The following is a 144179-nucleotide window of genomic DNA, read 5'->3' on the forward strand; positions in this document are numbered from 1 at the left end:
AGCTCCGAGAAAAGTAGAAAAATTGATAATTCTAAGGTGAGAAAAGCCAACAAACAGAAATTTGAAGATTCCAGCCTCCAAAAGGGCTAAAACAGGTAGGAAACATTCAACCCTACAACCCCATGTCGGACTGGATGCCACGTACGGCGGTTGCCTACAGACTTCTGTTGTGCGGGACTGTAATACTCAGTGTGGTAGGTTTAGGATCTGCTACAGCAACATGGATACAAGACATATGGCCCACGCTGATCCCTCCTCCTACATTATGTCCGCATGGCTTACAGAGTGAGAGTTTACATACTTGTTCAACGACACTGGCGACGGGTACATTGTTTACATACCGAAAACAGGACACATGCAATGTAGATACTTTCCCTGGTAATACCTTCATACCATCAATGATACATAGATCTGGAGACGTAGAACTAAACCCAGGGCCAACAAGTGACGAACTAAATGAATTAAAAACAGCGATCATCGACCAGATTAAGATAACGGAGGATAAACTTTCCAAAGATATCAGCGAGTTGAAGTCAGAGGTAAACTCAACTTAAGATGTACAAGAAATCATGAGAATTGACATTGATGCACTGGGTGAAAGGGCAGAGGAAGCAGAAAGTTACTATCGGGACCTAGAAGCTCGATTGGAAGACCAGGAAATGAGAAGTAGGCGAAACAGCATTGTTTTATACGGTATTCCGGAGAAACAAGACGAAAATTACACTGAAAGCAAAGACAAGGTACTCGAAGTCCTAAATAGTGCCAGACTACATAAACGTCTACAACCACTAGCTGCAAGAGACATTGAAAGGCACATCGTATCTCAACTAAGAGTCCCAATCAGACAAGGCCAATTATTGCTTAAATGTGTAACTGGGAGGAAAAATGGCAGTCTGTGAAAATGAGGGAAGTCCTCAGAGAGAAAGGAGTTGGTATAGCCAACGACCTGACCAACACACAGAGACAGGAGTTGCTTAGACTCGGAGCCGGGAATCCAAACACCAGGTATTATTATAAAGGAAATACAACTGTGGAGGTGGCTAAGGAGGAGAATATACAGATAGAGCACAACCGAACACCTCGCGACCCACACAGGAACGTTGACACTGGTGTTAAACATCTACAACTGGATCATGACGACTGACCAGATCCAACTCCTGCCCGTCCTACAGGGGACATACCCGATAGGCATGGGGCCAGGGTCATGTTAGAGACAGTACCCGAGATTATATGACTCTTCATGATGCCATAAAAACAAACACTTGTGATAAATCTGAGGACTTTGTGAATTTTATATTTTGGAATATTTCCAGTATTTCACAAATATTAACAGAAACTGACTTCTTGAACTACATGAATTCGTTCGATGTAGTTGGAATAACTGAAACTTGGACTAACAGTTTTGACATACAATATGCTTTCACAGATCATAAAGTTATTACTTAGAATGCGGATAAAATATCAGAGTGGAAGACATTCGGGTGGGATATTAGTATTGATAAAAAGACAGTTCTCCAAATATGTAAAATGGTACAATATAACAGAAAACTCTGCTTTTGTATTATTTGACAAAACACTTTCTGATTCTGATTTATTATATTCATGTTTGTATGTCCATCCAGAAGGATCAACCTGGTATAACAAACTTATAGACTTATAGACATCCTATCTCATCTCCCGAATGTGCATATTTTGTGTGGTGGAGATTTTAATGCTCTTACAGGCAGCAAACCCGATTTTGTTGAGGACGACATAATTGACCGCACTGAAAGTAAAAAATCACTCCTTTTGTGATTATTTTAACGTCAAGCGATTCTCAGCTGACAAAACTGTGAATAATTTCGGTAAATGTCTTTTAGATCTATGTTCAGTGTTTCATGTTCATATTATGAAAGTACGATGTGGCACAGATTCCCAAGTGGGAGATAATACGTTTATATGTGCAAATGACGCAAGTGTAATTGATTATGTTATTGCCTCATCATCGCTTTTCGAGTACAATAGTGATTTTACGATACGGTCACGTACTGAATCGGCACATCTTCCGCTCACACTGAAATTACGCTCGCCTCACGCGGGCCGACAATTATCCGATGAAAGTAAATGTGATAGGTCGTTTAAGTTTGTATGGGATTACGACAAACAGGAGCTCTTTAGACAAAACCTTTTAACAGATAGTGTCCAAAAATTACTCAATAAATCTGTCGAAATAGCGTTACCAATATTGATGGCAGCGTAGAATATATCGTAGAAGCTATATGTTTGGCTGGTGCCGATATAAAACGACAAGCCCGTAATGTAAAATCAGATGTTGTTGTTAATAAATGGTTTGGCGCTAACTGTGAAAGACTGAAAAAGGTCAGATGCAAACTTCGAAATAGGTTTAGAAAACAGAAAGACACAAATTCGCTAGATGAGCACAATTACATTAGAAATAAGTATAATGCTGTGATTAGACAAAAGGGAGTTACAATTTATAAACATAAACAACAGTGTTTGGAAAAAAGCATATTTTATTCTAAAAGATTCTGGTCTATCCTCAAAAGTGTAAATAAAAGGCATGCCTCTAGAAATAATATTACCACCAATGATTGGTACCAACACTTTACAAATCTATTTTCATCCCCCACCATTGAAGACCAGTCTGACGCAGAGCCTACAGTACCAGATAGATCCGCTCGATATGATACAAACGAAAATGTTACCGAGGATATTCTTGATTATCCAATAACGAGAGATGAGATTTTAGACAGCATATATCATCTTAAAGTATCAAGGCAGCTGGTATAGATGATACTATTCCTGAATTCTTTAAACATTATTCAGATTTACTTCTTCCATACTTAGAATTAATTTTTAATTTGATATTAGAAAATGGACATTTTCCAAAATCATGGTCAATTGGTATTATTGTCCCAATCCATTAACAAGGTGATATAAATAACGTAAATAATTACAGAGGTATTACTCTTTTAAGCATATTCAGTAAGATATTTACAAGAGACTAGTGTTCTGGGGTAATGCTATGGATAAAGAAAGTGAAGCCCAAGCTGGATTTAGAGAAGGATATACAACTATTGATAATATGTTTATACTACAAACAAACGTACAAAAGTATCTAAGTACAAAAGGTGGAAAGTTCTATGCTCTAATCGTTGACTTTGCAAAGGCATTTGACTCTGTACAACGACATAAGTTATAGTCACTTCTGTATTTCCATGGTCTTAGTTGTAAAATGAGCAAACTTCTATGTAATATTTATGAAAATGTAAAAGTATGTCTCAGAAATAACCGAGAAATGACGGAAATGTTTGACAGTGAACTTGTAGTGAGACAAGGCTGCATACTTGTTCTCATTTTTTATAAATGAATTAGCAACACATATTCAAGATAACTGTACAAATGGAATTCAATTACACTCGTGCCTCGTTTATACGGACACTTGCGTCATTTCACAATTCGTCCGTATAAACGAATTTCCGTATAACTGAAACCAGCTTCTTACTGGAAGAGTTACTTCCCTTCATGATACACTATGTCTGGATTTGAATCGAGTGAGCCACCCTGGTATGAAAAGTCAGAAATGTCCATTTTGCCACCAAAGTCGCGAGCTTTCTCTACCAGCATTTTATCATTAACAGGCACATTACGACTTACTTCTGTTTGTCTTTTAAAATGTCACCAATTGTCGATTTTCCTATGGTATGTCCAAATTCAGTGCCATAATGCTTACCGATGGTTTCTAAACTTGCTGACGGGTGTTTTTTCCTTAAACAGACAAATTTCCCTTTTTTCGCGTGCTGTAACTGCGTGTCGCTTATGTTTCGCTTGTTGACAGGCCATACTTACACATCTTTGACCTCTGACCTTACTTACTTACTTACTTTGGAGATTTAACGTGCGCTTTCCGACTGATGCGTATTTCGCACACGGGCCCGGCCAGGCCATTTAATGGGTTTCCGAAAGGGGCGAAAGTGGTCTGTGCAGCCCAAGAGGGGGCTTTAGGGGTTTGCTTATATAGAATTTGGGAATTTTGAGATTTGGAATAGATGCCGATGGGGTCGGGGAGGAGAACTAAGGGAGCTGGATATGGTGGATGTTTGTTTGTTTATGTAATTTTGATTTGGTGGATTATAGTGTTTTTAGATGCGTTTTATTAGTTCCGTTTTGATTAAGAATACGCCTAAGGCCTTGAAGTTTTCTAGTTTATTTTGTGGGTGTAGTATTGCTTCTAGAGTGAGAGCCTTGTTTAGATTGAGGGTGGTTTGTAATGCGGTTCGATGTGTGAGGTAGTGTGTGCAGTGGATGAGTGCGTGTTCTGGGGTTTCTAGTTGTTTGCAGTGTGGGCAGTTACCTGTAGTATGTTTTTTTATTTTTTTTAGGTGGTTATTTAGGTTGGTGTGTCCTGTTTGGAGTTTAGTGATTACTCTGTCGTTTTTTTTTGATGGATGGAGAATTTTTGGTTTGGTTAGTGGTTTGCTGAGTACTTTTTTGGTTTGGCTATTTGAGTTTAGATAAAGGTTACGCTTTTAATTTCTGATTTTGAGATGGGTAAGTTTAAGCTTATTTCTGGGATTTTGAGGGATAGTTTAGCTGCTTTATCAGCGTTTTCATTACCGTATATTCCTACGTGGGCGGGTATCCAAAAGAAGGTTATTTGTTGGCCTGCCTTAGTTAGGTCGTTGGAGCTTTTAAGTATTTGATTTATTAATTTAGGTCGGTTTTTAGTATTTTTGTTTTGGAGGGCTTGCAGTCCACTTAGGGAGTCGGTAAGTATTAGGATTTTTTTGTGTTTTTTGGATTCTTGATTATGGAGGGCTGAGGCCATGCCCATTAGTTCTGCCGTGAATATTGATTGGTTGTTTGGGAGTCGGAAGGATTGTGTTGTTTTAGTTGGCTGTGTGGTATGGACTCCGAAACCTGTGTGTTTGGAGGTCGGATCTGAGGATCCGTCCGTGTAAATGTGACACCAATTTGACCAATTTTCGTGTATGTATGCTAGTGTGGTGGTTTTAGCTATGTTTGGGTCGGATTGTTTATTTATTTGGCTAGCTATTGTTGTGTCTATTTTGGGTATTTTAAGTTTAGGGGTGAAGATATTTGATTGCTTGCAGTTTTGTTTAAGATTTTTAATTTGGTGTTCATTGAGGTAGTTTGTTATTCTTTGGGATATTGGGGTAAGTAAGGGGTGTTTACGAGCTAGAGCTTGGTTTTTGGGGCTGATATTTTGGTTTATTAAGTTTTGGATGAGAGGGTTTGATTGGGACGCGGCCCTGAAATTTAAGCTCAGCGGTTCCCTGCGTAGACTTAGTGGCATTTCTCCTGTTAAGGCCTGAAGTGAAGTGTAGGAGGTGCCATGTTGGGTGCGTGTAATTAGTTTGAGGGCCTGATATTGTATTGAGTCAAGTTTTTTAGATAGAGAGTTGTTTAGGGTGTTGTATATGGCACAGCCGTAGTCTAGTTTTGATCTAATTAGTGATATGTAGAGAGAGAGGAGGGTATCTTTAGAGGCTCCCCAGTTAGAGCCAGTTAGGCATCTTAGGATGTTTAGATCTTTACTGCATTTAGTTGTTAGGTTTTGGATGTGAGCATCCCAGGTGAGATGTTCATCGAAAATAAGTCCTAAGAATTTGGTTTGTTTTTGAAATTCGATTGTTTGGTTGTTTAGCTGGAGGATTGGGGAGGCGGGTTTCATGTTTTTTATGTTTGAATACTATTCCTGTTGTTTTTTCTGAGTTAAAGGAGAAGCTCCATTTGTCAGCCCAGTGTTGTATTTTATTAAGAGATTTTTGGAGTAGATTTTGGGCCATTTTAATGCTTTTAGTGCGGATCCAGAGGGCTCGTAGATCGTTTATCATTATATTGAAGAGGGTGGGGCTGAGGATACTGTCCTGGGGAGTGCCATTTTTTAGGGGACATTGGTCCGATAGTGTTTTGTCTATACCAACGGTTATTTTACGATTGTTTAGGAAGTCCTGGATGTAGTTTATTATCTGACCTTTGAGTCCTATTTTTTGAAGTTTTTGTATTAGCCCATCGTGCTATACCATGTCGAAAGCTTTAGAGAAGTCTAAGAAGATGCCTGTGGTATATTGTTTATTTAGTTGTCCTGTCTTAATATCTTGCTCTAGTCGGGCGAGGTTATCTAGGGTTGAGCGGCCAGGAGTGAAACCGCTTTGATCTGGGTTTATGATGTTTTTGGGGTTAGGTAATGTTGTAATCTATTTTTAGCCATTGATTCCATTACTTTACATAAGTTTGAAGTTAGGGATATTGGTCTATATGAGTTAGCTTGATTAGCTGGTTTATTAGGTTTAGGGATTGGTATGACTTGGGCCTGTTTCCAGGGAGTAGGAACCTGTCCGTTTAGGTAGATGATATTGTATAGTTTGAGTAGTGCCTGGAGTAGTTTTAGGGGGAGTTTTTTAATTATTTGGTAAGAAGTTAGGTCTAATCCTGGGGCTGTGCCCTTTTTCCTGTTTTGGATTACGTAGAGGAGCTCCTCCATTGTGTAGGGTTGGCTTATTTCCAGATTGTTATTGTTTGGTTCTTTTGTGGGTTTGTTTTCTGTTTTAAGTTTTGGAATTTTTGGCTGAAGTTGGAGTTACTGCTACCGAAAAGTGGTTTGCGAGATTTTTTGCTTTTTGGGGGGGTTGGTTGAGTTGTTAATGTTAGGGTTTTTCTTATGTCGTTTTAAACCTCTTATGGCGTGGATTTTGCGCCAGACCGTTTTGGCATCTGTACGGTTATTTATACCTTTGCAGAATTTTTTCCAGTCTCTACTTTTGGCTATTTTGACTAGTTTTTGAACCTGGTGATTTAGTTCGTGGGCTAACTTTAGATGTTTGTAGTCGCGTTTTGCTTTATTGAAGGCTGATTTACGTTTTCGTCCAGTCTGTTCTATTTCCTCATTCCACCCTGGTACTGTCGGTTTGTCTGTCTTAGATGTTTTGAAGGGGATGGAGGTTTTGGCTGCGTTTATTATATAGTCTGTTAGGTTTTTACAATAGGTTTCTGGATCATTATTTTCTATTTCGTTTAAGTTAGCTTCGTTGCAGATATCTTGGAATTGGTCCCAGTTACCTTTATTGTAATGGAATTTTGGTTCTTGGTTTTCTGTTTGGATTGGTACATTTGTATTTCCTATAGTTATGTTTATGGTGAAGTGGTCACTACCTAGCGGGACGTCGTGCACTTCCCATTGAGTACTTTGAGCTAGATCTGCGGTGCATATGGTTAAGTCGATAGCCGACATTTTTTGGTTTATCTTATCGTACCTTGTGGGTTGGTTGCTATTTAGGAGTACTAGATCGTTTGTTTCTATCCATTTGGAGATTAATTTGCCATGATTATCTATTTTATCATTTATGCTCCATGTAGGATGGTGAGCGTTAAAGTCTCCTAGGAATATAGTAGATTTATCGCTTATTCGGAGTAGTTTGTTTAGATCCTCAGGTTGGACTTTTTGTTCCGCCCAGTGGTAGATATTTATTATGTTTATGTTTCGGTTATTTAATGTGATTTTAATGCCGTTGGTTTCTAGGTTTGGCTTGTCTATTTTTATTTCTTCGTAATTTATATCTTCCCTGATAAATATGATTAGTCCTCCTGCGGCTCTTCTTGTTTTGGGTTTTGCTCTGTCAATTCTAACTGAGTTGTAGTTAGGTAGTGTAAATTTGGATTTTTTTGAGAATTTGGTTTCGTGGATACAAGCAATGTGAGGGCCTTTATTTAGTTTAAATTTAGTTTTTAGTTCATGGCCGTGGGAGGTGAGTCCGTTGGCGTTCCACTGAAAAATATTTAGTCCTTCCATTATTGGGTTCGGGTGATTGGTGATTTAGTTTTTAGTTTTTAGTTTATTCGGTGACTTCTTTTAGACGGAGGTTAAAGAGGAAGAAGGGTAGATTGGTTAAGCTTAGATTGAAAGCTACTTTGTGGAATGATTTCATGCTAACTTTTGTGGAGTTTTGACTATGCCTGTATGCTAGGAGTAAGGTGAGGTTATTTAGGTTTTGGGTTTTGTCTGGTTGGGAAGTTTGGTTTGTTTTAGTTGGAGTAGTTTCTATTGTTTCCTCAGTAGTGGAGAAATCTCCACAGATGCCATATTTATCGAAGGGGATTACATGTACAATAAACAAGCTCGTCTCAAACGTAACTCAGTGTCACTTGGTTAATTGACTTTTCACGAATCAAAGGATTACCACCAGCGGAAGGATTACCACCAGCGGAAGTGTATTGTCCGGGTAAGTGAGACAATTTTGTGAGCATTTCAGTGTTTTGTGTATGAAAATGACCGTCCGGTTCCGGAAACTGAAATTCCGTATATACGGGTAAATTTATATAGTAATTATTTCGTTTTGAATGAAAATTGTCCGGGAACCGAGATTTCCGGATATCTGAAGTCCGTATACGCGGGGCACGAATTTTTTTCTAATGTGATGGTACTCTTTGATAAAAATGGAAAACGAAATTGGGTAACAGACGTAAAAAATTGCTGTTTTCTGTTGGTTATGGCTATGTTTGGTGTGAACAAAGTATACAATGTCATTCATATTTCATTAGATCCTTAACACAAAGACTTAAAGATATATATTTACAAAATTGGTCTCAATCTGTATCTGAATCAAACAAATGTATTTATTACAAAATGGTAAAAAATGATTTATATCCCGAACAGTATTTATCCTGTTTAAATGTAAAAAACTTCCGAGTTTCCCTAGCAAGATTTCGATGTTGCTCACACGATTTATTTATTGAAACTGGACGTTACACGGGTATTAAAAGAGAAGAACGCCTTTGTCACTTGTGCGCCCTAAATGACATTGAAGATGAATACCACTTCCTTCTTATATGCCCATTTTATGCAACATTAAGGGCTAAGTATATACCTGAATATTACCATATTACCCAATTTCTTTAAATTCACATCGCTGTTAAACAACTCAAAGTATCTACTTTTAGAAAATGTATCTATCTACAATTACCATGCAATGAGACACAGAAAAAATATTATGTTATAGACTCTACTACTCTGAATGTACAACTCATAAATGTGCTATAGTCCTGTGGCCTCCATCAGTACGGAAATAAGGAAATTGTTGTTGTTGAAATATATCAATGCCTCCAGTTAACCTTGATGCATGATGGTGTAGTCTGTTCGGTTGCAGGACATCATATGACAGGATCAGACAGTATATTATCAGACTATGTGGCTAGTGTTGTGTCTCCATATTCCAACGGTGTAGAGGGTTGCACATGCTTTCATTCAGTGGCTTGTCTTGTCTAGATTTGATTATACAGAGGTTGCTGTGTTGTAGCAGTAACACATAGTGTGACATTAAATAACACCCACTTTCATATTTATTTGCGTCACCTCATTGGGTTAGTTTTATTTAAATATGATACACTTTAACGAGTTGTTTCAGACACATACAAATGTAAATGTATACAAGAAAAATAGTTATTGTTGTTATATGCCAGTGTATTGTATTATTGAACAATGATTGTAACTGTGCTGCATTGTTTCTGTTGCGATTCGGTTAACGCTCATTGCATTATATTTGGACAGTGGTCAGTCGTCAGGAACATAGTACTATTTTATGTAAGCAGTGTTCAGGAAGTTACTATATTTTGATGCTACAGTGGTGTGGTAACTGCTGGAAACAGCGAAATTCGTCCAGCATGGTATAGAGCTTTACAGCATCTCTCGCACATGTCATGACACATTTTCATCTGATAATACATCAAGACCAGCTTCCATGTGACGATCACCCTGTATTCCCTGCTTAGGTCCATCTCGGAAGCTTGAACACTCTTGTCCTTGGGTGAATCTATGATTATCACCGTATTTTTTTGGCATTTGATACTGACCACTGCATATTATATACTGTCATTGAATAGGCACTACCACCCTATTGTGTACTGCCATTGCAAATGGTGTTCCGTAATTTGCGCGTATTTGATGCATTGATGTGTAAACCTGGTTAATTTTGTAATACAGTTGTTTAGTATTCACCATTTGTTGGTTGTTTGTTGGTTTCACAATAAGTTCATTTACGTACAGATTTCTGCGTTTGCGAAACCATCGGCAATGGAACCACTGACAATAAAAATAAAATAAAGACTCAAATCAGTTCAACATAGGACAGGTTCATCTGCTGGGTTTGCTATTTTATACATGTAAACTTAACCAACAGATTGCGCACACAACGCCAAAAGCGGCAGAAGTTATCTATGTTACTTGAGACAATGTTGGTTGAACATATCTCTAACCAATCTTCATTTTCAGTGACAATGTTCCTGTAAGTCAATATCCAATAACACTTAAAAGTAAATGGAAACAAAATGAGCAAACCACATCTTGGGTAACAATGATATTTAATCATATCTCCTTTGCGTAATGACAATTTATGTCATGAGAAGTTATGGAAAAATAAAGGTAGTTACAGGTGGTGTTGACGACCTCCGACGTGTCTGCTAGGTAGAGCCCCTCTCCAGCCCAACTGCAGGTTCCTGGACAACTCGACCCTGACGTCTTTGTAAGATGGATCATCGGCTCGGTTCCAATTCTCCTCTGGATCTTTCGTATGATCATAGAGTTCAACTCCCTGTAGTTGATCCCACATGGGTTTATAAATAGGCCTGCCTTTGAAGTTGATCCACTCTGTGTATCTATACATCTCTGTCCTCATGCTGTAACCCATGACAATGTCCCCCTCAAGTCCGTTGCCTCCTCTGGGGTATTGGGAGAATGCTGCAGTTTTCCACGCTTCCAGTGTTGGGTTCATCATAAGTGGCACCATACTTGTACCCTCTGTGCACAGACTGACATTCTGGGAGTCTGGTGGACACTGCTCAAGTTTGGGAAGTCCTGCAGCCTCCACGAGGGTAGGGTAGAGATCAACAAATTCTGTTAGTTTCTCAGTGACAATACCATGATCGGTAACACCGGGAACACGAATCATCATCGGGGCATGTGTTGCATCCTCAAAGTTTGTCTCTTTCGCCCATTCAGCATGTTCCCCCAATTGCCATCCATGATCCCCCCAGAAGGCTATTATTGTATTATTGGTCAAGCCCAGGTTATCCAGCTCGTCAATGACCCTACCAAGCTCGTAATCTACGTAGCTCACACAGCTGTAATAAGCTTGTCGCATTTCAAGAGTAAGTGTTGTTGGAAATGTATAGTTAATGTTCCCAACATTTGTCAAGTGATAGGTTTGCATATCTTTGTAGAGTGCCAGGTTACTGAAATTATGCCATGCAATAGCAGGCATTCCTACAGGAGCATAGTAATTTGGGGGTAGCTTCAGACTTTCCAGAGGATAGTAGTCCTTAAAGCGTGCGGGGAAGTTCCAGGTAATATGGGGTTTACGGAAACCCACAGCCAGAAAGAAAGGATGCTCACCTGACCTAGCTTCTGGGGCCACCTCCTTTAGTGCCTGAATGGCAGACTCTGCCAAAATCTGATCCTGTAGTGGCTGGGCCTTAGCTCTCTCCTCGGAGACCGCTTCAATAAGAAGATTGTTAGTTATGTACGCATCAGTAGCATGGGTGTAGGGGTCAGTCCATGAAACAGGATCGTCACCTCCGGAGGATGCGCCTGGGTGAAATATTTTCCCCATTCCTATGGTTCTGTACCCATTTTGTTTGAAATACTGGGGCAGTGTAGTGAAATTACCTCCATACTGACGAAAGTAAGGTCCGATTAGCCAGATGTGGCTTGTGTCAGGGCGTCTGCTGGTCAGGAGGGCTGTCCTGCTTGGACTGCATAAAGCCACTGAGACGTAGGCTCGCTTTAGAAGGAGGGATCTAGCAGCAAGCGCATCAATATTTGGTGTGTGCATCTTTGGATGAACTGGAGATGGCGCATCTGGTCCGTCATAGGCACCGAGATTAGGTCTCAAATCATCTGAAACTAAAAATAAAATATTCTTCTTTGCATGGACTATTCCTAGGATTAACAAGTGTAAGACCAATATTTTCATCATACTTCTCAAACAGCTGCTCATTTCTCACACTTGGGCACGAGCTGCAATCTTCACCGAGGACTCACTTCGCTGTTCGGTATATATATGCTACTTTCCGTCTAAATAGAACAGGGTGTGTTCGTCTATCATTCTGAAGCAAAGCATTGCATGCCTACTTTTATCAGTTGAGTGGAATTTAGAGTGGCCACCTGCAGTTTCCAAATATTTAAAATTGTTGTATTATATTTTCTCCATTAACACCCTTGCCCTGTTGACATTGTTGGAGGTCTTTTACTGGCAGATAAGTCCACCGAGTTTGCAGCATGGAGCGAAATATTTACAGTATCTGATGTTGGGGAGCTGACTAAATAGGATGAGGTGCTCACGCGCGGTGACATGGCTGATTGACTGCCATTATGCTCCGATGCCGTGGATTACTGATTACGCCCAGTGATATATATTGTTTATCCCTCCATTGGAAAGTAGGAACGAGGTAGTCATGGGAGAATGTATAAAGGTTGGATGGAAATTAATAATGGAAATAGCTATGTGAGTGAGTGAGTGTGTTAAAATTTAAAGTCACATCGGCAATATTTCAGCCATATAGTGACAAAATCAAGTTATAAGGTAATAACATACATATAGACATTAAAATCTGTCGACAAAGGACAGTAAAAGCACTAGACTATTTCAGATGTAGATTTAAAACTAGCATATCATCATAAAATTTGAACAATTCATAACAGTATACAATAAAAATGGGCTACAGATCACTAATAACCAAAGGTAGGTCACCATACAAGGGACCATGGGGACTTACGGTACATCTGCCTCCTGCATGGTACCAAAGCAGGATTTACACCATCCCTCTGGCCACTGGTGATTGTTAGTAAGTTTTTAGCGAAATCATTTAAAAACAATAAGAATTCTACGATTAAAAACATGGAAATGAAACATACTTTGAATGAACTGGGACTTACATACTCTTGCAAGGGGACAATTATTTTACGTTACTTCAACCCCCTTTGAAGGTAAAGCCATAAACAATCACAGTTATCGAATCATTCTACCAAATTAAAATCACTTACTATTTACAATATATATAATCAAAATTTATCTAATAATTCAATTTCATTAAAAAATCCAAGAATTAGATGAGAGCTTACATTAAAGATCCTTTATGGATGAAACCTGGAAATAATTATCCCTTGTGATGGAAAAATCTATACAGTCAAGCAGGACATGCTTGACTGTGATTCTTTCATCACAAGGGATACAGAATGGAGGATATTCACTTTGCAATAAATACCCATGTGTATAACGCTAATGGCCAATACGACATCGTCACATATTGACCTCTTCAAATCTGGACTGACAACCCAAGTAAGTGTAACCGATAGTTGGTTTTATTGCATGTAATTTATTAGAACCTACTTGGGTGTCCCACTTCTTTTGCATTAGATCTTTGACATAGTACCTAATGACAGTCTTGTAGTCACTGTATGGTAGAAGAAGTGGTGTCACAGATTTGTTGAGAGCTGCCTTTGCTGCATCATCAGCCATAGTGTTACCCGTGTTTCCAGCATGACTGGCAACCAGCAAAAGACGATGATGTCGTATTGGCCAACATGTCGGGTGTGTGCAATGCATTAGCTCCTGTGAACTAAGTTCACTGGGCCTTTTTGTAAATGGCCTAATTGCAGCACTAAAAAAAACTTATTATTGGTGTTATTTTTCCATCTGCAGTTTATGATAGAATTTGTTACTGAATTTGTAATGAGTAAGGATAAGACATATGGACGAACAACTTCTTTATTACAATTAGGAGCGATGGTTTCGGTGTATGTTCTAACATCATTATCAAGCAAGTGAAGTACAGAGTATGGTTGACAAGAATATATATTGTTTATACAGTTGAGTAGGTTTAAGATCAGTTTCACTGTTGTATTTGTAATAAGTTGTGTTTCTGTATGAAGTTAGTTCTGTAACAACTGTGTCCATGACAATTTTGGAGGTACATACACTCAAGCAATACAAAACTTACCAACAAGAAAGGAAATGTATTCAACACTGTGAGATGACATTATGTGCCAAGTTTGGTGAAGAAATATGGTACGTTTTTCAAGATCTGCTCCGGAAACGAGGACTATCGCCATTTTCAGTCTAAGTCAAAGTCGTTGCCATGGAAACAAAAAATAACTTTTAAAAAAATTCCCAAACTATCAAAAGGCACCAGTTCACCACTAGACCTATTTATGTGCCAAGTATGGTGAAGAAATATAGTACGTTTTTCAAGATCTGCTCCGGAAACGAGGACTATCGTCATTTTCAGTCTAAGTCAAAGTCGTTGCCATGGAAACAAAAAATAACTTTTTAAAAAATTCCCAAACTATCAAAAGGCACCAGTTCACCACTAGAACAGTGCAAAATTTGGTGAAGAAATAGAGTACGGTTTTCAAGATCTGCCCCGGAAACGAGGACTACTGCCATTTTCAGTCTAAATCAAAGTCGTTGCCATGGAAACTCGAAAGATAATTTTTTTTAAATTCCAAACTATCAAAAGGCACCAGTTCACCACTAGATTTATCTATATACCAAGTTTGGTGAAGGAATGTGGTACAGTTTGCAAGATCTGCTCCGGAAACGAAATGTGACGGACGGACGGAGGACGGACGGACGGACGGAGGACAGCCGGACGGAAGAACGGAAGGACGGACGGACGGCACTCATTCCTGTATCCCCCTTCCGCTTCGTGGCAGGGGATAATAAATGGATGACGTGAAGAGCTAGATTTGATTGCCTGTAGACAAGAAAGTTTTCAGTCTATACAAGTGCCAGCCAAATCACAACTTGAATCATTCTCAGAATGAAGTATGTCTTATTAAAGTAACTTCACTGGGCCTCATAGTGAGTGAAGTCATTGTGATACCTCGATCTATGGTCTGCGACATGGTGTACTGTTGGGGCCTGTCTATACTACATTGCATTTTATTTATGGCCACTGGCACTATGTACCAGTCCGGACTGATGGTACTAGACAACCGAGTGCCAGGTAGGCAACCAACAAGTGCCATCTTTCAACGGCTTTTGGAAGGATGAGGCCGTGGACCTAGCCACGACATTCCGTTTTCCAGCCAAGCGGTCTGTCCACTAAAGCTGTGATGATACACTAAGCTCAGTGAGCTGGCGTAATATGCCACATTTATGCCAAATATACCTGGTTTGAAAAGACACGTTTCTCATTTAGTTACGTTTAATGAGACCATACCTCAGTTATAGTTGTATATGTATATCAGTGCCTCCAGTTAACCTTGATGCATGATGGTGTAGTTTGTTCGGTTGCAGGACATCATATGGCAGGATCCGACAGTACTTGGGAATATATTATCAGACTCTGTGGCTAGTGTTGTGTCTCCATATTCCAACGGTGTAGAGTGTTGCACATGCTTTTATTCAGTGGCTTGTCTTGTCTAGATTTGATTATACAGAGGTTGCTGTGTTGTAGCAGTAACACATACTGTGACATTAAATAACACCCACTTTCATGTTTATTTGCATTTGATACTGACCACTGCATATTATATACTGTCATTGAATATTGTACTACCATCCTATTGTGTACTGCCATTGCAAATGGTGTTCCGTAATTTGCGAGTATTTGATGCATTGATGTGTAAACCTGGTTAATTTTGTAATACACTTGTTAAGTATTTACCATTTGTTGGTTGTTTGTTGGTTTCACACTAAGTTCATTTACGTACAGATTTCTGTGTTAATATATTGTTTCAATTTGGGAATTGACACGTAACAGTATTACTACTAGTGTTGTGAATTCAATTAGATCGAATCCTGTCTTGAAACCACAGAAAATGAAATCCAATGTGCTTTACCTAACATCCGGTGATAATAAGCTATGTCACCAGAAAATAAAATCAACACACTTTCCATATACATAAGAAATATCTGTGAAAAGTTGGATTCTGGCTATATCATGAGCAATTCTGGCCACTTATGAACCACTATCTAATAGTGATGATATCAGGTGTTTGCGAAACCATTCGCAATGGAACCACTGACAATAGAGATAAAATAAAGACTCAAATCAGTTCAACATAGGACAGGTTCATCTGCTGGGTTTGCTATTTTATAAATGTAAACTTAACCAACAGATTGCGCACACAACGCCATGAGTGGCAGAAGTTATCTATGTTACTTGAGACAATGTTGGTTGACCAGATCTCTAACCAATCTACATTTTCAGAGACAATGTTTCTGTTTTATGTAAATCAATATCCATTCACACTTAAAAGTAAGTGGAAACAAAATGAGCAAATCACATCTTTGGTTATAACGATATTTAATCATATCTTATTTGCATAATGACAATTTATGACATGAGAAGTTATGGACAGTAAATGTAGTTACAGGTGGAGTTGACGACCTCCGACGTGTCTGCTAGGTAGAGCCCCTCTCCAGCCCAACTGCAGGTTCCTGGACAACTCTACCCTGACGTCTTTGTAAGATGGATCATCGGCTAGGTTCCAATTCTCCTCTGGATCTTTCGTATGATCATAGAGTTCAACTCCCTGTAGTTGATCCCACATGGGTTTATAAATAGGCCTGCCTTTGAAGTTGATCCACTCTGTGTAGCGATACATCTCTGTCCTCATGCTGTAACCCATGACAATGTCCCCCTCAAGTCCGTTGCCTCCTCTGGGGTATTGGGAGAATGCTGCAGTTTTCCACGCTTCCAGTGTTGGGTTCATCATAAGTGGCACCATACTTGTACCCTCTGTGCACAGACTGACATTCTGGGAGTCTGGTGGACACTGCTCAAGTTTGGGAAGTCCTGCAGCCTCCACGAGGGTTGGGTAGAGATCAACAAATTCTGTTAGTTTCTCAGTGACAATACCATGATCGGTGACCCCGGGAACACGAATCATCATCGGGGCATGTGTTGCATCCTCAAAGTTCGTCTCCTTCGCCCATTCAGCATGTTCTCCCAATTGCCATCCATGATCCCCCCAGAAGGCTATTATTGTATTATTGGTCAAGCCCAGGTTATCCAGCTCGTCAATGACCCTACCAAGTTCGTAATCTACGTAGCTCACACAGCTGTAATAAGCCTGTCGCATTTCTAGAGTAAGCATTGTTGGAAATGTATAGTTAATGTTCCCAACATTTGTCAAGTGATAGGTTTGCATATCTTTGAAGTGTGCCAGGTTACTGAAATTATGCCATGCAATAGCAGGCATTCCTACTGGAGCATAGTAATTTGGTGGTAGCTTCAAACTTTCCAGAGGATAGTAGTCCTTAAAGCGTGCGGGAAAGTTCCAGGTAATATGGGGTTTACGGAAACCCACAGCCAGAAAGAAAGGACGCTCACCTGACCTAGCTTCTGGGGCCACCTCCTTTAGTGCCTGAATGGCAGACTCTGCCAAAATCTGATCCTGTAGTGGCTGGGCCTTAGCTCTCTCCTCGGAGACCGCTTCAATAAGAAGATTGTTAGTTATGTACGCATCAGTAGCATGGGTGTAGGGATCAGTCCATGAAACAGGATCGTCACCTCCGGAGGATGGACCTGGGTGAAATATTTTCCCCATTCCTATGGTTCTGTACCCATTTTGTTTGAAATACTGGGGCAGTGTAGTGAAATTACCTCCATACTGACGAAAGTAAGGTCCGATTAGCCAGATGTGGCTTGTGTCAGGGCGTCTGCTGGTCAGGAGGGCTGTCCTGCTTGAACTGCATAAAGCCACTGAGACGTAGGCTCGTTTAAGAAGGAGGGATCTAGCAGCAAGCGCATCAATATTTGGTGTGTGCATCTTTGGATGAACTGGAGATGGCGCATCTGGTCCGTCATAGCCACCGAGATTGGGTCTCAAATCATCCGAAACTAAAAATAAAATATTCTTCTTTGCATGGACTATTCCTAGGATTAACAAGTGTAAGACCAATATTTTCATCATACTTCTCAAACAGCTGCTCATTTCTCACACTTGGGCACGAGCTGCAATCTTCACCGAGGACTCACTTCGCTGTTCGGTATATATATGCTACTTTCCGTCAAATAGAACAGGGTGTGTTCGTCTATCATTCTGAAGCAAAGCTTTGCATGCCTACTTTTATCAGTTGAGTGGAATTTAGAGTGGCCACCTGCAGTTTCCAAATATTTAAAATTGTTGTATTATATTTTCTCCATGAACACCCTTGCCCTGTTGACATTGTTGGAGGTCTTTTACTGGCAGATAAGTCCACCGAGTTTGCAGCATGGAGCGAAATATTTACAGTTTCTGATGTTGGGGAGCTGACTAAATAGGATCAGGTGCTCACGCTCGGTGACGTGGCTGATTGACTGCCATTATGCTCCGATGCCGTGGATTACTGATTACGCCCAGTGATATATATTGTTTATCCCTCCATTGGAAAGTAAGAACGAGGGAGACATGGGAGAATGTATAAAGGTTGGATGGAAATTAATAATGGAAATAGTTATGTGAGTGAGTGAGTTAAAATTTAAAGTCACATCGGCAATATTTCAGCCATATAGTGACAAAATCAAGTTATAAGGTAATAATACATACATATAGACATTAAAATCTGTCGACAAAGGACAGTAAAAGCACTAGACTATTTCAGATGTAGATTTAAAACAAGCATATCATCATAAAATTTGAACAATTCATAACAGTACACAATAAAAATGGGCTATAGATCACCAATAACCAAAGGTAGGTCACTATACAAGGGACCACGGTACATCTGCTTCCTGCGTGGTACCAAAGCAGGATTTACACCATCCCTCTGGCCACTGGTGATTGTTAGAAAGTTTTTAACCAAATCATTTAAAAACAATAAGAATTCTACAATTAAAAACATGGAAATGAACCATACTTTGAATGAACTGGGACTTACATACTCTTACAGGGGGACAATTATTTTACGTTACTTCAACCCCCTTTGAAGGTAAAGCCATAAACAATCACAGTTATCGAATCATTCTACCAAATTAAAATCACTTACTTTTTACAATATATATAATCAAAATTTATCTAATAATTCAATTTCATTAAAAAATCCAAGAATTAGATGAGAGCTTACATTAAAGTTTCTTTATGGATGAAACCTGGAAATAATTATCCCTTGTGATGGAAAAATCTATACAGTCAAGCAGGACATGCTTGACTGTGATTCTTTCACAGTTCTTAACAAGTATAACCTACGAAACAACCTTTGTACATATATAAGCTGTGGTGTATTTCCTACAAAGAGAAACTGGAAGCAACTGGTAAATAAAACCATTCATGAATATGAAGAAAATATGTGGCGCAGAAAAGTTTCTGTCAATACAGGTCTTTCATGCTTCATGCTAATACACACAAAGCTTACTCACCATATATTATGGCAACTAGCATATCAGTACCCAGAACAGAGGTCAAGTTTAACATTTTGTGTTAGAGTTTCATCACGTGACAAAACTTCCAGGGACTGTTTATTGTGTAACAAGCATGCCTTTGATTATGATAATCACATCATATTACATTGTGAAGCTCTACTGCAGGAAAGAAATGAACTGTTTTCAACGTTTATTGATCTGCTTGATGTTGAAACCTATGTCCAGTTGGAATTACAAGATGAAGAAGATATGTTGTCATTTTTCTTTGGTGCTGATACTCACTTCTCACAATGTATTGATATAGTTACGTGGGAATCTGTTATATTGATATTTTCTGCATTTGTACTTACACTAAAGCCTTACCTTGATTATGTCATCTGATCTAACCTTTTGTACTGTGTGAATGGCATGACACTGGTGCTACTGTCTTTTATTGTATATATGTACAGGTAATATGAGTTTGTGTGAATACGTTTGATTAATTATATATAATCTTCGGATTAACTTCTGGAGGAAATAAAGAATCTCTCTCTCTCTCTCTCTCTCTCTCTCTCTCTCTCTCTCTCTATGGACGAACATCTTTTTTATTACAATTAGGAGCGATGGTTTCGGTGTATGTTCTAACATCATAATCAAGCAAGTGAAGTACAGAGTATGGTTGACAAGAATATATATTGTTTATACAGTTGAGTAGGTTTAAGATCAGTTTCACTGTTGTATTTGTAATAAGTTGTGTTTCTGTATGAAGTTAGTCAGTGAATGCAACAACTGTGTCCATGACACTTTTGGAGGTACATACACTCAAGCAATACAGAACTTACCAACAAGAAAGGAAATGTATTCAACACTGTGAGATGACGTTATGTGCCAAGTTTGGTAAAGAAATATAGTAGGGTTTTCAAGATCTGCTCCGGAAACGAGGACTATCGCCATTTTCAGTCTGTCAAAGTCGTTGCCATGGAAACAAAAAATAACTTTTTAAAAAATTCCCAAACTATCAAAAGGCACCAGTTCACCACTAGACCTATCTATGTGCCAAGTATGTTGAAGAAATATAGTACGTTTTTCAAGATCTGCTCCGGAAACGAGGACTACCGTCTTTTTCAGTCTAAATCAAAGTTGTTGCCATGGAAACTCGAATAATAACTTTTTTAAAAATCCCAAACTATCAAAAGGCACCAGTTCACCACCAGATCTATCTATGTGCCAAGTTTGATGAAGAAATAGAGTACGGTTTTCAAGATCTGCCCCGGAAACAAGGACTACTGCCATTTTCAGTCTAAATCAAAGTCGTTGCCATGGAAACTCGAAAGGGATTTTTTTTAAAAATCCCAAACTATCAAAAGGCACCAGTTCACCACTAGATTTATCTATATGCCAAGTTTGGTGAAGGAATATGGTACAGTTTGCAAGATCTGCTCCGGAAACGAAATGTTACGGACGGAGGGAGGACGGCCGGATTGCCGGACGGAAGAACGGAAAGACGCTTCGTGGCGGGGGATAATAAATGGATGACGTGAAGAGCTAGATTTGATTGCCTGTAGACAAGAAAGTTTTCAATCTATACAAGTGCCAGCCAAATCACAACTTGAATCATTCTCAGAATGAAGTATGTCTTATTAAAGTAACTTCACTGGGCCTCATAGTGAGTGAAGTCATTGTGATACCTCGATCTTTGTTCTGCGACATGGTGTACCGTTAAATTGGGGCCTGTCTATACTACATTGCATTTTATTTATGGCCACTGGCACTATGTACCAGTCCGGACTGATGGTACTAGACAACCGAGTGCCAGGTAGGCAACCAACAAAAGCCATCTTTCAACGTCTTTTGGAAGGATGAGGCCGTGGACCTAGCCATGACATTCCGTTTTCCAGCCAAGCGGTCTGTCCACTAAAGCTGTGATGATACACTAAGCTCAGTTTGCTGGCGTAATATGCCACATTTATGCCAAATATACCTGGTTTGAAAAGACACGTTTCTCATTTTGTGACGTTTCATGAGACCATACCTCAGTTATAGTTGTACATGTATATCAATGCCTCCAGTTAACCTTGATGCATGATGGTGTAGTTTGTTCGGTTGCAGGACATCATATGGCAGGATCCGACAGTACTTGGGAATATATTATCAGACTCTGTGGCTAGTGTTGTGTCTCCGTATTCCAACCGTGTAGAGTGTTGCACATGCTTTCACTCAGTGGCTTGTCTTGTCTAGATTTGATTATACAGAGGTTGCTGTGTTGTAGCAGTAACACATAGTGTGACATTAAATAACACCCACTTTCATGTTTATTTGCGTCACCTCATTGGGTTATATATATTTAAATATGATACACTTTAACGAGTTGTTTCAGACACATACAAATGTAAATGTATACAAGAAAAACTGTTATTGTTGTTATATGCTAGTGTATTGTATTATTGAACAATGATTCTAACTGTGCTGCATTGTTGCTGTTGCGATTCGGTTGACGCTCATTGCATTATATTTGGACAGTGGTTAGTCGTCAGGAACATAGTACTATTTTATGTAAGCAGTCTTCAGGAAGTTACTATATTTTGATGCTACAGTGGTGTGGTAACTGCTGGAAACAGCGAAATTCGCCCAGCATTGTATAGAGCTTTACAGCATCTCTCGCACATGTCATGACACATTTTCATCTGATAATACATCAAGACCAGCTTCCATGTGAAGATCACCCTGTATTGCCTGCTTCGGTCCATCTCGGAAGCTTGAACACTCTTGCCCTTGGGTGAATCTATGATTATCACCGTATTTTTGCATTTGATACTGACCACTGCATATTATTTACTGTCATTGAATATGGCACTACCACCCCATTGTGTACTGCCATTGCAAATGGTGTTCCGTAATTTGCGCGTATTTGATGCATTGATGTGTAAACCTGGTTAATTTTGTTATACACTTGTTAAGTGTTCACCATTTGTTGGTTGTTTGTTGGTTTCACACTAAGTTCATTTACGTACAGATTTCTGCGTTAATATATTGTTTCAATTTGGGAATTGACACGTAACAGTATTACTACCAGTGTTGTGAATTCAATAAGATCGAATCCTGTCTTGAAACCACAGGAAATGAAATCCAATGTGCTATATCTAACATTCGGTGATAATTAGCTATGTCACCAGAAAATAAAATCAACACAACGCTTTCCATATACATAAGAAATCTCTGTGAAAAGTCGGATTCTGGCTATATCATGAGCAATTCTGGCCACTTATGAACCACTATCTAATAGTGATGATATCAGGTGTTTGCGAAACCATCGACAATGGAACCACTGACAATAGAGATAAAATAAAGACTCAAATCAGTTCAACATAGGACAGGTTCATCTGCTGGGTTTGCTATTTTATAAATGTAAACTTAACCAACAGATTGCACACACAACGCCATAAGAGGTAGAAGTTATCTATGTTACTTGAGACAATGTTGGTTGAACATATCTCTAACCAATCTTCATTTTCAGTGACAATGTATCCATTAACACTTAAAAGTAAATGGAAACAAAATGAGCAAACCACATCTTGGGTAACAATGATATTTAATCATATCTTCTTTGCATAATGACAATTTATGTCATGAGAAGTTATGGAAAAATAAAGGTAGTTACAGGTGGTGTTGACGACCGCCGACTAGTCTGCTAGGTAAAGCCCCTCTCCAGCCCAACTGCAGGTTCCTGGACAACTCGACCCTGACGTCTTTGTAAGATGGATCCTCGGCTCGGTTCCAGTTCTCCTCTGGATCTTTCGTATGATCATAGAGTTCAACTCCCTGTAGTTGATCCCACATGGGTTTATAAATAGGCCTGCCTTTGAAGTTGATCCACTCTGTGTAGCGATACATCTCTGTCCTCATGCTGTAACCCATGACAATGTCCCCCTCAAGTCCGTTGCCTCCTCTGGGGTATTGGGAGAATGCTGCAGTTTTCCACGCTCCCAGTGTCGGGTTCGTCATAAGTGGCACCATACTTGTACCCTCTGTGCACAGACTGACATTCTGGGAGTCTGGTGGACACTGCTCAAGTTTGGGAAGTCCTGCAGCCTCCACGAGGGTAGGGTAGAGATCAACAAATTCTGTTAGTTTCTCAGTTACAATACCATGATCGGTGACCCCGGGAACACGAATCATCATCGGGGCATGTGTTGCATCCTCAAAGTTCGTCTCTTTCTCCTATTCAGCATGTTCCCCCAATTGCCATCCATGATCCCCCCAGAAGGCTATTATTGTATTATTGGTCAAGCCCAAGTTATCCAGCTCCTCAATGACCCTACCAAGCTCGTAATCTACGTAGCTCACACAGCTGTAATAAGCCTGTCGCATTTCAAGAGTAAGTGTTGTTGGAAATGTATAGTTAATGTTCCCAACATTTGTCAAGTGATAGGTTTGCATATCTTTGAAGTGTGCCAGGTTACTGAAATTATGCCATGCAATAGCAGGCATTCCTACTGGAGCATAGTAATTTGGTGGTAGCTTCAGACTTTCCAGAGGATAGTAGTCCTTAAAGCGTGCGGGGAAGTTCCAGGTAATATGGGGTTTATGGAAACCCACAGCCAGAAAGAAAGGATGCTCACCTGACCTAGCTTCTGGGGCCACCTCCTTTAGTGCCTGAATGGCAGACTCTGCCAAAATCTGATCTTGTAGTGGCTGGGCCTTAGCTCTCTCCTCGGAGACCGCTTCAATAAGAAGATTGTTAGTTCTGTACGCATCAGTAGCATGGGTGTAGGGATCAGTCCATGAAACAGGATCGTCACCTCCGGAGGATGCGCCTTGGTGAAATATTTTCCCCATTCCGATGGTTCTGTACCCATTTTGTTTGAAATACTGGGGCAGTGTAGTGAAATTACCTCCATACTGACGAAAGTAAGGTCCGATTAGCCAGATGTGGCTTGTGTCAGGGCGTCTGCTGGTCAGGAGGGCTGTCCTGCTTGGACTGCATAAAGCCACTGAGACGTAGGCTCGCTTTAGAAGGAGGGATCTAGCAGCAAGCGCATCAATATTTGGTGTGTGCATCTTTGGATGAACTGGAGATGGTGCATCTGGTCCGTCATAGGCACCGAGATTGGGTCTCAAATCATCTGAAACTAAAAATAAAATATTCTTCTTTGCATGGACTATTCCTAGGATTAACAAGTGTAAGACCAATATTTTCATCATACTTCTCAAACAGCTGCTCATTTCTCACACTTGGGCACGAGCTGCAATCTTCACCAAGAACTCACTGTGCTGTTCGGTATATATATGCTACTTTCTGTCTAAATAGAACAGGGTGTGTTCGTCTATCATTCTGAAGCAAAGCTTTGCATGACTACTTTTATCAGTTGAGTGGAATTTAGAGTGGCCACCTGCGGTTTCCAAATATTTAAAATTGTTGTATTATATTTTCTCCATGAACACCCTTGCCCTGTTGACATTGTTGGAGGTCTTTTACTGGCAGATAAGTCCACCGAGTTTGCAGCATGGAGCGAAATATTTACAGTATCTGATGTTGGGGAGCTGACTAAATAGGATGAGGTGCTCACGCTCGGTGACATGGCTGATTGACTGCCATTATGCTCCGATGCCGTGGATTACTGATTACGCCCAGTGATATATATTGTTTATCCCTCCATTGGAAAGTAGGAACGAGGGAGACATGGGAGAATGTATAAAGGTTGGATGGAAATTAATAATGGAAATAGTTATGTGAGTGAGTGAGTGTGTTAAAATTTAAAGTCACATCGGCAATATTTCAGCCATATAGTGACAAAATCAAGTTATAAGGTAATAATAAATACATATAGACATTAAAATCTGTCGACAAAGGACAGTAAAAGCACTAGACTATTTCAGATGTAGATTTAAAACAAGCATATCATCATAAAATTTGAACAATTCATAACAGTACACAATAAAATGGGCTATAGATCACCAATAACCAAAGGTAGGTCACCATACATGGGGACTTACGGTACATCTGCTTCCTACATGGTACCAAAGCAGGATTTACACCATCCCTCTGGCCACTGGTGATTGTTAGTAAGTTTTTAGCGAAATCATTTAAAAACAATAAGAATTCTACGATTAAAAACATGGAAATGAAACATACTTTGAACGAACTGGGACTTACATACTCTTGCAAGGGAACAATTATTTTACGTTACTTCAACCCCCTTTGAAGGTAAAGTCATAAACAATCACAGTTATCGAATCATTCTACCAAATTAAAATCACTTACTTTTTACTATATATATAATCAAAATTTATCTAATAATTCAATTTCATTAAAAAATCCAAGAATTAGATGAGAGCTTACATTAAAGATCCTTTATGGATGAAACCTGGAAATAATTATCCCTTGTGATGGAAAAATCTATACAGTCAAGCAGGACATGCTTGACTGTGATTCTTTCATCACAAGGGATACAGAATGGAGGATATTCACTTTGCAATAAATACCCATGTGTATAACGCTAATGGCCAATACGACATCGTCACATATTGACCTCTTCAAATCTGGACTGACAACCCAAGTAAGTGTAACCGATAGTTGGTTTTATTGCATGTAATTTATTAGAACCTACTTGGGTGTCCCACTTCTTTTGCATTAGATCTTTGATATAGTACCTAATGACAGTCTTGTAGTCACTGTATGGTAGAAGAAGTGGTGTCACAGATTTGTTGAGAGCTGCCTTTGCTGCATCATCAGCCATAGTGTTACCCGTGTTTCCAGCATGACTGGCAACCAGCAGAAGACGATGTCGTATTGGCCAACATGTCGGGTGTGTGCAATGCATTAGCTCCTGTGAACTTAGTTCACTGGGCCTTTTTGTAAATGGCCTAATTGCAGCACTAAAAAAAAACTTATTATTGGTGTTATTTTTCCATCTGCAGTTTATGATAGAATTTGTTACTGAATTTGTAATGAGTAAGGATGAGACATATGGACGAACAACTTCTTTATTACAATTAGGAGCGATGGTTTCAGTGTATGTTCTAACATCATTATCAAGCAAGTGAAGTACAGAGTATGGTTGACAAGAATATATATTGTTTATACAGTTGAGTAGGTTTAAGATCAGTTTCACTGTTGTATTTGTAATAAGTTGTGTTTCTGTATGAAGTTAGTTCTGTAACAACTGTGTCCATGACAATTTTGGAGGTACATACACTCAAGCAATACAAAACTTACCAACAAGAAAGGAAATGTATTCAACACTGTGAGATGACATTATGTGCCAACTTTGGTGAAGAAATATGGTACGTTTTTCAAGATCTGCTCCGGAAACGAGGACTATCGCCATTTTCAGTCTAAGTCAAAGTCGTTGCCATGGAAACAAAAAATAACTTTTTAAAAAATTCCCAAATTATCAAAAGGCACCAGTTCACCACTAGAACTGTGCAAAATTTGGTGAAGAAATATGGTACGGTTTTCAAGATCTGCCCCGGAAACGAGGACTACTGCCATTTTCAGTCTAAATCAAAGTCGTTGCAATGGAAACTCGAAAGATAATTTTTTTTAAATTCCAAACTATCAAAAGGCACCAGTTCACCACTAGATTTATCAATATACCAAGTTTGGTGAAGGAATATGGTACAGTTTGCAAGATCTGCTCCGGAAACGAAATGTGACGGACGGACGGAGGACAGCCGGACGGAAGAACGGAAGGACGGACGGACGGAAGGACGGACGGACGGCACCCATTCCTGTATCCCCCTTCCGCTTCGTGGCGGGGGATAATAAATGGATGACGTGAAGAGCTAGATTTGATTGCCTGTAGACAAGAAAGTTTTCAATCTATACAAGTGCCAGCCAAATCACAACTTGAATCATTCTCAGAATGAAGTATGTCTTATTAAAGTAACTTCACTGGGCCTCATAGTGAATAAAGTCATTGTGATACCTCGATCTATGTTCTGCAACATTGTGTACCGTTAAATTGGGGCCTGTCTATACTACATTGCATTTTATTTATGGCCACTGGCACTATGTACCAGTCCGAACTGATGGTCCGAGTCCTAGACAACCGAGTGCCAGGTAGGCAACCAACAAGTGCCATCTTTCAACGTCTTTTGGTAGGATGAGGCCGTGGACCTAGCCACGACATTCCGTTTCCCAGCCATGCGGTCTGTCCACTAGAGCTGTGATGATACACTAAGCTCAGTGAGCTGGCGTAATATGCCGCATTTATGCCAAATATACCTTGTTTGAAAAGACACGTTTCTCATTTTGTGACGTTTTATGAGACCATATCTCAGTTATAGTTGTACATGTATATCAATGCCTCCAGTTAACCTTGATGCATGATGGTGTAGTCTGTTCGGTTGCAGGACATCACATGGCAGGATCCGACAGTACTTGGGAATATATTATCAGACTCTGTGGCTAGTGTTGTGTCTCCATATTCCAACGGTGTAGAGGGTTGCACATGCTTTCATTCAGTGGCTTGTCTTGTCTAGATTTGATTATACAGAGGTTGCTGTGTTGTAGCAGTAACACATAGTGTGACATTAAATAACACCCACTTTCATATTTATTTGCGTCACCTCATTGGGTTAGTTTTATTTAAATATGATACACTTTAACGAGTTGTTTCAGACACATACAAATGTAAATGTATACAAGAACCTGTTATTGTTGTTATATGCCAGTGTATTGTATTATTGAACAATGATTGTAACTGTGCTGCATTGTTTCTGTTGCGATTCGGTTGACGCTCATTGCATTATATTTGGACAGTGGTCTGTCGTCAGGAACATAGTACTATTTTATGTAAGCAGTGTTCAGGAAGTTACTATATTTTGATGCTACAGTGGTGTGGTAACTGCTGGAAACAGCGAAATTCGTCCAGCATGGTAAAGAGCTTTACAGCATCTCTCGCACATGTCATGACACATTTTCATCTGATAATACATCAAGACCAGCTTCCATGTGACGATCACCCTGTATTCCCTGCTTAGGTCCATTTTGGAAGCTTGAACACTCTTGTCCTTGGGTGAATCTATGATTATCACCGTATTTTTTTGGCATTTGATACTGACGACTGCATATTATATACTGTCATTGAATGTGGCACTACCACCCTATTGTGTACTGCCATTACAAATGGTGTTCCGTAATTTGCGCGTATTTGATGCATTGATGTGTAAACCTGGTTAATTTTGTAATACAGTTGTTTAGTATTCACCATTTGTTGGTTGTTTGTTGGTTTCACAATAAGTTCATTTACGTACAGATTTCTGCGTTAATATAGTGTTTCAATTTGGGAATTGACATGTAACAGTATTACTACTAGTGTTGTGAATTCAATTAGATCGAATCCTGTCTTGAAACCACATGAAATGAAATCCAATGTGCTATATCTAACATTCGGTGATAATTAGCTATGTCACCAGAAAATAAAATCAACACAACGCTTTCCATATACATAAGAAATCTCTGTGAAAAGTTAGATTCTGTCTATATCATGAGCAATTCTGGCCACTTATGAACCACTATCTAATAGTGATGATATCAGGTGTTTGCGAAACCATCGGCAATGGAACCACTGACAATAGAGATAAAATAAAGACTCAAATCAGTTCAACATAGGACAGGTTCATCTGCTGGGTTTGCTATTTTATACATGTAAACTTAACCAAGAGATTGCGCACACAACGCCAAAAGCGGCAGAAGTTATCTATGTTACTTGAGACAATGTTGGTTGAACATATCTCTAACCAATTTTCATTTTCAGTGACAATGTTCCTGTAAATCAATATCCAATAACACTTAAAAGTAAATGGAAACAAAATGAGCAAACCACATCTTGGGTAACAATGATATTTAATCATATCTCCTTTGCATAATGACAATTTATGTCATGAGAAGTTATGGAAAAATAAAGGTAGTTACAGGTGGTGTTGACGACCTCCGACGTGTCTGCTAGGTAGAGCCCCTCTCCAGCCCAACTGCAGGTTCCTGGACAACTCGACCCTGACGTCTTTGTAAGATGGATCATCGGCTCAGTTCCAGTTCTCCTCTGGATCTTTCGTATGATCATAGAGTTCAACTCCCTGTAGTTGATCCCACATGGGTTTATAAATAGGCCTGCCTTTGAAGTTGATCCACTCTGTGTATCTATACATCTCTGTCCTCATGCTGTAACCCATGACAATGTCCCCCTCAAGTCCGTTGCCTCCTCTGGGGTATTGGGAGAATGCTGCAGTTTTCCACGCTTCCAGTGTCAGGTTCATCATAAGTGGCACCATACTTGTACCCTCTGTGCAGACTGACATTCTGGGAGTCTGGTGGACACTGCTCAAGTTTGGGAAGTCCTGCAGCCTCCACGAGGGATGGGTAGAGATCAACAAATTCTGCTAGTTTCTCAGTGACAATACCATGATCGGTAACACCGGGAACATGAATCATCATCGGGGCATGTGTTGCATCCTCAAAGTTTGTCTCTTTCGCCCATTCAGCATGTTCCCCCAATTGCCATCCATGATCCCCCCAGAAGGCTATTATTGTATTATTGGTCAAGCCCAGGTTATCCAGCTCGTCAATGACCCTACCAAGCTCGTAATCTACGTAGCTCACACAGCTGTAATAAGCTTGTCGCATTTCAAGAGTAAGTGTTGTTGGAAATGTATAGTTAATGTTCCCAACATTTGTCAAGTGATAGGTTTGCATATCTTTGTAGAGTGCCAGGTTACTGAAATTATGCCATGCAATAGCAGGCATTCCTACAGGAGCATAGTAATTTGGTGGTAGCTTCAGACTTTCCAGAGGATAGTAGTCCTTAAAGCGTGCGGGGAAGTTCCAGGTAATATGGGGTTTACGGAAACCCACAGCCAGAAAGAAAGGATGCTCACCTGACCTAGCTTCTGGGGCCACCTCCTTTAGTGCCTGAATGGCAGACTCTGCCAAAATCTGATCTTGTAGTGGCTGGGCCTTAGCTCTCTCCTCGGAGACCGCTTCAATAAGAAGATTGTTAGTTATGTACGCATCAGTAGCATGGGTGTAGGGATCAGTCCATGAAACAGGATCGTCACCTCCGGAGGATGCGCCTGGGTGAAATATTTTCCCCATTCCTATGGTTCTGTACCCATTTTGTTTGAAATACTGGGGCAGTGTAGTGAAATTACCTCCATACTGACGAAAGTAAGGTCCGATTAGCCAGATGTGGCTTGTGTCAGGGCGTCTGCTGGTCAGGAGGGCTGTCCTGCTTGGACAGCATTAAGCCACTGAGACGTAGGCTCGCTTTAGAAGGAGGGATCTAGCAGCAAGCGCATCAATATTTGGTGTGTGCATCTTTGGATGAACTGGAGATGGTGCATCTGGTCCGTCATAGGCACCGAGATTGGGTCTCAAATCATCTGAAACTAAAAATAAAATATTCTTCTTTGCGTGGACTATTCCTGGAATTAACAAGTGTAAGACCAATATGTTCATCATACTTCTCAAACAGCTGCTCATTTCTCACACTTGGGCACGAGCTGCAATCTTCACCAAGAACTCACTGTGCTGTTCGGTACATATATGCTACTTTCTGTCTAAATAGAACAGGGTGTGTTCGTCTATCATTCTGAAGCAAAGCTTTGCATGACTACTTTTATCAGTTGAGTGGAATTTAGAGTGGCCACCTGCGGTTTCCAAATATTTAAAATTGTTGTATTTTATTTTCTCCATGAACACCCTTGCCCTGTTGACATTGTTGGAGGTCTTTTACTGGCAGATAAGTCCATCGAGTTTGCAGCATGGAGCGAAATATTTACAGTATCTGATGTTGGGGAGCTGACTAAATAGGATGAGGTGCTCACGCGCGGTGACATGGCTGATTGACTGCCATTATGCTCCGATGCCGTGGATTACTGATTACGCCCAGTGATATATATTGTTTATCCCTCCATTGGAAAGTAGGAACGAGGTAGTCATGGGAGAATGTATAAAGGTTGGATGGAAATTAATAATGGAAATAGTTATGTGAGTGAGTGAGTGTGTTAAAATTTAAAGTCACATCGGCAATATTTCAGCCATATAGTGACAAAATCAAGTTATAAGGTAATAACATACATATAGACATTAAAATCTGTCGACAAAGGACAGTAGACTATTTCAGATGTAGATTTAAAACTAGCATATCATCATAAAATTTGAACAATTCATAACAGTATACAATAAAAATGGGCTACAGATCACCAATAACCAAAGGTAGGTCACCATACAAGGGACCATGGGGACTTACGGTACATCTGCCTCCTGCATGGTACCAAAGCAGGATTTACACCATCCCTCTGGCCACTGGTGATTGTTAGTAAGTTTTTAGCGAAATCATTTAAAAACAATAAGAATTCTACGATTAAAAACATGGAAATGAAACATACTTTGAATGAACTGGGACTTACATACTCTTGCAAGGGGACAATTATTTTACGTTACTTCAACCCCCTTTGAAGGTAAAGTCATAAACAATCACAGTTATCGAATCATTCTACCAAATTAAAATCACTTACTATTTACAATATATATAATCAAAATTTATCTAATAATTCAATTTTATTAAAAAATCCAAGAATTAAATGAGAGCTTACATTAAAGATCCTTTATGGATGAAACCTGGAAATAATTATCCCTTGTGATGGAAAAATCTATACAGTCAAGCAGGACATGCTTGACTGTGATTCTTTCATCACAAGGGATACAGAATGGAGGATATTCACTTTGCAATAAATACCCATGTGTATAACGCTAATGGCCAATACGACATCGTCACATATTGACCTCTTCAAATCTGGACTGACAACCCAAGTAAGTGTAACCGATAGTTGGTTTTATTGCATGTAATTTATTAGAACCTACTTGGGTGTCCCACTTCTTTTGCATTAGATCTTTGACATAGTACCTAATGACAGTCTTGTAGTCACTGTATGGTAGAAGAAGTGGTGTCACAGATTTGTTGAGAGCTGCCTTTGCTGCATCATCAGCCATAGTGTTACCCGTGTTTCCAGCATTACTGGCAACCGGCAAAAGACGATGTCGTATTGGCCAGCATGTCGGGTGTGTGCAATGCATTAGCTCCTGTGAACTAAGTTCACTGGGCCTTTTTGTAAATGGCCTAATTGCAGCACTAAAAAAAACTTATTATTGGTGTTATTTTTCCATCTGCAGTTTATGATAGAATTTGTTACTGAATTTGTAATGAGTAAGGATGAGACATATGGACGAACAACTTCTTTATTACAATTAGGAGCGATGGTTTCGGTGTATGTTCTAACATCATTATCAAGCAAGTGAAGTACAGAGTATGGTTGACAAGAATATATATTGTTTATACAGTTGAGTAGGTTTAAGATCAGTTTCACTGTTGTATTTGTAATAAGTTGTGTTTCTGTATGAAGTTAGTTCTGTAACAACTGTGTCCATGACAATTTTGGAGGTACATACACTCAAGCAATACAAAACTTACCAACAAGAAAGGAAATGTATTCAACACTGTGAGATGACATTATGTGCCAACTTTGGTGAAGAAATATGGTACGTTTTTCAAGATCTGCTCCGGAAACGAGGACTATCGCCATTTTCAGTCTAAGTCAAAGTCGTTGCCATGGAAACAAAAAATAACTTTTAAAAAAATTCCCAAACTATCAAAAGGCACCAGTTCACCACTAGACCTATTTATGTGCCAAGTATGGTGAAGAAATATAGTACGTTTTTCAAGATCTGCTCCGGAAACGAGGACTATCGCCATTTTCAGTCTAAGTCAAAGTCGTTGCCATGGAAACAAAAAATAACTTTTTAAAAAATTCCCAAACTATCAAAAGGCACCAGTTCACCACTAGAACTGTGCAAAATTTGGTGAAGAAATATGGTACGGTTTTCAAGATCTGCCCCGGAAACGAGGACTACTGCCATTTTCAGCCTAAATCAAAGTCGTTGCCATGGAAACTCGAAAGATAATTTTTTTTAAATTCCAAACTATCAAAGTTCACCACTAGATTTATCTATATACCAAGTTTGGTGAAGGAATGTGGTACAGTTTGCAAGATCTGCTCCGGAAACGAAATGTGACGGACGGACGGAGGACAGCCGGACGGAAGAACGGAAGGACGGACGGACGGCACTCATTCCTGTATCCCCCTTCCGCTTCGTGGCGGGGGATAATAAATGGATGACGTGAAGAGCTAGATTTGATTGCCTGTAGACAAGAAAGTTTTCAATCTATACAAGTGCCAGCCAAATCACAACTTGAATCATTCTCAGAATGAAGTATGTCTTATTAAAGTAACTTCACTGGGCCTCATAGTGAATAAAGTCATTGTGATACCTTGATCTATGGTCTGCGACATGGTGTACCGTTAAATTGGGGCCTGTCTATACTACATTGCATTTTATTTATGGCCACTGGCACTATGTACCAGTCCGAACTGATGGTCCGAGTCCTAGACAACCGAGTGCCAGGTAGGCAACCAACAAGTGACATCTTTCAACGTCTTTTGGAAGGATGAGGCCGTGGACCTAGCCACGACATTCCGTTTCCCAGCCATGCGGTCTGTCCACTAGAGCTGTGATGATACACTAAGCTCAGTGAGCTGGCGTAATATGCCACATTTATGCCAAATATACCTTGTTTGAAAAGACACGTTTCTCATTTTGTGACGTTTTATGAGACCATACCTCAGTTATAGTTGTACATGTATATCAATGCCTCCAGTTAACCTTGATGCATGATGGTGTAGTCTGTTCGGTTGCAGGACATCACATGGCAGGATCCGACAGTACTTGGGAATATATTATCAGACTCTGTGGCTAGTGTTGTGTCTCCATATTCCAACGGTGTAGAGTGTTGCACATGCTTTCATTCAGTGGCTTGTCTTGTCTAGATTTGATTATACAGAGGTTGCTGTGTTGTAGCAGTAACACATAGTGTGACATTAAATAACACCCACTTTCATATTTATTTGCGTCACCTCATTGGGTTAGTTTTATTTAAATATGATACACTTTAATGAGGTGTTTCAGACACATACAAATGTAAATGTATACAAGAACCTGTTATTGTTGTTATATGCCAGTGTATTGTATTATTGAACAATGATTGTAACTGTGCTGCATTGTTTCTGTTGCGATTCGGTTAACGCTCATTGCATTATATTTGGACAGTGGTCAGTCGTCAGGAACATAGTACTATTTTATGTAAGCAGTGTTCAGGAAGTTACTATATTTTGATGCTACAGTGGTGTGGTAACTGCTGGAAACAGCGAAATTCGTCTAGCATTGTATAGAGCTTTACAGCATCTCTCGCACATGTCATGACACATTTTCATCTGATAATACATCAAGACCAGCTTCCATGTGAAGATCACCCTGTATTCCCTGCTTAGGTCCATCTCGGAAGCTTGAACACTCTTGTCCTTGGGTGAATCTATGATTATCACCGTATTTTTTTGGCATTTGATACTGACCACTGCATATTATATACTGTCATTGAATATGGCACTACCACCCTATTGTGTACTGCCATTGCAAATGGTGTTCCGTAATTTGCGCGTATTTGTTGCATTGATGTGTAAACCTGGTTAATTTTGTGATACAATTGTTAAGTATTCACCATTTGTTGGTTGTTTGTTGGTTTCACACTAAGTTCATTTACGTACAGATTTCTGCGTTAATATAGTGTTTCAATTTGGGAATTGACACGTAACAGTATTACTACTAGTGTTGTGAATTCAATTAGATCGAATCCTGTCTTGAAACCACATGAAATGAATTCCAATGTGCTATATCTAACATTCGGTGATAATTAGCTATGTCACCAGAAAATAAAATCAACACAACGCTTTCCATATACATAAGAAATCTCTGTGAAAAGTTGGATTCTCTCTATATCATGAGCAATTCTGGCCACTTATGAACCACTATCTAATAGTGATGATATCAGGTGTTTGCAAAACCATCGGCAATGGAACCACTGACAATAAAAATACAATAAAGACTCAAATCAGTTCAATATAGGACAGGTTCATCTGCTGGGTTTGCTATTTTATAAATGTAAACTTAACCAAGAGATTGCGCACACAACGCCAAAAGCGGCAGAAGTTATCTATGTTACTTGAGACAATATTGGTTGAACATATCTCTAACCAAACTTCATTTTCAGTGACAATGTATCCATTAACACTTAAAAGTAAATGGAAACAAAATGAGCAAACCACATCTTGGGTAACAATGATATTTAATCATATCTTCTTTGCATAATGACAATTTATGTCATGAGAAGTTATGGAAAAATAAAGGTAGTTACAGGTGGTGTTGACGACCTCCGACGTGTCTGCTAGGTAAAGCCCCTCTCCAGCCCAACTGCAGGTTCCTGGACAACTCGACCCTGACGTCTTTGTAAGATGGATCCTCGGCTCGGTTCCAGTTCTCCTCTGGATCTTTCGTATGATCATAGAGTTCAACTCCCTGTAGTTGATCCCACATGGGTTTATAAATAGGCCTGCCTTTGAAGTTGATCCACTCTGTGTATCTATACATCTCTGTCCTCATGCTGTAACCCATGACAATGTCCCCCTCAAGTCCGTTGCCTCCTCTGGGGTATTGGGAGAATGCTGCAGTTTTCCACGCTTCCAGTGTCGGGTTCATCATAAGTGGCACCATACTTGTACCCTCTGTGCACAGACTGACATTCTGGGAGTCTGGTGGACACTGCTCAAGTTTGGGAAGTCCTGCAGCCTCCACGAGGGTTGGGTAGAGATCAACAAATTCTGTTAGTTTCTCAGTGACAATACCATGATCGGTAACACCGGGAACATGAATCATCATCGGGGCATGTGTTGCATCCTCAAAGTTAGTCTGCTTCAACCATTCAGCATGTTCTCCCAATTGCCATCCATGATCCCCCCAGAAGGCTATTATTGTATTATTGGTCAAGCCCAGGTTATCCAGCTCGTCAATGACCCTACCAAGCTCGTAATCTACGTAGCTCACACAGCTGTAATAAGCTTGTCGCATTTCAAGAGTAAGTGTTGTTGGAAATGTATAGTTAATGTTCCCAACATTTGTCAAGTGATAGGTTTGCATATCTTTGTAGTGTGCCAGGTTACTGAAATTATGCCATGCAATAGCAGGCATTCCTACAGGAGCATAGTAATTTGGTGGTAGCTTCAGACTTTCCAGAGGATAGTAGTCCTTAAAGCGTGCGGGGAAGTTCCAGGTAATATGGGGTTTATGGAAACCCACAGCCAGAAAGAAAGGATGCTCATCTGACCTAGCTTCTGGGGCCACCTCCTTTAGTGCCTGAATGGCAGACTCTGCCAAAATCTGATCTTGTAGTGGCTGGGCCTTAGCTCTCTCCTCGGAGACTGCTTCAATAAGAAGATTGTTAGTTATGTACGCATCAGTAGCATGGGTGTAGGGATCAGTCCATGAAACAGGATCGTCACCTCCGGAGGATGGACCTGGGTGAAATATTTTCCCCATTCCTATGGTTCTGTACCCATTTTGTTTGAAATACTGGGGCAGTGTAGTGAAATTACCTCCATACTGACGAAAGTAAGGTCCGATTAGCCAGATGTGGCTTGTGTCAGGGCGTCTGCTGGTCAGAAGGGATGTCCTGCTTGGATTGCATAAAGCCACTGAGACGTAGGCTCGCTTTAGAAGGAGGGATCTAGCTGCAAGCGCATCAATATTTGGTGTGTGCATCTTTGGATGAACTGGAAATGGCGCATCTGGTCCGTCATAGGCACCGAGATTGGGTCTCAAATCATCCGAAACTAAAAACAAAATATTTTTCTTTGCATGGACTATTCCTAGGAATAACAAGTGTAAGACAAATATTTTCATCATACTTCTCAAGAGCTGCTCATTTTTGTTACTTGGACACGAGCTGAAATCTTCACTGAGGGCTCAATGTACTGTTTGGTATATATATACTACTTTCTTTCAAAATAGAACAGGTGTGTCTGTTTATCATTCTAAAGCAAAGTTTTGCGTGTCAGCTTTTATCAGATCTGTTGACTTTAAAGTGGCCACCTGCAGTTTTCCAAATATATCAGATTGTTTGATATATTTTATTCTTACCATTAACAACCTTGACCTTTTTGACATTGTTTGTAGATCAGTTTACTGAGTTTGTAACAAGGAACAAAATATCCACAGTATCTAATGTTGGGGATAGATAGAGCTGACTAAATAGGATCAGGTGATCTCCCTCCGTGCCTTGACTGACCATGGATCAGTTGATTCACCTTCCCTATGCCGTGGGTTACTCGGGAGTCGCTAGTGGCATCTACATTTCAATTTTCTCGAATTCTTTCATTAACATGTTGCAGACCTGTGAAGATCCGCGGTAGAATAGGTCTTCAGCAACACATGCTTGCGTAAAAGGCGACTATACTTGTCGTAAGAGGCGACTATCGGGATCATACTTCTCAAAGAGCTGCTCATTTATCGTACTTGGACATGAGCTGAAAATTTCAGTGAGGGCTCATCGTGCTGTTCAGCATATATATACTACTTTCTGTCTAAAAAGAACAGGGTGTGTTCGTCTCTCATTCTGAAGCAAAGTTTTGCATGCCTACTTATATCAGTTGAGTGGAATTTAGAATGGCCACCTGCAGTTTTCCAAATATTTAAAATTGTTGTATTTCATTTTTTCCATGAACGACCGTGCCCTGTTGACATTGTTGGAGGTCTTTTACAGGCAGATAAGTCCACCGTGTTTGCAGCATGGAGCGAAATATCCACAGTATCTGATGTTTGGGAGCTGACTAAATCAGGTGCTCACGCTCGGTGACATGGCTGATTGACTGCCATTATGCTCCGATGCCGTGGATTACTGATTACGCTCAGTGATATATATTGTTTATTCCTCCATAGGAGAGTTAGAACCAGGGAGACATGGGAGAATGTATAAAGATGGGATGGACATTATAATGGAAACAGTTATGTTAGGAGTATGGCAATGTCAGCAATCATAGATTGCTTTATTATGCAAGTAGCGATTACGTCCTTGCACGGGTGGTACAGCCCTTTGATAACAGTACTGGTATACATATCAGTGTCACTGTTGTTAAGCAGGACAAGTGGGACACATGAAAGGACAGAAGAGGGTGGCACAACATTCGATAGGACCAGGGCCCACTTGCACAAAGCGATCTTAGCGCTAAGATGATCGTAACTCCCATACTTTAACATAGGCTTACAATAGTTGTAGCGCTGATGTTCAAACAGAGTCTGTCTCGTTCAGCTGTATTCTTATCACAATCATAATAGCACACAATTTGAGAAACAAGGTCAGAAAGATTGCACTTTTCTTGTCCCAATCCTGGCCGCCATATTGAACACAGAAGAACTTACAGTTTACACCGACGGTTCATTTGAGGAAACTGGCGAGCAATCGTCCAGGCTTTATAAGGCGCAAGTGAAGGATGCAGTTTAACAAAATGTCATAACTCAGGGTCACAATGTAATCTGTTTTGCCCTGCAGTAGTTTCATAGTTTAATATTGACAGTAGCCAGTGCCCTCACCTAGATAAACACTTCCAAGCTGACTTTTGTTTATTTCCCGATAAGCGTCAGTATGTCACGTGATTATGTTGTCGATCGAGTGGAGACATACAGAACTACTTTAGGTGAATTCCTCAATGTCTACAAATAACGGGAATTTGAGTCACGAAAAATGGCATACTTGTAAATCATTATGGAAAACTAGTTTCAAAGGTTTCATGGCTGATGTGTCCAAATATTCAAAGTGTTCAAAACGCTACACAGCCCACTGTCTTAGAGTTATATCAAGGTACACTACATTTCAAAAGTCCCTTCCCCTATCGTGAAACTATTTCACGATGCGTTCGTGATAGCACCGTAAAAGTTTAGCAAAAGTGACTTTGAGTTTCGCGTTAGTGGCGCAAAAGTGGGTAAAAGTACAGTGACCTATTGGTACACTACAAGTACACTTCAGAAATGCTGTCGTGTGTTACTTCCCCATGTATATTGGATGCGAAAATACATGAACATGTATGTTCAATCGAACCTGGAGCTATATAAAGCCTGTTCCTCTTATCATATTTCGGTGTTGATGGTTACGTCCATTAACATTAAAAAGCTTTACATGGACATGTTCCTAAAAAGTGTATTTTTTCTGCAAGGATGCAACACCTAAAATGCAGCGAAAGTTGCGCGCTTGTGCCTTGAAATTTCTCGTAAGTGGTGCAAAGTGCCTTGATAGTGCCTTGATAGTGCCGCAAAAGTCGGTAATAGTGCCGAGAAAGTGGCGCCATATTGGTACACTGCATGTACACTTCAGAAATGCTGTCGTGCGTTACTTCCCAATGTATGTCGGATGTATGTTCAATCTAACCTGGAGCTATATAAGCCTGTTGCTCGTGTTATATTTCAAGAGGTGTAGGTGGTAGGTCAATTAACAGTATAAAGCTTTGGATATGTTGTTAAAGCTGTATTTTTTCCGCAAGGATGCATGACGTATACCATATTAATCAATAAGAAATTCATAGACAAATGTTTATATTCGCTAATGTGTGTAACTCATTTGTATCAGTTATCAATAGTCTTCAGAATGGGGAGTATTGTATGATAACGCAATTACCAGTGCTGCCTGAACATACTGATTGTGTTTTTCTAGATTCACCTTGCTTTTGGTCTTTGGTTCATCTGATTCATACACACTAAGGCCTAGCGTTCGTCCGTAAATGCCTGAAATGCTGAGTGTTAACAGCGGCCATCACATTCTCTGTTTCATTTAGCATTAAAGATTAAGGATATGAAAATACATTCCGGTTTGATGTGCTAATGAAGCTTATGTTTCTGTTATTGGGGTCTTAGACTGAAAATGGAATAACTTTCCTTAAAACGAAATAATAATCATATGATACACGGATGCTACATACATGTTAGGAAGAGAATTTAATGATGTCAACTTCTTTATTATGCATCTATACACATGTCGAGTGTCTCAAATACGTGGGGTCTGGAGCTTTTAGAGCTAGATATATTTGTGATTTGATGAATTCTTTATTCTCTCAACATTCGATACCGAATCAGACTGAAGCATTATTCACAATGAACAATATACTCCGAATATCTACTCGAATAAAAACAAACCCACAGTTTATTGATAACTTATAGCCAGACACCTCTGATAATTAATTACATTGTCTGCTCACGATGCTAAGCAGGTGCACGAAATAACAGGAAGTGTCATGCGTTACATAGCATCAGAAACATGGAAGATGAAACCCACCTTCCAGCAAATTGTATTCATAACGCCTTTCAAAGAGATGCTTGTATATTGGAGTAGGGTAGGTTCAGCTGTGCAGACAATTGAATAGCAGCTCTACGATGTCTTTACATTTAAGAACACATGTAATACTCATGGTCAACCACAACACGACCCTCATCCAAGCACCCTACAGCCCATATGGCAACAACGCTCTCCCACAAGCAAGCACAACAACAAAACACAAACACTAAGAAAACAGCAGCTACACCCATCCCGCCAACACCTTCACAACCCTCCACATCACATGCCTTCCCCATGGAAACTCAACCATCTGAACCTAATCCAACCCATGACGAAGATTTCTCCACTACTGAGGAAACAATAGACACTACTCCAACTAAAACAAACCAAACTTCCCAACCAGCCAACACCCCAAACCTAAATAACCTCACCTTACTCCTAGCATATATGCATAGTCAAAACTCACCAAAAGCTAGTATGGAATCCTTCCACAAAGTAGCTTTCAATCTAAAATTAACCGATCTTCCCTTCTTCCTCTTTAACCTCCATCTAAAAGAACTCACCGAATAAAATAAAAACTAAAAACTAAATCACCAATCACCCGAAACCAATAATGGAAGGACTAAATATTTTTCAGTGGAACGCCAACGGACTCACCTCCCACGGCCATGAACTAAAAACTAAATTTAAACTAAATAAAGGCCCTCACATTGCTTGTATACAGGAAACCAAATTCTCAAAAAAATCGAAATTCACACTACCTAACTACAACTCAGTTAGAACTGACAGAGCTAAACCGAAAACAAGAAGAGCCGCAGGAGGACTAATCATATTTATCAGGGAAGATATAAATTACGAAGAAATAAAAATAGACACGCCAAACCTAGAAGCCAACGGCATTAAAATCACATTAAATAACCGAAACATAAACATCATAAATATCTACCACTGGGCGGAACAAAAAGTCCAACCTGAGGATCTAAACAAACTACTCAAAATAAGCGATAAATCTACTATATTCCTAGGAGACTTTAACGCTCACCATCCTACATGGAGCATAGATGATAAAATAGATAATCATGGCAAATTAATCTCCGAATGGATAGAAACAAACGACCTAGTACTCCTTAATAGCAACCAACCCACAAGGTACGATAAGATAAACCAAAAAATGTCGGCTATCGACCTAACCATATGCACCGCAGATCTAGCCCAAAGCACTCAATGGGAAGTGCACGACGTCCCGCTAGGTAGCGACCACTTCCCCATAAACATAACCATAGGAAATACAAACGTACCAATCCAAACAGAAAACCAAGAACCAAAATTCCATTACAATAAAGCTAACTGGGACCAATTCCAAGATATCTGCAACGAAGCTAACTTAAACGAAATAGAAAATAATGATCCAGAAACCTATTGTAAAAACCTAACAGACTATATAATAAACGCAGCCAAAACCTCCAACCACTTCAAAACATCTAAGACAGGCAAACCGACGGTACCATGGTGGAATGAGGAAATAGAACAGACCAGACGAAAACGTAAATCAGCCTTCAATAAAGCAAAACGCGACTACAAATATTTAAACATAGCCCACGAACTAAACCACCAGGTTCAAAAACTAGTCCAAATAGCCAAAAGTAGAGACTGGAAAAAATTCTGCGAAGGTATAAATAACCGTACAGATGCCAGAACGGTCTGGCGCAAAATCCACGCCATTAGAGGCTTAAAACGACATAAAAAAACCCCTAACATTAACAACTCAACCAACCCCGCCCAAAAAGCAAATAATCTCGCCAACCACTTTTCGGCCGTTAGCAGTAACAGCAACTTCAGCCAAAAATTCCAAGATAAACTTAAAACAGAAAACAAACCCACAAAAGAACCAAACAATAACAATCTAGAAATAAATCAACCCTACACAATGGAGGAGCTCCTCTACGTAATCCAAAACAGGAAAAAGGGCACAGCCCCAGGATTAGACCTAACCTCTTACCAAATAATTAAAAAACTCCCCCTAAAACTACTCCATGCACTACTCAAACTATACAATCTCATCTACCTAAACGGACAGGTTCCTACTCCCTGGAAACAGGCCCTAGTCATACCAATCCCTAAACCTAATAAACCAGCTAATCAAGCTAACTCATATAGACCAATATCCCTAACTTCAAACTTATGTAAAGTAATGGAATCAATGGCTAAAAATAGATTACAACATTACCTAACCCAAAATAAAATCATAAACCCAGATCAAAGCGGTTTCACTCCTGGCCGCTCAACCCTAGATAACCTCGCCCGACTAGAACAAGATATTAAGACAGGACAACTAAATAAAGAATATACCACAGGCATCTTCTTAGACTTCTCTAAAGCTTTCGACATGGTATGGCACGATGGGCTAATACAAAAACTTAAAAAAATAGGACTCAAAGGTCAGATAATAAACTACATCCAGGACTTCTTAAACAATCGTAAAATAACCGTGGGTATAGACCAAACTCTATCGGACCAATGTCCCCTAGAAAATGGCACTCCACAGGGCAGTATCCTCAGCCCCACCCTCTTCAATATAATGATAAACGATCTATTCGAGGGTCTATCCCCTAAAGTAAACACATCAAAATTCGCGGATGATGGAGCCATCTGGATCCGCACTAAAAGCATGAAAATGGCCAAAAATCTACTCCAAAAATCTCTTAATAAAATACAGCAATGGGCTGACAAATGGGGCTTCTCCCTTAACACAGAAAAAACAACAGGAATAGTTTTCAAACATAAAAACATGAAACCCGCCTCCCCAATCCTCCAGCTAAACAATCAAAAAATCAAATTTCAAAAACAAACCAAATTCTTAGGACTTATTTTCGATGAACATCTCACCTGGGATGCTCACATCCAAAACCTAACAACTAAATGCAGTAAAGATCTAAACACCCTAAGATGCCTAACTGGCTCTAACTGGGGAGCCTCCAAAGATACATTCCTCTCTCTCTACATATCCCTAATTAGATCAAAACTAGACTACGGCTGCGCCATATACAACACCCTAAACAACTCTCTATCTAAAAAACTTGACTCAATACAATATCAGGCTCTCAAACTCATTACACGCACCCAACATGGCACCTCCTACACCTCACTTCAGGCCTTAACAGGAGAAATGCCACTAAGTCTACGCAGGGAACAGCTAAGCTTAAATTTCTGGGCCGCGTCCCAATCAAACCCTCTCATCCAAAACTTAATAAACCAAAACATCAGCCCCAAAAACCAAGCTCTAGCTCGTAAACACCCCTTACTTACCCCAATATCCCAAAGAATAACAAACTACCTAAATGAACACCAAATTAAAAATCTTAAACAAAACTGCAAACAATCAAATATCTTCACCCCTAAACTTAAAATACCCAAAATAGACACAACACTAGCTAGCCAAATAAATAAACAAACCGACCCAAACATAGCTAAAACTACCACACTAGCATACATACACAAAAATTGGCCAAATTGGTGTCACATTTACACGGACGGATCCTCAGATCCGACCTCCAAACACACGGGTTTCGGAGTCCATACCACACAACCAACTAAAACCACACAATCCTTCCGACTCCCAAATAACCAATCAATATTCACGGCCGAACTAATGGGCATGGCCTCAGCCCTCCACAATCAAGAATCCAAAAACAACCAAAAAATCCTAATACTTACTGACTCCCTAAGTGGACTGCAAGCCCTCCAAAACAAAAATACTAAAAACCGACCTAAATTAATAAATCAAATACTTAAAAGCTCCAACGACCTAACAAAAGCAGGCCAACAAATAACCTTCTTGTGGATACCCGCCCACGTAGGAATATACGGTAATGAAAACGCTGATAAAGCAGCTAAACTATCACTCAAAATCCCAGAAATAAGCTTAAACTTACCCATCTCAAAATCAGAAATTAAAAGTGTAAACAAACAAAAAATCACAAAAAAATGGCATAACCTATATCTAAACTCAAATAGCCAAATCAAAAGAGTGCTCAGCAAACCACTAACCAAACCAAAAATTCTCCATCCATCAAAAAAAATCGACAGAGTAATCACTAAACTCCAAACAGGACACACCAACCTAAATAACCACCTAAAAAAACTTAAAAAACACACTACAGGTAACTGCCCACACTGCAAACAACCAGAAACCCCAGAACACGCACTCATCCACTGCACACACTACCTAACACATTGAACCGCATTACAAACCACCCTCAATCTAAACAAGGCTCTCACTCTAGAAGCAATACTAAACCCACAAAATAAACTAGAAAACTTCAAGGCCTTAGGCGTATTCTTAATCAAAACGGAACTAATAAAACGCATCTAAAACCATAATAACCTACCAAATCAAAATCACATAAACAAACAAACATCCACCATACCCAGCTCCCTTAGTTCTCCTCCCCAACCCCATCGGCATCTATTCCAAATCTCAAAATTCCCAAATTATATATAAGCAACCCCTAAAGCCCCCTCTTGGGTTGCACAGACCACCCTCGCCCCTCTCGGAAACACATTAAATGGCCTGGCCGGGCCCGTGTGCGAAATACGCATCAGTCGGAAAGCGCACGTTAAATCTCCAAAGTAAGTAAGTAAAGTAACTCATGGTCATCAGGACAGAAGCGCAGCAGATATGACCGATATCGATAGGTTTGTGCAAGGATCAAGGATTGCGATCTATTTGCGACACAAGATTATACTTCTTCATCAGCAACATCTCACATATCCTGTGATACAAGCGAGATTGTCACAAACATATATGTGGAAAGGCTGAAAAAATGACTTCAGATGACCTCAGGAAGATACAAGGAAACTGGTCGTGTTAGTGACAGGGCCAGGAGCGGTAGACCTTGTATCTTGACGGATTCTAACATCAGCTACATAGACGGCGTTATGCACTCAGATGACGAAACGTCCTCTCCTTAGTTACAACGTCAGCCTGAAAGCAAAACCATTAATCTGTTGAAACGAAAACACTTTTGTGAGAAGGTCATGACGTCGCATGAAACATTTGAAAATGTAATATTCACGGATGAGTGCACGGTGAGTCAACGTTAACTAAATGTTTTCAAAGGAAAGGGAGTCCACGAAAATTTAAAAGCCGCCCCAAACATCCATATCAAGTACATGTTTGTGCAGGGATTTCACAACGTGTGCAACAGATATTTGTCTCTTCACAGGCAGTGTCGACAGCGAGGCCTATCAAGACATTCTAAAGGAGTTCTTAGTGCCTTTCATTCAGGACAAGTACCCAGATGGTCATAGACTAATGCAGGACAACGATCCGAAGCATACCAGTAGGAGCACAGTGGCTATATTTAAACGGGATCCATCACAGGCCAACGCCTCCAGAATCTCCATATCTCAACCCAATTGAGAAAGCTTGGGCATCGTTGAAATGGAATATAAGACGTCGGGTAATTCGCAAACAAAAAATGAACTTAATGGAATCTATGCATTCTGGGCAACGATTGATTTATCAGTAGTCTCCAAACAGTTCTACCAAGGGTTAAAGAAGTAGATGGTGCTGCGTCTGGGGTTTTGAAGCACTCAAATGTCCTTGACAAAGACTTTTGTATTTCTTATTTTCCAAACATCTACAGCTGTAAAATTGTTAACAATACGTTAAGAATTAATAATGAATGCAATAACGAATACGTAAACTATTATGATACCAAACGAAGTGTAACGGAGAGAAGTATTCTTTGTTATTTAATGTTGATCACAGCAATGAATATCTCCTGACTTTATTGTGCCAAGACTAAAGTATATCCTTTTTACACAAAATACTTTGGACTGTAACACATCGCAATGGACACCAGTTAACAAGAATTGGAATGTACATGGGAATAAAATTCTTTGTTTTAGCGAGGGTCGCTAACACAGGGTCTAAAGGATTCACCACTTACTGTAAAGGCTACACATATATAGTATCATAACTGCAGTGAGTTTGTGAACATTTTGATAAAAAAACCCATCTTAATGATTGTAATAATATGCTTACCTACGTTACCATAGTTTCTGTTTCATGTTTGAGGATATGGATATGTATACGATGCGCAGTGTAGCAATCACAAGGTGTGAATGGAAAAGAATTCCAGTTGATCAGGGATCAAATATATTAATGTAGTTTCTGCTATTAGGATATGGAAATAAAAATACGAACTTTAACAGATGGACAAACATTATATTTTCGTATATCATGCACAAAATAAGCGCTATACATAAAAATTAGTTTAGCGACACTCATGTGTCGATACAAAACAAAAGGATAAAAAAAAACTACAAAAAGGTTAGTTTTTATGAACACATTAGCCACTTTAGGTTGACCAAAAAGCGACAATGACGTTTTACGGCAGTTAATGAAAGTCCATTCTCTCATGGACTGTGCTCTCTACCGGGCGTTGTTTTGAGACAATCATGGTTGATGTTTGCACACGATTTCGCCAAAAGACATTATTACATGAAGTGACGAATAAAACTGTCAGATTTAAAAGGATTAATTTTAACAAAAACAGTATGTACACCGGAATACTGGGAAAAACTGACATACTTAAATACATTTGTATTGGCATGTTACATGAGAGTATTGATGTTTTTGCATTTAAGAGTAACTTTATATATATATGTATATATGTAGCATGGAAAATAGCATATGCAAAATCTCACCCTCCTTTGCACATACAGTGGCCACCTTGTATATTCAAAGGCTATTGCATATTTATCTATACATAGCTAGAAATGGACATTGAAAACCAACGTGACGCTACTAATTGCACAATATTGAAAGTTGTTTTCGTCTAGGGTTGAATGAGTGAGTGAGTGAGTTATTATTTATCGTCACATGGGCCATATCGTGACGATCTAGGGTTGAAGATAATAGACTTAAAATTGTGAATTATTAACAGCAGATAGATAGGATAAGTAACATTATCATTGGTGGAAGTTCAAATTCTTTCATTCGCCGACCCGTAACGTATCGGTTTACGTGTAGGAGAATGTCCGAAATCTCGCTATTATTTTCGCACGTGAAGCTTGTTCGAGGCCGTTAGGCCGAGAAAAAGTTTCACGTGGGAAAATAATCGCTAGATTGAGGACTTTCTCCTACTTAAAACAAAGTTCGATCAAGGTAATGCCGCAAACTAATCTTCAACTGATATTCACTATACTATGCTATACTATGGGAGGGTGACCGCTCTTGTTTAACTATTGGAGGGGAACCTTTCAAGGAAAACTATGGGACTATTTACTACCCATTCTCAAACTATTGGAGGGTCAGCAAAATGATTGCGTCTATCCAACTGTCATTGAGGTTCACGAAACTTTGTTTTAATTGATTGATAGCTTCTACATATTCTTGTTTTTCCTTTGCTTTGTCCTTGTGTGGGAAGGTACTTAATGTGACATCAAATATCATGGCCATCTTTGCGATGTCAAATGGCTAGACAGTGGTGTTCTGGCCTGACTTTATCGTCCTGTAAACATTTCTTTTATACGTTTCTCGCAGGGTGAAAACTGTTCTAGAAAGTTCTTTTGTGAGGTCTGTCCACCTCGCTGCCTTGCTTCTTCTACTACTTCCTGTTCACAGCAAAAAAAGTGTAGGTTTCCGTCTTCCGGAAACCTTCCAGAAACACCTTCCGATACCTACCCATTTTGGATCCGGCCCGGATACCTTCCAAAACTAATGTCAAAATTTAGGGGGGTGCATTTTGTTCACTTAAGTGTGAAACACATAATAAAATTATCTTGAAAATATCAAGAGATTTGAAGGTTTCCGGAAGGTATTCAGATGCAAATTTTCTTCATGTCTTGTTTCTGGTAATTAATGTTAGCCTGTGCATAACAGATAGCTGTTGTAATATTCTGTGTTACTTTAATGGTAAATATCCTCCTAAAACTGTTCTAGAAAGTTCTTTTGTGAGGTCTGTCCACCTCGCTGCCTTGCTTCTTCCATCCGTCCTGTTGAGAATTCATTGAGTCCACGGAGAGTTTAATGGTAATATCGCATATTCTGCATGGCAAATCTGCTGCTCGCAGATCCCAAAATTTACTTCCAGTGATGATGTTGTAGTTCGTTGATGTGGCGGATAGCAATTCAGTGAATGTAACCGATGTTATATTTGGGATAACACTTTCTTAGTAAAGTACAGATTCTCGTACTTTTTTGGGTTGAGTCCCGCCTGGGATTCGAACCCACACTTACCAGTGTGAGGCACCTTATCGCCAGCACACAAAGTCAGCCCACTCAGCAACCGAGACTTGTCGGCCTATTATTTTTGTGGAAGCCTCGGTGGCTGAGTGGGTTGGATCTAAGTGAGTATAAATATTTTGGCCACCTTACAATTGAAAAGTATTCTGATTTTATATTAACACTTTTGTTAGATCATAGTATCAGAATACACTGAACATAAGAAATGTGGTGATTGCAACTGCTCTGTCACAAAATCAAATTAAAATACCCCAAATCATTTGTGATATATAGTTATACATATTTGTTCGGTGGCATAGTATTGTTTTAATGAAATATGTTGGTGGTCTCCAGTATGCTTTAAAGATATACCAAATATTACTCAAAATGATCACATGCCGGAGATATTGCTCAGGAAACCTGCACACATAGCTTGAGAAGTCTTCGTTTTCAGTTTTGTTTGTTGAAATACTTTCTGTAAATATTAAGAAAGTCTTCCTTGGTAATTAAGGTTGGTTGGTTGGTTTAACGCCACACTCAGCAATAATCCAGCTGTATCTCGACAGTCTGTAAATAATCGAATCTCGACCAGACAATCGTGTGATTAATATCATTAGCATCGATCCACGTGATTGTTTGTTTGTTGTCTGTAACATAATCGAGTCTGGACCAGACAATCAAGTGATTGACATCATGAGCATCGATCCACGCGATTGGGATCGATGACATGCATCAACGAAGTCAGCGAACCTGACCACCCGATCCCGATAGTCGCCTCTTACGACAAGTATAGTCGCCTTTTACGCAAGCATGTGTTGCTGAAGACCTATTCTACCGCGGATCTTCACAGGTCTGCAACATGGTAATGAAAGAATTCGAGAAAATTGAAAATGTAGACACCACTAGCGACTCACGAGTAATCCACTGATCCATGGACAGCCAAGTCACGGAGGGGGATCCTATTTAGTCAGCTCTATCTATCCCCTCTATCTAACATTAGATACTGTGGATATTTTGCTCCGTGTTACAAACTCAGTAAACTGATCTAAATAAGTGCTGGAAAACACCCAAAACAATGTCAAAAGGGGCAAGGTTGTTAATGGTGAAAATAAAATATATCAAACAATCTGAAATATTTGGAAAAATGCAGGTGGTCACTTTAAAGTTAACACATCTTATAAAAGCAGACACGCAAAGCTTTGCTTTAGAATGATAAACAGACACACCTGTTCTATTTTGAAACAAAGTAGTATATATATACCAAACAGTACAATGAGCCCTCAGTGAAGATTTCAGCTCGTGTCCAAGTAACAAAAATGAGCAGCTCTTCGAGAAGTATGATGAAAATATTTGTCTTACACTTGTTATTCCTAGGAATAGTCGATGCAAAGAAAAATATTTTGTTTTTAGTTTCGGATGATTTGAGACCCAATCTCGGTGCCTATGACGGACCAGATGCGCCATCTCCAGTTCATCCAAAGATGCACACACCAAATATTGATGCACTTGCTGCTAGATCCCTCCTCCTAAAGCGAGCTTACGTCTCAGTGGCTTTATGCAATCGAAGCAGGACAGCCCTCCTGACCAGCAGACGTCCTGACACAAGCCACATCTGGCTAAACGGACCTTACTTTCGTCAGTATGGAGGTGTGTATACGCTCGTGTGTATATACTACCCCATGTATCTACAACACTCCACACCCGTGTGTATATACTACCCCATGTATCTACAACACTCTACACCCGTGTGTATATACTACCCCATGTATCTACAACACTCTACACCCGTGTGTATATACTACCCCATGTATCTACAACACTCCAAACCCGTGTGTATATACTACCCCATATATCTACAACACTCCACATCCGTGTGTACATACTACCCCATGTATCTACAACACTCCACACCCGTGTGTATATACTACCCCATGTATCTACAACACTCCACACCCATGTGTATATACTACCCCATATATCTACAACACTCCACACCCGTGTGTATATACTACCCCATGTATCTACAACACTCTACACCCGTGTGTATATACTACCCCATGTATCTACAACACTCTACACCCGTGTCTACATACTACCCCATGTATCTACAACACTCCACACCCGTGTCTACATACTACCCCATGTATCTACAACACTCCACACCTGTGTGTATATACTACCCCATGTATCTACAACACTCCACACCCCTTACAGCAAAAAAAGTGTAGGTTTCCGTCTTCCGGAAACCTTCCGGATACCTTCCCATTTTGGATCCGGCCCGGATACCTTCTGGAAACCTTCCAAAAAAAATGTCAAAATTTGGGGGGTGCATTTTGTTCACTTAAGTGTGAAACACATAAAAAAATTAACTTGAAAATACCAAGCAATTTGAAGGTTGTTGAAGGCATCTGGAAGGTTTCCGGAAGGTATCCGGATGCAAATTTTCTTCATGACTTGCTTCTGGTAAATAATGTTAACCTGTGCATTACAGGTACATGTTGTAATATTCTGTGTTATTTTAATGGTAAATATCCTCCTAAAACATTTTTGGAGAAGAAAATTGTTCAATTTCATATTTTGTCCTTTTCGGATGTTAATGGTATTTAATGAACAAACATCAGTTCTTGTATAATGATATCCTTAAATTTCATGTCCAGACTTCCAGTTTGTACTGAGAAAAAGAAAAAGTCATTGACAATGTGCTCACTTGGGCCTTTGGTCCTAGTGAGATGATAATAAGACTATTTGTAACGGTACATGTACTTGTTATATCCAAAATACTAACTTCATTGACATTTGCCTCACCCTAGTTTTATGGTACTAGAGTAAGCTCTTCCTCAGTTACTGTGAATTATTAAATTAAAAGGGATTGACAGTTAATTTGACACTGGAGTTGTAACCACTGCACATATATGTGTATTCAAATAAAATAACAACGATGTGCTTAATACTTCACAAATATCTCCAGAAATAGGCATTTTAGTTATAATTGCAGAAATACTTTATGAATGACCCCTTCACTGTTGCCTTGATCTTACACTTCAACCCCTCATGAGTTATCACTTTTGAGTGTGAATTTGACCTTCAATATCAGTGATAAATATTTCAAAAACATTTCAAAGAGCTATCCAGCACATAAACCAAATATGCAGTCCTTTGGTAGAATTCAACATATCATTGACCAAAATATGGAAGTAATGTAACCAGTATATGTATAAGAGTTACTAAGACTTCTGTAGAAAAGGCAATTTAAGGGAAAATGTAGTATATATAGATCACACACGACCTTTATCCAACTTCGACCCCTGCCCAAAGGAAGAGTTAGACCACAAACAAACTTTTTGTCTGGTTGTGACTTTAACCTTTGACATAACAGATCAATGTGTCATCAGACGTCTTCAGAGCAAAGGAAACATGTGTTATTTATCTTGAGATACCATAGCAATGCATGGTTTCATAAGATAAGTGTGGCTATTAAACTGAGGCAAAATCATGAAACATCCCCATTTACACAGCTGGCAAATGAAACATAAGCAACAATCAAATTATCAATTTCTTTTATTCATATGCCTATAGTATATCGCACATTGAACAGTGTTCACATGATGGTTCCTGATGCAGTATGCAATTTCATCCTATTCTTCAATACTCATAACAGAGTGTGATAACTATTCGCTTGACAGTACCTACGGATTATGTTCACCAGTTCAGAAAACTTACTTTCCCTCAATCCTCCTTTTCTTTCTATATTGCCATGGATGAACAGGAACCAGGATGAGGGGATACCAGTTAGACTCTATCTCTGCTGCATTGTGTTAGTAGAATTGTGAACTTTCCATTTGGTGTTTGGGTCCACATTTAAAGACAATAAGTCCCATTTATCATTCCTTTCAAGTGTTTACAAGAATTTCCTGAATGTCCTGGAAGAATTCCACTCCAGCTTGGCATTGGTTGGTCTTCTCACATTAGCCAGACCCGCCTTTGTGTGTCCCAGTACCATTTGGCATACAATTTCTCGGTCGGCCTCCATTGAAATAACAGGACCCTCATCATCGCTGTCTGCAAATCACCTCTGATATCTGATGGGGTGCAGCCTCTGTTTAGGACTCCCTTGTCTGGTCCTTCCAGACTGTCCACCTGGAGTACTCATCCAGGGATGTCAAGCAGGACTTCAGTTTCTGCAGCATTATGTAAAAAGATTTTAGCAATCAAAAAGAATTGTTGCCACATGTACTTACAGATAGAAGGCAGCAAAATCACTTAAGTTGTCATATGTGAGTCTTGTTATATGCTAAACATTTAAGATAATCACATCTCAAATCTCAACCAGACAAACCAGTGACTAATGTTATGAACTCGGTCCAGACAAACCGATGATAACTATTATGGACAATATCCCACATCACTGTGGTATGATTACATGTGATCAATGAGCCTACTCAATCACAACCGTATCTATTAATTAGGCTAGGAATTCTGGGAAACTTTTTAAGAGATGTCATTTAGTGATTGTTTCAACTCATCAACATGGAAAAATATATATTCACAATCCTTGTCATATAGCCAAACTATTGCTGGATGCAGTGTTAAATAAATGATTTGGCTTTAACACTGCTTTGAACAGTATTCCAGCTATATCACTGCATGTTAGTTTGATGTGGGAAGAAAGTCCTAAGTGATGCAGGTCTTTGATGAATCCCACGAGTATGTGTATAATGCTGACAAACCTAGCAACATAATCGGGGAGAACCAGGATTTGAACCCATGACTATAGGTTTCTGCTAAGCCCAAGAGATGCAACTCTGCACAGAAAATTGTAGTGCCTTAGATAATAGGACATCCGTGCCTACAGCGATAAGGAACAAACTGAAGACATATTTGCAAAATAACCATATGAACCAAACAGAATAATTTCAAAATATTTACCACTCACTGTTGCTCTTCTATGGTCTTTCTTTGCATTGATGCTGCACGGATGACTATCTCTTTTATTCATCCGGACATTCTACAAACATAAGTAGCATTCACATCACAGAAATGTCCAAACTGTACATGTTGTACATTTGATTCAAATGAAAAGACCCCGGTTGTGATTCCGACTTAGAACTACCCTAATCATAATAATTCATGTCAAACATTCAGAGATGACATTTATCCCCATATTTAACAAATGTTAAAACAATATTTTGACAACAAAGTCAGGGTCATTCAACACATACATTACATAGGAAATAACTTGTTCGACAATGCAGAGAGATCCTCACCGAGGTGAATATCATTCCATGAATTATTGCCACATTTTCTTGAAATGCAGATTAATGCAATGCAGTATTTACTTTTATTTCTAGGCTATTTGTTTGGCTTTTCCATGGCACTGTTTTGACAGAGATCTAACCTTGATATGACACTTTGTTCAGAAATGATATAAATAAGAGAATACTTTATTATTCCCGAGAAAATTTGCGTTACACTGTAAAAGCACAGAGAAACAAGTATAAGATTCATGATTTAAGTTAAATACACTCGACCCGTGAAGGTTCCGGGGTAGAACAGGTCTTCAGCAACCCATGCTTGCTGTAAAAGGCCATTATGCTTGTCGTAAAAGGTGACTAACGACTCTGACTTGGTTGATGCATGTCATTGATCTAATTCCGTGCCTCGATGCTCATGATATGAATCACTGGGTTGTCTGGTCCAGACTCGATTATTTACAGATCGCCGTCATATAGCTGAGTGCGGCGTTAAACAACAAACCAACCTAAATACACTCATACATACAAACACAACATCCAAACACCAGGGTTAGAAATTGGCACTAGTCATTTTGACATTTTAAAGGTTTTGCTATATGCTATCATTTTAGGACTAGTGGACTGAAAGTGTTAGTTTCTACCGCTGCAAACACTAATCAACTAATGAATTGAGTGGTCAGACTAGGTTGTCATCATACTCTGAGGGCATGGATCTTTGCTGAAAATAACAATCACTAGATTGCCTGGTCCATGTTCAATTATTTACAGGCTGGACTATTGTGAGTGTGATGTTTCACATTGCATTGAAATATACCATGATGAATACATGTAGTTTGTATTTATCACAAACAAAAATACTCACTCAATACTTGGTATCCTCCCTGAGGATGTCTGTGAACCTGCCCACAAACCCTGAACATGCTGAAACAGAAAACAACTAACTTGTCTTTATCCTTTCAATGTTTCAGTGTGAATTTGTTAAAGATTGATAAGCTGTCATTATTCATTGTAATCCATATCTCACTTTCAGGTGGTTCAGGTGGCAACACATGATTGGAATTGAATGCCACGTTTTGTTTGACATGCACTTTGCCAGATTTATACCCTTGGTAACTAACCCTCATCATCAAATCCCAGCGTTATGTTGAGAATAAGGACACGACCTTAAAAGTCCTGCACCTGTAGCTCTTATGCAAGCCCAAATAGAAATACCATGTCACAACAAACACTTGATCATAATAATAACAAAGGGTTTCCGAAAACAACAAAACTAAAAGGCCCTTGACGTTTACAGTAGTAACATGGAGATCAGGAAAATATCTTAATCAATCCATTCCATAAGATCTCTGTATAGAAATCATGGAACATTATGTCTCGAAGCCCTGCTACGTACCTGGCATCTGCAAGCTGCTCTTCCTTCCTTCGGCTGTCAACCGAGTTTTCGAAATACTTGACGTCCTCGTTGTGGATGGCTCAGGTGGATTTCGACCGGGATTTCCGAGTTAGAGGTGATTGAGAACAATGTATCGATACACGAGGTAAGCATATTGCAATCAAGCATCACGGTGTACATCGATTACACGAGGTTTGAGTGTTTGTTTACATTTGTGTTCCAAAATGGCGCCCTCGGCCATACAGGGAATTATGGGTAGACTTGCTTGTCCCGGAATAACACGAGTTGGTCACGAATGACGAGCGGTCATTTCTGCAGCAGTTAGGAAAGAGACGAGGTTGGCCGATTACAGTTCATACAGGCCATATTGGGAGCCGCGGGGATTTCGACAGTGTGTATTAGGAAGTATACCTATGTGGTGTATGGAATATGCGTTTGCCTACCATGCCAGGCAGTGTGACAAGGGATATCCCAGCGGATGTAATATTCCTACAGCAGAAATGTTTCACAACCTCGATTGCAGGGAGCTGAAGATGTGACATATTCAGACAGAGACCATAATACATAGACTGTTATATGGTCTCTGATTCAGGTAAGGAATATGTTAATAATATTGATCACGTATTAAAGTTATTTATCTTCTGTAAGCCACTTATTCTGTTTTATATATGTTAGTAAATGTGTGATTTAATTTTTGTAGGATAAGCAATCTACCTAACTTATGTTAATCCTTGCTAATGTATATGATGTAGAAATATGTTTGCTTATTTATATTCCTTTATCTAGATACTCTATAGTGACTCATTTTTTTAGTTCATACCGTACCGACTAAACTTACTTTTGCAGGTGTGAATAATCAAGAACAAATTAAATGACAGGAGTTTTGCAACAGTGAACATTGTGAAGTGGAAGATAAGACATTTGAAAGGTATGGATATTTTCACTTGAACTTGTTGAAGAATACCGTGATGACAACTTTATCATGTTGGGAATTTTGGCGGTGGGGTAGCCTAGTGGTTGAAGTGCTGAAGACCAAGGTTCGATTCTTGTCATGGGTACAATGTGTGAAGTCTACGTCAGGTGTCCCTTGCTGTGGTATTGCTAAAAACAGCGTAAAACCATACCCACTCATTTGGGGATTCCGGGTTGGAATTGGTCCCCATCAACCTATGCTAGTTGTAAGAGAGGGTTATACTATAAAGGGAAATAGTACCTCGCCTACTATTGCCTGGTGAAAACAGCACCTAGTTATTTTTTTTACCTTGGGTCTGAATATGCCCGAATACATGAAATTAAACTTGCATGGTCACTTGTAAACACAAATAACTGAGAAATGTTCAAAAAGGTTTACATTAAAAACTAGCATCTACTTGCCGACTCTGATTTGGAGATGCAACTAAACTTATTGTGAAAATATAATATGCTTTGATTTCCTTTACATTAGAAATTAGCCTCTGCTCAAATTTACTCAGGATTCTGATTGGGAGGTGCAACTAAACTTATCATTGAAAGGTCACATGCTTTGAAGTTTTAAGTATCTTTACTCAGATTAGCTCAATGTCAAGCTGAACCTGAGTCTGGCGAAAATGTCAAGAAACTGAACAACAGGTATACTATATATGTCATATTTATTTTAGTAAGTAGGAAATAAATAGTAATTTTATAGAAATTTCATTTATATATATTTCGGCCAGGAATCAACATGTCTCTCCAGATAACAGACAACAATTAGTAGCCCTTTTTGCCAAATCAAGGTGCTGTTTTCGTTGGAGAAACCAGTGACATTTTGCTGAGGTGCCGTTTTAGCCTCACCCATAAGAGATAACCTAATAGATCAGGTGATCAGGCTCAGTGACCTGGTTCATGGCATCTGACAGTGACCATCTAACAGTGTGGATTGATGTTCACAATATCAATCACTGGATTGTCTAGAATTTAGGGCCTACCTTTAGAATACAGTACCTAACTTTTCAAACAGGTCACAGTACCCTGTGATGTAATTCGTAGTATTCTGTTGCCTGGCACACTGGCAAAACAATGCCTTGTGATGTCAGGGGTCATTGGATGTGCATATATATGCTCTTTTCAGTGGTCTATCGTCTCCACACGCTATGTTGTTGCATGAGTTTAAATTATTTGTTTACTAAATATTGTTTTAAACATTTATATGTGAACTGGATGGGTAAACAAGCAAAAACTTATTTGAATACCGCTCCAGAATTAGAATACAATATGATATGACAAAAGTACAGTCAAGGAATACAATTATATACATGTTCTTATTATAGAAACTACGTTGTCGGCGCTGTCAGGTCGCATTTTTAGTAGTAATAGTGTACTGCAATATACGGCAAGGAATAGTATTATAAATTTAAGATGCTATGTACAATCACAAAACCTATTGGATAGCTGAATGTAGTCTCCTACTGATTTAAGAATTTCTAAGTTTATTTTTGACGTCCTTTCAGGATTACCTAATAGAATTGAATTTAGATCATATCCCTTAACATAATAGTACATATTCTGTCTTAAATCATTGTAATTTGGACATATGAGAAAGAAGTGAAGTGCATCTTCAGTGTGATGGCCACAGCTACATGCAGGATTATCTTATAAATATTGCCTGCGGATGCACATTTTATAACAACTGCTTGTTTATTTTCTAAATACTTTTATTTCATTTTTTACTTATTACAGTGGTTAAAATGATTATAAATATAAATTGAAACTAATAATGTGCAATAAGCGGGTTATAGCTGAAACGACACCTTAGCAAAACAGCACTGACTGGCGAAATACTCGCCGAAAGCGAAATTACATTTAGTACTAACTACTAAATGACTTTATCGCGCGTATCCAAACCATGGGCTAATTACGTCTGTAACCCAATCACCCCTCGTTACTCAATCACCCCGGGCCTCCACTCGGCACCGTGCCCGGGGAATAATCCCGCGCAAGCATCATCCCGCCCTTTGTTAGTCCATCATTCGCGAGCAGCCCTTCCCCAAGTACACACGTGTGTCACTGTATCTAATCGCTTTCCCATTTTACGTTTCCTTTGTACCCAGTCGCGAACGTTTCGCCGATTACGCTTTGAATACCATCTATTTCAGCACTCGCCGTATCGCATTTATTCCGCTCTACTCCCGAACTTCACCCTCGGGACAATTTACGCTTGTGGAATACCAACTCACCACCCCGACTTTTCGTGATGCCTCCCAAGAGAAGAGCAACCGTCAACCACAAGCTTGTGAGGGGAGCCAAGCAGGCCAGGACAACCAGAAGACAAACCCCGGGAGTACACATTGTACAGGAGACAACAGCTGATGGTGAGTCTGCCAATTACGGAAATATCGAAGGTGGCAACAGAATTAACGTACAATCGGCGCAGCTTGTAAATGCCGCGCAGGTTGCCAACTCGGCTACCCAGGTAAACGAGCAACTGGGAAAAACACTCCATTTGCTGGAACATTCAGCGCCCGGCCCGGTTAGCGCAAACCAACAGGTAAGGCTTGGTTTTAGCTCTCCCGCCATTTCGCCCAACATAGGGAGAATCCCCGATGCGCACAACGAGGCCGACGGTGACGCGGCCCCAGCCAATCACATCGCCGGATACGGGGATTCCCTTTCCTTCCGTGCGGACGGAATAGACGCGCACGTCAAACAACAGGTGAGGGGAAAAATCTGGCGTGGCGAGTATGTCGACCTCGGCACAATACTACCAAACACCGAGGGAAGTCACGAGGACGGTACGATTACCATGGCGTATGACTCCTCAGGTAAGGTAATTTTTAAACCAATAAAACAGCAACCAAAGCGCCTGTCCCTGGCAAGCTGGACTTCAGCTTTCCACATTTTCATGTGTACTTACGTTAGTAGGCACTCCGAGGTCCGCACAACCCAGGGGTTGCTGTCCTACATGGAAACCATAAGAACGGCGGTACTTCGATTCGGGGGGGATGCCTGGTCAACCTACGACCAACAATTCCGACACAGAATGTCAAGGGACCCCTCACGACGCTGGGACAACATCGACGGGGAGTTGTGGCTGAAGTACATGGTCACACAGCCGGTACTACAACCAGAATCAGGCGGACGGGGCGCAATGACACGCGTACAGGGGGACATCGCCAGTCAGGTATGCTGGGATTTTAATAAATTTGGCTGTAGCAGGGTCAACTGTAAGTACACTCACAAATGCGGTAAGTGTGGCAAACATTCCCATAGCTCTAGGACCTGCTTTCGAGGGAATGGGGTCCAACCGACCCCATACAAGCCCAATCAGCCCTTTCCTAACAGAAAACCAGCCGGCAAGGCAGGTAAATTCAGTGGCCCCTTCCCCCGTGGATCTCAATGAAATGGCACCCTGGTTACGCCAATATGCTAGGGTCAATTACAGAGATGCAAATTATTTATGGGTAGGTTTTAGCTTTGGCTTTAAGCTCGAGTTCCAGGGAAGCCGCACGGGTCGCCTGGCACGAAACTTGCGATCAGCCACACACCAAGATACGGCAGGCTACGTGAAACAAAAACTACAAAAGGAAGTCGACCTTGGCAGGATGGCGGGCCCCTTCAAGGACACCCCCCTAGACAACCTCCAAGTATCCCCAATAGGCCTGGTGCCCAAGAAGCAGCCAGGATATGGTCAGCACCTGGGTAAGCATGCGGAGGAATTCCGTCTAATTCACCATCTATCCTATCCCAGGGGTAAATCTATAAATGACTTCATAGACACAGAGGCCTGCTCCGTTGTGTACGCCAGATTTGATGAAGCTACCCAGATGGTGCAACAACTGGGAAAGGGAGCATTACTAGCAAAATTCGACATTCAGTCGGCCTTTAGAATTATACCAGTCCACCCATCCGATTTCGAGCTGCTAGGCATCAGATTCGAAGGTGAGTTCTATTTCGATAAATGCTAACCATTTGGCTGCTCCATATCTTGCGCCATATTTGAAACGTTTAGTACCTTCTTGCAATGGTGCATGCAATCGCATCTTCCAACGTGTCCGGTCATGCATTACCTGGATGACTTCCTAACGGGGGGCACAGCAGGCACCAGCCACTGCTCAGACAACCTCAACGGATGCGTGAATACACTTGAACAGCTTGGGGTTCCTATTGCGCACGACAAGACGGTGGGCCCCACAACCAAACTGACATTCCTAGGGCTGGAAATCGACACCATTGCAATGCAGATCAGAATCCCAGAGCCCAAGATCAAGGAGGCAACAAGGGAAATCCAAGACATGTTGTCAACAGGTAACATCAAGGTCACAAAAAGGGCCCTTCAGTCCCTCATAGGCAAGCTTAACTTTATGTGCAGGGCTATACCAATGGCAAGGGCATTCAGCCGCAGGCTAATCGATCTGCTTAGCAAAGGTAAGCAACCATTTCACCACATTAGGATTACCAGCTGGGTCAAGGAAGACCTACAAATGTGGTTAACATTTCTTACGAGTTATAACGGCATTTCAGTGTTTCAGGACCAACTATGGGTGGACAGCGATTTCCTCCAGCTGTTTTCAGACGCAGCGGGTGGCGCCGGCTTTGGGGCCTACATGCAGGGCAAATGGTTTAACGGCGCATGGCCACCCCAGTGGGTGACGGATGGAACTACACGGGACTTGACGCTCCTGGAGCTGTTCCCCATCACACTGGCCATCCAAATCTGGGGCAAGCAACTCGCAAACAAAAAGGTCCTCTTTTACTGCGACAACCAAGCCGTCGTAACAATAATCAACAAGCAGTCAACCAAGGCCCCCAGAGTGATGAGCCTACTCCGTCGCCTAATCCTGCAGTGTCTCCGATATAATATTATGTTTAAGGCAAAGTATGTATGTTCCACTGCTAACACTATTGCCGATGCTCTCTCGAGGTTTCAGCTCAAACGCTTCCGAGAGGCAGCACCAGCCGCGGACCAGAACCCCACACCTATCCCGTGCAACATATGGCTGATCTGAGGCAGGAAGCCGGCAGACTCCTACAACAATCTCTGTCTACTAATACATGGGCCACTTACCAAACAGGCATCAATGCCTTGCACCAGTTCCGGTCCGCACACCAGCTACAAGAGGTGTGGCCAGTCCCGCTGGATCAGGTCGTAAACTTTATTGCTTATCTGTCAGTCACTCACCACTCCCCTAACACAGTCAAGACTTACATTGCAGCGCTGTCTTCACACCACAAATTCCACGGGCTCACCGACTGTACAAACCATTTCCTGGTAGGCAAGATTGTAACCGGCTTACACAAATCAGCGGGCCGACCAGACACCAGAAAACCGATCACTGAAGATCTGCTGCAGGTAGTAACCAACAATCTGCCTCACGTATGCTCATCAGCATATGAAGCCAGGCTGTTCAAGGCAGTCTACTGCACAGCATTCTTCGGTTTCTTTAGGGTTAGCGAACTCGTCCAAACTGGACCCTCAAAAACAGGTTGCGCCATCCAGAATTTAAGCTTCTCCGGCAACCCCCAGCAGCTTTCAATCCATTTACCACACTCAAAGTCTGATCAGTACAGGATGGGGACAACAGTTACAACGTCACCTATACCAGGTAATCCGCTATGTCCGGTAGTCGCCATCAAGCACTACCTGGAGGCGCGCCCCTCCGGCCCACAACATGCATTCGTCCACTTTGACCATTCCCCCGTTACAAGGTACCAATTACAGGCACTCCTAAAAAAAGGCCTTAGCACACAGCAACATAAACACGGCCTGCTATTCTTCGCACTCCTTCCGCATTGGGGCAGCCACATCAGCAGCCATGAACGGGGTGCCTGAACACCTCATACAACAATACGGCAGGTGGAAATCAGATTGCTACAATGCTTACATACGCTTACCAACAAATTCAATGTTGCACAATTAAATCAAATAGTCTTTCATGGTACTTACTACACTTCTTATTGTTTACAGTTTGGATGGTGGGATCCAGCTACATGGCCAGGGCACGGCAGTACTTGCTCCTGAAGGGCACCAGCCCGAACCAACCGAGGATGCTATGGCTGGCACGAGGGGGGATGAGGTGGAAGGAGCTGGACACCATTCTGGATGCACAGGTCAAGGCGACACGGCGCAGCCCCAGAGCCCTCATCATTCACCTGGGCTCCAACGACCTGTGCTCGGTCAAAGGCAGCCAACTCTACCTTGACATGGTGGCATCAATCCTTCGGATACAACTCCAGCTTCCTGACACCAAGATCATCGTATCCTCAATGCTGCCCAGGTGCTACTGGCACGATGCCAGGGATCCACGAAAGATCGAGGGGATGCGGAAGAATATCAACCGCCGACTGACCAACCGAGTCAAAGAGCTCGGCGGTACAACAGTGCCACATCCCCAGATCCTGGCATCTAACAAGACATGGTACGCCTGGGAGGGCGTCCACCTCAGTGACAAAGGACTGTGTGTGTTTACGGACAATTTATTGCATGCCCTGGCGCTCGTTTTGCGCCAGTAAGGATATTATCTCGACAGGTGAGTGTTTCCTTTCAGTACATAAGCAAGCCGGGCAACAATGCTATCTCCGCGTATCGCGTGGCCGTGGGTGTGGGGTAGCACTCTGGTGCTTTGTGGCGGGGTTCTTGTGGGCTACACTGCTAGTAACAAATTAACTTGCTTCCAAATTAATACTCGTGCTTAAGGCTACCTGCTTTTCAGCGGGAACCTTTCCGGGGTTACCTGCTTCTCAGTGGGAACCTTGTCTTTCCCGACTTTTCAGCCGGGGAATCGTAGAATAACATACGTTGGGGCAAACAGTTGCCACGTATATGGGCCCGGCGGCGGAAGTCGTCTTGTCAAGCGGTAGCTGACAGTTGGGTCCGCGGCGGGAGCCGCACAATGGTTTTGCAAATGGGGCCGGGCAGTGGGATCTGCTTTGGCCGGCTACCTGGGGCCGGGCAGAGGCAGTCTGACTTAGGCCAGCAGCGTGGAGCTGCTTTTGGCAACGTGGGAGTTGCCAAGCAATGGTAGCGTTTAAATATGCTACCGTGGGGGCCGGACAGCGGTAGCAGTCTCAGGCCAGCAGCGCTAGCTGCAATCGCCGTCGGCCACGCGCGTGGCCATGGCAACGGTAGCATTTTTGGTATATACAATTATAGCTAAGTAGCCCACTAGTACCTGCACATCCTCGGCCATTTAACCCAATCTCATCTTCTGTTTTATTACAGGCACGGGCACCAACGGCTTGGTGGCCCGTGCCTCTCCTTGGCATATCGCGGGATAATTACATTTAGTACTAACTACTAAATGACTTTATCGCGCGTATCCAAACCATGGGCTAATTACGTCTGTAACCCAATCACCCCTCGTAACTCAATCACCCCGGGCCTCCACTCGGCACCGTGCCCGGGGAATAATCCCGCGCAAGCATCATCCCGCCCTTTGTTAGTCCGTCATTCGCGAGCAGCCCTTCCCCAAGTACACACGTGTGTCACTGTATCTAATCGCTTTCCCACCCACCCACCCACCCAGCTTGCCACTCCTTTTTCTTTCCTTTTCAGCCTGACGTGTCCTGTTCACCTGGAATGCTAATCACTTCTTTTCTTCAGCGTTTATTCTATTACAGGTACCAGCAGAGCGGATTGTATATATGTAAATAAACCTGTACATATGTAAAATAGGTTTTCAGAGCGCTTGTATATATGTACATACTTCTAAACGATTCTGATATATGTAAATAAACATGACTTCTTAATAGCTGTATATCTGTATATATGCAATACCTGTCTCAACAATAAACTATGTCGAGGTGTGCGGGGTTCTTGTGGGCTACACTGCTAGTAACAAAATAACTTGCTTCCAAATTAATACTCGTGCTTAAGGCTACCTGCTTTTCAGTGGGAACCTTTCCGGGGTTACCTGCTTCTCAGTGGGAACCTTGTCTTTCCCGACTTTTCAGCCGGGGAATCGTAGAATAACATACGTTGGGGCAAACAGTTGCCACGTATATGGGCCCGGCGGCGGAAGTCGTCTTGTCAAGCGGTAGCTGACAGTTGGGTCCGCGGCGGGAGCCGCACAATGGTTTTGCAAATGGGGCCGGGCAGTGGGATCTGCTTTGGCCGGCTACCTGGGGCCGGGCAGCGGCAGTCTGACTTAGGCCAGCAGCGTGGAGCTGCTTTTGGCAACGTGGGAGTTGCCAAGCAATGGTAGCGTTTAAATATGCTACCGTGGGGGCCGGACAGCGGTAGCAGTCTCAGGCCAGCAGCGCTAGCTGCAATCGCCGTCGGCCACGCGCGTGGCCATGGCAACGGTAGCATTTTTGGTATATACAATTAGCAGCTAAGTAGCCCACTAGTACCTGCACACCCTCGGCCATTTAACCCAATCTCATCTTCTGTTTTATTACAGGCACGGGCACCAACGGCTTGGTGGCCCGTGCCTCTCCTTGGCATATCGCGGGATAAACGGCGATTATTACTTGACGAAAATGACACCTTATTTTTTTTTTTACCTTGGTAAAATAAATGAAATTAAACTAGGATTGATAACTTGCAAAGACCAATAATTGTGAAATGTTAAAACAAGTTTACAATAGAAATTAGCCTCTACTCCAACTTATCCTATACCCGACTCAATTTATTGTGATAACATGCTTTGAAGTAAAATATATGGAATTAAACACACATCGTCTCATACAAACACAAATGCATGTAGTTGTCAAACGCTGAAACAAGTTTACCTTCGAAATTAGTCCCCTACTCCAATTTACTCACCGACTCTGATTGGCAGACACAGCTCACTTGTTGTGAATGTATTTTTCACTTTTAAGTTTAAAGTACTCAATGTCAAGCTGAAACTGTATTTAAGAATCCTAACATGGTGCAATTTTTCACAATGGCCTTTCGATGTGTTTTTTGAACATGTTGAAAGGTTTTACAAGGGATATTTGTAACCCAATACTTTCCGTAACGGGCGACAATGCTCGTCTAAAGAGTTGACTAACGCCATCAGGTGGCGATCAGGCTCGGTGACTTGGTTGATGCATGTCATTGATCCCAATTGTGTGGGTCGATGCTCATGATGTCAATCACTGGACTGTCTGGTCCAGACTCGATTATTTACGTATAGCCGGAATATTGCTTGAGTGCGGCATAAAACAACAAACCAAATCATAAGTGTGGGATGAATGATTTGAAATTAGCAAGTTTAATGTGACCTTCAATCACTACAACCTGATCTGAGTCTTGAAAAGATATGACTTTGATTCAGTGAAAATTTGCATCATGATAGTTTCAACTGTAGATACAGTTAATCTGTTTGTTGTACAGTTTCTGTATATCAATATATATGTTGTTCAAATAAGCTTTGCCTCTTCACCAACCCTATTCCTCTTTTGGAAAAAATAGTGTCTAATAATTCAAACACCATCACCATCATCCTAGTGAACACACCAAAGAAATGCACATCAAAAACGTCATTATTATTATTTCTGATCTCTGATAAATTAGAAAAAAACTGTTATCCAGCCAGATACATTTCCTTGGTCCCAAGAAGCATGTTACATAGTAAACTGACTCGATAAGTTGAATAGCAGTTGTAAAGGCACAACTGACTAAGCCGTCACTACTCAATTAAGTAATTAACAGACAATAGCAAGCACTAATACCCACCCGACACTAATTGCCCTGTTAATCCCTAGTCCACAATGAGTTGACATTGAGTTCATTTAGCTGTTTTTAGAGTAGCAAGGTAATAAACATCAAAGGTGGGGCAGCCTTTCATGTGTTCTGTAGAAGAGATGATGTCACTTGTTTTATGTTTATTTAGGATTAGCTACATCCCTTGATGCTACCAAGGCAGCCCTTGAGATTATCAGACAGTTTGGCTAGACACAAACTGATGTCTCCCTTGTAGCACACTATGTGTCAGACACAGACTTTGACCACTCTGTGCAGATGCATATCAATGCATAAAGAACATTGGGTAGATGATTCAACAATGCCACACAAGTCAAAGTTGGGTTTCACTGTATTTAGAAACAGACGATGGATCCCAAACTTTATAACAGTAATTATGATTAATTTTAACTTTGCCAGGCCAATATTTTGGCAGATTTGCATGTTATTGTTAATCTTCATTTAGTTAATTTTCAAAAAAGATAGGATGAATGATAAAATATGATATTGAGTCATGAATATTTGAATTCAGATCAGAACAAACAGGGAGGGTCACCCCAAAATGTGAGAGTCTCTAGGGGAGACTTTTGACAAAATGGACAATAAAATATAAAGTGCTTTGCATTTTCTTTCAGGGAGAGTTGTGTCCAAAATGAATGAGAACATACCGGTAATTCATGACCGGCCCCTTTAATGTAATATACATAGTTTTTAGTTGATGGTTCAGGTTGTACTTTTCAGTTGAATTTCTTATCACTGTCTATGATGGACTACCAATTAACGGTAGATATTTAATATCCATAATAACTTAGATAAATGCTTCTACAGTCTCATCCTAATTTGTCAAAATTTGAATTTCAATATAGCTTCCATTAATGAATTAATGAATTTGGTGAGAATATCTATTGTCTGAATTCCTAATATACTTTCTTTTGTATTTGGTGTGCAAGGGTAGCCTAGTGGGTGAAACAGTCTCTGAAACCCGGGTTCAATTCACCACATGGGTACAATGTGTGAAGCCCATAGCTGGAATATTGCTAACAAGCTGCATGAAACTATACCAACTCACTCGCTCATTATGTTGTATTTTGAGATCACTTACATGACATGTGTTTTGATAATTATGAATAGTTGCATTTATGTATTTATGTATAAGAACCTATGTAACTTAGTTTTGCATAGTCTTGTTTACCCTTCCTTACATTTTGATGTAATGCAAACATTCAAGCAAAATTCAGGTGTGGTATTGTTTTAGAAGACCGGATACATTTTTGTATTTTCTGAACACTTTTCTGTTTGCAATGGCTTATTTACATGTTCAAAGATTGGTTAAATATCAGTTGCAAGATAAATTGTCAATACCTCACTGTTTGAGAAAACAACTTTAAACATTTGTAAATATGTGTGTGTTTCATAACTTTTGACTAACAAGTTTCTAAAGATGTTATGAAATGTTTCAGGTACCTGGATTTCACAATCTGACACCAGCTACATTTAAGAAGATCTTGCTCACACAATTCAGACAAGGGACTCGCCGTAAGATGAACAGTACTCCTGATAACAACCAACAGATTCACCTCAGAAAGTGATGATTCTGAATGAATAATGCCACATCAGTGTGACTGTAGGTGGTTTTATTATGACACTAATGAAGTCTGAATGAATTTATGCCAAAGCACTGTGACTATGTCCAGGTTGTGTACACCGATGCTGACCATACAAATCTGAATGACTTTTGTGGTTTACTGCAGAAACATAATTGACTTTAGATATTCTTCTTCAATAAAATTCGTCTGAGATTTGACTAATTTGTTTATTTAGAAAATGGCATTGAAGCGTCTGTTCTGTAAGGCCTTGCAAACACCACTGGTTACTTTATACTAGTTCCTCTTCTTGCTTGATCAAATTTCAATTTGTGATATGTACCAATGAAATGCCATATAATCAATAAATAAGATTTTTTTCCAAAAACATGATTTGTTTTGCTTCATTAGCATAAAGAAATATAATATTGATCAGCCATAACATAGGTGCTGAACAAATATGAAATGTACTAATGCCCTGAATGTTTTCCTACTATAAATACTTAACAAAAGTTGTAGTTCCACCTTAGTAGACAAATGACATTGATATTTTTTCTGTACTTTATTTAGGTGTTTTCTATGGATGTCATTAGTCTTATGCACCAATTTGGGACAATTGTATTCTGTTTTATATTCCCATGAAACTACACTGTCCCGATATAACAAGTACTGATACCGTTCCAAACTAATCTGTTAATCTCACCAGGGCCAAATGCCAAAGCACATAGCCAATGACTTTCCATTTTTTTCTGAGTGAGAATGCTGTTTTGCCACTTTTAGCAATATTGCAACAATATCATGGTGGCGGACACCAGCAATAAGCTTCACACATTGGACCCATGTCGCAAAACAACTTGTGAACAATGCATGCCCACATATCTCAGTTTGAGGAGGATATTTACCATTAAAATAACACAGAATATTACAACAGGTACCTGTAACTTTTTCTTTTTTTCAGTACAAACTGGAAGTCTGGACATGAAATTTAATTATTAAATTATACAAGAACTGATGTTTGTTCATTAAATACCATTAACATCCGAAAAGGACAAAATATGAAATTGAACAATTTTCTTCTCCAAAAATGTTTTAGGAGGATATTTACCATTAAAATAACACAGAATATTACAACAGGTACCTGTAATGCACAGGCTAACATTATTTACCAGAAGCAAATCATGAAGAAAATTTGCATCCGGATACCTTCCGGAAACCTTCCGAAAACCTTCCAGATGCCTTCAACAACCTTCAAATTGCTTGGTATTTTCAAGTTAATTTTTATATGTGTTTCACACTTAAGTGAACAAAATGCATCCCCCAAATTTTGACATTCTTTTTGGAAGGTTTCCGGAAGGTTTCCGGAAGGTATCCGGGCCGGATCCAAAATGGGAAGGTATCCGGAAGGTTTCCGGAAGATTTCCGGAAGATTTCCGGAAGATTTCCGGAAGACGGAAACCTACACTTTTTTTGCTGTGCCTGTGTATATACTACCCCATGTATCTACAACACTCCACACCCCTGTGTATATACTACCCCATGTATCTACAACACTCCACTCCCGTGTGTATATACTACCCAATGTATCTACAACACTCCACGCCCGTGTGTTTATACTACCCCATGTATCTACAACACTCCACGCACGTGTGTATATACTACCCCATGTGCCTACAACCCTCCACACCCGTGTGTATATATTACCCCATGTATCTACAACACTCCACGCCCGTGTGTATATACTACCACATGTATCTACAACACTCCACACCCGTGTGTTTATACTACCCCATGTATCTACAACACTCCACACCCGTGTGTTTATACTACCCCATGTATCTACAACCTTCCACACCCGTTTGTATATACTACCCCATGTATCTACAACACACCACACCCGTGTGGTTATACTACCCCATGTATCTACAACACTCCACACCCGTGTGTCTATACTACCCCATGTATCAACAACACTCCACACCCGTGTGTCTATACTACCCCATGTATCAACAACACTCCACACCCGTGTGTATATACTACCCCATGTATCAACAACACTCCACACCCGTTTGTATATACTTCCCCATGTATCAACAACACTCCACACCCGTGTGTATATACTACCCCATGTATCAACAACACTCCACACCCGTGTGTATATACTACCCCATGTATCAACAACACTCCACACCCGTGTGTATATACTACCCCATTTATCTACAACACTCCACATCTGTGTGCATATACTACCCCATGTATCTACAACACTCCACAACCAAGTGTATATACTACCCCATGTATCTACAACTCTACACATCCGTGTATATATACTACCCCGTGTATCTACAACATTCCACACCCGTGTGTCTATACTACCCCATGTATCTAAAACACTCCACACCCGTGTGTCTATGCTACACCATGTATCTACAACACTCCACACCCGTGTGTATATACTACCCCATGTATCTACAACACTCCAAACCCATGTGTATATATTACCCCATGTATCTACAACACTCCACACCCGTGTGTATATACTACCCCATGTATCTACAAAGCTCCACACCCATGTGTATATACTACCACATGTATTTACAACACTCCACACCCGTTTGTATATACTACCCCATGTATCTACAACACTCCACACCTGTGTGTATATACTACCCCATGTATCTACAACACTCCACACCCGTGTGTATATACTACCCCATGTATCTACAACACTCCACACCCGTGTGTTTATACAACCCCATGTATCTACAACACTCCACACCCGTGTGTATATACTACCCCATGTATTTACAACATTCCACACCCGTGTGTTTATACTACCCCATGTATCTACAACCCTCCACATCCCTGTGTATATACTACCAATGTATCTACAACATTCCAAACCCGTGTGTGTATACTACCCATGTATATACAACACTCCGAACCCATGTGTGTATACTACACCATGTGCCTACAACACTCCACACCGTGTGTATATACTACCCCATGTATCTACAACACTCCACACCCGTGTGTTTATACTACCCCATGTATCTACAGCACTCCACACCCGTGTGTATATACTACCCCATGTATCTACAACACTCCACGCCTGTGTGTATATACTACCCCATGTGCCTACAAAACTCCACACCCGTGTGTATATACTACCCAATGTATCTACAACACTCCACGCCTGTGTGTATTTACTACCTCATGTATCTACAACCTTCCACACCCGTTTCTATATACTACCCCATGTATCTACAACACACCACACCCGTGTGGTTATACTACCCCATGTATCTACAACACACCACACCCGTGTGTCTATACTACCCCATGTATCTACAACACTCCACACCCGTGTGTATATACTACCCCATGTATCTACAACTCTCCACATTAGTGTGTATATACTACATCATGTATCTACAACACTCTACACCCGTGTGTATATACTACCCATGTACCTAAGACGCTCCACACCCGTGTGTATATACTACCCCATGTATCTACAACACTCCACACCCGTGTGTATGTACTTCCCCATATATCTACAACACACCACACCCGTGTGTATATACTACCCATGTACCTACAACGCTCCACACCCGTGTGTATATACTTACTATGTACCTACAACGCTCCACACCCGTGTGTATATACTACCCCATGTATCTACAACACTCCACATCCCTGTGTATATACTACCCCATGTATCTACAACGCTCCACACCCGTGTGTATATACTACCCCATGTATCTACAACACTCCACGCCCATGTACATATACTACCCCATGTATCTACAACAATCCACACCCATGTAGATATACTACCCATGTATATACAACACTCCACACCCGTGTGTATATACTACCCATGTATCTACAACACTCCACGCCCATGTACATATACTACCCCATGTATCTACAACACTCCACACCCATGTAGATATACTACCCATGTATATACAACACTCCACACCCGTGTGTATATACTACCCATTTATCTACAACATTCACGCCCGTGTGTATATACTACCCATGTATATACAACACTCCACACCCGTGTGTATATACTACCCATTTATCTACAACATTCACGCCCGTGTGTATATACTACCCCATGTATCTACAACACTCCACACCCCTGTGTATATACTACCCATGTACCTTGAACACTCAACACCCGTGTGTATATACTACCCCATGCATCTACAACACTCCACACCCATGTTTATATACTACCCCATGTATCTACAACACTCCACACCCTCGTTCATATATTACCCCATGTATCTATAACACTCCACACCCGTGTGTCTATACTACCCGATGTATCTACAATACTCCAAACCCTCGTTCATATACTACCCCATGTATCTACAACATCCACGCCCGTGTGTATATACTACCCCATGTACCTTCAACACTCCTCACCCTCGTGCATATACTACCCATGTATCTACAACACTCCAGACCCGTGTGTATATACTACCCCATGTACCTACAACGCTCCACACCCGTGTGTATATACTACCCCATTTATTTACAGCACTCCACACCCGTGTGTATATATTACCCCATGTATCTACAACACTCCACATCCGTGTGTATATACTACCCCATGTATCTACAACACTTAACATCCGCGTGTATATACTACCCATGTATCTACAAGACTCCACATCCTTGTGTATATACTACCCCATGTATCTACAACATTACACACCCGTGTGTTTATACTACCCCATGTATCTAAAACACTCCACACCCGTGTGTTTATACTACCACATATATCTACAACTCTCCACACCCGTGTGTATATACTACATCATGTATATACAACACTCTACACCCGTGTGTATATACTACCCCATGTATCTACAACACTCCACACCCCTGTGTATATACTACCCATGTACCTACAACGCTCCACACCCGTGTGTATATAGTACCCCATGTATCTACAACGCTCCACACCAGTGTGTATATACAACCCCATGTATCTAAAACACTCCACACCTGTGTGTATATACTACCCATGTATCTACAACACTCCACGCCCATGTACATATACTACCCCATGTATCTACAACACTCCACACCCATGTAGATATACTACCCATGTATCTACAAAACTCCACAACCGTGTGTATATACTACCCATGTATCTACAACATTTACGCCCGTGTGTATATACTACCCATGAATCTACAACACTCCACACCCGTGTGTATATACTGGCGCTTGTATCTACAACATCCAAGCCCGTGTGCATGTACTACCCATAAATCTACAACGCTCCACACCAGTGTGTATATACCATCCCATGTATCTACAATACTCCACACCTGCATGCATATACTACAACATGTATATACAACACTCCACACCCGTGTGTATATACTACCCATGTATCTACAACATTCACGCCCGTGTGTATATACTACCCATGATTCTACAACACTCCACACCAGTGTGTAAATACCATCCCAAGTATCTACAATACTCCACACCCGCATGCATATACTACAACATGTATCTACAACCCTCCACACCCGTGTGTATATACTACCCCATGTATCTACAATACTCGACACCCATGTAGATATACTACCCATGTATATACAACACTCCACACCCGTGTGTATATACTACCCCCTGTATCTACAACACTCCACACCCGTGTGAATATACTACCCCATGCATCTACAACACTCCACACCCATGTTTATATACTACCCCATGTATCTACAACACTCCACACCCTCGTTCATATATTACCCCCTGTATCTACAACACTCCACACCCGTGTGTCTATACTACCCCATGTATCCACAATACTCCACACCCTCGTTCATATACTACACCATGTATCTAAAACATCCACGCCCATGTGTTTATACTAACCCATGTATCTTCAACACTCCACACCCACGTGCATATACTACCGATGTATCTATAACACTCCACACCCGTGTGTAAATACTACCCCATGTATCTACAACGCTCCACACCCGTGTATATATACTACCCCATTTATTTACAACAATCCACACCCGTGTGTATATACTACGCCATGTATCTACAACACTCCACACCCGTGTGTATATATTACCCCATGTATCTACAACACTCAAAACCCGTGTGTATATACTACCCCATGTATCTAAAACACTGCACACCCGCGTGCATATACTACCCCATATATCTACAACACTCCACACCCGCGTGTATATACTACCCCATGTATCTAAAACATTCCACACCCGTGTGTCTATACTACCCAATGTATCTAAAACACTCCACACCCGTGTGTATATACTACCCCATATATCTACAACTCTCCACACCCGTGTGTATATACTACATCATGTATCTACAACACTCTACACCCGTGTGTATATACTACCCAATGTATCTACAACACTCCACACCCCTGTGTATATACTACCCATGTACCTACAACGCTCCACACCTGTGTGTATATTCTACCCCATGTATCTATAACACTCCACACCGGTGTGTATATACTACCCATGTACCTAGAACACTCCACACCCGTGTGTATATACTACCCAATGCATCTACAACACTCCACACCCATGTTTATATACTACCCCATGTATCTACAACACTCCACATCCTCGTTCATATATTACCCCATCTATCTACAACATTCCACACCCGTGTGTCTATACTACCCCATGTATCTACAACACACCACACCCCTGTGTATATACTACCCCATGTATCTACAACACTCCACACCAGTGTGTATATACTTACTATGTACCTACAACGCTCCACACCCGTGTGTATATACTACCCCATGTATCTACAACACTCCACATCCCTGTGTATATACTACCCCATGTATCTACAACGCTCCACACCCGTGTGTATATACTACCCCATGTATCTACAACACTCCACGCCCATGTACATATACTACCCCATGTATCTACAACAATCCACACCCATGTAGATATACTACCCATGTATATACAACACTCCACAACCGTGTGTATATACTGCCCATGTATCTACAACATTCACGCCCGTGTGTATATACTACCCCATGTATCTACAACCCTCCACGCCCATGTACATATACTACCCCATGTATCTACAACAATCCACACCCATGTAGATATACTACCCATGTATATACAACACTCCACACCCGTGTGTATATACTACCCATGTATCTACAACATTCACGCCCGTGTGTATATACTACCCCATGTATCTACAACACTCCACACCCCTGTGTATATACTACCCATGTACCTAGAACACTCAACACCCGTGTGTATATACTACCCCATGCATCTACAACACTCCACACCCATGTTTATATACTACCCCATGTATCTACAACACTCCACACCCTCGTTCATATATTACCCCATGTATCTATAACACTCCACACCCGTGTGTCTATACTACCCGATGTATCTACAATACTCCAAACCCTCGTTCATATACTACCCCATGTATCTACAACATCCACGCCCGTGTGTATATACTACCCCATGTACCTTCAACACTCCTCACCCACGTGCATATACTACCCATGTATCTACAACACTCCAGACCCGTGTGTATATACTACACTATGTACCTACAGCGCTCCACACCCGTGTGTATATACTACCCCATTTATTTACAGCACTCCACACCCGTGTGTATATATTACCCCATGTATCTACAACACTCCACATCCGTGTGTATATACTACCCCATGTATCTACAACACTTAACATCCGCGTGTATATACTACCCATGTATCTACAAGACTCCACATCCTTGTGTATATACTACCCCATGTATCTACAACATTACACACCCGTGTGTTTATACTACCCCATGTATCTAAAACACTCCACACACGTGTGTTTATACTACCCCATATATCTACAACTCTCCACACCTGTGTGTATATACTACATCATGTATCTACAACACTCTACACCCGTGTGTATATACTACCCCATGTATCTACAACACTCCACACCCCTGTGTATATACTACCCATGTACCTACAACGCTCCACACCCGTGTGTATATAGTACCCCATGTATCTACAACGCTCCACACCAGTGTGTATATACAACCCCATGTATCTAAAACACTCCACACCTGTGTGTATATACTACACCATGTATCTACAACACTCCACGCTCATGTACATATACTACCCGATGTATCTACAACACTTCACACCCATGTAGATATACTACCCATGTATCTACAAAACTCCACAACCGTGTGTATATACTACCCATGTATCTACAACATTTACGCCCGTGTGTATATACTACCCATGAATCTACAACACTCCACACCCGTGTGTATATACTGGCGCTTGCATCTACAACATCCAAGCCCGTGTGCATGTACTACCCATAAATCTACAACGCTCCACACCAGTGTGTATATACCATCCCATGTATCTACAGTACTCCACACCTGCATGCATATACTACAACATGTATATACAACACTCCACACCCGTGTGTATATACTACCCATGATTCTACAACACTCCACACCAGTGTGTAAATACCATCCCAAGTATCTACAATACTCCACACCCGCATGCATATACTACAACATGTATCTACAACACTCCACACCCGTGTGTATATACTACCCCATGTATCTACAATACTCCACACCCATGTAGATATACTACCCATGTAGATACACCACTCCACACCCGTGTGTATATACTACCCCCTGTATGTACAACACTCCACACCCGTGTGAATATACTACCCCATGCATCTACAACACTCCACACCCATGTTTATATACTACCCCATGTATCTACAACACTCCACACCCTCGTTCATATATTACCCCATGTATCTACAACACTCCACACCCGTGTGTCTATACTACCCCATGTATCCACAATACTCCACACCCTCGTTCATATACTACACCATGTATCTAAAACATCCACGCCCGTGTGTTTATACTAACCCATGTATCTTCAACACTCCACACCCACGTGCATATACTACCGATGTATCTATAACACTCCACACCCGTGTGTAAATACTACCCCATGTATCTACAACGCTCCACACCCGTGTATATATACTACCCCATTTATTTACAACAATCCACACCCGTGTGTCTATACTACCCCATGTATCTACAATACTCCACACCCTTGTTTATATACTACCCCATGTACCTTGAACACTCCACACCCACGTGCATATACTACCCATGTATCTACAAGACTCCAGACCCGTGTGTATATACTACCCCATGTACCTACAGCGCTCCACACCGGTGTGTATATACTACCCCATTTATTTACAGCACTCCACACCCGTGTGTATATATTACCCCATGTATCTACAACACTCCACATCCGTGTGTATATACTACCCCATGTATCTACAACACTTAACACCCGCCTGTATATACTACCCCATGTATCTACAACACTACACATCCTTGTGTATATACTACCCCGTGTATCTACAACATTCCACACCTGTGTGTTTATACTACCCCATGTATCTAAAACACTCCACACCCGTGTGTTTATACTACCCCATATATCTACAACTCTCCACACCCGTGTGTATATACTACATCATGTATCTACAACACTCCACACCCCTGTGTATATACTACCCATGTACCTACAACGCTCCACACCCGTGTGTATATACTACCCCATGTATCTACAACACTCCTCACCAGTGTGTATATACTACCCATGTATATACAACATTCACGCCCGTGTGTATATACTACCCATGAATCTACAACACTCCACACACGTGTGCATATACTGGCCCTTGTATCTACAACATCCAAGCCCGTGTGTATATACTACCCATAAATCTACAACACTCCACACAAGCGTGTAAATACCATACCATGTATCTACAATACTTCACACCCGTGTGTATATACTACCCCATGGATCTACAACACTCCACACCCATGTTTATATACTACCCCATGTATCTACAACACTCCACACCCTCGTTCATATATTACCCCATGTATCTACAACACTCCACACCCGTGTGTCTTTACTACACCATGTATCTACAATACTCCACACCCGCTTGCATATACTACCCCCTGTATCTACAACACTCCACACCCGTGTGTATATACTACCCCATGTATCTACAACACTCCACACCCTCGTTCATATATTACCCCATGTATCTACAACACTCCACACCCGTGTGTCTATACTACCCCATGTATCTACAATACTCCACACCCTCGTTCATATACTACCCCATGTATATACAACATCCACGCCCGTGTGTATATACTACCCCATGTACCTACAGGTCTCCACACCCGTGTGTATATACTACCCCATATATCTACAACTCTCCACACCCGTGTGTATATACTACATCATGTATCTACAACACTCTACACCCGTGTGTATATACTACCCAATGTATCTACAACACTCCACACCCGTGTGTATATACTACCCATGTACCTAGAACACTCCACACCCGTGTGTATATACTACCCAATGCATCTAGAACACTCCACACCCATGTTTATATACTACCCCATGTATCTACAACACTCCACACCCTCGTTCATATATTACCCCATATATCTACAACACTCCACGCCCATGTACATATACTACCCCATGTATCTACAACACTCCACACCCATGTAGATATACTACCCATGTATCTACAACACTCCACATCCGTGTGTATATACTACCCATGTATCTACAAAATTCACGCCCGTGTGTATATACTACCCATGAATCTACAACACTCCACACCCGTGTGTATATACTGGCCCTTGTATCTACAACATCCAAGCCCGTGTGTATGTACTACCCATAAATCTACAACGCTCCACACCAGTGTGTAAATACCATCCCATGTATCTACAATACTTCACACCCGTGTGTATATACTACCCCATGCATCTACAACACTCCACACCCTCGTTCATATATTACCCCATGTATCTACAACACTCCACACCCGTGTGTCTATACTACACCATGTATCTACAATACTCCACACCCGCTTGCATATACTACCCCCTGTATCTACAACACTCCACACCCGTGTGTATATACTACCCCATGCATCTACAACACTCCACACCCATGTTTATATACTACCCCATGTATCTACAACACTCCACACCCTCGTTCATATATTACCCCATGTATCTACAACACTCCACACCCGTGTGTCTATACTACCCCATGTATCTACAATACTCCACACCCTCGTTCATATGCTACCCCATGTATCTACAACATCCATGCCCGTATGTATAATGAATGAATGAATGAATACTCTTTATTTCCCCCAATGATTTGGAGAGTAGTACATACAATTACATTACATTATTTGACAACGGCAATGACAAAATACATGTGAATACAACAGGTTGAGCTGGGTAAGCAGTAATGAAGTGATGCGTGAAACTCTATTTACATGATGTGTGACATAGCTTCACAAATACAATATGGATGTTAAGTTCCATGAGCTGACATGTTTAGCCACGATACTCATGAATGTTGCCCAGCTGTCAAGTGTCATGTCCTGGACCACATCTGTAATAGCACCGAGGTATGTCAGAATCTTGACGGCATCACTAGACGTGTCCTCAAGTCTGAGATATGTTTCAAGGCTAACATTGTCAAATAGAGACTCACTAAGCACATTTCTCTGTTTCATTAGGCCAGCCTCATGTATCTACAATACTCCACACCCTCGTTCATATACTACCCCATGTATATACAACATCCACGCCCGTGTGTATATACTACCCCATGTACCTACAGGTCTCCACACCCGTGTGTATATACTACCCCATATATCTACAACTCTCCACACCCGTGTGTATATACTACATCATGTATCTACAACACTCTACACCCGTGTGTATATACTACCCAATGTATCTACAACACTCCACACCCGTGTGTATATACTACCCATGTACCTAGAACACTCCACACCCGTGTGTATATACTACCCAATGCATCTAGAACACTCCACACCCATGTTTATATACTACCCCATGTATCTACAACACTCCACACCCTCGTTCATATATTACCCCATATATCTACAACACTCCACGCCCATGTACATATACTACCCCATGTATCTACAACACTCCACACCCATGTAGATATACTACCCATGTATCTACAACACTCCACATCCGTGTGTATATACTACCCATGTATCTACAAAATTCACGCCCGTGTGTATATACTACCCATGAATCTACAACACTCCACACCCGTGTGTATATACTGGCCCTTGTATCTACAACATCCAAGCCCGTGTGTATGTACTACCCATAAATCTACAACGCTCCACACCAGTGTGTAAATACCATCCCATGTATCTACAATACTTCACACCCGTGTGTATATACTACCCCATGCATCTACAACACTCCACACCCTCGTTCATATATTACCCCATGTATCTACAACACTCCACACCCGTGTGTCTATACTACACCATGTATCTACAATACTCCACACCCGCTTGCATATACTACCCCCTGTATCTACAACACTCCACACCCGTGTGTATATACTACCCCATGCATCTACAACACTCCACACCCATGTTTATATACTACCCCATGTATCTACAACACTCCACACCCTCGTTCATATATTACCCCATGTATCTACAACACTCCACACCCGTGTGTCTATACTACCCCATGTATCTACAATACTCCACACCCTCGTTCATATGCTACCCCATGTATCTACAACATCCATGCCCGTATGTATATACTACCCCATGTATCTTCAACACTCCACACCCACGTGCATATAGTACCCATGTATCTAGAACACTGCACACCCGTGTGTACATAGTACCCCATGTACCTATAATGCTCCACACCCGTGTATATATACTACCCCATTTCTTTACCACACTCCACACCCGTTTGTATATATTACCCGATGTATCTACAACACTCCACACCCGTGTGTATATACTACCCCATGTATCTACAACACTCCACACCCGTGTGTATATACTACCCCATGTATATACAACACTCCACGCCCGTGTGTAGATACTACCCCATGTATCTACAACACTCCACACCTGTGTGTATATACTACACAATGAATTTACAACACTCCACCCCTACGTACATATACTACCCCACGTATCTACAACACTGCACACCCATGTAGATATACTACCCATGTATCTACAACACTCCACACCCGTGTGTATATACTACCCATGTATCAACAACATTCATGCCCGCGTGCATATACTGACCCTTGTATCGACAACATGCACGCCCGTGTGTATATACTACCCATAAATCTACAACGCTCCACACACGTGTGTATATACTACCCCATGTATCTACAACACTCCTCACCAGTGTGTATAAACTACCCATGTATATACAACATTCACGCCCGTGTGTATATACTACCCATGAATCTACAACACTCCACACACGTGTGCATATACTGGCCCTTGTATCTACAACATCCAAGCCCGTGTGTATATACTACCCATAAATCTACAACACTCCACACCAGTGTGTAAATACCATACCATGTATCTACAATACTTCACACCCGTGTGTATATACTACCCCATGGATCTACAACACTCCACACCCATGTTTATATACTACCCCATGTATCTACAACACTCCACACCCTCGTTCATATATTACCCCATGTATCTACAACACTCCACACCCGTGTGTCTATACTACACCATGTATCTACAATACTCCACAACCGCTTGCATATACTACCCCCTGTATCTACAACACTCCACACCCGTGTGTATATACTACCACATGCATCTACAACACTCCACACCCTCGTTCATATATTACCCCATGTATCTACAACACTCCACACCCGTGTGTCTATACTACACCATGTATCTACAATACTCCACACCCGCTTGCATATACTACCCCCTGTATCTACAATACTCCACACCCGCTTGCATATACTACCCCATGCATCTACAACACTCCACACCCTTGTTTATATACTACCCCATGTATCTACAACACTCCACACCCTCGTTCATATATTACCCCATGTATCTACAACACTCCACACCCGTGTGTCTATACTACCCCATGTATCTACAATACTCCACACCCTCGTTCATATACTACCCCATGTATCTACAACATCCACGCCCGTGTGTATATACTACCCCATGTACCTACAGGTCTCCACACCCGTGTGTATACACTACCCCATATATCTACAACTCTCCACACCCGTGTGTATATACTACCCCATGTATCTACAACACTCCACACCCCTGTGTATATACTACCCATGTACCTACAACTCTCCACACCCGTGTGTATATACTACCCCATGTATCTACAACACTCCTCACCAGTGTGTATATACTACCCCATGTATCTAAAACACTCCACACCCGTGTGTATATACTACACCATGTATCTACAACACTGCACGCCCATGTACATATACTACCCGATGTATCTACAACACTCCACACCCATGTAGATATACTACCCATGTATCTACAACACTCCACACCCGTGTATATACTACCCATCTATCTACAACATTCACGCCCGTGTGTATATACTACCCATGAATCTACAACACTCCACACCCGTGTGTATATACTGGCCCTTGTATCTAAAACATCCAAGCCCGTGTGTATGTACTACCCATAAATCTACAACGCTCCAAACCAGTGTGTAAATAACATCCCATGTGTCTACAATACTTCACACCCGTGTGTATATACTACCCCATGCATCTACAACACTCCACACCCATGTTTATAGTACCCCATATATCTACAACACTCCACACCCGTGTGTCTATACTACACCATGTATCTACAATACTCCACACCCGCTTGCATATACTACCCCCTGTATCTACAACACTCCACACCCCTGTGTATATACTACCCCATGCATCTACAACAATCCACACCCATGTTTATATACTACCCCATGTATCTACAACACTCCACACCCTCGTTCATATATTACCCCATGTATCTACAACACTCCACACCCGTGTGTCTATACTACCCCATGTATCTACAATACTCCACACCCGTGTCTATACTACACCATGTATCTACAATACTCCACACCCGCTTGCATATACTACCCCATGTATCTACAACACTCCACACCCGTGTGTCTATACTACCCCATGTATCTACAACACTCCACTCCCATGTACATATACTACGTCATCTATCTACAACACTCCACACCCATGTAGATATACTACCCATGTATCTACAACACTCCACATCCGTGTGTATATACTACCCATGAATCTACAACACTCCACACCCGTGTGTATATACTGACCCTTGTATCTACAACATCCAAGCCCGTGTGTATATACTACCCATAAATCTACAACGCTCCACACCAGTGTGTATATACCATCCCATCTATCTACAATACTCCACACCCGCATGCATATACTACCACATGTATCTACAACACTCCACACCCGTGTGTATATACTACCCCATGTATCTACAATACTCCACACCCGCGTGCATATACTACCCTCTGTATCTACAACACTCCACACCCGTGTTTATATACTACCCCACGTATCTACAACACTCCAGAACCTCGTTCATATTTTTTCCCCATGTATCTACAACACTCCACACCCGTGTGTCTATACTACCCCATGTATCAACAATACTCCACACACTCGTTCATATACTACCCCATGTATCTACAACATCCACGCCCGTGTGTATATACTACCCCATGTATCTACAACACTCAACACCAGTGTGTATATACTACTCATTTATCTACAACATCCACACCCGTGTGTATATACTACCTATGAACTTACAACGCTCCACGCCTGCGTGTATATACTACCCCATTTATCTACAACACTCTACACCCGTGTCTATATACTACCCCATCTATCTACAACACCCCACATCCGTGTGTATATAGTACCCCATGTATCTACAACACTCCACACCCGTGTCTATATACTCCCCCATCTATCTACAACCCTCCACACCCGTATGTATATACTACCCCATGTATCTACAACATTCCACACCCGTGTCTATATACTACCCCATGTATCTACAACACTCCACACCCGCGTTCATATACTACCCATGTATCTACAACACTCCACACCCGTGTGTATATACTACCCCATGTACCTACAATGCTCCACACCCGTGTGTATATAGTACCCCATGTATCTACAACACTCCACACCCATGTGTATATACTACCCCATGTATCTACAATACTCCACACCCTCGGTCATATACTACCCCATGTATCTACAACATCCACGCCCGTGTGTATATAGTACCCCATGTATCTACAACACTCCACACTCGTTCATATACTACCCCATGTATCTACAACATCCACACCCGTGTGTATATACTACCTATGAACCTACAACGCTCCACGCCTGCATGTATATACTACCCCATGTATCTACAACACTCTACACCCGTGTCTATATACTACCCCATCTATCTACAACACCCCACATCCGTATGCATATAGTACCCCATGTATCTACAACACTCCACACCCGTGTGTATATACTACCCCATGTATCTACAATACTCCACACCCTCGTTCATATACTACCCCATGTATCTAAAACATTCCACATCTTTGTGTATATACTACCCCATGTATCTACAACACTCCACACCTGCGTTCATATACTACCCATCTATCTACAACACCCCACATCCGTGTGTATATACTACCCCATGTATCTACAACCCTCCACACACGTGTGTATATACTACCCGATGTATCTACAACACTCCACACCCGTGTGTATATACTTCCCCATGTATCTACAACGCTCCACACCCGTGTGTATATACTACCCATTTATCTACAACATCCACACCCGTGTGTATATAGTACCTAAGAACCTACAACGCTCCACGCCTGCGTGTATATACTACCCCATGTATCTTCAAGACTCCACACCTGTGTGCATATACTACCGATGTACCTACAACACCCCACACCCTTGGGTATATATTACCCCATCTATCTACCACACCACAAATGTGTGTGTATATATTACCCCATGTATCTACAACACTCCACGCCCATGTACATATACTACCCCATGTATCTACAACACTCCACACCCATGTAGATATACTACCCATGTATCTACAACACTCCACACCCGTGTGTATAAACTACCCATGTATCTACAACATTTGCTCCCGTGTGTATATACTACCCATGAATCTACAACACTTCACGTCTGCGTGTATATACTACCCCATGTATCTAAAACACTCCACACCCGTGCGTATATACTAACCCTTGTATCGACAACATGCGCGCCCGTGTGTATATACTACCCATAAATCTACAACGCTCAACACCAGTGTGTATATACTACCTTTGAACCTACAACACTCCACACCCTCGTTCATATACTACCCCATGTAACTACAACACTCCACACCCATGTAGATATACTACCCCATGTATCTACAACACTCCACACCCGTGTGTATATACTACCCCATGTATCTACAACACTCCACACCCGTGTGTATATACTACCCATTTATCTACAACATCCACACCCGTGTGTATATACTACCTATGAACCTACAACGCTCCACGCCTGCGTGTATATACTACCCAATGTATCTACAACACTCTACACCCGTGTCTATATACTACCCCATCTATCTACAACACCCCACATCCGTGTGTATATAGTACCCCATGTATCTATAACACTCCACACCCGTGTGTATATACTACCCATTTATCTACAACATCCACACCTGTGTGTATATACTACCTATGAACCTACAACGCTCCACGCCTGCGTGTATATACTACCCCATGTATCTTCAAGACTCCACACCCGTGTGCATATACTACCGATGTACCTACAACACCCCACACCCTTGGGTATATATTACCCCATCTATCTACCACACCCCACATGCGTGTGTATATACTACCCCATGTATCTTCAAGACTCCACACCCGTGTGCATATACTACCCATGTATCTGCAACACTCCACACCCGTGTGTATATATTACCCCATATATCTACCACACCCCACATGTGTGTGTATATAGTACCCCATGTATCTACAACACTCCACATCCGTGTGCATATACTACCCAATGTATCTACAACATTTCACACCTGTGGGTATATACTACCCATGTATCTGCAACACTCCACACCCGTGTGTATAAACTACCCATGTATCTACAACATTTGCTCCCGTGTGTATATACTACCCATGAATCTACAACACTTCACGTCTGCGTGTATATACTACCCCATGTATCTAAAACACTCCACACCCGTGCGTATATACTAACCCTTGTATCGACAACATGCGCGCCCGTGTGTATATACTACCCATAAATCTACAACGCTCAACACCAGTGTGTATATACTACCTTTGAACCTACAACACTCCACACCCTCGTTCATATACTACCCCATGTAACTACAACACTCCACACCCATGTAGATATACTACCCCATGTATCTACAACACTCCACACCCGTGTGTATATACTACCCCATGTATCTACAACACTCCACACCCGTGTGTATATACTACCCATTTATCTACAACATCCACACCCGTGTGTATATACTACCTATGAACCTACAACGCTCCACGCCTGCGTGTATATACTACCCAATGTATCTACAACACTCTACACCCGTGTCTATATACTACCCCATCTATCTACAACACCCCACATCCGTGTGTATATAGTACCCCATGTATCTATAACACTCCACACCCGTGTGTATATACTACCCATTTATCTACAACATCCACACCTGTGTGTATATACTACCTATGAACCTACAACGCTCCACGCCTGCGTGTATATACTACCCCATGTATCTTCAAGACTCCACACCCGTGTGCATATACTACCGATGTACCTACAACACCCCACACCCTTGGGTATATATTACCCCATCTATCTACCACACCCCACATGCGTGTGTATATACTACCCCATGTATCTTCAAGACTCCACACCCGTGTGCATATACTACCCATGTATCTGCAACACTCCACACCCGTGTGTATATATTACCCCATATATCTACCACACCCCACATGTGTGTGTATATAGTACCCCATGTATCTACAACACTCCACATCCGTGTGCATATACTACCCAATGTATCTACAACATTTCACACCTGTGGGTATATAGTACCCGATGTATCACAAGACCAAATAGCGTCCATTCCAATTTGGAATGAACGTTGGAATGCTTTGGAAAGATCGCTCATTCCAAACTTTCCAAAGCTTGGAAAGATCGATCTTTCCAAAAAATCCAAAATTGGAATGGCAACATTTCCAAACATATTTCCAACACTGGAAATGTTTGCAATGACTTGGAATGGTTTGGAATGGTTTGGAATTGTTTGGAATTGTTTGGAAATATGGTTAGAAGGAACAAGTTAAAATATGTTTTATCAGTAATTTGAACAATAAAAAGACAATGAATTAGGGGCTTTAGGGGTTGCTTATATAGTAATTTTGAAATTTTGAGATTTGGAAAGAATGCCAAGAGTGGGTGGGGGACGAACTAAGGGAGCTGTGTGTGTTGGGTGGTTGTTAGATAAGGTAGTTTTGGTTTTATTATTTTATTTGGGGTTTAAATGCGACTAATTAGTCCTGTTTTAATTAGGTATAAACCTAAGGCTTTGAATTTTTCTAATTTATTTTATGGATTTAGGATTGATTCTAGTGTAAGTCCGGTTTTAAGATTTAGGGTGGTCTGTAGTGTTGTTCGATGTGTTTGGTAGTGTGTGCAGTGAATGAGTACGTGTTCTGGTGTTTCTTGTTGTTTGCAATGTAGGCAGTTTCCTGTTGTGTGTAGATTAGCTATTTTACGATGATTATTTAGTTTGGTGCGGCCTGTTTGTAGTTTAGTAATTATTGTGTCGATTATTTTGGATGGGTGTAGTATTTTTGGTTGATTTAGGTTTTTTTTGAGTACTTTCCTGATTTGGCTATTTAAGTTTTGGTATATATTTTGCCATTTTTTGTTGATTTTTTGTTTAGTGAGACTTTTGATTTCTGATTTTGAGCTGGGTAAGTTTAAGCTTATTTCTGGGAGTTAAAGGGATAATTTTGCTGCTTTATCTGCCTTTTCATTTCCAAAGATTCCTACGTGGGCGGGGGTCCAAATGAACTCTATTTGTTTACCTGCCCTAGTTAAGTTGTTTGAGCTATTACGTATTTGATTTATTAGTTTGGGGTGGTTTTTAGTGGTTTTATTTTTGAGGGCTTGTAGTCCACTGAGGGAGTCGGTTAGGATGAGGATTTTTTTGTTGTTGTTTAGATTGCTGATTGTGTAGTGCTGAGACAACTACTGACTGATATAGAAGATTTAACGTGCGCTTTCCGACTGCAGCGTATTTCGCACACAGGCCTGGCCAGACCATTTAGTGTATTCCGAAAAGGGTGAAAGTGGTGTGTGCAACCCAAAAGGGGGCTTTTAGGGGGTGCTTATATTGAATTTTTGAGATTTTTAAATTTGGAATAAATGCCGAGGTGGGTGGAGGAGGGAACTAAGGGAGCCTGTTGAGGTGGGTGTTTGTATTTTTATTGGATTTTGGATTGGTAGATTAATAAGTTTTTAGATGCGCTTAATTAGGTCTGGTTTGATTAGAAATACGCCTAGGGCCTTGAAGTTTTCTTGTTTATTTTGAGGGTTTAGTGGTTCATCTAGAGTAGGAACCTTATTTAGATTGAGGGTGGTTTGTAGAGTGGTTCTGTGTGTTTGGTAGTGGGTGCAGTGGATCAGTGCGTGTTCTGTCGTTTCGGGTTGTTTGCAGTGGGGGCAGTTGCCTGTGATGTGTCTTTTAAGTTTTTTTGGGTGGTTATTTAGGTTCGTGTGTCCTGTTTGGAGTTTTGTAATTAATCTGTCAATTTTTTTAGAGGGGTGTAGGATTTTAGGTTTGGCTAGTGGTTTTCTGAGCACTTTTTTTATTTGGCTATAAGAGTTTTGATATTGATTATGCCATGTTTTGGTTATTTTTTGTTTGTTTACACTTTTAATTTCTGATTTTGAGATGGCTAGGTTTAGACTTATTTCTGGTATTTTAAGAGATAATTTAGCTGCTTTATCGGCGCTTTCGTTGCCGTAAATTCCTACGTGGGCGGGGATCTACAAGAAGGTTATTTGTTTGCCTGCTTTTGTTAGGTCGTTGGAGCTTTTAAGTATTTGGTTTATTAATTTAGGTCGTTTTTTGGTATTTTTGTTTTGGCGGGCTTGTAGTCCACTAAGGGAGTCGGTGAGAATTAGGATTTTATTGTTGTTTTTAGATTGTTGGTTATGCAGGGCTGAGGCCATGCCAATAAGTTCGGCCGTGAATATAGATTGGTTGTTAGGGAGTCGGTAAGATTGTGTGGATATAACTGGTTGTGTGGTATGGACTCCGAAGCCTGTGTGGTTGGAGATCGGGTCTGAAGATCCGTCAGTGTATATGTGACACCCATTTGGCCAATTTTCATGTATGTATGCAATTGTGGTGGTTTTAGCTATGTTTGGGTCGGTTTGTTTATTTATTTGGTTAGCTAGCGTTGTGTATATTTTGGGTATTTTGAGTTTAGGGGTGAAGATGTTTGATTTTTTGCAGTTTTGTTTAAGATTTTGAGTTTGGTTTTCATTGAGGTAGTTAGTTATTCTTTGGGATATTGGGGTGAGTAAGGGGTGTTTGCGAGCTAGAGTTTGGTTTCTTGGGCTTATGTTTTGGTTAATTATGAGACAACTAACACCTCAAAAACGAAAACGTCGTTTTTTCCGTATATGGTCATTGGACGGAAAAACGACGTTATTTGGACGCTTCAAACCATCGTTTTTCCGTCCAAATAACGTCGTTATTTGACATCAGAATTTACTGGGAGAGAACGATATCATCAAGCTCCTCCCTTTCTTGATTGGCATTGTCAATCAAGCAACAGCGTCTACCGGTATTCCTACTTCTCAGATTTCATTGGTATGTTCTCGCGTGTTAGATTACAGGCCCGAGTTTGACGCTGTACTCGAAGCGCTTAGCGGAAGTACTGAAATCAATCGTTCTGCGCATGCGGATTGCTTAATGCCTTGTCCAAATTTTCCGTTCTGTGCATGCGCGATTTCGCGTATTGTTTCCACTAAATGTCACCACTATTTAACAGTGATTCATAAACACAGTCTCGTGATGAGTTCGGAATCGTACAATGTCGCTTTAATTTATGGCACGTACTTGATCGGCGCGTATTTCCCATTAACAAATACAATGATAACGGTAATAATTTTAGTCAAAATAATTAGGAGAGCGCAAGGCTCAGGAACGTCTGAGTATAGGAAAAGGATTTATACTTTCGAAAGTTATATACTCGTCAAATACGCAAAAGAATATCAGCCTGCCTTTAAAACTTATTTTTGTAGAAGGTGATCTTGGTGTTTATTGCCAGATAGTATATGCATATACATTTTCCAGATATTGCTTATTTTAATGTTTATTAATAGTTTTATGGTTCGTCCGCCTAATTGACGGGATTCCACTTTCTCATTTGTACATGACACTTAAACAGTGTTCTGTTACTGTAAACAGATTAGTTTCAAATTCCAAACTGGTGATATCTATTCAGACTAATGCTTAGTCTCTAAAACTGTATATTTTTTAAAGAAACAAGTAACTCCATTTAAATTGAAGAGTCACATGGAAGTGCATCATAATTATACACTGTATTCCGGACGATTGTGTTCTTTCATCTACTTTTAAATGTTGCCTATACACTAATCTGGACGTACTAGTCATTGTTCTATTTATGTCATCCTATTATATGTATATATTTATATCAGATATACATTAACACATGTTACCATTCTAAAGTCATACTCTCATATAACCTTATATTGTTCATAGTATCAAAGTTTATTCAACAACATCAAGAACAGCAATTTAAACTACTGAAACACCCAAACACAAGGCTGTTATCAAGCGCTGGTGCAGACGTGATGCATCGTAAAAAACTGTATCGTGATGTCTTCAGAAATACAATTACTTGCAACATTTATACTACGAGATAGTAAGCCTAAAGCTTACTCACCGGTGGAACGTAGACAATATCGCTAATACAGATATCACGTATTTGAATGTTAATACTAAAGACAACACTCATTATTTTTGCAGTGCCGATATAACACTTATACACGTTTATTGGTGACTTTCATCAGTTTTGCTATTAATTTTAAAAACTTTGTTTTCACATATACAAGTAGCAATACCCGACTAGCCTGTCATAGATACTTATGGGGCAGTTTTCAATCTTGTACTGACTTACTCTGGTGTTCCTGAGGGGAGGTTATTGGCTTGGGTGTTATATCCCGTTTTTCTGGTAATCCTATTATTACTTCATTTTTATCTAATGACACCCTGTTCTCTGGATCACGGCTCCGTGACTATCCATAACAATTAAGATGAACATTCAGATCAAGTACATGAATGAGTTTGTTTTGACGCCACAGTCAATCAAAGACCAATGCTGTGCGGTTAGATTACACACTTCTACCAGGTCGAACATCGTGGATCTTTTTCTACCTAAAGAGAATCATAGTTCATATGCTAATCCATCTATTGCCTACGAAAACCGTCCCGCTCAAGATGACCTTACTTGTTGTTAAATCCATTCAAATGCGCTGAAATGTGCGTGTCAAGGACAGCTGATGTCCGATGCTGAAGAACCGTGTTCACAGCTGCCGACTTGGTATTTTTCTGCACTGACAGAAACTGGATGTACTGACACACAGCTGTTATAGATATTTAACTAACCCCTGATCAAATAGATGCCCTTCGTTAATCTCTGTGTGGAGTACCGTATATACCTGTGATAACGATACCGGTGGCGATGCTGATGGTGGTGGTGATGATAATGATGGTGACGGCGATGCGGGAACACCGCATGGATGACCTATTCCTGCATAGATATATCTAGATCGGTGACGCTAAGCCGGTGACCCGTACCCAGATCCGGACATACCAGTGAAACAGGCACTCACTCACTCACTCACTCACTCACTCACTCACTCACTCACTCACTCACTCACTCACTCACTCACTCACTCACTCACTCACTCACTCACTCACTCACTCTGTATCAATCTATCAATCTATCAATCAAACAATCAATCAAAATGGAAATCGAGTGACGGATGCTTGACTCATTGTAAGTCTTTGTACGCCATTGTATCGTTGCTAGTGGTACCAGTTACCGGTTTGGGCTAGACGAAGCATTGACGAAGCAAAGAGTTTAATCAGACGTCTCCTTGGGGGAGACAGGTATCACACCTGTGATCCCTGGCGATAAGAAATATGACATTGCGTACCAGGCCAGCAGTTAGACATAGCAACGTATAATTGTAAATTCTCCTCGGCGTAATATATATCTTGCAGGTGTACGTAAACAGGATGTGTTTGGTAACTTGAGCAGGAAGCACAAGTACACGAAGGGATGGTATTTCAGATGACAAATGAAAGAAGACAGAAAGATTCTGACCCAAATTTAGTGACTGGTGGCCGTGTCGCACACACGAATTTTTATTAAGTGTATCCTCGAGAGTCAGTAAGAAACTAGAAATAACTGCCTTTGTTCTGTAAATCTCACCAAGTTTCAGCTTTCGCCTCTGTTATCTGTTATCTGTCTGTACCAACAACTTAACTGCCCTCACCCCCTGCAGTTTTCCCGTCCCATATTACCAAGCAGGTGACCCACAAGGAGGACTCATGAGTTATACTGTGCCTACCACAATAAGTTGTGAATACGTAGCCTTGCTGTGGCCAAACATTTTGTAACAATTTGGCAAACTTTGATATGTAAACAGCACATATAATTCAGTTTTATTTCATCTTAACATATCAGTTGAATCCCACTTGACCTTTGAAGATCCGGTTAAGAATAGATTTACAGCAACCCATGCTTGCCGTTTTAGGCGACTATGCTTGTCGTGAGAGGCGACTAAAGGGATCGGGTGGTCAGGCTCGCTGACTTGGTTGATGCATGTCATCGTATCTCAACTGCGTGGATCGGTGGTCGTGATATCAATCACTGGATTGTCTGGTCCGGACTCGATTATTTACAGACAACCGTCATATAACTGGAATATTGCTACGTGCGGCGTTACACAATGAACAACAAAAACGGAAAAAACGGATCCTACTTATTTTGTGGATACCATAACAATAAATCAAACCAATAGATCGTTTGAGCTAGTTAAATATAAAAAAAATAGTCGCACGGTCTCACGTGAAATGTTCTTCATGAATACTGTAAATCATGAAATTAACGCAATAATAAGTCAGCTAATTAATGCGAGTATAGAAGAACCCTGGCCTCAAATGCGTCATGACATTTATGAGAGTGGCCTTGCAAAAATCACTGTAGTCATAAAAACGATTTTTACATATATAAATACATACAGAGGAAATGCTTAGCATTTATCTTTTAAGGAAGAATGTGGGACTTGCTTAATACATATGTATGTGGACATATATGTATGTACATTTGGATGAATATAGATATACCTCCTTATAGATAGTGATCGTAGATGATTGTAGAACGTGCACGAAGAAAATGGAATAATTATGTGAGTAATCGGGTAAATACCACGTTTAGCAATATTCAGCCATGTTGCGATATTGGTTTCCAAAATACAAGACGGACCATGAAATTATGACTAGAATTTTGACCTGGCTTTCTGGTGTGATTTAACACCCCATAATCTAATGTAGAAAAAGAGCTAAAAGCACGAATAAAGATCACGAGATGAAACTTATGTATACATCTGGGCATATATTTGCGTAGTATTACTATGTTAATTCATCAGTATATATGTATTTTGCACAAAGGATATTGTAGATCGACGCTTACATGCACATATAACCTATTCACCAGTGCTGTAATATTTAATTCATTTGTCTTTTGATACATATAGATAGGAACATGGAGAGGCTGTCTGAAGAAATATAGACACGCATGGGATCTTTTGGATAGTTGTACTTCACGGTTAGACAAACGCTTAGTCTCTGAAAATACATTATTTTGGTTAAAACGAGAAACTATATTTAAATTTAAAAGGAGCCCAAGTGATATGGAAATTTTAGCCTAAACCCGTTGAACATCTAGGCTTGTTTCATTAGCATTGCAGTAAGGCCTGGGCGGAAGGGAACATAATTTGGTTCAGGGACTGTGAGACAAACTGCATCACGGCCTGTATCGCCGTCATGATCTTTAGAGCTACGAAATTAGAGCCATCTGAGACAGCCACTCGACACCTGTTTGCACCCATCAGATACCAGTCACTACTGCCACTACTCCTCTCTCCAAACGAAAAAAAACCCGAAAAATGTCGGAAGTGTATATTTTTAATCCTTCTAATTTACTATTTAGATACATGATTTAACTTAAAAGTAATTATATAGATATCTGTGATGCTGGTACCGTTTTGTCGCCATTGTGTAGCTATTGTGGAGTTATTATGAATATCAAATACATGTCTTGAAATATGGACTTGTAAAAGAGTTAATCAAAGAACCATATGTAGCCATTTAATTGGCGTGTATGGATATATTATCCATTTACTTATACACCCTTATTATGGACATCTACAGCATTTCATTGTACCTTACTATTGAAAAAATACCCGTGAAGATCCGGGTTAGAATAGGCCTTCAACAACCCATGCTTGTACTAAGGCGACTAACGTAATCGGGTGGTCAGGCTCGCTGACTTGGTTGATGCATGTCATCGTATCCCAATTGCGTAGATCGGTGCTCTTGATGTCAATAACTGGATTGTCTGGTCCAGACTGGATTATTTACAAACCGCCGTCATATAAAACTGGTATATTGTTGAGTGCGGCGTTTAACAACAAACAATCAAACCAAAACTACTATTAAGGAAGTGTGCAGGACGACTTGCTTTATACATATATATGTGGACATATATGTATGGACATTTGGATGATATAGATATACCTCCTTAAAGATAGTGTTCGTAGATGACTGTAGAAAATGGAATAATTATGTGAGTAATCGGGTTAATACCACGTTTAGCAATAAAGTAATTATATGGATCTAATGTATTATTGGTATATGTGATGCTGGTACCGTTTTGTCGCCATTGTGTAGCTATTGTGGATTTATTATGAATATCAAATACATGTCTTGAAATATGGACTTGTAAAAGAGTTCATCAAAGAACCATATGCAGCCATTTAATTGGCGTGTATGGATATATTATCCATTTACTTATATACACTTATTATGGACATATACAGAATTTTATTGTACCTTATTATTAAAAACATTACCCGTGAAGATCCGGGTTAGATTAGACCTTCAACAACCCATGCTTGTTCGAAGGCGACTAACACGATCGGGTGGTCAGGCTCGCTGACTTGGTTGATGCATGTCATCGTATCCCAATTGCGTAGATCGGTGCTCTTGGTGATGATAACTGGATTGTCTGGTCCAGACTGGATTATTTACGAACCACTGTCATATAGCTGGTATATTGCTGAGTGCGGCGTTAAACAACAAACAAACAAAATCTATTATTAAACACCTTCCAACAATGAGAAATTATACTTATATTTCTATATATTCTGTTATATTTATAACATAATTTGATTCATAATTTAATTATTGCGTTGCTTTCTTCCCTGTCATTCAATGTACATGTTCAACCCCCTAAACTTTTAATATAATTTCATTTTTCACAAATGGATACGTTAATGAGTTGCCTAGATCTCTCGTTACCTACTCACACGAACAGATTAAAATAATTTGTTTTACTATCATGTTTCTGTTTATCTAATTCATAATACGAAATTGATAATTCATGTATCACAGTAAAGATCACATTCGTTTATATCACTATCTGATGCTAAGGTTTTATTGCAGAAATTATAATTAATTCAAAATGTAGAAAGATACACAATTTGCCATTATTTATTAAACTGTACAAAGTATAATATAAAGATCAGAATGCCTGTAACGGGTAGTATTTAAGAAAGAAATATTTGTCGATAAGTCCCATTTTTCAGATATGCCCTTCAGTAGTATTATTGTATATCTCCAAAGAGAGGTTTACATTGTAGATATCATTATTTGTGGATAATTCAAAAAGCAACATAGAAAATATATATGCTACCATGACGAAAGAATACAGAGTATACATAACTCGCAATTATCCAAAAGAGATTTCAAATCACAATAACATATCTGATATAAAGAGGGGTGGTAATGATTTAATCTCTACATTGTGCCCTTGTTCGTGAGCCCTTGTTCTATTCAGCAAACAGCCCCAAACCGAAACTCCACAACATATCCGATTACACTGATTCAGGCTGTCCCAGTTCTCCATGCGATACTGACGTCCGTTCGTCTCCCAGACCATAGAGAATAAATTTAAAAGGAATCCAGCTCAAGTCTAGAACGATTTGGCAAGCCTAGATTGCCTCAATTCTATCCATGAAAGTAAGCATTAATAAAAAAAATATTGTTCTTGTCTGCTTCAGATTATATTTTGTAGAGACATATGTTTAACTAGGAAAATTGTACTGACACCGGCGCTGTCCCTATTGAAGCTATTTATAAGAATTTCGAATTGTCGTCCATTGTTCGATGTCAATACATCGATGACAAGTGAGGATATCATAAAGTAATCGTTGATGCCGCGCTACACTATAATAAAAATTATAATAAAGTTGACTGGTGTGTACATTACTACAGTGAACATTTACATGATCATGCCCTTATAATCAAATGCTGTGATGTCAAATACTAATATATTATTGTGTGATGAATTTAACTGGATCAGTGGTAACATGTGATATTAATATTCCATCAATTTCTCTCCTGGTTGGTTCATCCATGTCTACAAAATGAACATAATACAATTAAAATGGAGCCTAGACCAATTCTTAATTTCAGGCTAGGGCTGTGGAAATCTAGACTTTCCCAATCGTTATAGATTTGAGTTGGTCTCGAGCTCATTTTTTACATTATTCTCTTGGGTCAACGCCACAGCTCATACCATACACTAACAAGACCAGATTCCCCCCCGCCGGAGCTCCTGGATTTTGGTTATATCAACTAACATGGCCAACTCTGCTCTTAAGTAAACAAGAACCTAATCAGCGAGGGGTCCTTTATCATCCCTATGTGACTGCTTATAAAAATCTGATATCTCTTCCCAAAGACCTGGTTAATAATATATTTTCTGCTGCATATTCGAAACAGAGTGAGTGAGTTGGTACTACATATGTTTACGGTTCTATTTTAAATGACTGCAGCGCCCCATTATGAAAACAAATTGTTTTAACGCCACTCTCAGCAGTATTCCAGTGATATATTACGGCGGTCTGTTGTATATGAAATAAATGCAAATTAAATCTTGAATCTTGAAAGTTGTAACATTTCCGCTAATAAGTATCACATGCAGTATACAGTATATCAACTGCAATATACTGTATACAACATTCAGTATACAGTGTGTCGGGAGCTCCGCGCTGGGCTGGAGCACACATTTCCTACCCCTCTCCCTTCGGCAAACACCTCATGAGGGTTGCAACGAGGTCACAGGTCAGGCGTGCACTCGTCAGTTGTCTAATGCGGTCAAGAGTAAGATCTTCTGGAAGACCACTGCACTAGAGGTATGTGGATGGTTGATGAGGTACTACGTGTTTGGAACTGGGAGTCGAACACTAAGCACTTTTAGAGAAGAGCTCACAATAAAACGTTATGGACTCGCGGACGGACTTGTGTTTTCATTTCAAGACTTACATGTATCAGGTTGAACTTCTACGACAGATGTAACTTGGTTACCGCTTCCTAACTGTAGCATTAACTAAACTTTACGCCTTTTATACACATTTGTGATGGGGCGACAATGCGACAACGAGACATATTTTGACCTTGAAAATGTCGCGTTACGGCATCGTCGCCCTTTTGTAAAATAAAGAAAAGGATTATTCAAAGAGCGACAATGCAAACACGCGACAATGCGACAAATGGCCAATTGTCGCGCTTTTGTTAATTTTGACACGTTTTGCTTGTTTTTGTAAGGGCGTCAATGCGACAATGCGACAACGCGACAATGTCCCTTCCGTGATCCGTGCAAATAAAACTGAGTTATGAAATAGAAGTCTGACATGCCAATTAAAAGATAAAGTGTTGCAGCTTCTGATTTCATAGATCTTCAAGAAGGATTATCAATAATAGGATGGGTGATGAGTTCAACTGCATGCCGATTCTATACGCTGTGATTAACAATAATGCTCCGAGTCAATACATTTTGTCAAAATGTATGACATGTATTACGTGAATGAACATATTGTTTATACTCGTCCATGTTTTTGACGGACAATATAATTAACATGCTCGGTAAAAGTGAGGACGGGCATCACTGTGTGTTTCCGTGCTTTGTTTAGGTGAACAATTGACTTGTCCTTGCATGTGTTTGTGACGGGTGCCACTTGTGTGGCAGGATACGCTCACCTTTTCCCGAACACCCGTTGGATCGCCTGAACCAATTCGGATTTTAATCCCACCCACATCAGTCTGTACACCGTGATATAACTGAAATACTGAATTACTGTACAGTTGAAAATGATGTTTAATGCGATTACCGTAGTGTGTTACTGCAACTGTTCAAATGTTGTGCAGTGCTGTTATGTAATATGTAAAAGAAAGCATATTCAATTATCCAATTGATTTGAATAGTGCGTCAGTGTATTTTATTAACACCCCAAACCGTAATTTAAACACATATAATAACAGATCATATACACGCATGGTGCCTTGACTTACTGCTAAATTTAATAGGCCATCCCGGAATAAAATAGTTTTAGTTTTAGTTTTAGTTTTAGTATGTTTACAAGAAATATATTCCAAACAATATCCTCATTAGATGAGGATTACCTCAGTAAGTCAAATACAATGACAGAGCGTCGTAATACATTTACATCAAATACAATACATCAAAATGGCCGATACGATAAACGTGACGGGAGATATTTCCGAAGTTGTTAATTAACCTGTGGCGATTTCAAGCCTTTGTCATCACTGATCAATTGGCCGATCGTTGAAAGGTGATTGTAAAGATGTGTCAAATAGATACTAAGGTAAATTCATAGATTGCTGTTGATTGTCACTACGATAGTTTGGATGTTTTTTTCGTTTTTTTTTTCTCTGGGATGGGTTATAGCGAGGGTGCAACCACGCTTCTGTATGAATTCGTACCAGTGAATTCCAAGGGTTTTCCCCAGGAATGTGAAAGTAGTCAGTGTTTACGCCATTTCAAGAATACAGTCACGTGAAGAACGTCATGTGACCGACCTCTCGTCCTAGCCGTATATATTGTAAACTTCACATTAAAAAATTTGTTATTATTCAGGGATGTGAGCAGCCCCGAAAAAAAGAGGAAAAGTCTAGGGGGGTCTGGGGGCATGCCCCCCCCCCCCCCCCCCTAGAAATTCTTAAAACATTTGATTGCATTTTAAGCAATTTCGTGCAGTTTGGACAACATTCACACCAAGAAATGTAATAAGTCAATGGCAAAAGTCAATAAGTCAAATAAACAAGATGGCAGATGCAGTAAAATTTCGAAGTTAAATCAGTACTTTTAAAAAATCGGGCATAGCTTTCGCGCACCTGGCTACCCGCCAGGTCTGGGAGCAATACTGCCATAAACTGAAACCCCCATCCCCCAGACACAAGGACAACTGCCACAAGCGTGCAATGTCTGACCCTTTCCCCATGTTGAAGCATATTGAAAAAAACTTACCTTGTACTTACCTTTTGATGGAAAAAACAAAACTCCATTGCAAACATAAGACATTAATACAACATATATCCCCATGACGGGGTTTTGGACGCTGAAGAAACATTCATAGTTTTTTCGCTTATCACATGAACAACTGTAAAACATCTCATTCACTTACAGGCTAAAAGACAACTTTATCTTAAAAACAAGCCATCAGCTGACTCTGAGTATTTACAATTTCTGTGTGACGCCACACCCCACGTTATAGTGCAAGTATTCGTGACAGAAAACGTATGATGTCCGAAAACCTATGCTGGTGAAAGCCCTGATCGAAAACAGGACAATCCGCGCCAAATGTCCGGTTTTCGATCATATTTTTCGGAGTGTTTTTTTTAATTTTTTAATTAAATTTTTACGCGGAAGATGATTTTTTCCGAGGACTACAGTTTTAAAAAACGCGATTTTCCACGTTTCCGCGGAGATTTCACATCCCTGATTATTATAACCAAATGAAACACAACCCATTATTCGATAGGGGTAACTGTTCATAGCCGAGGGATATGTTACCACAATAAACTTGGCAACATTGTTTGGTTTGACTTCTTGGCGCGTGCCTGAATTCCAGTAACATGTTGCATATCCTAAAACTGGCTTATCAGCAAATCTCGCTGCACTGCGCGCGACAGATACTAGAGCAAGGCATGCCAGAAATACGAAACCTAAAGCTTTCGAAAGGAAGCCTTGGGAATCACGTGCGTCGGGGGACCAGCGCCAGCTGATTGGCCATTAACAGCTGTACAAGGCGGAGCAAAAAGCATCGTTTTTCCGTCCATTTTACGCTTGAAAAACTCGACCATTTTCTGCACACTTTCTAGACGCTCACCAATTAATCAATTTTAATGAATTTTTAGTCGTTTTTCCGTCCATTGACCATATACGGAAAAAAACGACGTTTTCGTGTTTGCAGTGTAATAGGTCTCAAGATTAAGTATTCGGCTGGATGGCAGCTGCCATTTAATTACAAAACAGACAGTCGTCTAGGCGGCTCACATGTAAGTGCGCCGACATGTGCCTAAGATCATAAAATGGACAATCTTTGGTAACATCTAATTTATTGTTGTCTCACGCCAGAGCTGTGAATAATTCTGTTCATTGAACAATTGGAATTCAGGAAGTTATCAATAATTGTTTTACTTAACATAAGATAAGATAAGTTGTTTACAACATAATATTATGATGTCAGGACGTACTACTGTCAAAACCATATATTTTAAAATCAACTATGATTTCCAAGTCCCGATTAGCAAATCAATGAGGTATCAGTTTCACCACATGTTCACAGACCGCCTATACTTATATATATATTTTTCATAACTATTCTCCAGTTAAAGTCCTATCCTCTTATCAAAAAATCTGTGAGAGTGATCATCATTAACGAAACTCATTCACATCAAAGAATACTGAAGAAATGAAGAATCAGATGCATACATTTATTGCCATGCTTCATTCATCACGAAGTAGATTTACATACATTTGTGAATAGCACTTAAACTGTGATAATGAATTTTACCATTGTCCATATTATATTACAAATATTAACCATAATATGGATTTCCGAATATAAAAACGACTCCAAACGTTGATATTTCAGACAAAATCAAAGTCAGCTGTCTTTTAACGTTCAGGGGAAAAGGGTTTGCTTTCACAATTGAACATTTGTTTTCACCAAAGGACAATCAAATCAAGCCAAAAACAGTAAAAATACACATATATGGTTAGCGACCGCCTTTATACAGCGAGGGGGAAAATTCGTCTTCTCTAACGGCCTTCACAAAAACATTCCAGCCCTTAATTAACGAGGCAGCTGTGACGTAGTAGCATTACATTCGCTGCGTTTGCAGCATATAAGATGTGTAATCTGTGGAGTGACTAAAGTAATATTACGGCTGAAATCTTACTTGCATGGTTGTTTTAATAGAAAACTTACGGTTTAAAAACACAATTGTTCTTATATAATGTTATTAGGTTTGGTTTATAAATACAAGAGAAGATTTTTTATACATATAAAACTGGTCGAAAATACAGCTGAACAATAGAAAAATAAAAATAGGAGTTGTGAATAGTGACAAATTTGAATTACATCACTGTGTCAATAATTATTGATTGATTCCGTCAAACAACTGTCAAACCATTTATTGCCATGTACGTACATGTACACAGGAAGTCGGCGCTGTCGGAGGCCCCAGGTAAATAAACATCGTGGTTTTATGACGGGAGATCAGACGAACCGTGAACCAGGGGCATGCGACGTAATTACACCTAAAGGTGGTAGAACCAGGGTATTGTCTCTTGGACTGGCTAATTGACCGTACGTATAATTGGTAAATATATTCGTTTTGACACCCGTGTTTCATGCGCATCCCGGCTCATAAGCAGAATACAATTGAGGCCCCGTGATCAGCGGAGCGTGAACAACATGGATGCCGCCTTTCGGCCGTGCCGAACAGTCAAGCTGCGATCTCGGAACTGAATCCAATTGCAAGTGGAGACAAGATTACTTCCCTTACCCAAACATGATCGTTGCTTAGAAATGTTCAAATCTATCTTCAGTAAATCATGAAATTAATGCGAGCATGACATTTATGCGAAAAATGCGACTGTCAGTCCCTCTGATTATTTTAATATGTTTCATTTCATCAAGATAAAAAAGTTAGTCACTTATAAGATTACCACGTTGAAAATGGAAACGATCGTTAACACAAACAACAAAATGTATTCTCTCATCACTCAGCCTAACAGTGATATAACTGCAAATTAAACAATCAAGTACGCTAAAGTATTACACATGGTGGGTGGAGGACCAGGGGCACTTTGAGTTTGACAGGTGTCATCAACTGGTCAAGTAACATCACGGTTTGTATATTCACGTTGATCGGACAGTCTAGACTGGCGCCAACTAATCATGACGGCGTCTTCAGAACAGAACAGAACTTTATTTCTCCCAGGTTTAGGCTTACGTGGATAACGGAAAATTTTGTTTAAGTGATAGCACATTTGTAATTCAATCTAATATACTTTCCTTGATTGATTATATGGCTGCGGTCGTAGATCCGGATGTATCTAAATATGCTCAGTATATACACAGGGTTTATTGTTATACTATTAAAATTAATAGATACAATTGAGTATTTATACCCTTGATCATAAAGTTAGTCACTACTTTCACACTTTGATTTGTATGATTTTGGTTATGATTAAATTGACAAAATAAGAAATCATTCCGTGTATATGTGTATTATATATTGTACCCCAATACATAATTAAATTGTGTATAAATAAGGACACTAGGTTAATTACTGTAATTGATTATTTGATAAACATATTCACATTTAGTTGTGTGATATGTCACAGAGGTAAAGCTAATTCATAACAACTAATTGTCCCATTTATTTGGTTTCTTTCTTTTATATGAAGCAAATGCTATAACATGGGGTGATAAACTTCATTGGCAATAGACGTAGCATATAATTGTCCACATGAACAGTCTACTCTGTTCCAGATATGTTTATTCATTTTGTCAGCATTTAAATCGTTGCATTCCTGGCTAGATGATTCATTTGACGAAATCTTGTTCCCTGTTTTGAATTACCGTCAGATAGTTCCAGAACAATTATAAAATTTTCAGCCCTATGTGTTGCGCATAATTCCGAGATAATTCGAAGTTCATATTCTTGTACGAACACTTATCAAAATTCATTTATACCTAGTACTATTATGTACATATGTATATTAGTTCAAATTATAATAATGAGGCCCTCTATATTCTCGAAACGGTCTTTGTTCTACGACAACCGGAAGGCGGTATGGGAAAACAAAATATTTGTTTAATTGTTCAAAGTTCAAAGTCAATGTAATATAATTATGGACAAGGAAGATAAGAAATTAAATATAAAGAGTAGCCACTTTAAATGACAGAATTTCTTTTAGTTAAATTTGCTCATGATTTGGTCTTTTCGTGGTACATAGTGCCAAAATACTCTTAATTATTTACTTTCATGTCATTACTAATCTCACATAAGGTCAAAAGTTGTACAACTTTTAACTAATATGATTATGACATGTTGTATCCAAACATTTCCAAACATATCCAAACATTTCCAAACAAATCCAAACAAATCCAAGCTTGGAAATATGACCTTTCCAAATATTGGAATGGTCATATTTCCAATTGGAATGGTGGTATTTCCAAGTTTTGGATTTTTTGGAATGGATGATATTTTGTCCAGTGTATGTACAACACTCTACGCCCGTGTGTATATACTTCCTCATGTATCTACAACACTCCACACACGTGTGTACATTCTACACCATGTATCTACAACACTCCATATCCGTGTGTATATACTTCCTCATGTATCTACAACACTCCAAACCCGTGTGTATATACTACCCCATGTATCTACAACACTCCACATCCGTGTGCATATACTTCCCCATGTATCTACAACCCTCCACACCCGTGTGTATATACTGCCCCATTTATCTACAACACTCCAAATTCGTGTGTTCATACCACCCCATGTATCTACAACACTCTAAGCCCGTGTGTATATATTACCCCATGTATCTACAACGCTCCACACCCGTGTGTATATCCCTCCCCATGTATCTACAACATTCCACACCAGTGTGTATATACTACCCCATTTATCTACAACACTCCAAATTCGTGTGTTCATACCACCCCATGTATCTACAACACTCCACACCCGTGTGTATATATTACCCTATGTATCTACAACACTCCACGCCCGTGTGCATATACTACCTATGTATCTACAACATTCACGCCCGTGTGTATATACTACCCATGTATCTACAACACTCCACACCCGTGTCTATATAGTACCCCATGTATCTTCAAGACTCCACACCCGTGTGCATATACTACCGATGTATCTACAACACCCCACACCCTTGGGTATATATTACCCCATCTATCTACCACACCCCACATGCGTGTGTATATACTACCCCATGTATCTTCAAGACTCCACACCCGTGTGCATATACTACCCATGTATCTACAACATTTCACACCTGTGGGTATATACTACCCGATGTATGTACAACACTCCACACCCGTGTGTATATACTTCCTCATGTATCTACAACACTCAACACCCGTGTGTATATACTACACCATGTATCTACAACATTCCACACCCGTGTGTATACACTGCCCCATTTATCTACAACACTCCAAATTCGTGTGTTCATACCACCCCATGTATCTACAACATCCACGCCCGTGTGTATATACTACCCCATGTATCTACAACACTCCACACATACGTGCATATACTACCCATGTATCTACAACACTCCACACCCGTGTGTATATACTACCCATTTATCTACAACATCCACACCCGTGTGTATATACTACCTATGAACCTACAACGCTCCACGCCTGCGTGTATATACTACCCCATGTATCTACAACACTCTACACCCGTGTCTATATACTACCCCATGTATCTTCAAGACTCCACACCCGTGTGCATATACTACCGATGTACCTACCACACCCCACACCCTTGGGTATATATTACCCCATCTATCTACCACACCCCACATGCGTGTGTATATACTTCCCCATGTATCTTCAAGACTCCACACCCGTGTGCATATACTACCCATGTATCTACAACATTTCACACCTGTGGGTATATACTACCCGATGTATGTACAACACTCTACACCCGTGTGTATATACTTCCTCATGTATCTACAACACTCAACACCCGTGTGTATATACTACACCATGTATCTACAACATTCCACACCCGTGTGTATACACTGCCCCATTTATCTACAACACTCCAAATTCGTGTGTTCATACCACCCCATGTATCTACAACATCCACGCCCGTGTGTATATACTACCCCATGTATCTACAACACTCCACACATACATGCATATACTACCCATGTATCTACAACACTCCACACCCGTGTGTATATACTACCCATTTATCTACAACATCCACACCCGTGTGTATATACTACCTATGAACCTACAACGCTCCACGCCTGCGTGTATATACTACCCCATGTATCTACAACACTCTACACCCGTGTCTATATACTACCCCATCTATCTACAACACCCCACATCCGTGTGTATATAGTACCCCATGTATCTACAACACTCCACACCCGTGTGTATATAGTACCCCATGTATCTACAACACCCCACATCCGTGTGTATATAGTACCCCATGTATCTACAACACTCCACACCTGTGTGTATATAGTACCCCATGTATCTACAACACTCCACACCGGCGTTCATATACTACCCATGTATCTACAACACTCCACATCCGTGTGTATATACTACACCATGTATCTACAACACTCCACACCCGTGTGTATATAGTACCCCATGTGTCTACAACACTCCACACCCGTGTCTATATACTACCCCATGTATCTACAACACTCCACACCCGTGTCTATATAGTACCCCATGTATCTACAACACTCCACACCCGTGTGTATATACTACCCCATGTATCTACAACACTCCACACCCGTGTGTATATACTACCCCATGTATCTACAACACTCCACATCCGTGTGTATATAGTACCCCATGTATCTACAACACTCCACACCCGCGTTCATATACTACCCATGTATCTACAACACTCCACATCCGTGTGTATATACTACACCATGTGTCTACAACACTCCACATCCGTGTGCATATACTACCCCATGTATCTACAACACTCCACATCCGTGTGTATATACTACCCCATGTATCTACAACACTCCACATCCGTGTGTATATACTACCCCATGTATGTACAACACTCCACACCCGTGTGTATATACTACCCCATGTATCTACAACACTCCACATCCGTGTGTATATACTACCCCATGTATGTACAACACTCCACACCCGTGTGTATATACTACCCCATGTATCTACAACACTCCACACCCGTGTGTATATAGTACCCCATCTATCTACCACACCCCACATGCGTGTGTACATAGTACCCCATGTATCTACAACACTCCACACCCGTGTGTATATATTACGTCACGTATCTACAACACTCCACACCCGTGTGCATATACTACCCAATGTATCTACAACACTCCAAACCCGTGTGTATATACTACCCATGTATCTACAACACTCTACGCCCGTGTGTATATACTTCCTCATGTATCTACAACACTCCACACCCGTGTGTATATACTACACCATGTATCTACAACGCTCCACACCCGTTTGTATATACTACCCCATGTATCTACAACACTCCACATCCGTTTGTATATACTTTCCCATGTATCTACAACACACCACACCTGTGTGTATATACTGCCCCATGTATCTACAACACTCCAAATTCGTGTGTTCATACCACCCAATGTATCTACAACACTCCAAACCCGTGTGTATATACTACCCGATGTATGTACAACACTCTACGCCCGTGTGTATATACTTCCTCATGTATCTACAACACTCCACACCCGTGTGTATATACTACACCATGTATCTACAACACTCCACATCCGTGTGTATATACTACCCCATGTACCTACAACGCTCCACACCCGTGTGTATATACTTCCCCATGTATCTACAACACTCCACATCCGTGTGTATATACTACCCCATGTACCTACAACGCTCCACATCCGTGTGTATATACTACCCCATGTACCTACAACGCTCCACACCCGTGTGTATATACTTCCCCATGTATCTACAACATCCACGCCCGTGTGTATATACTACCCCATGTATCTACAACACTCCACACATACGTGCATATACTACCCATGTATCTACAACACTCCACACCCGTGTGTATATACTACCCATTTATCTACAACATCCACACCCGTGTGTATATACTACCTATGAACCTACAACGCTCCACGCCTGCGTGTATATACTACCCCATGTATCTACAACACTCTACACCCGTGTCTATATACTACCCCATGTATCTTCAAGACTCCACACCCGTGTGCATATACTACCGATGTACCTACCACACCCCACACCCTTGGGTATATATTACCCCATCTATCTACCACACCCCACATGCGTGTGTATATACTTCCCCATGTATCTTCAAGACTCCACACCCGTGTGCATATACTACCCATGTATCTACAACATTTCACACCTGTGGGTATATACTACCCGATGTATGTACAACACTCTACACCCGTGTGTATATACTTCCTCATGTATCTACAACACTCAACACCCGTGTGTATATACTACACCATGTATCTACAACATTCCACACCCGTGTGTATACACTGCCCCATTTATCTACAACACTCCAAATTCGTGTGTTCATACCACCCCATGTATCTACAACATCCACGCCCGTGTGTATATACTACCCCATGTATCTACAACACTCCACACATACATGCATATACTACCCATGTATCTACAACACTCCACACCCGTGTGTATATACTACCCATTTATCTACAACATCCACACCCGTGTGTATATACTACCTATGAACCTACAACGCTCCACGCCTGCGTGTATATACTACCCCATGTATCTACAACACTCTACACCCGTGTCTATATACTACCCCATCTATCTACAACACCCCACATCCGTGTGTATATAGTACCCCATGTATCTACAACACTCCACACCCGTGTGTATATAGTACCCCATGTATCTACAACACCCCACATCCGTGTGTATATAGTACCCCATGTATCTACAACACTCCACACCTGTGTGTATATAGTACCCCATGTATCTACAACACTCCACACCCGCGTTCATATACTACCCATGTATCTACAACACTCCACATCCGTGTGTATATACTACACCATGTATCTACAACACTCCACACCCGTGTGTATATAGTACCCCATGTGTCTACAACACTCCACACCCGTGTCTATATACTACCCCATGTATCTACAACACTCCACACCCGTGTCTATATAGTACCCCATGTATCTACAACACTCCACACCCGTGTGTATATACTACCCCATGTATCTACAACACTCCACACCCGTGTGTATATACTACCCCATGTATCTACAACACTCCACATCCGTGTGTATATAGTACCCCATGTATCTACAACACTCCACACCCGCGTTCATATACTACCCATGTATCTACAACACTCCACATCCGTGTGTATATACTACACCATGTGTCTACAACACTCCACATCCGTGTGCATATACTACCCCATGTATCTACAACACTCCACATCCGTGTGTATATACTACCCCATGTATCTACAACACTCCACATCCGTGTGTATATACTACCCCATGTATCTACAACACTCCACATCCGTGTGTATATACTACCCCATGTATGTACAACACTCCACACCCGTGTGTATATACTACCCCATGTATCTACAACACTCCACACCCGTGTGTATATAGTACCCCATCTATCTACCACACCCCACATGCGTGTGTACATAGTACCCCATGTATCTACAACACTCCACACCCGTGTGTATATATTACGTCACGTATCTACAACACTCCACACCCGTGTGCATATACTACCCAATGTATCTACAACACTCCAAACCCGTGTGTATATACTACCCATGTATCTACAACACTCTACGCCCGTGTGTATATACTTTCTCATGTATCTACAACACTCCACACCCGTGTGTATATACTACACCATGTATCTACAACGCTCCACACCCGTTTGTATATACTACCCCATGTATCTACAACACTCCACATCCGTTTGTATATACTTTCCCATGTATCTACAACACACCACACCTGTGTGTATATACTGCCCCATGTATCTACAACACTCCAAATTCGTGTGTTCATACCACCCAATGTATCTACAACACTCCAAACCCGTGTGTATATACTACCCGATGTATGTACAACACTCTACGCCCGTGTGTATATACTTCCTCATGTATCTACAACACTCCACACCCGTGTGTATATACTACACCATGTATCTACAACACTCCACATCCGTGTGTATATACTACCCCATGTACCTACAACGCTCCACACCCGTGTGTATATACTTCCCCATGTATCTACAACACTCCACATCCGTGTGTATATACTACCCCATGTACCTACAACGCTCCACACCCGTGTGTATATACTTCCCCATGTATCTACAACGCTCCACACCCGTGTGTATATACTTCCCCATGTATCTACAACACTCCAAATTCGTGTGTTCATGTATGCGGTTTATTCCGCTATATGGTATTCCGGTCCGCATTACAGAACTTACATGTCACACAGTCACACACTGTTACGTATATGTGGTGTGCAGTGTTGTGTTGTGGCTTCACTGCCTCGTCACCCTGTGGGTTGCATCCATTCATTCACACTCTCGGTCAGGTTCAGGTACACTATATTGCCCTCTACTAATGCACGACAACACATCCAGAATTGGGTCTTCTGCAACCCATGCCTGTCGTAAGGGGCGACTTACTGTACTTGGTGGTCAGGTTCAGTGACTTGGTTGATGCATGTCATGGTATTTCGATCCCATTGTGTAGATCGGGGCGCATATCTATCTATCACTGGATTATCTGGTCCAGATTCGATTATATATAGACAGCGGTCATAAGCTGGAATATTTCTGGCATTGAAAAAGAAAAAAAGCATTGTCAACATAAATACCGTATGAGATTTAAACCACTGATCAGTAGGCATATCAAAACTGACATAGGAGTGTGCCACTGGGCTTCATAGGAGAGAGACAACTCCATCAGGCCCAGGTCCGCGACACACACAGTGCAAGGGAGACTACTCCTTCAGTCACACCAACATCATCATAGCAGTGAGGTGGAAGAGGCTCACTGTCAGGACACACACAGTGCAAGGGAGACTACTTCTTCAGTCACACCAACATCATAATAGCAGTGAGATGGAAGAGGCTCACTGTCTGGACACGCACAGTGCAAGGGAGACTACTCCTTCAGTCACACCAACATCATCATAGCAGTGAGGTGGAAGAGGCTGCTGTCAGAACGCACAGTGCAAGGGAGACTACTCCTTCAGTCACACCAACATCATCACAGCAGTGAGGTTGAAGAGGCTCACTGTCAGGACACGCATAGTGTAAGGGAGACTACTCCTTCAGTCACACCAACATCATCACAGCAGTGATATGGAAGAGGTTCACTGTCAGGACACGCACAGTGCAAGGGAGACTACTCCTTCAGTCACACCAACATCATCATAGCAGTGAGGTGGAAGAGGCTCACTGTCAGAACACGCACAGTGCAAGGGAGACTACTTCTTCAGTCACACCAACATCATCACAGCAATGAGATGGAAGAGGCTCACTGTCTGGACACGCACAGTGCAAGGGAGACTACTCCTTCAGTAACACCAACATGATCATAGCAGTGAGGCTGAAGAGCCTCACTGTCAGGTTTCATGTTCCCTGTACTGCACTGATGCTTGTTGAACTGCCCCCCGAGAGGTTGCCAAGAGTTATTTCCCTTCAGCTGTTCATGATCTAAAACCTTACTCGGACGCCCTCTGTGCTTAAATCTGAAACCGTCAGTTCTCGTCCAGAAGAATCTTGTAGCACACAATTAGTATGTGGATTAACCTCTCAATTCTCATCCCAGATATTTTTTAATACACAATTATGATTTATGCTTTTCGTTTACAAATTCATTTAAGTAAGAACTCAGTTCTGGAGAACCTCATCTTTTCTTATTATCCGCATTACATTAGAACATTGCGGAATCCACCTGAAAGTTTAATATAAATACTAAATAATATTTTCTATAACTTCATCTGGAATGACAAACCTGATAACATAAAGAGGATCAATTTAATAATGAATAAGTTATCTTACAATGATAGATCTCAGTGCGTTTACTGATTCTTTAAAATTGTCATTTCTGAAACAAGCTATCAATATAACTGCAGCCAAAATATAATATTTTCATATTTCCAATTTTTTTTAATGAAGGAGCTTGTATCAGTATGCATTATTATATCGATAACCCATTTTGGAGAGACGTTATAAATACTTGGGCAAAGTTCTACAGTACAGTCTTGTTGATGAAATAATTAGGGAACCCCTGGGGCTTAATATTCACTTTATAGATTCCGACTTAGTGATACAAAGTTGAGTGAACATACATCCAGTTAAAAACATAGATAACGAAAAAGGTTTAATGAGTTTCCAGGTTTCCAGGACAACTGGGATATTAAACATATGTTCTCAGATCATAACAAATTGTGAATATTCCTCAAAAGACAGCGGTCTACGGATCTACATCAAAACGTCGCCTTTTCAGTAAATTGTATCTACTTTGCCATCCGTCACCTCATAAGTAATACCTATCAACCAATTCAACATTCCTGCATCCTGAAGGACAGGGTTGAAACACGCCCACAATTTGAACCTTTAGTGCAGGTGTTCATTAACATCAAATCATAGTAAAGGAGGCAGACAATTTTATAATACCTTAATTAAAACTAGTAAAGTACTCTATATATGCTTTAAATGGCAAAGACAACTTACTGAACCTTTGGTTTTGACGGAAATATTTAATCAATGTAGAAAATATACAAGAGATATTAAATCAATAGATTTCCACTATAAATTTATACATGAGATAATGTATACAAAAGAGGAGCCTTTAGGCGTTCATTTCCATGTGATATGCTTTTTAAGTATTTATATTTATCTGTATTTTCTGGTTGATGAGACAAACAGTTGTCACAAAAGCACTCTTCAATACGGATTGTCTAGAATGGTGCCGTACTACAGTATCATATCATCGACATGAGCTGTCAAGTATTTACTCTCCAACTCTTCACTTCCTGCACGAATGACATGGGCACTGATAACAACAACTATTGCATTATATTTACACAATGTTACTTCAATGGGAACCTTGTGGTAAAATATGCAGGAACCTAGATGTCTGGCACCCTTTTCTAGTTCACTCTCGTCGAGAAAACAGGATTCACGCTTTGCACAGAGTCGTAGACAGTGTATACTGTATAGCAATTATATATTTCGTATTTGTAAACACATTAAATTCAATTTAGTCTGTTAAATAAAATGAAGTTGTAGGTGTGAGATGATCCGTTATTCGTGGATTCGTGGGTAGTGGATCATTATCCATTGGTGGTCATTTCCATACCCTCTCTTGGGTGCCACGTGTTTAATGTGATACGATGATCAGAAAATAGTGCAAAGGTGCTTCTTCGCTCAATGTGTTTGCAAGCACCACGTGCTATCCTCAACATCTATTAAGCCTTATATCAGCACAGGTGAGTTAAGCTTACGTACATACAAAAATATAACAAACAACAATACCACTACATATGTTCTGTAAACTCTGAAAGATATTCGGCCTTGCACATACAAAGCTAATAAGAGCAAAAGGTAAACATTACACACTCAAATTTCAACAATCAACCTCATTTACAGTCTCACATGGAATATATATTCGTTTGCTTTTGCCTGGCCAAGCCTAAAGTATCTCCAGTCTGGTATGATATATAAAACCTCATATGTAGAGTCTACTGCCTGAAAACAGTGGAACTTTGATGACTCTTTCACTAGGTATTTGAGATCATGGATGGGTGCATAGCATTCGGCTAACCTGCTGCAAATGCCCCTGGAAGGTGCTGGATAAGACAACGAAGTCCTTTTATGTATATCGCCTCAACCAGTTCACACACTCATGTTCATTTAGTTCCTCTGAGTCATATGAAAATCTTCACAACAACTCCCCTCAGACTTTCTTCATGGTCCCCCAGTCAGCCAGTTCTTCAGTCTGCCCTGTAAATTCCATTTGCTCACTTCCGGCTTCACTTCTGGCTTCACCTGAAAGGACCAATCAAACAGTTCACACTGCAGCCTTTCACACCTATATTTACACTCGCTTAGCTACAAAACATTCAAAGAGAAACAACAACTTCTCATATGTTCAGATCAGTTGATCTGCTGTATTTTACCCTTGGCATGACTCCGAGCTATGGGGGAAATTACACTGACATAGTCATGGTGTATCATCTGTGTATCATCTGTGTGATGAAGTGCCTCCAAGTGGATAAGAGCACCAGACTTACATGTTCACAGTTCTATATTACAGCCCTGAAGTGAATGTACCTTTAGCAGAGATGTTATGATCTTATTAACTGATCCTTTATCCAGTTCCAGTTGCTTCTCTATCTTGCCGGCCACATCGACTCTAAGAAGAGGCGGAGCTGGAGATAATTTCAATCATTATCACATCCTTGTACATAGATGAAACAATTATCATTAAATGCGTAAGCATCAATTTTGTATATAAAAAAGGGTGACATAAAACATTGAAATATTGATTTTGCTCAAAAGGAATTCATGACATTCATTCAAGATGTTCAAAATTTCTATTTAAGCATCCGGAAACGCGTATTTAATGCATTGTTAAGACATTTAAAGGTGTGTGAAAACTGATAATGGTAACATGTTAAACGTACATTGAATTTAGAGTCTAATTAAATGTTTCATTGATGTCCCATCATATATTTACACTACAAATACACCACCTCTGTATTTACTTCTCTGATTTGAAACTTACATCTTTCCTTTATCTCTGAAGTTGCTGCAGCCTGAAAAATATGAAAAATTCATCTTGTGGAACGTCTCTTGAAATTCAAGCAGGGAAGTTTTATAGTTTGTATAAAAATTAATAGAATTCCATTTCTCTCTCCCACACATAGTCCTGGTTTCGGTTCCTGAAGTTTAACTAGTAATTACAAATGCACTGTTGTATATGATATTCCTTTCTAAAACACTGTCAATCTTTCTAAAAATGACACAAATAATGGGATGAATTGCTTTGACATAAACATAAACGTTAATCCCTATACATGTAGGGATTTCGAGGAAACAGTAAGAAAAACGTACATCTTTATTTTGCCAACTTCTAGAACACCAATCAAACAGTTATTTGGAATCAATAAGACCGTTTTGAGTTTCCACAATGACATTGAAATGGTGACACAGATGTTGAAATACTTAACCACTGTACTAATTATTAAGTAAATAAGAAGCAGTGAGAATATACTGGTGATCACCAAGTCACATTTTGTATCACAGTGTCTTGTAGTTATCACAATGATCCAGATAAACCAGTAACTGAAGCCATTAATATAGGACCGTGAAACCTACAATATTTCAGAGGAAGAAATATACACGTTTGACAAGCTCAGTCTAAGAGATATGATTTATAACAAAAAGCACAATATCCGAGATCGCGTGATTTTCGTTACCCTTTGTTCCTGGCCAAGATATTTCAGCACCTCATCAAGTATTCGATTTAGTTTTCCTGGTGGCAACTTGAACTTCTCCTCCACCTTCTCTTGCAAAGCAGTTGTTTCTGTCTTCATTTCTTCCTGTATCTTCTGTAATCTGGCTGAAATTGCCAGTTTAGAGAGGTTTTATCTAGTGACGAATCTATATTTAGAAACTGTACCTTCAGGATAATTATTACTGTGAACATTGATATGCATACAACGTGACATACCCATATGTGGTTAATCTGGAAATATGTTAGTCTAGATGATTACAGAGAACCTTACTGGCAGGATTAATGGGGCTTTATGGTTAATACTCACGTATGCCTTCGAGCTTTATGTCGCCTCCAGTCCTGGAATGTATAAAGAGTTATATCCTGACTCCAAGAACAAGAGTAAAGCTGAAGAGTTGAAGGATTAAAATAAATTATTATATGGAGCTCTTTTGCTTTAATGAACTAGAAAAACACAAACCATCAATTTAATGTCATCAACAAAGTTGGTAGATGTACCTGTTAGCTGTTCTTACAGACCCTAAATTTCAGCAAAGACGTAATCTGTGACCGTGATCACAATCTAGCTGCTGAAACCATTGATGAACTTATATCAGAAGTTCACAGTCAAATGATATGCAATTCGCAAAGACAGTTGTGTGTTTCCATCCAGCACATACATTTTGATTTTTTATACAATAGCTGCACCAAGTTTCTATTAAAGTTGGTTGTTTCTCACTGCCTGTGGACTACTCACTGTTTCAAATGTCAGACAGCTGGACAGAATACATGTACAGGTTCGGTGACTTGCTTCAAATGTGGTGATGTTAATCTTGATGGAAATACATGGAAACATCTGAATTTCTCTAACTGTCAAGGTGATCATACGTCATCTTCAACTGACTGCATTGAATACAAGTATCAGTCCATTGTGAAAAAAGTTCTATGTGAACAAAAGATCAGCAAAAACACAATCTATATGGACAAGAAGGTATCCCCTCACATGAGTACTAGTGGTCGTACAAGTGGCCATTCTCCCCAAAACAAAGTCTGGTGTCGTTCCCCTGTTACCACCTTCAAGCACAAATTTAATTCAGTAGAATTGCAGAGGTATACTTTTTAATTGAAGATTATAAGGCGTCGGCAATCTGTTTTCAAGAAACGCATTGTAAACATACTGATCTAGACACATTTTACAACTGCACAAGTTGTATGTCATGTAGTCTCTCGCGGCGTTGCTTAGTAACAGCCTCCATCTTGTACTCATCTCTCTGAGAATATATCCTCATCTTCATCTGCAGTCTGATCTTCAGAATCTATATGATTAGCTGCATCCTGCATCATGTAAACGGGCAATCCACTTTATTTGGAAGTACAAATACAAGCCAAAAGGGGAAAGTCATTGAGCATTTTATTTATAATAATAACTTATGTATATTTAATGATGATTCAAGCACCTATTTACATCCTGCCACTGGAAGTTTATCTGCCCTTGATCTGTCCCTCACAGACTTCGATGTGTACATTGAACTTGAATGTTTTTCCCATGACAACCTTTTTGGAAGTGATCGCCTCCCAACTGTCCTAAAAGCTGTAAGACCGGATGATGACCCACCTTCATAACAACTGAATTTTACCAAGGCCAACTGGTCCTTGTGTGAAAAGTTATGTGCTGCAAAATTTAAACCTGATAATTTCATAAATGTACCAGATCACATCCAGTTCTTTTCAGCTCAATCAAATACAATTGCTGACCAAACAATTTCTAAATCCTCTGCCAATCCTAATATCCAAAGGGGTGGTCGGGTAGCCTAGTGGTCAAAACGTTCACGTTTCTTGCCAAAGACCCAGGTTCGATTCCTGACATTGGTACAATGTGTGAAGCCCATTTCTCGTGTCCCCCGCCGTGATATTGCTGGAATATTTCTAAAAGCAGCATAAAACATACTCACTCACCTAATATGCATAATCTATATATTAATACTGAATTCAAACAAGCAAGAAAGTGTTGGAAGACAGTGGATAATATTTCCGCCGACATCCCACAGTTCACAATTTTAAAAATTGCTAGTTCCAAGGCACGAAGTGCTTATAAGCGAAATAAGCAACAATCATGTAGGAACTGTCTCCAAACATTAATTCACGCACGTCCATGTCTAAAGTATGGAACGTGGTTAAAACATAGAAGGCGAATGTTCAAAATCTTCTGTAAACCATCTTAAAGATGGTGACACATTAATAACTGATAAATCTGGAATTGCAAATAAACGTGGTGACATTCTTGCCAAACATTCTTCATCATCAAATGATGTCCCTGTGTTTCAGAGATATCAGAAACAACAGGGAACGAAAAAAAGTAAATTTTGTTTATGTTAACGGTAAAGATGGCAATGAAGTATTTCATTGCATTAACTACACACCGCATTGAGCAGGCTCATGACACTGCTTAAGGTGATCGCAACATCCATTGTCAATTACCGAATAATGCCCTGAGACACTTTTAGATATATTTGACCAATTATGGAATTTTTCTCCTTCCTGCCCGGGATCATACAGATCCCTCAAATTGCAAACCATGAAACGAATGGTGAATAATTGATTGGTTTGGTATATGGAAAGAGATTATCATGTTACAAATATTTAATGTAGTTTCCGTCAAAATAAAAATAATATTGATCGTTTGGTACGATTATTATCCTTTGTAAAAAAAATATATTGTCAACAAACATCAAATAGTGTCAATATTTTTCGGTCGGGAGAGAGCTTATAAACTACTTGGAAGCATTTCATTCTGAATTGTGTACATGATTGGAGAGGTCGTTTGCCCCTTTTATATCACAGTTCTTAACAGACAGACAATTACAAGTCCAAAACCAGGATTAGGCTGTCCCGCAAGCAGGATTTTGTCTCTCACTTTATTCTATTTAAAACAAATAGTCTGCCAAAAGTTTTAAGTGAGTCAGTAGATGGGTCACCTTTCGTGGATGATTTTAATTATTATTGTGGTAGAAATATGCACACAATAGAGAGGCACAAAATCTGTCTGAATAAAATTCACAAATGGTCTCTTGAAAACGGGTATAAAATTCCTAAATCAAGAACAAATTCGATACATTTCTGCAGCAAATATAAGCCGCATTTCGAATGGCACCCGTATGAAAGTTGCAAAGGATGCCAAGTTCTTGAGATTTATCGTTCAACATTTTTATCCCCCCGGCATATAATGCGGGGGGATATAGCGATCAGCCAGTATGCCTGTCCGTCCGTCCGTCCGTCTGTCCGTCCGTCCGTCCGTCCGTCCGTCTGTCCGTTCGTCCGTCTGTCCGTCCGTCCGTAATCATTCCCTTTTCCGGGCAGAATTCCAAAACCATTCAGTGTATTTGATCGAAACTTGGCAAATCTATCAGGCACATACTGAAGTGGTGCCTTTTGATATTTTGGGATTTTTCTAATTTTTATTTTTTACAATTTTTATGGAAAGAAGTTGGACCTAGACTCAATTGGGGAACGCGTTTCCGGGCCAGCATTCGAAAACCATTCAGTGGGTAAACAATGTATGCTTCATAAAGAACATTCAACTGTTAACTCATTACATACAGAATTGCACATTTACTAGTGGTTACTTTACAGACAGCTGCCGGGGGGGGGGGGGGGGGATATGTCATCTTTCTGATGACTCTTGTTACTTCATATTTAAATGCCTCAAAGCAAAACGACCGAAGGCTCTTGATTTCTTAAAAATCGTTTCTTATTCAAAATGGGGAGGGGATCAGACAACCCTCTTGCATTTGTACAGGTCACTGGTCCGCTCTAAACTTAATTATGGCTCCATCTTCTTTAGTTGAGCATGCAAAATTAGTTTACCAAATCTAGACACTATCCATCATCAAGACCTGAGGCTCTGCCTATCTTCCTTTCGAGTCTGTATGTGGAGGCATTTGAGCTATCCCTTAAGCAACGCCGTCTGCAATTATCCTTAAATTACATCACCAAATTATATACTAATCATGCCATTTCGTCTTCTAATATTAAACTTCAAGATGAAGCTCCAACTCAACGTTTCTCACATTGGCCTCACAATAACAAAACTAAAGAAATCAGAACCAACCAACTATTTCACCAACAAGAATTCAATCAATTAAGAAATATCGATGACACGTATCAATCTATATTTACAGATGGATCAAAAGCTGCACTCACCAAATCTGTGACACCACTTATTTCCTTACAGCGATCATAAACATGTGACCAGATGTTCCCGAACTTATGGAAAACAATTTGGACACTCAATCAAGTACATTACATCGAATCAAACCAACTATCGGTTACACCTTCTTGGGTTGTCAGTCCAGATTTGAAAGGGTAGTAATGGGATGATATCATACAATCAACCACAGTTTTAATTATTTGAGTTACCAAGAATAATTTCACAACACATGAAATTCACAATGAACAGTTATAACATTGGACAGAGTATATATTATTTTTGCACCGGTATTCTATACAGCTATGCATGCAGTCAATAAGGTGTGCACAAGGCTACACACGACGATTTTACTTACTTTCACAATACAGAATGAAGATAATAACGAGTATATTAATCTCGGTTTTCCTACAGGAATGAATCAGGCCACTAGGTCATGTACGTAAGACAAGAATAAAAATTATAAGACGGAAACTAACATCTCTCGAACTCGGTCTGGAACCGGCAATGCTTCTTACCCAGCTTCTCTCGATTTACAACAACTGATGTAACTGTCAACACAGTGACATCATACTGGAAGAAGTCTCTCGACTCAAGGATACGGTCGGTGGAACGTGGAAAATTGCATTCCACCAGTGACAGAAGTTATTTTACTTCAAGGAATGCAAGGTGGATTTAAGCCATTATGCTACAAGAAGTAGAACGTGGAACGCAAAACACTGAAATGAACCCATGCCACTTCACTCAATATATTTGCTAACATCAAAGAGTTCGCGTTTTATTTAGTCATGCTAGATAAACATACTGTGCTTTCAATGTTCGAAATGCAGTATGTTTTTTCTCATGAAGTTAGTTTGATGGCTAAACTCTCTGCATATAATCGCCAGCAGCAGAAGGGACGGTGCAAATCCTGCTGTGGTACCGTGCAGGCAGCAGATGTACTTTAAGTGCCCACAGCCCCTAGCATAGTGGCCTCATTTTGGTTGCTGGCGATCTATAGCCCGTTTTTATAGTTCTTCTTTTCAACGTTTTCTCAACTAGTTCTTAAATCGAAACTGTGATACTCTAGTTGTGAAACAGTTCGTGTTACAAATTCTCGTCAAGAACTCACTTGTCATCTTGGTTGTCCTTGTCCCCTTGCTTTCTGGAACCACCAACACCACCGTTGTCCTTGTCTTTGTTCTCCTGGTCCCTGGCACCACCAACACCACCGTTGTTCTTGTCTTTGTCCTCTGGTTTGCTACCATCACTAACCATAAGTTTGTCTTTTACCATGTGGTTGCTAGGATCACTAGCAGTAGGGTTGTCCTTGTCCGTTTGGTTGCTGGCATCACTAACAGTTTGGTTGTCCTTGTCCGTTTGGTTGCTAGCATCACAAACAGTTGGGTTGTCCTTGTCCGTTTGGTTGCTGGTATCACTAACAGTTAGGTAATCCTTGTCCGTTTGGTTGCTAGCATCACAAACAGTTGGGTTGTCCTTGTCCGTTTGGTTGCTGGCATCACTAACAGTAGGGTTATCCTTGTCCGTTTGGTTGCTAGTATCACTAACAGTTAGGTAATCCTTGTCCGTTTGGTTGCTGGCATCACTAACAGTTGGGTTGTCCATGTCTGTTTGGTTGCTGGCATCACTAACAGTTGGGTTGTCCTTGTCCGTTTGGCTGCTAGCATCACAAACAGTTGGTTTGTGCTTGTCTTCTTGGTTGCTAGCATCACAAACCTAACAAATATATAAATATAAATATAAATAAAGCAATAAACTATTGCTGTGAATTTATAATACAAAGTGAACTGACCACTTTTATATTACACATATCCTAGTTGATTTGTGACTTGTACATACCTTAAAACCATATTTGTCCACAAGGATATGTCCAAGTGTTTCAAATGTGTCTCTGTTAACTTGTGTATCAAGATGTCCAGATGTTATAAGGAGCTTGCCTCTGTGCGTAAACATCAACTCACAGGCTGGTATGAAGCCACGGTCATACCGCTGTGGCATGGAAAAGGCAGTAAAGAGAATAAAATCCCTACAGCTGGGATTATCTGAAATGAAAGATCAATGCCTGATATCTTGTAAACTATATATTAATTACGCTTCTATTAATATGTTCTCTTTGGCATAATCTATAAAATTTACAAACGATCAAAATGGTATCTTTGTGATGCTTGAACTTATGCCTATTCTGTAGTCCTCTCTCAACGTGATTGACTTCAGGCCTCAATACAGAGTAACTGTACATGTTAAACAGACGAGACGTATTCAATTGCACTCCCCCGTGGGGAACTGGAGTAGAATGTGTCACCTGCACGCCATTGCTGGTCGTTACAGGAGACCGAATTGGGCAACCTGTTTTCCGTGGGTTGAGACCCTGTGTTGGTGGAGGATGGGATTATGGTTTTTGAGGGGACTGGTTCCAGGAATAGTGTTCCTGTGCCCAAACAGCACTTTGACCCTTACTTCACAAAGATGAATGGTAGGATGTGCCCGGTCATGCCAAGCCCAGGGCATCTCACTTTTCTTGCTCCAGCACTATTTGGCTTGGAAGTTTATACATGAGAATAATAACATATATATAATCACTATTTTTGTTTTGTTTCTTTCAATCCACAGATTGAAAAGCAGTATTGATACGATTTTGAGAGTCTGGACAACACTCCACTGAATGACCATCTTCGAGTGTTCTACGCAATGGCCAGGAGGACGTTACTCCAAATCAACACTTGAGAGCACCTTTGTTAGGGCGTGAGTAGTTGAGGGCAGCGGTCATGAACCGCTCCTGGATTGTGTCGATGATGTCACTTCCGGTTTCGGTTTGCGCAGGGCATTGTGGGTCATGCGTGCCCATACAAGATGGCTACATATCCTTTACAAATATGACAGAGCGCTGAATAATAAGATTTACAATGCAGTATTCAAACTGTTACTATTGGAGTTAATTATATGACACAGGTATTCCCTTGAAAATGGAATCACGTTTCTTACCAGCAAGAAATACATATTTTGCTAAATTGTTGCAAATACTTTGATTAGTCGAGCTGAATAATAAGGACGTTTGCATGGAGACATGAATGACAGTACGCATGTAAACATACTCCTCGGTGTGGATGAACGAATGACAACGGTACAATCATATGAATAAACGGGTGTTTGTACGGAGACACGACATGTCTGTGCATGTCGATTCACCTTTAGAAATTCAGGCAACACCTTTAGAATTCCACAACATGATCGTAGCGCTAAGGTGATCGCCACTCACCTACTGTAACTTAGACAAACGACTGTCATTGCACTACAATGCGATCGCCTTGTGGAACGAAACTTTACATCTCAGTTTACGATCACATCATCACACACGATGACATGATTTGTGGAATGTTGTTGCAAGATCCTTCGCCGATATGATGACAACCTAGCAACAAAGTTGCTGGGTCGTCGACTGTGTATTATAATCTCGTCTCAGTGATCTATCATCTCCACACGCAATCGCCACACCAGTCAGTGTCCTGTCAGGAGACAGGTGGCAGGCCATCCGTACCTTTGCACCACAGCACCTACATGGGTGAAGAAGTAATCTTCTTCTTCTCCAAAAAGGTCCGTTTCAGGGCCATCCATCTCTACCTCACCACCCACCCACCAAAACAACAAACAAAAACAATCCTCTTCCTACTCCTCCTCCTCCTCCTCCTCCCTCCTCCCGCCTTCCCGCCCTCTCTCCTCCCTCCCTCTTGGAGGCCCCATGCCGCCATCTTGGAAGGAGATATGGCCACTCGGAAGAGGACGTGCCGCCATCTTGGAGGCGCACGCCTCACGGAAACGTAAATGCCGCAATCTTGGATGAGCGCGTCATCGGAAATGGAAGTGACGCCATCTTGGATGAGCATGCACCACTGCTGAGGGTGTTGTTGCTGCTACGACTGCTTTTGCTGCTGCGTGGAGTGCATCAAAGAGTTCTGTTAGTGAGGGTGTTGCTGCTGGTGCTTCTGTTGCTGTGAGGGTGGTGGCTGCCACTGCTGTTGCCACTGCTGGTGCCACTGGTTTTGGTGTGGGTGCTGTTGATGAGGGTGCTGTGGTGGTTGCCCCTGGTTTTGGTGTGGATGCTGCTGCATCTGAGGTGTCCATCTGTGATGGTGGTGATGGTGGTGGTGACTGTGCTGAGGTTAGTCCTGTTTACGACCGTGATGAGTTCTGCTGTTGCTGCTTCTACTGCTGCGGGTGTATCGGCTGTGGCTGTTGCTACCGCCCAGGATAGTGCTGAGGCGAATGTTTCTGTTGCTGCTGCTTCTCGGGGTGTCCCCTTCGATGCCCTCACACCTGCCGCGCATTGCGTCATCTTTACTGCATAGATGAATACTTTTAGTGAGGGTGTTGTTGCTGCGTCTGCGGCTGCATCTTCTTCTGCCTGTGTGGTGGCTGCTTCTGCTGCTGCTGCGGGTGTTGTTGTTGGTGTTGTCTGCGACGAGTACTGCTGCAGCAATGGTGCATGTGAGGTTACTGTTTCAACGAGTGCTGCTTCTGCTGCTTCTATTGCTGCAGCTGTTGCTGCGACTGATGCTAGTATCGCTGTCCATAGTGCTGAGTCGAGTTGTTGTGTGCTTCTGAGGGTTTTGTTGATGCTTCTATTGCTGCAGCTGTTGCTGCGACTGATGCTAGTATCGCTGTCCATAGTGCTGAGTCGAGTTGTTGTGTGCTTCTGAGGGTTTTGTTGTTAGTATGGGTGCTGCGTTTGCAGCGTCAGCACCCGTTGTTGTCATACAGGGGTAGTAGCCAGAACATGATGGTGTTTTTGTTTGGACCGTTCAGTGAAAAGTGATGGCAAGTGAACCCTGGTCGTATTTAAAGGCACTGACACCCTGCTTCCTCAGTGGTGGAAAATCCGACCTTCTCATTGCCTGGTTTCTGTCCCACATCTAGTCGTCTCTGAACCCAAAGGGGAGCGTATCTACAGGCAGCCCTGTGGTTTCGTTGTAGACGATGCGTTGCTTGTCGTAAACGGTGCTGTAGTCCTTTTGGGTGGGTCGGGTCACAAGAGCGTTCCCAGGCCGAGGTCCTTTACGAATGATCTGATGAGGGTAATCCAAGCTGATTTTCTCCCCTCCTTCCCAGGCCGTTGTCCCCGTATCAGTCCTTTCATGGTGTCAAAGTTGAGGTGATGTTGGTTTCTGTAATTCAAAGTGAACCCTCGGACTTTGCAGGTCGCGCGTTCCAGCTGGTCTGGGATTCATTAACTCATAGCCATAGTTTTTTGGGCCTCCTGACACAAACGTCTTGATGTTGTTTCCGTCCAGTTCGTCTGTAAACTCACCTAACGAATGGTCCAGCTCTGGATTCATGTCGTGGGGTAGATGAATGTAAATGATGCTGTCCGTATGAAAGAACAAGACCTTGCGACCCACCAGGACGAGGGTCTCGTACAGCTTGAGGCGTGCTTGTGCAGTGACCCAAGCAGCTATGGGGACATTGAAATGAGAATGAGGGGTTTGGAATTCTTCCTCGAGGGTATAGGTCACTTCCACCATGTGTTCATTGATGACGGTGACATCCTCGATGGTATTTTGTTCATCCCTCAACAAGGCAAAGCACTGCGCAGGATCGTTCATATAGACGTTCTGACTAAAGACTAACCGCTTGCCCCAGAGCTAACTTGCCCCAGAGCAAATTAAGAAAGAGCTTGGCAATAGTGCGAAGTCCTGGGTTCTTCTCGATGCAATCCTTGTCCAACTGAATGCCTTCTTTGTCATAGATCTCCTGGATGTAAGCATTGTTATCGGTACAACCCTCGGAGTATCCACTGGCTTCGAGCTTCTCCTTGAAATGATGGTCGATATAGGTGTCAAGGAGTCCTTCTTGCTGGGTGTCGGGGTCATGCTGTGCAAAGGTGTCGAAATGCCACACGTCGAAGATCTGAAGCACCTTGTAACTATACTTCTTCACGGCTTCATGGAGTTCTACAGTGCCATACGTGCCCACTCAAGACCTCTCTTCGGCCGTGTGCTTGCAGGTGAGTCTGACCGGGTATCGGCACACGTGCGGCACAAAGGACAGAGCAGTTTACCACCCGATCTGTAGGGTAGTAGGTGATGGGAGAGTCGTTTCAGGGGTAGGACACGACATTGGATAAGTCCTTTCACCTCAAACAACGTGTCCACAGGTGGTTGATGGATAAGGGTGTTGGTTCAAGAGACTCAGGCGGTAGCGGATGTCAGTATAACGTGCTCCCATCTACGTGCCCAGGACGGGATGTGGTCTTGTGACATTTCTGACACCCAGGAATTCATAGATGGTGCCTGTCGCTGGATCGTAGCCATCCACACTGTACTGATGTTTACCGTCTTCACATGTGAACTCTTTTTCACCTCCATTCGTGGCGTTCTGGAGGTGCAGGTTGGGGTCAGTCTCCATGAAATAACTTAACCAGTTCATACAGGCCTGGGAATAGTTTCTCTTGGTAGACTTGAGGTGGAAGAATGGCTATGGTATCGGGTTTCAGATCGTGCTTTCGGATGGATTTCATGGTGAATGCAGCGGCTGCCATAACCTCTACAAAGAGATCCATGCAAACTGTCCTGATGGCGTTCTGTCGGAAAATCTGTCTGAGACGCATCCCCGTCTCAAAATGTTGACATCACTCTGACAGTAGGCTAAGAGTTCTTCTTGCAAGTGAAACAAGGCTCCTTCTTGAACTTTCTTGGTATGCCACTGGAGGAAGTCTGCGCGTTCTGCGGGACACATGCCATTGGGATCATACATGACGGCTGGTGGATAGAGACCTCTGTAGGTCTGGTTGGCTTCGGTATTGAAAAAGTGTGGAAAATAACCTTTCTTCAGTTCATTCAGTCAAAAGGTCTTTGAAAATGATTTCAGTGGGTAGGGTATGAAATTCAAACTGTCTTCGAAAAACAATCGTCCCAGGGTCACCTGTAAAATTTGTTGTCCATTCCAAATCTTGGTGAGGAGATTCAGCAGATGATGGTACAGGCCTTTCAGGATCAAGTGCAGATCATAGGACCGTGCATTATGTGCCATCACATAAATGAGTTCCTCCTTCTTGACAGTGGTGTCCTCTGTCTTCTTTGTCTCCTTCCCCTTTTCCTCCAGCGGGGTGGGCGAGTCCACCTCCCCCTTGCCCTCCTCCTCCTCCTGGGGTGATGGACGTCGCTGACGTTTTGTTGGTGAATGAGTTGAGAGAGTTCCATCCTGTTTTCTTTAGCGTGTGCTGACCTCCTCCTCCTCTTGGTTCTTCTTCTTGGCTTTTTCAGCCAGAGTTGTCAACCAAACACACACATCGCGTCGCGTGGTGGGGCCTCGAAACATGATCTCGTGGCTGGGACCATAACCTTCATCCCTCCATGGACAGTGTTTGCACAAAGCCTTGGTCGCTTCACCGATGCATCGTCCACATCCTAACTGCACCACACACAAATTAAGGATGTGCTCCTCCATGTCTTGCATGCATTTTAAATCATAGAAAACGTATTTGACGCTGTCTCGTCGTTTTGGTTGTAGCATTTTCCTTCCCCCCCTCTTCCTCACCCTCATCCCCTCGATGGAGGCGAAATTTTGATTCGATTCGCTGAACCAGACATCTCTCCATCACATTTGAAGCAAAACCCTTTGACGATATCTATGCGTTGTTGTTGACGTGTTGTCGATTCAATATGATGCGTCGAACAGAACCTTCTACTGTTAAACAGTTTTATACAGTCTGTTTGGAGATTCTGCGCAGCACGGATGTTGGGGTGTCTGTTGTCGACCTTTCATGTAGGTGATCCATTCTGTTGAAACCGATCTCAGAGCCTTCTGATGGTGCTGGGCGATACATTGAAAACCATGGCTACAGCTGATCGGGATTCCTGTTCCTGCGAGCAGCCTATGACGTTGTTTCTTTGCACTTCTGATAATCTTGGATTGACGCAGATGATGCAATCAAAAACCCTGCACTTTAACCAAATGGTCAATGGCAAGTCTATTTTTTCCAAAACCCCATTGTATATTTGTTATGAGATTATTTGTTTATAAGTACCATATTAATCTGGTGTTATGTGTCGATTCCCATATTGAATCAGTATGTTAACCCAGAAATCTGTAGGTAATAGAACTGAGAGTGAAACCAACAAACAACCAACAAATGGTATGCATATGCATGCAATCAACAAATGAATTACAACATTAACTAGGTTTACAAATCAATACAAACTACTGCAGAGTCATAACAATTACAATAGGGTCGAAGTACAATATTCAATGACAATATAACATGTGATAGTGGTGATCAGTATCAAGCACATAAAAAAAGAAAAAAGTCAGTGATCATATCCTACTCAACAAAAGAAATGCAATACGGATAATTTTGGCCATAAAAGCAAAATTAGCAAACCAAGAGGTGCAAAATGAACAGTTTTAATGTGACAAATTCCCAAGCTCAACATGATCAACAAACCATTAGTCGGGAAACACGCACCCATTGCACCCAGTACATTAACAAAAGGCCCATGGAGCTGCACGTGCGCTTTTAATCATAGAATATGTGTTGTTTTAATGTTTGGCTAAATTTGCCAACAATCGCCAACACCTAAAGAGATGATGTAAATTCTGGTGGGGTTCATATAGGTAGCAAAGGTATTGTAAGCACCCATGGTGATCTACAATCAGTTGCTGGCGATCTATAAAGCATTTTCATAAATAATAGTTTATTTTTACATGCTCGCAAACCTGCTTTCAATAAATAATTGAAGGTATTTAGAAGTGATACACATAAAGAATAATTACATGCTTACTCCTTCACCAATGAATGGTATGAGGCAGAGAGCATTTATGTGCACATGTACATGTAAGAACAACACAAGTCATAAGATAACAAAAGGTGGAAAGTTAACAAGTGAGCCAATAACGACATTAATTTGTATATACTCGGAAACGTTGTGTTGCTCATAATACAGAAGTTACCATCCATACATTCTCTTCCTTAGTTTTATATAAGTCTGTGATATTCTAGGTATTGTACTGTCCTTCGACGATAGGTTTTTAAACAGTCTAAATTTATTGATTATTGATTTTTACCATTTTGTCGCGTTACAATATGGCTGTAATACTGGCGTCTGGACGTTACATTTTAACTCACTCACCCACTCCATCTGCACTCGTCATCCATACAGTTGTCGCTGACAAAAAGTCTTACATTTATCAAGGGACTGTAGAACCACTTCATCAAATTCATCGTTCGGTCTGCCTTGAGGCTGGAATATCACAATGAGGGGCGGTGAAACAGTGGAGGACAGTTCCCTGTTCAGCTCAACATGGAGTGACAGCTGGTGCATGAAAGACTTCTTGAGTTTGTTATCATAACGTGTGCTGGGCAGAATATGAAGCGGCAGTGACATATCTGGAACATATTGAATGATTCTTAAAACCAACATTTGCAGAACATTTTAATGTCGTAATACCGTAAGAAATACATACATGTTTATGTATATTGATGACATCTTTCTATTCGAATTTAATCATCAGAATTAAGACATTAATAATTGTTCCACAAGATAATATCACATACTTTGATGTATCTATGCATCACTAAGATTCAAAGAAGGGCATGTTTAATGATGTCTGGTTTGGTTTGGTTTCCTGTGTTCCTTTGAAACTGTGATAATCTAGTTATAATACTGTTCACTGATGTGACTGGGTTCGTTTCAGTCTAAATATATTTATTATTTATGTATAAGACGGAAGTTAAATTTCACTCACTCACTCACTCCCTTGACTTTTAGCTGACAGAAATCTGACGAAAATCATATTAATTCTTGTCCACATACTAGCAGAAGTGCATTTTTCTGAACATGATTTGCACAAGTAAATCACTTTATTTAGAAAAAGTAATATATGTATTCATATATGCTATGATTATATGTATTTATTGTTTATGCATAAGTTCTCTTCTCGATGTGGTTAAAAGACGGAAGTTAAATTTCACTCACTCACTCACTCCTTTGATTTCTAGCTGACAGAAATCTGACGAAAATCAAATTAATGCTTGTCCACATACTAGCAGAACTGCATCACTGTATATATATATATATATATATATATATATATATATATATATATATATATATATATATATATATATACACACACGTATACATACATACATACATATATACACGTATACATACATACATATACATACATATATGTCATACCCACATAAAGAAACTGTGCACGGAGAAAATATAGATATAAGGGCACACCGTTCATATATGAAAGATAGGTTTGAACACAGCAATTATTGGAGACATTCAAACGCTCATGCACGTGCAATACGATATGACGTCATTGATGGGGGCCTATGGACGTGCAATGTGTTACTGCACGTGCTTCCTGTGCAGCTGTACACAGCATGTGCAACCCAAAATTCGCTGTCACTTTGGAAAGCTTGATCTGTGGTCATTCAAAAATTCAAAACTTCTCAGGCGCAGACACAAGCATATCACAAGCAAATCATGCCAAGATTGACAGCTGCACAGCGTCATGAAGCCATTGAAATGATCCTAGCGTGAATGAGGCAACAACAGGTGGCAACACATTTCCAATGCCATCGTAACACGATATCGGCATTGGTGAAGCGTTATCAGAACACAAATGACATTGCCGACAACCCACGTTCAGGACGTCCCCGAGTAACGACGCCAAGACAGGACAGATGAATTCGAGTTACACTTCTCCGACACAGGTTCCAAACGTCAGTAACGAAGTCCCAGACAATTCCTGGACTGCGCCGTATCCATCCCAACACTGTCATAAATCGTTTACGTCAGTACGGGATTTGACCACGACGCCCTGCCATACGTACCATCCTGACACACCGTCATCGAGTCAACCGTCTAAGATGGTGTCGAAATCACGTTCGCCAACCTCGAATATGGTGGAGAAATGTTGTCTTTACAGATGAATCGAGGTTCAACATTTCCCACAGGGACGGGCGCCAACGTGTCTACCGGCGTTTGGGCGAACGTTATGCACGCAACTGTATTGTGGAGAGGAATCGTTTTGGAGGTGGCTCTGTGATGATATGGGTTGGGATAACAGCACGGCACCGAACCCTTTTGTGGTTGTTCAGGGCAATCTCACTGGTGTTGGCCACAGAGATAAGATTCTGAGGCCTGTGGTCATTCCTTTCCTGCAAAGTCATGGCCCGGGATTGACATTTCAACAGGACAACGCTCGTCCTCACACGGCTAGGGTCGCAATGGATTTCCTTCACCATAACAATGTCATGTTACTGTCATGGCCTGCAATTTCTCCAGATCTCTCCCAAACAGAGCATGTGTGGGATGAAATGGAGCACCGTCTGCGTCGTCTTCCACATCCTCCAGATAACCATGCCCATTTGGTGGACTCCATGCGTCGCCGATGCACTGCTATGATACACGCACAGGGTGGTCATACCAGTTATTGACTTTGTGACTTCGTCGTTTGACCCCCTACTCCATTTTGATCTTCTGACGTCATCGTAACAGATGTTGTTCATGTCCCGTTGACATTTTCTTATGGTCCGATCATTCAGCTGCTACAGCGTCTGCATCATTTTGTTCTTGCTGTGTTGTATTTCAATCCAGAATATATTTTCTCCGTGCACAGTTTCTTTATGTGGCTAGTATATATTATCATAGCTTTAAATAAACAGTACTTACAGCGGAGCAAAACAACAATACAATTTATTATAAATCTAAAATTATCGTAGAAAGAAGCGAACGTAAAAGGAGTTATTGCTAGATTGTTATATGTTAGAGAAATATGAACTGAAGAAAACAACGTCTCCCTGTTGACAACACAGGTGTTCAGAAACAGATATGTCTTCAAAAATATTGTCACCCAACCTTGACACAAAACTGAAGATTTTCATTTCATGTTGCTTGGTTGAGAACAAATGGCATTTTGTAAGCATCCGTAGAATGATTCCAGCTCAAGTATATGAGGGACAGGAGTACATATTAGTTGGTATTGGAAATAGTATTGATATACATACCTCACCTATGCCAGCACAGACGGCTGCAGACACACCTGTATGTTCACTTGAGTTTGTCACAGCTATCTGGTTGTCACCTTGTCTCGGTTGCACACCGCCCAGCTGGAAAGAGTTGTCTTGTTTATACCGCTGACACTGGTAACATGCTTCAGTGCATGTGTGCACACCAAGCTGGTAGGACGTGTTATTCTCAAGCGGCAATACAACGTAAGTTAACATATCACCTGAGATTTGGTTTGAATTCCTTCACTAGAAAATTGTAAAAGGGAAAGACGTGTGCCTTTCCTGTAACTCAAAACAACAACACTTTACCTCATTATATATTCACAGACTATTTCTCAACAGTTACTTTTTATCTATGAACGAAGCTATAGCAGTTGCCGACTAATATTCCATTTTCGAAATACAATATGACATGTTCCTAATTGATGATATAATGATGGTGAAGCACAAAATAATTTGATATGCATTGTTTTCATGTTGTAATAAGGCAGTGGCATATGTTTAAACCACTGTGTACATTACTGTGTTAAAACGTTGTGTTGAATTTGGTTTAATTGGATAATATCAAAAAGTAAAAAGCTTCAAAACCATAACCATATTTTTAAGAAATGTCAGCTAAAAAGACATGGAATATACGTCATCTTTGCAGTGCATCAACAAAGCATGAAGAAACTTTTCGGATTGGGTAAATATTATTATACTTAACTAGATGTCATCTGAAACCACAGAAATAACAACATAGAATGCTTGCTGTCCCTGGCTGCTTTTATAATTACAGCTGTATTATCTATAATATGTGATTCACTACAACAGACAAAGAATCTTGATTCTTTTCTTTTTTTCACTCGTCTTGGCGTTCACAGTGGGAGTTTTATCATCTTACTGAACGTAAATTATGTGTGGTTGTGCGAAACAGCCATTTTGAAAGATTGTTGAAGCTTCAGGACTATCATCAGTTTTACTAAATATCTCTCATAATAACAATGCCTACCACTGGTACAATGTTAAAAATTAACTTGTGTTCATTTTACCAAACTGCAACTCGCATGTGGTTCCCTTGCAGTTTCTGCTGAAGAGGTGAGTAATAGCGACGAATTCTTACTATGTCGATTTTCTAAGTCAGAAAATAATCACTTAACCTCCGAATTCCGTCAGTATTTGTCTAGGGGAAGGAGGTAAGTTTTTAAAGTCAAACCAAATGCATATATTTTTTCTAAACTTGTATATACAGTAGGTATCAGGTTTATTATGCATAATGTATAACTTCTGGCAGAGACAATAATGTGGAATCGGTTACTTATAGTGTTTTTATGTAGGCTACTGTGCACCTATTTGCATAATCCAGAAATTTCAGCTTGTATGCACATTTGCTCCGTTATTCATTGCTTCATGTTTCATGTTGTTTTGCATCTTATGGTTTGGTTGGTCAGCTTTTGAAAATGGAGATATAATATTATACTTTTTTTTCTTTTTTTGTTATTTTAAGTTGCTGTGGTCTATTGCTCTTGTTTATCATGACTTAATCGATCAATTCTAGTCAACTCTAAGAACAGGAATAGCACACTAAGGACACATTCTGCTCCGGAGTCACAGTATAGGCAGAAACTTAAAGGTCTAAAGTATAGATAATGTTTATCATGCATGAAGAATTACATATTAAGAATTAGAAAAATTGCAAATTCAGTAATACTCGTTCTGATTAAATGTTTAATACATGGTTAGAATAGGTCGAGAGCATAGGGTGCTTTAATGGCATGGATAATGGTTCAAGCAATCAGTCACATATTTGTATCACCAAAGAAGGTTGTTTACAAGTCATAATGACATACAACTGGAACAAAACTTACTGCAGTTAACACAGACACATTGAAACAGTTAGCAGAGGCTAAAGAGGCAGCCAGGGACGAATCCAGGCGAGCAGTAGAAGAAAGGCAGCGTGCAGAAAGGGAAAAGATGGCTGCTGCTAAAGCAAAGGAAGAAGCAGATGCAAGTGCAAGACGAGCTAAACAAGCCAAAGAACAAGCCCTAATGGAAAACCAAAGGGCGAATGAGGAAAGGGAACGTGCAGAACAGGAAAGGATGGCTGCTGCTAAAGCAAAGGAAGAAGCAGATGCAAGTGCAAGACGAGCTAAACAAGCCAAAGAACAAGCCCTAATGGAAAACCAAAGGGCGAATGAGGAAAGGGAACGTGCAGAACAGGAAAGGATGGCTGCTGCTAAAGCAAAGGAAGAAGCAGATGCAAGTGCAAGACGAGCTGAACGAGCAGACAAACAAGCCCAAAAGGAAAAACAAAGAGCAAGTGTGGCGCAGGAAATGGCAAAGGAACACAGAGAGAGAGCAGAAGAGGCAAAAGCACATGCAGAGAATGAAGTAAGGAAATTAGAGAAGATGAGACAAAAGAAGGAAACTGCTGAGATAGAAAAGCAACGCCTTCTGGATGAGATGGAAGAAAAACAAAGGAGAGATGAAAAGTTTCTGGTAAGTGTGAAATCATAAAAATGTGGTATCTATGAATAGCTAAACAGATGTCCTACAGGTCATGACACATATAACACAGACATCACCAGTGAAAGTAGAGACGTCTTTAAAAAGACTTGAATGGTGCGTATAATTTGAAGTGTTTGTTATTCATATATGATGGTTTCCAAATTGACCCTGAAATTGGTCTGTACAGAAGGCTAACACTGAAATTGGTCTGTACAGATATATATATTATATTTATCTAACCAAAAGAGACAATTATATATTACAGTATCAAAACTCTGGATCCATTTGCTGTCACAGTTTGGTTTCAGAATTGTTGCAAAAGTGAGGTAACTCATGCCACAAGTAAGTGATTGCCTCAGGATATTCTCAGGACCAGCAAGCTGACAATGTAAGGATGTCATCTGTGGGATGACTCCATGCCCTGCTACACCTGCATAACATATTCCTGTACGTTTTTAAGAATTTTGATTTAACATTTTCAGCAGTTTTCGTGGGGACCAAAGAATCCAGACAGACTGAGGTGGACAACACAGGTATCGATGTTTGAAAAATATGCTTTTTACGAAACATGGGAGAGAAAACTAATATATTGTAAGAAAACTGTTATAGTGTTGAACACTTTTGGGAAGCTTATTAATATATATAAAACGATTGTATCTGTTCTTGCTTTTCAATTACGTACTCTGCAGGGTGTTGAAGAACTCCGCACAAAGTTTCTTGAACACATAAATGACAAGGAAGGAAAGCGTATACGAGGGAAGGTCCTGATATTTGGCCCTAGCGGTGCTGGAAAATCATCATTCTGCAATGGTCTGAGATCAGCTCTGAAGGATTCTGCCACACCTTCCACCTACTATGCCGTTGCTAGTCTCGACCAGTCACTAACTCAGTGTGTAAGTATATTACCTGGAAATGAATTGGATTAATATCAGATTCTCCTGACTGTCACTTGAATGAGAATCATATATGCATACTTGGAACCACCCATTGAGATGTATTGCTTTTGCAGTGATAAAGAGTGTCTTCACATAATGGTCTCTGATGATTTTAGCTGTAAGGTTGAACTTTGTTTGTCGGTTCTGATGTATTTTACCGGACTGTTACCTGTACCTCCACTGAAGAGCGTAACAATCCATATAATATTCTGGTATCGCATATCCTCAGAAATAGGTCATCATTAACATTATGGTAATTTGGGAATCATTTATTATTTCTATTTTTTCAAATATATCTGGATTGGTATAGATCCTTATACCGTTGTCAAGCAGTCTTGTCATAAGGATTTTATAGTTGTGGTAGCATTTGTAGTCAACTGTGATCATAAACCTTACAGGTCGGTAGCAGTATGAACTTAAAAAATGTTGGTGTTGTTTGAGTAAGGTATTTTTGTCTGAAAATGTTAAATTTAAGGGCAAGATGTTTCTTGTTTGCAAATTTCTAATTCAGGAACCAGCAGGGAATCTGTTTTGTTATCATGAGACATAATGCGTTGTATGTGTGAAACTGACTATGTACCAAAAGAATCAACCACAACCCGAACCAGGTGTGCAGGTGTGTTTGATCCTTTATCAGAAGTCGTCATTTTACAGTTCCAGGTGTCACAATATGGAGATCACTGGATCATTGACATGCCAGGAATATTTGAAAGCAGTGAATTTAAAACGGAGAATATTGAAGCTATTGCATGTGGCAGGGTTCCCTTTCATGCTCAGGTAAGCACTACATAGTATGATCATATCAAAACAATGGAATTTGTCAATTGGATGACCGAGGCTAGTTATTCTCTGGTATTGATGATTCATAGTTATAATAGACTTTGAAACAGTTATCAATAATCAACATTGACAATGTAGTGAGATTGATATCAATTTGTTTGCTTTCAGATTACAAAATTTCTGGAAATGAAAGACAACCTATCTCAACAAGACGCACGAAGGGATGTGTCATGTGTTGTTCTGGTTCTACACCATGCCATCACTCTGGGAGAAGAATTGAAGCGTCAGCTAAATGCCATCATACAATTAGGAGGAAAGGGTGGTAAGTCAGATAGATCTGAATGCCCAGGCCATGAAACCATGTAACATGTTAAGTTGTACGCTGTCGTGATCGTTTTATTTATTTTCTATTTTTACAAGTAACTGACTTTTCTCGGTCGTTTCTTCTCATTCAGCATCACCCAGAGAATTGTTTGTTTCTTTGAGTCTGACAACTGCTGCACATACACATGCTGAGGTCTCTATTTTCATATTGGCTTATTGGTGAATGTAAAAGGCCAAGGGCATAAAAATGGATTGAAATGAATAAAACTCCGTACATGGTCAGTGAGATATGCGCTAGGATGTTTATGTGAAGTCATTACAGTATGCTCTGGATAGTTTACTTTAATGTTACATGTTTCAGCCCTTTCTTACCACCTGGTCTTGACCAACCTGGATGAGTGTGACCCACAGTTCAAAGACACAGATAATATCCCCAAACTGTACAGTTCACCTCGAGTACAGGAAGCTGTGAAGATGATGTCAGAACAAACTGGCATTCCACCATACGCCATCAGTTATGTAAAGAATTATGTCACAGAAACAGAAACAGACACGAACACAAAGCTGCTTCACCTCAGAGCTCTTGACAGAATCCTCACTTCTACAGTTGAACAAGTGGAGAAGATGATTGATTTAAAACTTCAAGAGAAGATGTACGACGATGAGGAGGTAAACGTTGTATCTGAGGAGAGAAAAGTTGAAAGAAAAGTCTGGACCATCCGAGTTTTAACATCTGCTGCTGTGATAGGTTTATGCGCCGTGGTATATATGTTTACCCAGCAAATGTAAAATCATGACCTGCAGTGAACATGTAGGCACACCAACCCTGAGTGGCTTTATGAAGTATAGAAGTAATGTAATTCCCTCTGGAGTAAAATATGATGCTCATGGTGTCTCGGAAATACATATATAATAACTAAAGTATGTTTCTATTCATGTCAATGGAAACATCATGTTATAATTACAGGGTGTGTTGCATTATAAAAAGTTATGTATCATTGTTATGAAATCAGAGGATACACCCTCGTGGACACAAGCAGTACTGGGTAGATCACATAGATCAGACCATTTATAAAGAAAGATGCCAGTGTGTTATTTGTATTTGTCAAGAATTGCCAAATTCACTCCTTTTCCAAAATGAGTTGGCATTGAGATAGTCTCGCTCATGAGCAGGTGTTAGCAAAACGAGATCATAAACATCCAAGATGTGTTCTGGTGAAGCACTGTTACTGTTTTTAGGATGATATTGTAGTAAATATTGTAAACCTCATGACTATTTATTCAGTTATTGTTTGTGTCTCATCAATGTACAAGGGACGTTAAATAAGGTTTTCAGGTGTGGCACTAATCATAACATCAGGTTAACAAGTCTCATAACAAGTTCCAGACACAACAATAAGTTAGATGTGATGGCTTCATTCACCTAATGGCGGTCACAATCATAGATTCTCTCAAACATGAAAAACGCACTGTAATAATGTTCCAGCAAATGACATTAGCCCAACATGGAAGATGCTTCCAGGATGACGAGGACATAAAGGCTGCCACAAGGGCGTGGTTAGAGGGAAAATCTGCGGATTTCTATAAAAAAAAGTACTATTTAATGCTTGAGTGACAAATGGAATAAGTGTATTTAGGTGAATGGAGATTATATTGAAAAATAAAAGTGCAAAATATATTCTGTGACTTGGTCTTATATTGAACTTACTTATTGAACGCCCCTCGTAGGTGTGTGTAACAATGCTCACAAAAAATGAGGTAGATGATTCAATAATGGCACACATGTCGTGGCTGGTAAACTAAAAAGTATGTCGACAAGTAGAGATTTTTTACGACGCATCAAGGTTTAACTGTACAGTCGCTTGATCATACCATATGTGTACAAAACCATTGATGAAAATTTGATGTTTCATGGTTATGGTTTTGCAACTAATAGCTCATGAGAAGAAATGTTTTGATTAGAGATGTCAATCTAGAATTTGCTACTAGTGTCAGAGTGTGCTTACTCGCACGTTTAAGGGCAAAGTAAGTCAGGACTCATCTGAACACATAATACAATTGCCCTAGTCTCGACGATGTGTATACCATTGACTTCTGGAGCATGGAGATGAGCTGCATGAGCTGTATGCATGACGACTTCAAATTGCATGATAAAAGTTTGTAGCAATTTGACCCGCTGTTTGAGCGTATTTCGTAGACAAAGTTTCGGTTGAACCTTGTCCGGGACGCCCTGAACAGGGTCGAGCGTCAACATTTGGGTTTGTTGGAACCTGTTCCATAGTTTGCTTATCACAAACTACGAAACATTAAACGCATTGGCCATTATACGAGTTCTGTCAGTTTCCAGCATGCCAGTAACCTTTAAACGTTCCTCACGTTGCTGACGCTGCACGACTAGTTCATACACAAGCAGTGAATGAAATTAGATAAATCACAACTCAATTCAATAACAGTGACAGATATAATAAGAACTGACTTTGCATGTGCAAACGCATATCATCATCTCGTTGAATGCACTGTTACGAGTCAATTTCCAAGTTGAAACCAAATGTTAACCCAGAAATCTGTTCACACTTTAACTTAGTTTTAAACCAACAAACAATCAACAAATGTAATACAATTAACAAGTGTGCTACAAAAGTACCTATAATACAAATTACTGCACAACAAATATAATGGCAGTTCCCAATAGAGTAGCAGTACAATATTCAATGGCAGTATCAAAAGTGAGAAAAGTGGAAATGACAACAACATAAATAATAATCGCCTCGCAGCAACAAAGGTCAAACTTTCGAGTTTGGACTAGGGTAGGAATCCAAGATGAAATGTGATCTTCACACAAGAGCTGGTCTTGATATATTGTCAGATGAAAAGTAAAATTAACGTGAGACGAGGGACGCGCCCGGTCCACGGATGTAGCCCAAGCACCTTCCAGAACAGTATCTAATAGTATCAGTCCACGCTGTGCCGGAGGTTTACACATCACACAAGCATCTAACTATAATAACTTCCTCAATACTGCTAACATTAAATGGCACTGCATTCCTGAGAACTAATTAATATCCAAATACAATGCAGTGAAGTACTAAATCCCAACGAGAACAATTTCATACAATTACAATTATTGTTTTGGAATAAATTAAACCGCAATAAAACAGTACACTGTTTGGTCATCGTTGTGGAATTATTTTTGGCAGCCTTGACAATACTGTTAAGAACTTACTTGTCGATTGATATAAATTTACTGACGTTACAGATAATGAAGCTATAGCCAAGGCAGTAAGATAATATTTATCATATAATGGTTAGGTTTTCAGCAGGATGAAGCCAACGGATAAAAACGATATCCGTTGGGGTCATATGCGGATAGAGATGCAAATATCAAAGGTCAAGTAGGGACTACTTTCACTGTTTATAAACAAACATGTCGTCGAACTTGTCATTCGGCGATCGAGTCAGAATTAACCATGGGGAATCTGGATAAACTACAGGGATAATTGCTATCATTATCAAAAGTATAGTCTAATATACTGAAAATCAGTGTCTAACTGTGACGTAGCTAAGGCATTTTATAGGTTTGGGCAACTTTCGAGAGATAAATTTCCAAACAATTTTGCGAAGGCACTAGGCCTAGCCAAGCCCGATCGGTAGCCATATCTGTGCTTTGAACTGTTGTTTCGTTTTGTCGCTGTGTGTGTACATCTGACTGCACTTCTTAACGTTATGACAGGACAGGCCGACAGTCAACAATGTCTGAACATGGCCGTGACGTCTCATAGACTAGGGTTAGAGTAGCTTCCCTTTGACAAAGGGCAGTTACTCCAGCGGACAGAACGATGGATTGTCGCGAAAGGCAAGTAAAAACAATTGATGTTTTGTGTATATGTTGTTTCGCCACTGTGTAAGACACAGATTTCAGTTGGAACTATATTGGCTAATATCACTGTCCAACTGAAACATCACTTACCATGTGACGTGATAAAGATTAATGCGCGCATTCCAGGAAAACTCACAATGTTTCAGTTATGTTTGTGAGAGAGGGAAAACGATTTTCAAGCACAGCATTGAAGAACGGGATTATATGATAAACAGGTTATCTCGCTTGTGTGTTTTGGGATGTTAAATATCCTGTATTAGGAATAAACTCTATGCATTAAGCTCGCCCAGGCTCTCGTGATATACGGGCTACTAAAATATGTGTGTGAAGTACAGTTGAGTCAATACCTTTCTCTCCTTCAAAGTTTCTTTTTTTCACTATATCTTTCCAGCTGTCAACAGTCATGTCACTTTTACAGTGTTGTATGTATATTATCTTGAATTTTGAAACTTGGAAATTTGTCAAGTACCAAGAACAGGGCAATCTAATTTGGAAGAACTTGTCTCCGAATTCCGCCTCTGTTTGTGCAAAAAATATGTTTGAATATAAAAAAAAAATGAACTTGACACTTCTTTTGGGACTAACTTATAATATTTCGCTAACTATTCCTGTACAAACGCATTCCACTCTCCTTGATGTTTATCAGATACATTCGTTCGAATTACCAATCAATCGATCAAGTATGCATTATTTCTTCATTGGTACGAGAGCAACATATTAAAACTACATTGAAGGAATATACATCTGCAATACTGTTTTAATCAAATGGTAGTTCAGTCAAATGTGTGTGCAACAAACCTGTTGAAAATACTTAATAAATATGAAAATATAGTGAAACTCATCTCCAACCTATTTTAAATTTACTTTAACGTTTTACATTCTGCCATTTTTACGGTTTAAATCATTTAAGATTGGTAGATCAAAACTTCTTTACACCCTGTTTTATATAGTGGTCTCCACACTTCTCTCGTTGTCTTCCTGTTCGCACCAAATAGGCCTTCTGGCTAATGTCACGGATAATGTCACGTGCGCTGAACTACTAGCTCCGTCGTTGCACCTACTTGGGTATAAATCTGTCCGCGCAATAAAGATCGATAAATACACAGGTGGTGTTACCCCTTCTCCAATCTGTCAGCGCAGCGGCGTACATATAGTGCCCATGGTGAACTTATTGACAGAGTGCAGAATGTTTGAACTGAAACTTTGCTGTACCACCCAAGTGCTATTCGGGAATGCTGTGTCTCCTGGCACTAACATTTACAATGTTGTCTCGCGCACACAAGACAGCCCTGTGTTTAGACATTCTGACAAAATGGAGATTTAAAATGACAGCTTCCGTCGGGAGAGCTCGATGAGTATGCGATCGTACATGGATGACTAAGGAGGCACTATTGACAGCTTAAGAGAACCAATCACGGGAAAACGAGTTGCAGATTGAAACGGAACGGCAAAACGTATAGGTCCCTTTTGAACCACAACACAAGCTATAACACCAGCAACTGACAGCTTATGAACACTTGGGACCTATTCTGTGTCAAGAGCATTCAAGACTACTGGGTCATACAGAAGCCATTTGGTTCCAATCACGCAATTCCGTCCTATTTTGAGGTCATACTGAAGCAATTTCGTGCCGAATAACGCAATTACCGACACTACTTGGTTCACAAACTAACCATGTTGGTCATAATAATTTCCTCTACAACTGACGTCATATATAAGCCAGTCGTGTTGTGCTCAATAACGCAACTCACTCAAATACTTGGGTCACACAGAAGCAATGAAGTGCCCAATAACGCAATTCCCTCCACTACTGGGGTCACGCAGAAGCCATCTTGTTGATAATATATCCCTCTACTGCTGCTATCCAATACTGGGGGCACATATAAGCCATGTGCATAATAACACAATTTCAGTCACTACTGGGGTCACACACAAGCCACGTTGTGCATACTAACGCAATCCCTTGACTACTGGGGTCACACACAAGCCATGTAAATAATAAAGCAATTCCCACCCAGAAGCCATGTTGTGCCCAATGACGCAATTTCTCATCCAATTCTGACGAAATACAAAGCAAATTTGAGCCCATTATGATATAGAAGCTGTTGTTTTTTTATGCCAAGTAACGTAATTCCCTCCACTGCTTGGGTCGCATAGAAGCCATGTTTGGTAAAATAACGTAATTGCCCAATTACTGCCCAAATACAGAAGCCATCTTGAGCACACTAACACAATTCCCTCCACTACTGTGGTCACACAAAGGCCATGTTGTGCCCAATAACGCCGTGTCTTCCACTAATATGCTCGCACAGAATCCATGCATCAACACACCTTTATGTTGTGTGAGATGTAATGTGAGACGAGAGAGGTAGGACGTTTCTAGAAGATTCAAGATTACACTTTACTCCAAAATCATCCAAATATAGTAACTTACACATAACTGCTTAAAATAGATAGTAATCCATTCCTGAAAAAACTAATCTTTCTCAAAAGACTTCTACTGAATCTCAGCAGAAGCAATAAATTACACTGCCATAAAGCAACCACCACCAACAAGTGGGTGAATAAATCAGGACAAAGCTCGTGCTGTATTGAACAACAGCTGTCCTCGCCCATGTGACGCTACTCAGCTTGTTGGAGTTCCAGTTGAAGTCATCCCGACCTAACTGTTCACACCACCCTGGTTCCTTAGCAACACCACCAACATATCACGTAACAGGTACGGGTGATATAAAAGTTTAAATAGTTAACATGGAAGGTCGTTAGACTATGCACGTAAACACATGATGTCCGTCATTTGTTTTTGTTTTCTACCGCTTCTGATAAGCTCGGATCAATTGATAAATATAACTTTGCTGTTTCGTGGTTATTTGGCTGTACCATGCATGGGGTGAATATGATTAGACTATACACACCTAATAGATCTGGTGGCTAGGCTCGCTGACCTGATCGACATGTCATCGTATCCGAATTGAGTGGTTTGATTCTCCTTGTGTCAACCAATCAATAATATACTGCCACCATATGGTTCGAATAGTGCGTCAAACATCATACAAGCACAGAAGTACACTGAGCAACACAAACTCTTTTGGGACGTTAACGTTTTGTATTTACATACACTGTAACTTGAGACAGTAAACAAACTTACTCCGTATGTTCGAACCATGGCTGTTTTAATCCTTGCCAATGGTGCGTGTGTGTTCTAGAAAACGTCAGACTATGTCATCAATTCGTGTCAACATAGATTATATGGTACCTTCATTTCACACTTTCACACCCTGTTGTCAAGTTAACGGTACATTACGTGTCAAGGGGTACACGTCCATGATGTGTTTGGTTGTATTTCACTGTTCCCCAATTGGGAGTTGCTTAACCGCTGCCTATCATCATGGTGGGCAGAAAGGACATGTATGTTGGAATTCACGTGTGATTGTAATGGAGGCAATGGAGGCGGCCTCTTGTGAAAAAAATAGAATGTTGTGAGCGAACACAAGATGAATATGAAACAATATGAAACTATTTGGAAATATGTGTCATATAGAAATCAACAGCTTAAACACTATGTGTAACCAATACTTCTATGGTGTGTGTGGATGCGTTGGGGGATCTTTCAAACAATGTTGCAATATTTGTAGTTCATGGAATCATGGCCCTATTATTCATGATTGTGTCAGGTATGCCAGAAATCATTGCACAGGTGACAAACATTTTGTGTGTTCAGGCAATCTAAAAACCACTTTGGTTTGTGTCAAAAACACATATTTCTGATCAATCTACCATTTAAGGAGAACTCAATTAGTTTTCCATATACTTACATACCCCCCAAGACAACTAGTTACAATTCAAAGCAGACACGTCGGAGAACTGCCTAACTGTTTCCTGGAGTATGTAAGCAATTCAAGCTCAACCAAATATGTCATAGTTGGAAAAAGACCCTGAACGAGGAGTGTTAGAACCCAGTATCACGTGTGCTATATATATGCAATGAGTCATTCTTCAATGTGATCTATATTCTGTCGTATGATATCACCAAGGAGACTATCTTCTGATGTTGTTGAATGTGTTTAACAAACGGCTCGACCCTGTGGTTTCTGCACTGAAAGTAGTTTGCCTAACTGTTACCCCTGAATTACATGGACTGGTGTCGTTCAGTGAGCCTACACCTGACAACATGTTGTTTGTTTTTATACGCCACATTCAGCCTTGTTCCAGTAGTATGACTCAGATTTCTCAATAATCGAGTCTGGACCAGACAGTCCAGTGTTGACATAATAAGCATCGATCTATGTACTTGGGAAACCATGACATGCATCAACCAATGTCTGCGAGCCAGAACGAGAAGCATGTCGCTTTTAACAGCAACGGTCCCCTTACAACATGTAATAATACATCTACCATACTGTAAACTCTATCTGTAATGTTTGCTAGGGAATTCAAATGCAGATTTATTAATGCACAGCATTATTGACAATCCTGCATTACACTCGCTAAGTGTTTACCGTATGTTTCCTGACGCTGGTAATAGTGTTGGCATTGAGATATTTGCACATATGCAAGCTTCACAAATCGCCTTTTT

The 144179-nt window shown here is 40.5% G+C and overlaps 7 protein-coding genes, 1 long non-coding RNA gene and 1 pseudogene across 8 annotated transcripts; 3 read left to right on the forward strand and 6 right to left on the reverse strand.

The window, feature by feature from the left end:
* Positions 1-10439: 10439 nt before the first annotated feature.
* LOC139457441 (iduronate 2-sulfatase-like) lies at positions 10440-17980 on the reverse strand. Its single transcript, XM_071238838.1, has 2 exons — positions 17356-17980; positions 10440-11917 (listed from the first exon to the last, which is right to left on the reverse strand). The coding sequence occupies exons 1-2, from the start codon at positions 17957-17959 to the stop codon at positions 10443-10445; spliced, it is 2079 nt and encodes a 692-aa protein (XP_071094939.1). The 5' UTR covers positions 17960-17980; the 3' UTR covers positions 10440-10442.
* A 5018-nt stretch (positions 17981-22998) lies between these two features.
* LOC139458030 (iduronate 2-sulfatase-like) lies at positions 22999-23523 on the reverse strand. The gene has a single exon (XM_071239346.1). The coding sequence runs from the start codon at positions 23521-23523 to the stop codon at positions 22999-23001; it is 525 nt and encodes a 174-aa protein (XP_071095447.1).
* Positions 23027-30571, reverse strand: LOC139457443 (iduronate 2-sulfatase-like). The gene is made up of 2 exons (XM_071238839.1): positions 30223-30571; positions 23027-24473 (listed from the first exon to the last, which is right to left on the reverse strand). The coding sequence occupies exons 1-2, from the start codon at positions 30437-30439 to the stop codon at positions 23563-23565; spliced, it is 1128 nt and encodes a 375-aa protein (XP_071094940.1). The 5' UTR covers positions 30440-30571; the 3' UTR covers positions 23027-23562.
* A 5025-nt stretch (positions 30572-35596) lies between these two features.
* On the reverse strand, positions 35597-38164 carry LOC139458031 (iduronate 2-sulfatase-like). The gene is made up of 2 exons (XM_071239347.1): positions 38136-38164; positions 35597-37235 (listed from the first exon to the last, which is right to left on the reverse strand). The coding sequence occupies exons 1-2, from the start codon at positions 38162-38164 to the stop codon at positions 35648-35650; spliced, it is 1617 nt and encodes a 538-aa protein (XP_071095448.1). The 3' UTR covers positions 35597-35647.
* Positions 38165-55864: 17700 nt separating this feature from the next.
* LOC139457445 (uncharacterized) lies at positions 55865-67925 on the forward strand. Its single transcript, XR_011652585.1, has 3 exons — positions 55865-56080; positions 56335-56416; positions 67573-67925. It is a non-coding gene; the product is annotated as an uncharacterized lncRNA (long non-coding RNA).
* On the forward strand, positions 59668-62955 carry LOC139457444 (uncharacterized; annotated as a pseudogene).
* Positions 67926-113443: 45518 nt separating the features above from the next.
* LOC139458032 (fibrinogen-binding protein-like) lies at positions 113444-122967 on the reverse strand. The gene is made up of 7 exons (XM_071239348.1): positions 122846-122967; positions 120290-120880; positions 115303-115334; positions 114958-115100; positions 114264-114294; positions 113810-113907; positions 113444-113524 (listed from the first exon to the last, which is right to left on the reverse strand). Exons 1-7 carry the CDS (start codon positions 122965-122967, stop codon positions 113444-113446), a joined length of 1098 nt encoding a protein of 365 aa, XP_071095449.1.
* A 151-nt stretch (positions 122968-123118) lies between these two features.
* On the reverse strand, positions 123119-123841 carry LOC139458034 (antifreeze protein Maxi-like). The gene has a single exon (XM_071239349.1). It carries the CDS (start codon positions 123839-123841, stop codon positions 123119-123121), a length of 723 nt encoding a protein of 240 aa, XP_071095450.1.
* A 6260-nt stretch (positions 123842-130101) lies between these two features.
* On the forward strand, positions 130102-136515 carry LOC139458035 (uncharacterized). Its single transcript, XM_071239350.1, has 7 exons — positions 130102-130126; positions 133062-133678; positions 134170-134220; positions 134377-134580; positions 135277-135399; positions 135571-135724; positions 136088-136515. Exons 1-7 carry the CDS (start codon positions 130102-130104, stop codon positions 136513-136515), a joined length of 1602 nt encoding a protein of 533 aa, XP_071095451.1.
* The last annotated feature ends 7664 nt before the right edge of the window (positions 136516-144179 follow it).

This window comes from Haliotis cracherodii, unplaced genomic scaffold, assembly GCF_022045235.1.
Source record: "Haliotis cracherodii isolate W230 unplaced genomic scaffold, xgHalCrac1.p SCAF_12, whole genome shotgun sequence".
Classification (NCBI taxonomy): Eukaryota; Metazoa; Mollusca; class Gastropoda; order Lepetellida; family Haliotidae; genus Haliotis; species Haliotis cracherodii.

Bases quoted from the DNA above. Each gene is read 5' to 3' on its own strand.
- LOC139457443 (XM_071238839.1), bottom strand. From the start codon at position 30,439: ATGGGGAAAATATTTCACCCAGGCGCATCCTCCGGAGGTGACGATCCT. The intron at 24,474-30,222 runs GTGAGCATCCTT...TTTTATTTTTAG, and splicing joins GGCCCCAGAAGCTAGGTCAG to TTTCAGATGATTTGAGACCC.
- LOC139457441 (XM_071238838.1), bottom strand. From the start codon at position 17,959: ATGAGCAGCTGTTTGAGAAGTATGATGAAAATATTGGTCTTACACTTG. The intron at 11,918-17,355 runs GTGAGCGTCCTT...TTTTATTTTTAG, and splicing joins GGCCCCAGAAGCTAGGTCAG to TTTCAGATGATTTGAGACCT.
- LOC139458030 (XM_071239346.1), bottom strand. From the start codon at position 23,523: ATGATGATTCGTGTTCCCGGGGTCACCGATCATGGTATTGTAACTGAG.
- LOC139458031 (XM_071239347.1), bottom strand. From the start codon at position 38,164: ATGGCAGTCAATCAGCCATGTCACCGAGC. The intron at 37,236-38,135 runs GTGAGCACCTGA...TGAAGATTTCAG, and splicing joins AATCAGCCATGTCACCGAGC to CTCGTGTCCAAGTAACAAAA.
- LOC139458032 (XM_071239348.1), bottom strand. From the start codon at position 122,967: ATGGCGGCACGTCCTCTTCCGAGTGGCCATATCTCCTTCCAAGATGGC. The intron at 115,335-120,289 runs GTGAGTTCTTGA...TATACATTCCAG, and splicing joins AAGGACAACCAAGATGACAA to GACTGGAGGCGACATAAAGC. The intron at 113,908-114,263 runs GTAAGTTTCAAA...AATTATCTCCAG, and splicing joins TTCAGAGATAAAGGAAAGAT to CTCCGCCTCTTCTTAGAGTC.
- LOC139458035 (XM_071239350.1), top strand. From the start codon at position 130,102: ATGTTGTCTTTACAGATGAATCGAG. The intron at 133,679-134,169 runs GTAAGTGTGAAA...TAACATTTTCAG, and splicing joins GGAGAGATGAAAAGTTTCTG to CAGTTTTCGTGGGGACCAAA. The intron at 134,581-135,276 runs GTAAGTATATTA...GTCATTTTACAG, and splicing joins ACCAGTCACTAACTCAGTGT to TTCCAGGTGTCACAATATGG.
- LOC139458034 (XM_071239349.1), bottom strand. From the start codon at position 123,841: ATGGACAGCGATACTAGCATCAGTCGCAGCAACAGCTGCAGCAATAGA.